Source organism: Scylla paramamosain, unplaced genomic scaffold (genome assembly GCF_035594125.1).
Source record: "Scylla paramamosain isolate STU-SP2022 unplaced genomic scaffold, ASM3559412v1 Contig4, whole genome shotgun sequence".
In the NCBI taxonomy this organism is placed as follows: Eukaryota; Metazoa; Arthropoda; class Malacostraca; order Decapoda; family Portunidae; genus Scylla; species Scylla paramamosain.
In genome coordinates, this window is record NW_026973669.1 from 977,990 (window position 1) to 1,105,000 (window position 127,011).

General features: G+C 47.0%; 9 protein-coding genes across 14 annotated transcripts in view; all 9 read left to right on the plus strand.

Annotated features, from left to right (window-relative positions):
* The first annotated feature begins 4,005 nt into the window (after positions 1 to 4,005).
* Positions 4,006 to 16,578, plus strand: LOC135096486 (gastrula zinc finger protein XlCGF16.1-like). Of its 3 annotated transcripts, none has more exons than XR_010264764.1 (3): positions 4,006 to 6,273; positions 7,087 to 7,207; positions 8,696 to 11,715. XR_010264764.1 is itself a non-coding variant. In XM_063997991.1 (3 exons), exon 3 carries the CDS (start codon positions 15,225 to 15,227, stop codon positions 16,461 to 16,463), a length of 1,239 nt encoding a protein of 412 aa, XP_063854061.1. In that variant the 5' UTR covers positions 6,290 to 7,207; positions 8,696 to 13,784; positions 13,937 to 15,224; the 3' UTR covers positions 16,464 to 16,578. The 3 variants fall into 3 exon arrangements, 2 of the variants coding, with proteins under 2 accessions (XP_063854062.1, XP_063854061.1); XM_063997991.1 differs by lacking the exon at positions 4,006 to 6,273 and adding an exon at positions 13,937 to 16,578 and having other exon boundaries at positions 6,290 to 7,207; positions 8,696 to 13,784; XM_063997992.1 differs by lacking the exon at positions 4,006 to 6,273 and having other exon boundaries at positions 6,286 to 7,207.
* Positions 16,579 to 16,856: 278 nt separating this feature from the next.
* Positions 16,857 to 24,323, plus strand: LOC135096488 (gastrula zinc finger protein XlCGF57.1-like). Its single transcript, XM_063997997.1, has 2 exons — positions 16,857 to 18,087; positions 20,190 to 24,323. The coding sequence occupies exon 2, from the start codon at positions 20,266 to 20,268 to the stop codon at positions 21,601 to 21,603; it is 1,338 nt and encodes a 445-aa protein (XP_063854067.1). The 5' UTR covers positions 16,857 to 18,087; positions 20,190 to 20,265; the 3' UTR covers positions 21,604 to 24,323.
* A 144-nt stretch (positions 24,324 to 24,467) lies between these two features.
* Positions 24,468 to 39,633, plus strand: LOC135096487 (gastrula zinc finger protein XlCGF57.1-like). Of its 3 annotated transcripts, XM_063997996.1 has the most exons (4): positions 24,468 to 27,050; positions 28,375 to 33,969; positions 34,366 to 34,487; positions 36,098 to 39,633. In XM_063997996.1, the coding sequence occupies exon 4, from the start codon at positions 36,174 to 36,176 to the stop codon at positions 37,590 to 37,592; it is 1,419 nt and encodes a 472-aa protein (XP_063854066.1). In that variant the 5' UTR covers positions 24,468 to 27,050; positions 28,375 to 33,969; positions 34,366 to 34,487; positions 36,098 to 36,173; the 3' UTR covers positions 37,593 to 39,633. The 3 variants fall into 3 exon arrangements, with proteins under 3 accessions (XP_063854066.1, XP_063854063.1, XP_063854065.1); XM_063997993.1 differs by having other exon boundaries at positions 24,468 to 33,969; XM_063997995.1 differs by lacking the exons at positions 24,468 to 27,050; positions 28,375 to 33,969 and having other exon boundaries at positions 33,976 to 34,487.
* A 5,074-nt stretch (positions 39,634 to 44,707) lies between these two features.
* On the plus strand, positions 44,708 to 51,744 carry LOC135096489 (gastrula zinc finger protein XlCGF8.2DB-like). Its single transcript, XM_063997998.1, has 2 exons — positions 44,708 to 46,095; positions 47,801 to 51,744. The coding sequence occupies exon 2, from the start codon at positions 47,877 to 47,879 to the stop codon at positions 48,957 to 48,959; it is 1,083 nt and encodes a 360-aa protein (XP_063854068.1). The 5' UTR covers positions 44,708 to 46,095; positions 47,801 to 47,876; the 3' UTR covers positions 48,960 to 51,744.
* Positions 51,745 to 56,015: 4,271 nt separating this feature from the next.
* Positions 56,016 to 69,546, plus strand: LOC135096452 (gastrula zinc finger protein XlCGF57.1-like). The gene is made up of 5 exons (XM_063997954.1): positions 56,016 to 56,030; positions 62,893 to 63,034; positions 63,123 to 63,184; positions 63,577 to 63,698; positions 65,359 to 69,546. The coding sequence occupies exons 1-5, from the start codon at positions 56,016 to 56,018 to the stop codon at positions 66,938 to 66,940; spliced, it is 1,923 nt and encodes a 640-aa protein (XP_063854024.1). The 3' UTR covers positions 66,941 to 69,546.
* LOC135096410 (gastrula zinc finger protein XlCGF8.2DB-like) lies at positions 69,013 to 78,183 on the plus strand. Of its 2 annotated transcripts, none has more exons than XM_063997899.1 (2): positions 69,013 to 69,143; positions 74,912 to 78,183. In XM_063997899.1, exon 2 carries the CDS (start codon positions 74,988 to 74,990, stop codon positions 75,987 to 75,989), a length of 1,002 nt encoding a protein of 333 aa, XP_063853969.1. In that variant the 5' UTR covers positions 69,013 to 69,143; positions 74,912 to 74,987; the 3' UTR covers positions 75,990 to 78,183. The 2 variants fall into 2 exon arrangements, 1 of the variants encoding a protein (XP_063853969.1); XR_010264744.1 differs by lacking the exon at positions 69,013 to 69,143 and having other exon boundaries at positions 70,350 to 77,599; positions 77,675 to 78,183.
* Positions 78,184 to 81,730: 3,547 nt separating this feature from the next.
* On the plus strand, positions 81,731 to 92,197 carry LOC135096453 (oocyte zinc finger protein XlCOF6-like). Its single transcript, XM_063997955.1, has 4 exons — positions 81,731 to 82,133; positions 86,442 to 86,503; positions 86,900 to 87,021; positions 88,665 to 92,197. The coding sequence occupies exons 1-4, from the start codon at positions 81,731 to 81,733 to the stop codon at positions 90,244 to 90,246; spliced, it is 2,169 nt and encodes a 722-aa protein (XP_063854025.1). The 3' UTR covers positions 90,247 to 92,197.
* Positions 92,198 to 110,528: 18,331 nt separating this feature from the next.
* Positions 110,529 to 120,934, plus strand: LOC135096454 (oocyte zinc finger protein XlCOF6-like). The gene is made up of 4 exons (XM_063997956.1): positions 110,529 to 110,931; positions 115,230 to 115,291; positions 115,688 to 115,809; positions 117,402 to 120,934. The coding sequence occupies exons 1-4, from the start codon at positions 110,529 to 110,531 to the stop codon at positions 118,981 to 118,983; spliced, it is 2,169 nt and encodes a 722-aa protein (XP_063854026.1). The 3' UTR covers positions 118,984 to 120,934.
* A 2,726-nt stretch (positions 120,935 to 123,660) lies between these two features.
* Positions 123,661 to 127,011, plus strand: part of LOC135096455 (oocyte zinc finger protein XlCOF6-like) — a 14,082-nt gene continuing 10,731 nt past the window's right edge. Inside the window, exons 1-4 of the mRNA XM_063997957.1 lie at positions 123,661 to 123,743; positions 124,475 to 124,574; positions 125,790 to 126,015; positions 126,104 to 126,297. Of these exons, the coding sequence (XP_063854027.1) occupies positions 123,661 to 123,743; positions 124,475 to 124,574; positions 125,790 to 126,015; positions 126,104 to 126,297 (603 nt within the window). The remainder of the gene's footprint in view (positions 123,744 to 124,474; positions 124,575 to 125,789; positions 126,016 to 126,103; positions 126,298 to 127,011) is intronic.

A 127,011-nucleotide genomic window follows, 5' to 3' on the forward strand; every position in this document is an offset into this window, starting at 1 on the left:
GTTTCATTGCAGCTAAACAGCACTTCAAAAAATCTGAGAATGCTGTTAATGCTGGACCATTATGCGGAGAGATTGGTAGCCAATTCATTAACTTATTTGTGTAAGCATCAGCTATGATGCTTTTGTTTCCAAATCTATCACTAAGAATTTTCTTTGCTTGCACATAGTCAGCATCAGAGTTAAAGTGCATTAACATTTTAATGGCATCCTTTGCCTCACCAGTTGTATACCTCTCTAAGTAGGCAAGTCTCTCTTTACCAACAGAAGTTTTAGACTCTACATAAGTTTCAAAGTTTTTCAACCAACTTGGAAATTCCATGGGTTCTCCATCAAAAGTGTTAGGCTCTATTGGAGGGAGGCTCCACTTGGGATCAGGTATGTTGATTGCAAAGGTTCCCCCAGGATGGGAAAAGGATTGATGATTCTGTCTCACATTATTCACATTATTAGGCATGTTGACATTATGAGTGTGTCTACGAGAGCTTGGTACAAGACTTTGAGCTGTAGGGTTGAGATTTATTACCTGAGGTTCACTAAATATTTGTCCATCTACTTCATTTGTCATCAATTCATTATCTCTATTGCAAGAAGAAGGTTTCTGTGGGTCATGGAATGTAACATATTTGTGAGGCATGGCATTGTCACTTTGTTGATTTGCAATTGCTTGTGCTTTCATTTCATTTTGTGACTCTATGTATTGTTGAAGATAACTTTGCTTCTCTACACTTTCATCATTACCTGGAAGCATTTTTACTTCTTCTTCAACTAAGCTAAGAGCATTAAGTTCTGCACTAGCAACTGCTAAATCTCTCTCTTTCTTTTTCTTTGAGAACATTGCTTCTGCCTCTGCTAAACTATCATGATATTCCATTTCCTTTCTAAGTCTGGCTACCTTTGCTGCTGCTTCTTGCTTTCTTTGTGCTGCTGATGAACGTGATGAAGTAGATGAGACTCTAGAATGTCTAGACCGTTTGCTAGAACAAATTGATCCTCTGTCATTCTTTAACTCCTTTCTTTTACATTCTATACTTTCTAATATTTCATGGTGAACTTGTTGATTGTGTTCCAGCTCTTCATTTAGCTCCTCTGACCTTTCTGGCTCTAGTTCCACCAGCTTTGTGTATTCCACATAATACTGATGAAATGCCTCTATTACTTCACTTGACATGGGCTCTAATTCAAAGGGGCTAATTACAACTTTTAATCCTTTCTTAATTTTGCTGGTAACACTGCTCCATTTACGCTTACAGGACTCTGCTCTTCCTTTGGTTACACTGACTTGATATTCTCTTCCTTTGTCGGTCGGCACTCACTCCCTGACACTAACTTCTTCAATACAAGTTTGATCCCTGTCCACTTGCTCACCCTCACCTTCCCTAAGGCCATCTACGGCATTAATTTCCTCAGTATCAGACATATCTAACAACTTAATTGTGTCAATACTGAGACACTGAAAGAGCAATTAAATTACCACTCTTAATATTAGCTAATTGTGGGTAATTTTCACTTAGGCTACTCAATTCATTGAACAAATTATTGAACATTTCACTTATATATGCCGAGGAATAATCACATGAGGTACATACGCTTTACACACAGTAACACACACACATACAGACACACACACACTGTTACTGTATGTAAAGCGTATGTACCACACGTCATTATTCCTCGGCATTTATAAGTGAAATGTTCAATAGTTTTCTATTTGCATGAAAACGTGTAATATGTGTAAGTATCAGTATTTAATACTATATTAAGCACCGAAGCCGATGCTCACTTGTTAGTAGTGTGGGGTTAACCTGCTAGTCGCCTGCGGGCATCACTCACGGCCAAGTCGCGCTCAGACAAAGACGGGCAGGATGGTGACCGAGGTAAATACTTTAATTTTGTAGTAAAAACTGATTGTCATAGTGCTAAGTCAATTGCATGTATTGTTAATGAATATTGTAATATGTTGAAAGTGTTTAATATCAGTGTATAATGTTATTTTGTAAGAAACTGAGACCGAGAACTTGTTCGCAGTTCTTACGGTCATGCCTACCTCATCAATAAACGTCAGAGAGAGAACTGCCTTTCCTCGACCCTACGATGATGGGTGTGATCAGTAAAACAGATCATCTGAGAGCCAATTGATGCCCAGCCAGTGCGGCTACAATTGTAGAAGAAGGAAAGTTTGTAAAGTATGTCAGAGATACCATCCCACAGCTCTTCACAATGATGACATGACAAGAACTGAGAGAAAAAGGGTGCCAGCACAAGCAACTCAGCCTAAAGATGATAAACCTACAGTAGTAGCAAATAAGGTCAAAGTTACAGAATCAATGACACAAGAAGTAGAAATCAATGAAGAAAAGAGGGTTACTTTCTTAGTGGTTCCTACTAAAACCAAAGAGATGATTAATCCTTCTCAAGTGAGAGATATGTTTGAACTTGACTTCAGTGATAGAAAGTCAGCTGACACCCCATTATCTTATGAAGATAAAAGGTTTATGAGTAAGCTGAAAGAAGGAGTACATCAGCTGAAGGATGGCCATTATGAGTTGCCCCTTCCTCTTAAAGATGATAATGTCAAGCTTCCAAACAACAAACTATTAGCAGAGCAGAGACTCAAGAAGTTAAGAGCTAAACTTGAGAAGGGTAATCAACACAAAGGTGATTACAAAGTGTTCATGGATGATATGATTACAAAAGGTTATGCAGAGGTTGTACCGACAAAGGATTTAGTTAGGAATGATGGTAAGGTCTGGTACATTCCACATCATGGAGTCTATCATCCGAGAAAGCCAAAGAAGTTGAGAGTTGTCTTTGACTGTAGTGCAAACTACAGGAACCAGTCATTAAACAGTCATCTGTTACAAGGCCCAGACCTTACCAACAAACTTATTGGAGTGTTGTGTAGGTTTAGGCAAGAAAGCATTGCACTTGTATGTGATATAGAAGTAATGTACCATCAAGTGAAGGTCAACCCAGAACACAGAGACATGTTAAGATTCCTTTGGTGGGAAAATGGTGACCTTAATAATGAGATAGCTGAATACAGGATGACAGCTCACCTGTTTGGAGCTACTTCATCTCCAAGTGTAGCCAACTTTGCTCTTAAGAAAGCTGCAGATGACTACGGGTGTGGATCTGATGCAGCCAAGTTTGTAAGAAACAACTTTTATGTTGATGATGGTTTGAAGCTGTCACTCTTATTCAGCAGAGCAAAGAATTATGTTACAAGGGAGGTTTTAACCTTCATAAGTTCTTGTCAAACAACAAAGCTGTATTAGCTGCAATTTCTCCTCATGAGAGAGCAGATGGAATTAAAAGTTTGGATTTTAGTAAGAATGAAGACACACTGCCTATAGAAAGAACTTTGGGAGTTGAGTGGTGCATAGAATCTGACACATTTCAATTTAGAATAAAGCTGAAAGACAAGCCACTCACCAGGAGAGGCATTCTGTCAACAGTGAGCTTCATATATGATCCATTAGGTCTAGTGTCACCTCTCATACTGACTGGAAAGCAAATTTTACAAGAATTATGTAAGAATGCAGTTGAATGGGATGATGAGGTGCCAGATTATGTCAAACCTAAATGGATAAAGTATCTCCTGATCATGATGGCCTAGTAAGAAAGGTTAAGGTCCTGGTTTCAGACTGTAATCTCGACAACCAGGGAAGACACATAAAGGCAAACAGGACCATCATAGAGAGGCCAATACATAGTCTAGTATTGCTGTTAGAAGGTAATGCATAATAATAGACCAGAGCATCCCCACCAAGGAGCCAGTGTAACAAAACATTATGTGCTAATCCTAGTCTTAAGGTACATACTAATCTTAATTTAAGGTAAATTGTTACACAATTTAGGGTAGCCATGTTACTGTATGTAAAGCGTATGTACCTCATGTCATTATTCCTCGGCATATATAAGTGAAATGTTCAATAGTTTTCTATTTGCATGAAAACGTGTAATACGTGTAAGTATCAGTATTTAATGCTATATCAAGCACCGAAGCCGATGCTCACTTGTTAGTAGTGTGGGGTTAACCTGCTAGTCGCCTGCGGGCATCACTCACGGCCAAGTCGCGCTCAGACAAAGACGGGCAGGATGGTGACCGAGGTAAATACTTTAATTTTGTAGTTAAAACTGATTGTCATAGTGCCAAGTTAATTGCATGTATTGTTAATGAATATTGTAATATGATGAAAGCGTTTAATATCCGTGTATAATGTTATTTTGTAAGAAATTGAGACCGAGAACTTGTTCGCAGTTCTTACGGTCATGCCTACCTCATCAATAAACGTGTCAGGGAGAACTGCCTTTCCTCGACCCTACGATGATGGGTGTGATCAGTAAAACAGATCACCTGAGAGCCAATTGATGCCCAGCCGATGCAGCTACAATGTATGTGGACACAAGAGCTAGATACAGGCTAGGAGACATAGAAACAGACTGGGTGAAGAGTGAGAGAGGAGTTAGGCAGGGCTGTATATTGTCACCAACCCTTTTTAGCCTGTATACAGAGGAGCTAGCAGCCAGGATGAGAAGAATGAATGTAGGGGTAAGTGTGGGGAATGATAAAGTATGTGTGCTCCTTTATGCAGATGACGTAGTTGTTATGAGTGAATCGGCAGATGAGCTTCAAAGTTTGTTGGATGTAGTGGATGGCTATGGTAAAGACTTTGGATTAAGGTTTAGCAGTGAGAAAAGCAAAGTAATGATAGTGAATAGGTCAGAGGATGAAAGTAATGTGGTATGGAGACTTGGAGAGAATGAGTTGAGACAGGTGCAAGAATACAAGTACTTAGGGATGTGGATGAGTTCTAGTGGGTGTGCAAAGGCAAAGAATGAAAAGATAAGTATGGTAAACCAGTGGGTAGGTCGATTGGGAAGCGCGGCAAGGATGAGAGCAAGTAAGTATGATGTGTTGAGAGAAGTGTGGAAGAGTGTGGCTGTGCCATGTATAATGTATGGTATGGATGTGATTGCATGCAATGAAAGTGAAATTGATAAGTTAGAAGTGGGCCAGAATAGAGTAGCAAGGATGGCACTGAGTGCACCGAGGTGCACAGCAGTTGAAGCCTTGAGAGGTGACATGGGATGGAGCACCTTTAGAGAAAGACTGACAAAAGCCACACTTAGGTACAAGATTAGGTTTGAGAGAATGGATGATGCAAGAATATCAAGGAAGGTGTACCTGTGGAATGAAAGTGGAAGCAAATGGAGGAAGAGATGCATGAGAATGACCGACAGGAATGGATTGCAAGTTGTGTGGGCGATAAGAATGGCTGGGAGGATTCAAAATGAGCGTGAATGGGTGGTAACAAGAGGAGGCAGAGTGGGAGCCGAATGGGATGTGAGAAAATGGAAGAATGAGATAGACAAAGAAGTGAAATGTGTGGGACTGAATGAATGGAAGAATGAAATGGAAAGAAAGAAGACCCTGGAATGGTACAAGGAGAAAGAGGCCCCGAGGTATGAAAGGTGGTATGATGGAAGCCTGGGCGGTGATCTTCTCTTTCGAGCGAGGGCACAGTGTATGGATGTGAATGCAAGGAGTTACAGGTGGTCTGAGTCCCGCAGCAAAGTGTGCCAGATGTGTGACATGGGAGAGGATGAGACGGTGGAACATGTGGTGCTGGAGTGTGTGAAGTATGCCAGAGACAGGAATGAGATGATGCAAGTGATACTGACTGAGTTAGGGCATGATAGGAATGAAAGAGTGGAGAAGACAGGAAAGGAATGGATGGTGTTGTTGCTGGGACTGTGTAGAGAGGCGAATGAAAGGATGATTGAGGCGGTGAAAGAGTTTCTGGAGAGAATGTGGCGTGCCAGGTGTATGAACAATTAGGATAGAGGATGCTGTTCGTTTCTCTTTTTTTTTTTTTTTCTTCTACAGGAGTTGCCGATCCAAAGGCCTGGCTCAGGAGTGATCCTGTGCCACCTGTACCATCAAGATCAAGATCAAGATCTGGCGCCAAGTTACTTGTGTGTTTTGTTGTCTGTGTCTGTTGGAGCGTCCGCGTGCTGCGTGGTGGTCAGTGGTCAGGTCACGCTAAGTGTGCGGCAGCTTGCGCCTGTGTCTGAGCTGGCCTGGGTCACCTGTGGTCACCTGTCCACTCTGTGTCTGGTGGAGGGAACAGACAAGACGTCAGCGTGGTGGTCAGTGGTCAGGTCACGCTGAGTGTGCGGCAGCTTGCGCCTGTGTCTGAGCTAGCCTGGGTCACCTGTGGTCACGTGCGGAGTGGCGGCGCCTCCCTGGGCTCACCTGAGGGCGTGCAGGTAATGGTGGGCGGGGAACAAGTAAATGTCGGGAGGTGAGTGACTAAGGTGGTGGTCACCGTCACTGTTGTTGTGGTTTGTTTGTTTGTTTGTTTGTTGATTTCCCCTCTCCCCCAACAAGCTTGGGGCCACGTGGGGAATTGGGTTTGTTTTTGGAGGGGGACATAAAAGACCGATAAATGGACTGAAAATCTAGGGAAATTTCCCTAAAATAAAGAAAAATTGGGGGTAAAATTTAAGTTTTAACCAATACTCCAGAATAATTATATACCTATCCTAACCTAACCTAATCGGGGGGGCTGCGCACACCATGAACACCCCCTTGCTATCTGGGGGGGCTGTGCCCCCCCTGGACCCCCCTAAGGTTAAAGCGTCATTAAACATCATAGACTTAGTAGCATGGACAAAAGCACCCTGCGTGTAAACCTACGCACGAACGCACGCAGTGTAACTTCAGCACGGACAGGTAAGCAGGACGGATCTCGGGAATACTGGAGAAACTTTAACATTGTATTGTAACCTTAACATCAACGAGCGATCAGTAAAACCTTTACAGACTTGTAGCTATACTACTTACACTTCTTGAAAGCACACCTTATTGAAAATAATCTTGGGTGCGTTGTTCTTAAGATTTTCCAGACACACACCGTCAGTAAGGTTAGTTTGGTCTCCTGGACAAAATTTTCCCGTCTCAGTGGTGGCAGCCACGCAGGACAAGACACACACACCGTCAGTTAGTGTTTTCTGCTTTCTTGTTTTATTTTTGTTATTTTGTTAATTTGTTTAATATTGTTTTATTTGTTTGTCTTGCAGGAGAACAGACGCGGTGAAAGAGCAAGGCCAGACTGGCAAGTCCTCCTGTCCATTGTGCCCCAGAGCCTCTCAGATCAGTGGCTGGCAAGTCCTCCCATCCTCTCTGCACCAGACCCCTCAGGTCAGTGGCTGGCAAGTCCTCCCATCCTCTCTGCCCCAGAGCCCCTCAGGTCAGTGGCTGGCAAGTCCTCCCATCCTCTCTGCCCTAGAGCCCCTCAGGTCAGTGGCTGGCAAGTCCTCCCATCCATTTGTTTATTTGGATAACCTGAAGATCCACCAGCCCAGTCCTTTCTGGCCGTTCTATTGCTGCTGTGGTAGACGGTCACTGTTCTTCTCCTAGATCTATTAACAGTGGTGTTCCTCAGGGTTCTGTCCTGTCACCCACTCTCTTCCTGTTATTCATCAATGATCTTTTAAACCAAACTTCTTGTCCTATCCACTCCAGTGCTGATGATACCATCCTGCACTTTTCCACGTCTTTTTCTAGACTTCCAACCCTTCAGGAAGTAAACAGTTCATGCAGGGAAGTCACAGACTTCTGATCTCTCCAAAATTCCAGATTAGGGCAGAGCAAACTTGGTATTGTTCAATGCCACAAAAACTCAATTCCTCCATCTATCAACTCGACACAACCTTCCAGACAACTATCCCCTCTTCTTCAATGACAATTGTCCCCCTCTTCTACACTGAACATCCTCGGTCTGTACTTTACTTATAATCTGAACTGGAAACTTCACATCTCATCTCTAGCAAAAACAGCTTCTAGGAAGTCAGGTGTTCTGAGATGTCTCCGCCAGTTTTTCTCACCCCCCACAAGCTGCTAACTTTGTACAGGGGCCTTATCTGTCCATGTATGGAGTATGCTTCATATGTGTGGGGGGGTTCCACTCATACCATTCTTCTAGACAGGTTGGAATCAAAAGCTTTTTGTCTCATCAACTCCTCTCCTCTAACTGACTGTCTTCAGCCTTTCTCTCATCGCCGCAGTGTTGCATCTCGTGCTGTCTTTTACAGCTATTTTCATGCTAACTGCTCTTCTGATCTTGCTAACTGCATGCTTCCCCTCCTCCCACAGCCTTGCTGCTCAACACTTTCTTCTTTCTCTCATCACTATTCTGTGCACCTCTCTAATGCAAGAGTTAACCAGTATTCTCAATCATTCATCCCTTTTCTCTGGTAATACTGGAGCTCCTTGCCTGCTTCTCTATTTTCACCTTCGTATGACTTGAATTCCTTCAAGAGGGAGGCTTCAACACACTTATCCTGCAATTTTTGACAACTGCCTTGGACCCTGTTCAGTGACCAGCATCTCAGTGGGCCCCCCCCCCTCTCTCTCTGTCTCTCTCTCTGTCTCTGTCTCTCTCTGTCTCTGTCTCTCTCTGTCTCTGTCTGTCTCTGTCTGTCTCTCTCTGTCTCTCTCTCTCTGTCTCTCTCTCTCTCTCTCTCTCTCTCTCTCTCTCTCTCTCTCTCTCTCTCTCTCTCTCTCTCTCTCTCTCTCTCTCTCTCTCTCTCTCTCTCTCTCTCTCTCTCTCTCTCTCTCTCTCTCCTGGACACCAGACAGGCAGGAAGCCCCTCGCCGCCTGTGTGGTGACGCCCTCCTCTGTTACAGGTGCAAGGTCGGTGTGCATCCTTGGTGCAGCCCCAGGGTTCCTGCAGGAACAGCCACGGCCAGGAGCAGCGTTGCAATGGAGGGTGCGAGGCCAGGCAACAGCAGCAGCAGCAGCAGTAGTAACAGCCTGGAGCAGCAGGTGACCCAAGGCGTGAGGACCTACACTTGTGACCACTGCGGCAAAGTGTGCTCCACCAAGGCTGCCATTGCCAGACACGTCCTCTCCCATGCCAGCAAGACAAGGCTGAGAGGCAGGAGTGGCCCCGCTGAACACACTGCCACCCACACTGGTGGCAGGAACCACAAGTGTGACCTCTGCAGGAAGACATTTGTCCGGAAGAGTCATCTTGCCTCACACATCCTCACCCACACTGGGGAGAGAAAGTTCCAGTGCCTGGAGTGTGGGAAAAGATTTACCCAGAAGGGTTCCCTTAACACACACATCCTCACCCACACTGGGAGAGAAAGTTCCAGTGCCTGGAGTGTGGGAAAAGATTTACCTGGAAGGGTTCCCTTAACACACACATCCTCACCCACACTGGGGAGAGAAAGTTCCAGTGCCTGGAGTGTGGGAAAAGATTTACCATGAAGAGTTCCCTTAACACACACATCCTCACCCACACTGGGGAGAGAAAGTTCCAGTGCTTGGAGTGTGGGAAAAGATTTACCCAGAAAAGTGATCTTAACAGACACATCCTCACCCACACTGGGGAGAGAAAGTTCCAGTGCCTGGAGTGTGGGAAAAGATTTACCCGGAAGGGTACTCTTGACAGACACATCCTCACCCACACTGGAAAGAAGAAGAGAAAACAGCCAAAATCATAGCTGTTGCAGTCCCCGGTGACTCCGGCCTCAGTAGAGCTGAAAGGCACAAAACTACAAAATATCACGACCTTAAAAGTGACCTGGGAACAACATGGTCGCCGATGGACACCGGTATAATACCAGTGGTGGTGTGGGCGACAGGGCTAATGAAGAAAGCCTGGAGAGCTGCCTGGAGGCAATCCCCGGTCGCCCAAGTGCCCACGAGGTACACACAGCTGCGGTCAAGGGAACGGTCGCCACGCTGAACAGAGCCCTCGGATGCAATGCCGGCGCTGCTGAGGGTGTGACCGCTAACACCAGGCTTGGGGCCCATTGCACTCACCAGACAACAAAACAGGAAAGTGCAGAAAACGGGGAGAGAAAGTTCCCGTGCCTGCAGTGTGGGAAAAGATTTACCCACAAAGGTAATCTTAACACACACATCCTCACCCACACTGGGGCTTGTACAAACTCAGTGCACCCTGAGTGTAGGAAGACAGAAGGAAGCAGAAACAGAAGGATCTGCTCTGAACCACCCTGGAGAGAGAAACTGCAGCAGAGGATCACCCATCAAAGAGAAGAAATCAGGCAGATAACAAGCTTCCTGCAAGACCAAAACCACACAAGGAACCTCCTCAAGAAAACAGACAGAATGACAGGAAGGCGCAGTGCAAGCAACGGCCGGCCGGGCGGAAGACCGGCAGGGGCTGAGCCCCGGCCGAAGCCTTGGCACCACAAATGAGGACAAAGACAAGAAAATAAAGGCCAGAAAGATGAAGAGGCAGCTTGCAGAAAAGCCAGGGGTGGTTTGCAGGCACATGGCAAAGACCTCAACAGAAGTACAAGACCCACCCGAGAAAGAAGTGGCCGAGGGATGCTGCAGGCCACTGCTGGAAGACCCCACGCAGCATCAGGCAGCCCCGGAGATACAGACCACCACGGTTAAACACACAAGTAAACAACAACAATGCCAGCTGTTCAACTTGCACAGGAAGGTCTGCTGAGAAAGAGAGTGAGTCAATGCAGCAAGTTTGAGGCTCCAGGTGTAGACAAAGCCCCAAGTTTTGGGTCAGAAAGATTACACGAGTGCACCGTTCCGTGCACTCGTTTGTACCAGACTACAGAAAGGAAAAGAGGAGCCCCCACAATGGCTGGCCACTGGAAACACCAGCCTGCCACCAAACGCCAGCCAGACTCCACTGCCAGACAGACACGGAGCCGTCCGCTGCCCGTCAACAACACGCAGGTGGCCGACAGAGACACCGGTGTGGAGTTTGGTCTGGTGGAGTGCTCCACATGCACTGGCAGGACTGGCAAGAAGATAGCACCAGAAACACACACACTGGTGAACAGGACTGCATTCAACACCTTGCCATTCAACACCTTGCTCAACACTCCACATGCAAGTGTTTGGGAACACAAGAGAATGCCACACTACAACACAAAAAATGAGAAAAACAATCAACAAAGAATTACCTTAACACCTTGAAAAAGATTTGCAGGTCAGAACTAACACCAAAAAACAAGACTACTGCCACAAACCAGCTGGCAGTACCAGTAGTGACTTGTGGTTGTGGTGTGGTGTGGTGACTGGCCACAAGACTACTGCCACAAACCAGCTGGCAGTACCAGTAGTGACTTGTGGGTGTGGTGTGGTGTGGTGACTGGCCACAAGACTACTGCCACAAACCAGATGGCAGTACCAGTAGTGACTTGTGGGTGTGGTGTGGTGTGGTGTGGTGACTGGCCACAAGACTACTGCCACAAACCAGCTGGCAATACCACTAGTGACTTGTGGGTGTGGTATGGTGTGGTGACTGGCCACAAGACTACTGCCACAAACCAGCTGGCAATACCAGTAGTGACTTGTGGGTGTGGTGTGGTGTGGTGACTGGCCACAAGACTACTACCACAAACCAGCTCACAATACCACTAGTGACTTGTGGGTGTGGTGTGGTGTGGTGACTGGCCAAAAGGTTTATTCTGAAATGTAATCTTGACAAACATCCTCACCCACACTGTGGTAAGGAAGTACAGGTGTGGTGTTTGTGGCAGTGTTTCTGTAGGAAGAGTGGTGTTGCCAGACACATCCAAACACTCCTGTGGGGGTGAGGTGTTGTGGATGTGCTGGTGGTGTGTGAGGGACTTGGAGTGACTAGTGTTTGTGTGTTGTTACTTTGTACTCAAGTGTTGGAATAAACTTTTGTTGCTAGAATGCTGAGTAATGTTGTTATACAGTAAATAATGTGTGTGTGTGTGTGTGTGTGTGTGTGTGTGTGTGTGTGTGTGTGTGTGTACAAAATGGCCAATAATAAACTTGCCATGACAGACAGAGTAGTGGATGACTGGAATAGGCTCAGTAGTCAGGTTGTTAGTGCTGAGTCATTACAGAGCTTTGAAATATTAGACAAATGTATGGACAGGGATGACAGGTGGAAATAGACAGGCATGTTTTGTACAGCGACTGCCACCTGCAGGCCTGACGGCTTCCTGCACCAACCCTTGTGTTCTTGTGTGCTGCTGCTGCTGCTGCTGCTGCAAAATCTCTTCCTATTAATCCCTTTCTTTGCTGTGAATGCTTGTGGAGGTTTTACACATTGCTGTTAGTGCTGCGAAGTGTTGACTGTCGCTGTGAAAGGGTTGAAAGGTTAATGATCCTGGGAGGCAAAGAAAACTGCTGGTCTGTGCATCAATAGCCGTGGTGTTCTGATGGTCTGCCTTCTTCATCACTTCTCACCAAAACAAGAAAACAACAAAACTTGATTGAAAAACAAGCCACAGAGACAGGCAGAGCGGGTGGGAGTGCAGGGGAGAGGGAGAGGGAGAGAGGACGGTGTGGGAGACAAGACAGATATGAAGAGAGATGATACTTAACATTGCATCTCTTGCTATTCAAAGCTAGGTGAGTGTGTTGAAGCCTCCCTCCTGAAAGAGTTCAAGTCACCGGCAGGGGGAAACAGCAGCAGGCAGGGAGTTCAGGAGTGTGCCAGTAAAGGGGATTGAGAGACTGATAATACTGGTTAACTCTTGCATCAGGGAGGTGGACAGAATAGTGGTGAAAGATTGAGAATACTGGTTAACTCTTGCATCAGGGAGGTGGACAGAATAGTGGTGAAAGATTGAGAATACTGGTTAACTCTTGCATCAGGGAGGTGGACAGAATAGTGGTGAAAGATTGAGAATACTGGTTAACTCTTGCATCAGGGAGGTGGACAGAATAGTGGTGAAAGATTGAGAATACTGGTTAACTCTTGCATCAGGGAGGTGGACAGAATAGTGGTGAAAGATTGAGAATACTGATTAACTCTTTCATTCAGGAGGTGGAGAGTATTGTGGTGAAACATTGAGAATACTGGTTAATTCTTGCACTAGGGAGCTGCAGACAATAGTGGTGAAAGATTGAGAATACTGGTTAACTCTTGCATCAGAGAGGTGGACAGAATAGTGGTGAAAGATTGAGAATACTGTTGAACTCTTGCATTCAGGAGGTGGACAGTATAGTGGTGAATGATTGAGAATACTGGTTAACTCTTGCATTAGGGAGGTGGACAGAGTAGAGGTGAAAAATTGAGAATACTGGTTAACTCTTGCACTAGGGAGGTGGAGACAATAGTGGTGAAAGATTGAGAATGCTTGTTAACTTGCATTCAGAAGGTGGACAGAATAGTGGTGAAAGATTGAGAATGCTGGTTAACTCGTGCATTAGGGAGGTGGACAGAATAGTGGTGAAAGATTGAGAATACTGGTTAACTCTTGCATTAGAGAGGTGGAGACAATAGTGGTGAAAGATTGAGAATACTGGTTAACTCTTGTATCAGGGAGAGGGACAGAATAGTGGTGAAAGATTGAGAATACTGGTTAACTCTTGCATTAGGGAGGTGGACAGAATAGTTGTGAAAGATTGAGAATACTGGTTAACTCTTGCATTAGGGAGGTGGACAGAATAGTGTTGAAAGACTGAGAATACTGGTTAACTCTTGCATTAGGGAGGTGGACAGAATAGTAATGAAAGATTGAGAATGCTGGTTAACTCTTGCATCAGGGTGGAGACAATAGTGGTGAGAAAGTAAGGCCTCTTATCAAATTATATTGACATTTTTTGACCAAATAGTTAGGAGTATATGAAATTTCAATAAAATTGCTAGCAAGATCTGCCCCCAAGCTTGAAAGAGGCAGAGACAGCAAGGAAGTGGTTCTCAGAGTGGGGTGTGACGAATAGACTGCATCAGTAGTCAGTAGGGAGCTGTGAAAGAAGACTGCAGCAGTGTGTGGACAGAGATGGCAGGTGGAAATAGACTGCATCAGTAGTCAGTAGGGAGCTGTGAAAGAAGACTGCAGCAGTGTGTGGACAGGGATGGCAGGTGGAAATAGACTGCATCAGTAGTCAGTAGGGAGCTGTGAAAGAAGACTGCAGCAGTGTGTGGACAGAGATGGCAGGTGGAAATAGATAGGCGTGTTTTGTACAGGGACTGCCACTTGTAGGTGTGATGGCTTCCTGCTCCAGCTCTTGTGTTCTTGTGTACTACTGCTACTTGGAAGGCTCTGCAATGGTGCCACCTTAAGTCCACTGCAACACACTTGTCCTCCAATGTACGATAATGCACCAAGGTCCTTAAGAATGGCATTTATTGATTTTATGATTATGATTATTATTTTTTTTTTTTTTTTTACAGTGTCTCTCTTACATAGAAATACAATAATAAAAAGTGCAATATATTTTTTGGAGGTGGTTTGTTATTTGTTATTTGGTAACTTTGTTTTTTGCGTTTAATGACAAATTAAGTTGGTGGCAAGAGGAGTAGACGTTTCAAGTTACCCTCCATTTCCACCCATGGCTTGCTGGTTCTCTAACACTTGGTCAAAATTTATGAATCATTAATAAATGATTCAAAGGTTAGGAGGAGAAAGTGGAGATTGAGGCATGTAGCATGGGAGAATTTCCAGGTAGACTTGAGTGAAAGTGTGAGGATGGAAGCCTGAATGGCATGGATGAAATGAACGACAGACAGGATGCCGCAGCCAGCCAGCCAGACAGGGTACGTGAGAACGAGTGCCGGGAAGCGTGCATGTAAGCCGTGGTGGAGTGACGAGATTAGGGATGCTGGAAAGGAAGGAAAGAGACTAAATAGGGTGTGCAGGCAGTTGAGAAAGAGGAGGCGGAGAGTGAGCACCAGAATGCACGGACAGCGTGTGTGAGTCAGCAGCGAGTGACGAAGCGAAAGGTAATGAATGCTAAAGTTAGGTGTGAGAGAAGTGTGCTTCAGTCCAGAAGAGAGAAAGGTGTTTGTTACTGTATGTAAAGCGTATGTACCTCACGTCATTATTCCTCGGCATTTATAAGTGAAATGTTCAATAGTTTTCTATTTGCATGAAAACGTGTAATATGTGTAAGTATCAGTATTTAATGCTATATTAAGCACCAAAGCCGATGCTCACTTGTTAGTAGTGTGGGGTTAACCTGCTAGTCGCCTGCGGGCATCACTCACGGCCAAGTCGCGCTCAGACAAAGACAGGCAGGATGGTGACCGAGGTAAATACTTTAATTTTGTAGTTAAAACTGATTGTCATAGTGCCAAGTTAATTGCATGTATTGTTAATGAATATTGTAATATGTTGAAAGCGTTTAATATCCGTGCATAATGTTATTTTGTAAGAAATTGAGACCGAGAACTTGTTCGCAGTTCTTACGGTCATGCCTACCTGATCACCTGATGATGTAGTTCTTATGAGTGAATCGGCAGATGAGCTTCAAAGTTTGTTGGATGTAGTGGATGGCTATGGTAAAGACTTTGGAGTAAGGTTTAGCAGTGAGGAAAGCAAAGTAATGATTGTGAATAGGTCAGAGGATGAAAGTAATGTGGTATGGAGACTTGGAGAGAATGAGTTGAGACAGGTGCAAGAATACAAGTACTTAGGGATGTGGATGAGTCCTAGTGGGTGTGCAAAGGCAAAGAATGAAAAGATAAGTATGCTAAACCAGTGGGTAGGTCGATTGGGAAGCGCGGCAAGGATGAGAGCAAGTAAGTATGATGTGTTGAGAGAAGTGTGGAAGAGTGTGGCTGTGCCATGTATAATTATAATGTATGGTATGGATGTGATTCCATGCAATGAAAGTGAAATTGATAAGTTAGAAGTGGGCCAGAATAGAATAGCAAGGATGGCACTGAATGCACCGAGGTGCACAGCAGTTGAAGCCTTGAGAGGTGACATGGGATGGAGCACCTTTAGAGAAAGACTCACAAAAGCCACACTTAGGTACAAGATTAGGTTTGAGAGAATGGATGATGCAAAAATTTCAAGGAAGGTGTACCTGTGGAATGAAAGTGGAAGCAAATGGAGGAAGAGATGCATGAGAATGACCGACAGGAATGGATTGCAAGTTGTGTGGGCGATAAGAATGGCTGGTAGGAATCAAAATGAGCGTGAATGGGTGGTAACAAGAGGAGGAAGAGTGGGAGCCGAATGGGATGTGAGAAAATGGAAGAATGAGATAGACAAAGAAGTGAAATGTGTGGGACTGAATGAATGGAAGAATGAGATGGAAAGAAAGAAGACCCTGGAATGGTACAAGGAGAAAGAGGCCCCGAGGTATGAAAGGTGGTATGATGGAAGCCTGGGCGGTGATCTTCTCTTCCGAGCGAGGGCACAGTGTATGGATGTGAATGCAAGGAGTTACAGGTGGTCTGAGTCCCGCAGCAAAGTGTGCCAGATGTGTGACATGGGAGAAGATGAGACGGTGGAACATGTGGTGCTGGAGTGTGTGAAGTATGCCAGAGACAGGAATGAGATGATGCAAGTGATACTGACTGAGTTAGGGCATGATAGGAATGAAAGAGTGGAGAAGACAGGAAAGGAATGGATGGTGGTGTTGCTGGGACTGTGTAGAGAGGCGAATGAAAGGATGATTGAGGCGGTGAAAGAGTTTCTGGAGAGAATGTGGCGTGCCAGGTGTATGAACAATTAGGATAGAGGATGCTGTTCGTTTCTCTTTTTTTTTTTTTTCCCTTTCTACAGGAGTTGCCGATCCAAAGGCCTGGCTCAGGAGTGATCCTGTGCCACCTGTACCATCAAGATCAAGATGTACCATTAAGATCAAGATCAAGATCTGGCGCCAAGTTACTTGTGTGTTTTGTTGTCTGTGTCTGTTGGAGCGTCCGCGTGCTGCGTGGTGGTCAGTGGTCAGGTCACGCTGAGTGTGCGGCAGCTTGCGCCTGTGTCTGAGCTGGCCTGGGTCACCTGTGGTCACCTGTCCACTCTGTGTCTGGTGGAGGGAACAGACAAGACGTCAGCGTGGTGGTCAGTGGTCAGGTCACGCTGTGTGCGGCAGCTTGCGCCTGTGTCTGAGCTGGCCTGGGTCACCTGTGGTCACGTGCGGAGTGGCGGCGCCTCCCTGGGCTCACCTGAGGGCGTGCAGGTAATGGTGGGCGGGGAACAAGTAAATGTCGGGAGGTGAGTGACTAAGGTGGTGGTCACCGTCACTGTTGTTGTGGTTTGTTTGTTTGTTTGTTTGTTGATTTCTTTTATTCCCAAGACGTGGCGGCGCCGTCTGGCTGTCTGCTGGTGCTGCCTGCCAGTGGTCTGACCATTTTGTCGCGAGTGTTTGGGCGTTGTCCTTTCTGGGGATTTCCCGGCCCGTACTGAGTGAGGTTAGGTTAGGTTTTCTTTGCAAGATTTTCCCGTCACAGTGGTGGCAGCCACGCAGGACAAGACACACGGTAATTCTTAAGAAATACACCTCCACACATATCTTATTAATCTTTTCCCCTCTCCCCCAACAAGCTTGGGGCCACGTGGGGAATTGGGTTTGTTTTTGGAGGGGGACATAAAAGACCGATAAATGGACTGAAAATCTAGGGAAATTTCCCTAAAATAAAAAAAATTTGGGGTAAAATTTAAGTTTTAACCAATACTCCAGAATAATTATATACCTATCCTAACCTAACCTAACCGGGGGGGCTGCGCACCCCATGAACCCCCCCCCTGCTATCCGGGGGGGCTGTGTCCCCCTGGATCCCCCTAAGGTTAAAGTGTCATTAAACATCATAGACTTAGTAGCATGGACAAAAGCACCCTGCGTGTAAACCAACGCACGAACGCACGCAGTGTAACTTCAGCACGGACAGGTAAGCAGGACGGATCTCGGGAATACTGGAGAAACTTTAACATTGTATTGTAACCTTAACATCAACGAGCGATCAGTAAAACCTTTACAGACTTGTAGCTATACTACTTACACTTCTTGAAAGCACACCTTATTGAAAATAATCTTGGGTGCGTTGTTCTTAAGATTTTCCAGACACACACCGTCAGTAAGGTTAGTTTGGTCTCCTGGACAAAATTTTCCCGTCACAGTGGTGGCAGCCACGCAGGACAAGACACACACCATCAGTTAGTCTTTTCTGCTTTCTTGTTTTATTTTTGTTATTTTGTTAATTTGTTTAATATTGTTTTTTTTTGTTTGTCGTGCAGAACAGACGCGGTGAAAGAGCAAGGCCAGACTGGCAAGTCCTCCTGTCCATTGTGCCCCAGAGCCTCTCAGATCAGTGGCTGGCAAGTCCTCCCATCCTCTCTGCCCCAGAGCCCCTCAGGTCAGTGGCTGGCAAGTCCTCCCATCCTCTCTACCCCAGAGCCCCTCAGGTCAGTGGCTGGCAAGTCCTCCCATCCTCTCTGCCCAAGAGCCCCTCAGGTCAGTGGCTGGCAAGTCCTCCCATCCTCTCTGCCCCAGAGCCCCTCAGGTCAGTGGCTGGCAAGTCCTCCCATCCTCTCTGCCCCAGATCCCCTCAGGTCAGTGGCTGGCAAGTCCTCCCATCCTCTCTGCCCCAGAGCCCCTCAGGTCAGTGGCTGGCAAGTCCTCCCATCCTCTCTGCCCCAGATCCCCTCAGGTCAGTGGCTGGCAAGTCCTCCCATCCTCTCTGCCCCAGAGCCCCTCAGGTCAGTGGCTGGGGACTCAGAACACTGCACCACTGTTGGCAACACTTGTGTCTTTATCACAAGTTACCACCAACTAAAAGTGATTATCTTACTCTTTGCAACAAGTCAGTTTTTTATTTATTTATTTATGTATTTATATATTTATTTATTTATTTATTTGGATAACCTGAAGATCCACCAGCCCAGTCTTACCACCTAAAGATCCACCAGCCCAGTCCTTTCTGGCTGTTCTATTGCTGCTGTGGTAGACGGTCACTGTTCTTCTCCTAGATCTATTAACAGTGGTGTTCCTCAGGGTTCTGTCCTGTCACCCACTCTCTTCCTATTATTCATCAATGATCTTTTAAACCAAACTTCTTGTCCTATCCACTCCAGTGCTGATGATACCATCCTGCACTTTTCCACGTCTTTTTCTAGACTTCCAACCCTTCAGGAAGTAAACAGTTCATGCAGGGAAGTCACAGACTTCTGATCTCTCCAAAATTCCAGATTAGGGCAGAGCAAACTTGGTATTGTTCAATGCCACAAAAACTCAATTCCTCCATCTATCAACTCGACACAACCTTCCAGACAACTATCCCCTCTTCTTCAATGACACTCAACTGTCCCCCTCTTCTACACTGAACATCCTCGGTCTCTACTTTACTTATAATCTGAACTGGAAACTTCACATCTCATCTCTAGCAAAAACAGCTTCTAGGAAGTCAGGTGTTCTGAGATGTCTCCGCCAGTTTTTCTCACCCCCCCCCCCCGAAGCTGCTAACTTTGTACAGGGGCCTTATCTGTCCATGTATGGAGTATGCTTCACATGTCTGGGGGGGTTCCACTCATACCATTCTTCTAGACAGGTTGGAATCAAAAGCTTTTTGTCTCATCAACTCCTCTCCTCTAACTGACTGTCTTCAGCCTTTCTCTCATCGCCGCAGTGTTGCATCTCGTGCTGTCTTTTACAGCTATTTTCATGCTAACTGCTCTTCTGATCTTGCTAACTGCATGCTTCCCCTCCTCCCACAGCCTTGCTGCTCAACACTTTCTTCTTTCTCTCATCACTATTCTGTGCACCTCTCTAATGCAAGAGTTAACCAGTATTCTCAATCATTCATCCCTTTTCTCTGGTAATATTGGAGCTCCCTGCCTGCTTCTCTATTTTCACCTTCGTATGACTTGAATTCCTTCAAGAGGGAGGCTTCAACACACTTATCCTGCAATTTTTGACAACTGCCTTGGACCCTGTTCAGTGACCAGCATCTCAGTGGGCCCCCCCCCCTCTCTCTCTGTCTCTCTCTGTCTCTGTCTCTCTCTGTCTCTGTCTCTCTCTGTCTCTGTCTCTCTCTGTCTCTGTCTCTCTCTCTGTCTCTGTCTCTCTCTGTCTCTGTCTCTGTCTTTCTCTCTCTGTCTTTCTGTCTGTCTGTCTCTGTTCTCTCTCTCTCTCTCTCTCTCTCTCTCTCTCTCTCTCTCTCTCTCTCTCTCTCTCTCTCTCTCTCTCTCTCTCTCTCTCTCTCTCTCTCTCTCTCTCTCTCTCTCTCTCTCTCTCTCTCTCTCTCTCTCTCTCTCTCTCTCTCTCTCTCTCTCTCTCTCTCTCTCTCTCTCTCTCTCTCTCTCTCTCTCTCTCTCTCTCTCTCTCTCTCTCTCTCTCTCTCTCTCTCTCTCTCTCTCTCTCTCTCTCTCTCTCTCTCTCTCTCTCTCTCTCTCTCTCCTGGACACCAGACAGGCAGGAAGCCCCTCGCTGCCTGTGTGGTGACGGTCTCCTCTGTTACAGGTGCAAGGTCGGTGTGCATCCTTGGTGCAGCCCCAGGGTTCCTGCAGGAACAGCCACGGCCAGGAGCAGCGTTGCAATGGAGGGTGCGAGGCCAGGCAGCAGCAGCAGCAGCGGCAGTAGTAACAGCCTGGAGCAGCAGGTGACCCAAGGCGGGAGGACCTACACTTGTGACCACTGCGGCAAAGTGTGCTCCACCAAGGCTGCCATTGCCAGACACGTCCTCTCCCATGCCAGCAAGACAAGGCTGAGAGGCAGGAGTGGCCCCGCTGAACACACTGCCACCCACACTGGTGGCAGGAACCACAAGTGTGACCTCTGCAGGAAGACATTTGTCCGGAAGAGTCATCTTGCCTCACACATCCTCACCCACACTGGGGAGAGAAAGTTCCAGTGCCTGGAGTGTGGGAAAAGATTTACTAAGGGGAGTCATCTTAACAGACACATCCTCACCCACACTGGGGAGAGAAAGTTCCAGTGCCTGGAGTGTGGGAAAAGATTTACCCAGAAGGGTTCCCTTAACACACACATCCTCACCCACACTGGGGAGAGAAAGTTCCAGTGCCTGGAGTGTGGGAAAAGATTTACCTGGAAGGGTTCCCTTAACACACACATCCTCACCCACACTGGGGAGAGAAAGTTCCAGTGCCTGGAGTGTGGGAAAAGATTTACCCAGAAGGGTACTCTTGACAGTCACATCCTCACCCACACTGGGGAGAGAAAGTTCCAGTGCCTGGAGTGTGGGAAAAGATTTACCCAGAAGAGTAATCTTAACACACACATCCTCACCCACACTGGGGAGAGAAAGTTCCAGTGCCTGGAGTGTGGGAAAAGATTTACCCAGGAGAGTCATCTTAACACACACATCCTCACCCACACTGGGGAGAGAAAGTTCCAGTGCCTGGAGTGTGGGAAAAGATTTACCCGGAAGGGTACTCTTGAGAGACACATCCTCACCCACACTGGGGAGAGAAAGTTCCAGTGCCTGGAGTGTGGGAAAAGATTTACCCGGAAGGGTTCCCTTAACACACACATCCTCACCCACACTGGGGAGAGAAAGTTCCAGTGCCTGGAGTGTGGGAAAAGATTTACCCAGGAGAGTCATCTTAACACACACATCCTCACCCACACTGGGGAGAGAAAGTTCCAGTGCCTGGAGTGTATGAAAAAATTTACCCAGAAAAGTGATCTTAACAGACACATCCTCATCCACACTGGGGAGAGAAAGTTCCAGTGCCTGGAGTGTGGGAAAAGATTTACCCAGAAGGGTACTCTTGACAGTCACATCCTCACCCACACTGGGGAGAGAAAGTTCCAGTGCCTGGAGTGTGGGAAAAGATTTACCCACAAGGGTACTCTTAACACACACATCCTCACCCACACTGGAAAGAAGAAGAGAAAACATCCAAAATCATAGCTGTTGCAGTCCCCGGTGACTCCGGCCTCAGTAGAGCTGAAAGGCACAAAACTACAAAATATCACGACCTAAAAAGTGACCTGGGAACAACATGGTCGCCGATGGACACCGGTATAATACCAGTGGTGGTGTGGGCGACAGGGCTAATGAAGAAAACCTGGAGAGCTGCCTGGAGGCAATCCCCGGTCGCCCAAGTGCCCACGAGGTACACACAGCTGCGGTCAAGGGAACGGTCGCCACGCTGAACATAACCCTCGGATGGAATGCCGGCGCTGCTGAGGGTGTGACCGCTAACACCAGGCTTGGGGCCCATTGCACTCACCAGACAACAAAACAGGAAAGTGCAGAAAACTGGGAGAGAAAGTTCCCGTGCCTGCAGTGTGGGAAAAGATTTACCCACAAAGGTAATCTTAACACACACATCCTCACCCACACTGGGGCTTGTACAAACTCAGTGCACCCTGAGTGTAGGAAGACAGAAGGAAGCAGAAACAGAAGGATTTCCTCTGAACCACTGGAGAGAGAAACTGCAGCAGAGGATCACCCATCAAAGAGAAGAAATCTGGCAGATAACAAGCTTCCTGCAAGACCAAAACCACACAAGGAACCTCCTCAAGAAAACAGACAGAATGACAGCAAGGCGCAGCGCAAGCAACGGCCGGCCGGGCAGAAGACCGGCAGGGGCCGAGCCCCGGCCGAAGCCTTGGCACCACAAATGAGGACAAAGACAAGAAAATAAAGGCCAGAAAGATGAAGAGGCAGCTTGCAGAAAAGCCAGGGGTGGTGTGCAGGCACATGGCTAAGACCTCAATAGAAGTACAAGACCCACCCAAGAAAGAAGTGGCCGAAGGATGCTGGAGGCCACTGCAGGAAGACCCACGCAGCATCAGGCAGCCATGGGGATACACACTACCGCAGTTAAACACACAAGTAAACAGCAACATTGCCAGCTGTTCAACTTTCTGAAAACGGGGAGAGTATGTTCCCGTGCCTGCAGTGTGGGAAAAGATTTACCTACAAAGGTAATCTTAACACACACATCCTCACCCACACTGGGGCTTGTACAAACTCAGTGCACCCTGAGTGTAGGAAGACAGAAGGAAGCAGAAACAGAAGGATCTGCTCTGAACCACTGGAGAGAGAAACTGCAGCAGAGGATCACCCATCAAAGAGAAGAAATCACAAATGAGAAAGCACCACAAATAAGGACAAAGACAAGAAGGCAGCTTACAGAAAAGCCAGGGGTGGTGTGCAGACACATGGCAAAGACCTCAATAGAAGTACAAGACCCACCCGAGAAAGAAGTGGCCGAGGGATGCTGGAGGCCACTGCTGGAAGACCCCACGCAGCATCAGGCAGCCCCGGGGATACAGACCACCACGGTTAAACACACAAGTAAACAACAACAATGCCAGCTGTTCAACTTACACAGAAAGGTCTGCTGAGAAAGAGAGGGAGTCAGTGCAGCAAGTTTGAGGCTCCAGGTGTAGACAAAGCCCCAAGTTTTGGGTCAGAAAGATTACACAAGTGCACCGTTCCTTGCACTCGTTTGTACCAGACTACAGAAAGGAAAAGAGGAGCCCCCACAATGGCTGGCCACTGGAAACACCAGCCTGCCACCAAACGCCAGCCAGACTCCACTGCCAGCCAGACACAGATCCGTCCGCTGCCCGTCAACAACACGCAGGTGGCCGACAGAGACACCGGCGTGGAGTTTGGTCTGGTGGAGTGCTCCACATGCACTGGCAGGACTGGCAAGAAGGTAGCACCAGAAACACACACACTGGTGAACAGGACTGCATTCAACACCTTGCTCAACACTCCACATGCAAGTGTTTGGGAACACAAGAGAATGCCACACTACAACACAAAAAATGAGAAAAACAATCAACAAAGAATTACCTTAACACCTTGAAAAAGATTCGCAGGTCAGAACTAACACCAAAAAACAAGACTACTGCCAGAAACCAGCTGGCAGTACCAGTAGTGACTTGTGGGTGTGGTGTGGTGTGGTGACTGGCCACAAGACTACTGCCACAAACCAGCTGGCAGTACCAGTAGTGACTTGTGGGTGTGGTGTGGTGTGGTGACTGGCCACAAGACTACTGCCACAAACCAGCTGGCAGTACCAGTAGTGACTTGTGGGTGTGGTGTGGTGTGGTGTGGTGACTGGCCACAAGACTACTGCCACAAACCAGCTGGCAGTACCAGTAGTGACTTGTGGGTGTGGTGTGGTGTGGTGACTGGCCACAAGACTACTGCCACAAACCAGCTGGCAGTACCAGTAGTGACTTGTGGGTGTGGTGTGGTGTGGTGTGGTGACTGGCCACAAGACTACTGCCACAAACCAGCTGGCAGTACCAGTAGTGACTTGTGGGTGTGGTGTGGTGTGGTGACTGGCCACAAGACTACTGCCACAAACCAGCTGGCAGTACCAGTAGTGACTTGTGGGTGTGGTGTGGTGTGGTGACTGGCCAAAAGGTTTATTCTGAAATGTAATCTTGACAAACATCCTCACCCACACTGTGGTAAGGAAGTACAGGTGTGGTGTTTGTGGCAGTGTTTCTGTAGGAAGAGTGGTGTTGCCAGACACATCCAAACACTCCTGTGGGGGTGAGGTGTTGTGGATGTGCTGGTGGTGTGTGAGGGACTTGGAGTGACTAGTGTTTGTGTGTTGTTACTTTGTACTCAAGTGTTGGAATAAACTTTTGTTGCTAGAATGCTGAGTAATGTTGTTATACAGTAAATAATGTGTGTGTGTGTGTGTGTGTGTACAAAATGGCCAATAATAAACTTACCATGACAGACAGAGTAGTGGATGACTGGAATAGACTCAGTAGTCAGGTTGTTAGTGCTGAGTCATTACAGAGCTTTGAAATATTAGACAAATGTATGGACAGGGATGACAGGTGGAAATAGACAGGCATGTTTTGTACAGGGACTGCCACGTGCAGGCCTGACGGCTTCCTGCACCAACCCTTGTGTTCTTGTGTGCTGCTGCTGCTGCTGCTGCTGCAAAATCTCTTCCTATTAATCCCTTTCTTTGCTGTGAATGCTTGTGGAGGTTTTACACATTGCTTTTAGTGCTGCGAAGTGTTGACTGTCGCTGTGAAAGGGTTGAAAGGTTAATGATCCTGGGAGGCAAAGAAAACTGCTGGTCTGTGCATCAATAGCCGTGGTGTTCTGATGGTCTGCCTTCTTCATCACTTCTCACCAAAACAAGAAAACAACAAAACTTGATTGAAAAACAAGCCACAGAGACAGGCAGAGCGGGTGGGAGTGCAGGGGAGAGGGAGAGGGAGAGAGGACGGTGTGGGAGACAAGACAGATATGGAGAGAGATGATACTTAACATTGCATCTCTTGCTATTCAAAGCTAGGTGAGTGTGTTGAAGCCTCCCTCCTGAAAGAGTTCAAGTCACCGGCAGGGGGAAACAGCAGCAGGCAGGGAGTTCAGGAGTGTGCCAGTAAAGGGGATGAGAGACTGAGAATACTGGTTAACTCTTGCATCAGGGAGGTGGACAGAATAGTGGTGAAAGATTGAGAATACTGATTAACTCTTTCATTCAGGAGGTGGACAGTATAGTGGTGATAGATTGAGAATATTGGTTAATTCTTGCACCAGGGAGCTGCAGACAATAGTGGTGAAAGATTGAGAATACTGGTTAACTCTTGCATCAGAGAGGTGGACAGAATAGTGGTGAAAGGTTGAGAATACTGATTAACTCTTGCATTCAGGAGGTGGACAGTATAGTGGTGAAGGATTGAGAATACAGGTTAACTCTTGCATTAGATAGGTGGACAGAGTAGTAGTGAAAAATTGAGAATACTGGTTAACTTGCACTACGGAAGTGGAGACAATAGTGCTGAAAGATTGAGAATGCTGGTTAACTTGCATTCAGAAGGTGGACAGAATAGTGGTGAAAGATTGAGAATGCTGGTTAAATCGTGCATTAGGGAGGTGGACAGAATAGTGGTGAAAGATTGAGAATACTGGTTAACTCTTGCATTAGAGAGGTGGAGGCAATAGTGGTGAAAGATTGAGAATACTTGTTAACTCTTGCATTAGGGAGGTGGACAGAATAGTGGTGAAATATTGAGAATACTGGTTAACTCTTGCATTAGGGAGGTGGACTGATAAGTGGTGAAAGACTGAGAATACTGGTTAACTATTGCATTAGGGAGGTCAACAGAATACTGGTTAAATCTTGCATCAGGGAGGTGGACAAAATAGTGGTGAAAGATTGAGAATACTGGTTAACTCTTGCATCAAGGAAGTGGACAGAATAGTGGTGAAAGATTGAGAATACTGGTTAAATCTTGCATCAGGGAGGTGGACAGAATAGTGGTGAAAGATTGAGAATACTGGTTAACTCTTGCATCAGGGAGGTGGACAGAATAGTGGTGAAAGATTGAGAATACTGGTTAACTCTTGCATCAGGGAGGTGGACAGAATAGTGGTGAAAGATTGAGAATAATGGTTAACTCTTGCATCAGGGAGGTGGACAGAATAGTGATAAAAGATTGAGAATACTGGTTAACTCTTGCATCAGAGAGGTGGACAGGATAGTGGTGGAAGATTGAGAATACTGGTTAACTCTTGCATCAGGGTGGAGACAATAGTGGTGAGAAAGTAAGGCCTCTTATCAAATTATATTGAGATTTTTTGGCCAAATAGTTAGGAGTATATAAAATTTCAATAAAATTGCTAGCAAGATCTGCCCCCAAGCTTGAAAGAGGCAGAGACAGCAAGGAAGTGGTTCTCAGAGTGGGGTGTGACGAATAGACTGCATCAGTAGTCAGTAGGGAGCTGTGAAAGAAGACTGCAGCAGTGTGTGGACAGAGATGGCAGGTGGAAATAGATAGGCGTGTTTTGTACAGGGACTGCCACTTGTAGGTGTGATGGCTTCCTGCTCCAGCTCTTGTGTTCTTGTGTACTACTGCTACTTGGAAGGCTCTGCAATGGTGCCACCTTAAGTCCACTGCAACACACTTGTCCTCCAATGTACGATAATGTACCAAGGTCCTTAAGAATGGCATTTATTGATTTTATGATCATTATTATTATTTATTTATTTTTTTACAGTGTCTCTCTTAAATAGAAAAACAATAATAAAAAGTGTAATATATATATATATATTTTTTTTTGGTTATTTGGTAACTTTGTTTTTCGCGTTTAATGACAAATTAAGTTGGTGGCAAGAGGAGTAGACATTTCAAGTTACCCTCCATTTCCACCCATGGCTTGCTGGTTCTCTAACACTTGGTCAAAATTTATGAATCATTAATAAATGATTATTTGTTTGATATTGTAAAGAAAAAGAAAAAAAAAACGAAAAAAGTGCCAGCAGAAATCTGTGTGTAGAGTGCCGTTAGAAAAACAAAAAATGAAGACAAGACTAAGAGTGACGACGATGGGAGGCATGAATGCGCACACCGGTGTTGTAGGTGAGGAGGTGAATAGGAATGGTGAGATGCTTGATGAGTTTGTGAGTGAGATGGACGTGGAAAACCTGAATGAGACCCTGGCGTGGTGTGGCAGGAAGCAGCAGTCTGCGATTGACTACAAGCTAGTGAATGGGAGGATGGTGAGAGTGTGTACTGCATGTGCATTGATGAGCACGTTGTGACGGACTTTGTCTCAGAACATAGTATGCTGGCGTTAGAATGTTGAGTGGGAGAAGAATGAAAAGATAAGCATGGTGAACCAGTGGGTGGGTCGACTAGGAAGTGCAGCAAGGATGAGAGCCAGTAAGTATGACGTGCTGCGAGAACTTTGGAAGAGCGTGGCTGTTCCGAGCATTGTGTTTGGTATGGACGTGATTGTGTGGAATGAGAATGAACTAGAGAATGTAAAAGTAGGAGAGAATAGAGTAGCAAGAATGGCACTGAATGCACCAAGGTATGCAGCGATAGAGGCTTTTTAGGGGAGACATGGGCTGGAGTACTTTGAGAGAGAGAGAGAGAGAGAGAGAGAGTAGCAGGTGGGGGAAGAAGTGTGTTAGGATGGCAGTTAAAAAAGGCTTGGAAACTAGGTGGGCTTTTCAGCGGCTTGAGGGGACGCATGTTGAGAGTGACTGGAGTATGATTGCTAGAAATGGAGAGGGTTTAGATTGGGGTGTAAGAAAGTGGAAGAGTGAGATGGAGTAGTGAAACATGTGGGACTGAGTGAATGGAAGAGTAAGATGGAACAAAAGAGTACTTTGGCGTGGTATTGGCGAGAGAAAGAGGCCCCGACGTATGCTAGGTGGTATAATGGAAGCCTGAGAGGCGATCTCTTTCGAGCGAGGGCACAGTGTATGGATGTGAATGCAGGGAGTTACAGATGGTCCGAGTCCAGCAGCGAAGTGTGCCAGACGTGTGACATGGGAGAGGATGAGACGGTGGAGCGTGTGGTGCTGGAGTGTGTGAAGTATGCCAGAGACAGGAATGAGATGATGCAAGTGGTGCTGAGGGAACTGGGGAACGTCACAGTGGAGAAGACAGGAAGGGAGTGGATGGTGTTGCTGCTGGGACTGTGTGGGGAGACGAATGGAAGGATGATTGAGGCTGTCAAAGTGTTTCTGCAGAAAATGTGGACCGCTAGATGTAGGAGTTAGTGGTGTGAAATATGGCGTCTGTTTTACGTTTGCCTTTTTTTTTTTTTTTTTTTTCCTCTCTAACGGGAGTTATCAATAAAAAAAAAGAAAACTGACATGAGCAATCCCCAGGTATGAAAGATGATGCATGTTTTTCTGTTTAATATTTTTGTTTTTTCCTGTTTTTCGTACAGGATTTGCCGTTATGAAGGCTTGATTCAGGAGTAATCCCAAGCCTCCCTAGGCGTCAAAATCAAGATTAAGTTCGAGCCACCCTGAAGAAAGAACTTTTTGGTGAGCTGTGGCGGTGTGTACAAGTGGCTTTGCCTTGCTCTCTGAGTTTTCTCTGAGTTTTGTGGTTTATGTTCTCTTGCCTGTGTGCTGAAATACCCTGAAAATGGTGATGAGCGCGTGTGGTTCATGCGAGGAGAGTGTGGCGAACAAGCAAAGGGCTGTGGCATGCGAGAGATGCATGGCCTGGTTCCATGTAGCCTGTGTGGGCATGAGGGAGGCCAACATGAAGGCGCTGGGGTTCGAGCTTCTGGTGTTCCTCTGCAGGGAATGCCTGAGCAAGAGCCTCAATGAGTGGAGGAACCAGGATGAGGAAAAAGAAGAGAGAGTGGAGCAGAGCACCCAGACAGAAAACCTGATGAAAGAGGCAGAAGCACAGACGACGAAGACTGAAGAGAGAAAAGACCAGCAAGAAGTGGTGGAAGTGGCCAGAACAGACAGACGCCCAAGGAAGAAGAGAATGGTAATCAAGAAAGCCCCAGTACGTGTCATTGGAGACAGCATGGTAAGGAAGACTCCCGACTTTGTGAGAAGGGAAATTGAGTGCACCAGCATGGGAGGTGCTAAGATCCAAGACGTCAAGAGGAAAGTCAAGGAAGAAGTGCAAGAAATGGAAGAGAGAAGCCTGCTAGTTGTCCAAGGAGGAGGCAACAACTTAGTAGAGGCAGGTGCTGAAGACACAGTAAAGGAAGTGATAGAAGCAGTGAGGGCAGCAGAAGAAAAGAAGATGTGTGTGGCTGTGGTGGGGGTCCTGCGGCGCCCACGGGAAGGAGTGCAGTAGGAGAAGGTCAGAAGAGAAACGAACCGCAAGATATGCATGGAACTCATGAAGGTCAAGATGGAATGGATGGCAGATAAGAAGGGCAACGTGAGCTTCCTGGACATGGATGGGATCCTCGACCAGGACAAATTCTTCGGGAGAGACGGGGTCCACCTCAACCACAACGGGAATGAGAGGCTAGGACGTCGACTGGCCGAGTGGATGAGGGCGAGGCAGGTGTGTTGTGTGGACGAGGCATGACGAGGAGGACCCACTGATGTCAGCGAACATGGAAGAAAAGAGACTAGCCAGGCAAGTAAATGTGTGAAGATTGGCTGTATGAATGTGAGAGGATGGGGTGTGGGCAAGTTTGAGGATGTATGCAAGGAGCTCAGGGAGTGGAGGTTCGACTTAGTCGGGCTCACTGAGACTCACCTGAGAGATGATGTACGAATGGAGGGATGCGAGTATGTTATGACTGGAAAGGAGCGTAAGGCACAGGAAACGAGTAGAAATGGAAATGAGGAAATGAGTAGACAGTGTAGATGGCTGAGGAAAAAGAGGCATGAAAGCGATGAGGCAAAGAATGAGTATGAGAATGCATGGGCCGCGTATGTGAAGCAGCAGCGGTTCACAAGACGAATGATAATGAATGCTAAAGTGAAGAGTGAAAGGAGTATGATTCAATCTTTAAGGGAGAAAGGTATGGAAGGTGGCCGTGAATGGTACAAGTTCATGAGAGGTGAGAATATGTGAGGCAGTGTTGGCGTGGAGAGTCTAAAAGTGGAGGGTGTAGTTATAACAGAGAAGGACGGAATCAGGGAGGCAATCAAAGGGTTCTGGGAAGAAGTAGGTGGGGTAGGTGAGATGTTTAGTGTGAGAGAAGAATGTGTAACACTGGAAAGGAAGAATGCAGATGAACTGGATGAAAGAATCAGTAGGGATAAAGTGGCGAGGTGTGTGAGAAGGCAGAAGAATGGCAAGGCAGCAGGTCCAGATGATATACCCTATGAGTTCTACAAGAATGGTGGGGAGGTAGTGATAGACAGAATGACTGAGTTATTCAACCGAGTGTGTGATGAAGAGAGAGTGCCAAGAAAGTGGAATGAGAGCAGAGTGTGTCTGTTGCATAAGGGGGGATTTAAGAGTAAGAATGAGCTGAAGAACTACAGGCCAATTGCATTAGTGAGTACAATAAGTAAAGTTTTCAGTGCAGTGTTGAATGAGAGACTGTGTAAATGGATTGAGAGAGCTGGAGTGCTGGGTGAAGAACAGAATGGTTTTCGTAGGGACAGGAGAGCTGAGGACAATATGTTTGTGGTGAATGAAATGATTGAGAAGAAAAAGAAGGATGGGGGTAATTTGGATATAGAGAAAGCTTATGATAGAGTGAACAGAGAAATGCTAGGTAGAGTCTTAGAAAAGATTGGATTGAGTGCAAAGATAGTTAACATAGTGCAAAGTATGTATGTGGACACAAGAGCTAGATACAGGCTAGGAGACATAGAAACAGACTGGGTGATGAGTGAGAGAGGAGTTAGGCAGGGCTGTATATTGTCACCAACCCTTTTTAGCCTGTATACAGAGGAGCTAGCAGCCAGGATGAGAAGAATGAATGTAGGGGTAAGTGTGGGGAATGAAAAATATGTGTGCTCCTTTATGCAGATGACGTAGTTGTTATGAGTGAATCGGCAGATGAGCTTCAAAGTTTGTTGGATGTAGTGGATGGCTATGGTAAAGACTTTGGAGTAAGGTTTAGCAGTGAGAAAAGCAAAGTAATGATTGTGAATAGGTCAGAGGATGAAAGTAATGTGGTATGGAGACTTGGAGAGAATGAGTTGAGACAGGTGCAAGAATACAAGTACTTGGGGATGTGGATGAGTCCTAGTGGGTGTGCAAAGGCAAAAAATGAAAAGATAAGTATGGTAAACCAGTGGGTAGGTCGATTGGGAAGCGCGGCAAGGATGAGAGCAAGTAAGTATGATGTGTTGAGAGAAGTGTGGAAGAGTGTGGCTGTGCCATGTATAATGTATGGTATGGATGTGATTCCATGCAATGAAAGTGAAATTGATAAGTTAGAAGTGGGCCAGAACAAAGTAGCAAGGATGGCACTGAGTGCACCGAGGTGCACAGCAGTTGAAGCCTTGAGAGGTGACATGGGATGGAGCACCTTTAGAGAAAGACTGACAAAAGCCACACTTAGGTACAAGATTAGGTTTGAGAGAATGGATGATGCAAGAATATAAAGGAAGGTGTACCTGTGGAATGAAAGTGGAAGCAAATGGAGGAAGAGATGCATGAGAATGACCGACAGGAATGGATTGCAAGTTGTGTGGGCGATAAGAATGGCTGGGAGGAATCAAAATGAGCGTGAATGGGTGGTAACAAGAGGAGGCAGAGTGGGAGCCGAATGGGATGTGAGAAAATGGAAGAATGAGATAGACAAAGAAGTGAAATGTGTGGGACTGAATGAATGGAAGAATGAAATGGAAAGAAAGAAGACCCTGGAATGGTACAAGAAGAAAGAGGCCCCGAGGTATGAAAGGTGGTATGATGGAAGCCTGGGCGGTGATCTTCTCTTCCGAGCGAGGGCACAGTGTATGGATGTGAATGCAAGGAGTTACAGGTGGTCTGAGTCCCGCAGCAAAGTGTGCCAGATGTGTGACATGGGAGAGGATGAGACGGTGGAACATGTGGTGCTGGAGTGTGTGCAGTATGCCAGAGACAGGAATGAGATGATGCAAGTGATACTGACTGAGTTAGGGCATGATAGGAATGAAAGAGTGGAGAAGACAGGATAGGAATGGATGGTGTTGTTGCTGGGACTGTGTAGAGAGGCGAATGAAAGGATGATTGAGGCGGTGAAAGAGTTTCTGGAGAGAATGTGGCGTGCCAGGTGTATGAACAATTAGGATAAAGGATACTGTTCGTTTCTCTTTTTTTTTTTTTTTTTTTTTCCTTCTACAGGAGTTGCCGATCCAAAGGCCTGGCTCAGGAGTGATCCTGTGCCACCTGTACCATCAAGATCAAGATCAAGATCTGGCGCCAAGTTACTTGTGAGAAAAGCAAAGTAATGATTGTGAATAGATCAGAGGATGAAAGTAATGTGGTATGGAGACTTGGAGAGAATGAGTTGAGACAGGTGCAAGAATACAAGTACTTAGGGATGTGGATGAGTCCTAGTGGGTGTGCAAAGGCAAAGAATGAAAAGATAAGTATGCTAAACCAGTGGGTAGGTCGATTGGGAAGCGCGGCAAGGATGAGAGCAAGTAAGTATGATGTGTTGAGAGAAGTGTGGAAGAGTGTGGCTGTGCCATGTATAATGTATGGTATGGATGTGATTGCATGGAATGAAAGTGAAATTGATAAGTTAGAAGTGGGCCAGAACAAAGTAGCAAGGATGGCACTGAGTGCACCGAGGTGCACAGCAGTTGAAGCCTTGAGAGGTGACATGGGATGGAGCACCTTCAGAGAAAGACTGACAAAAGCCACACTTAGGTACAAGATTAGGCTTGAGAGAATGGATGATGCAAGAATAGCAAGGAAGGTGTACCTGTGGAATGAAAGTGGAAGCAAATGGAGGAAGAGATGCATGAGAATGACAGACAGGAATGGATTGCAAGTTGTGTGGGCGATAAGAATGGCTGGGAGGAATCAAAAAGAGCGTGAATGGGTGGTAACAAGAGGAGGAAGAGTGGGAGCCGAATGGGATGTGAGAAAATGGAAGAATGAGATAGACAAAGAAGTGAAATATGTGGGACTGAATGAATGGAAGAATGAGATGGAAAGAAAGAAGACCCTGGAATGGTACAAGGAGAAAGAGGCCCCGAGGTATGAAAGGTGGTATGATGGAAGCCTGGGCGGTGATCTTTTCCGAGCGAGGGCACAGTGTATGGATGTGAATGCAAGGAGTTACAGGTGGTCTGAGTCCCGCAGCAAAGTGTGCCAGATGTGTGACATGGGAGAGGATGAGACGGTGGAACATGTGGTGCTGGAGTGTGTGCAGTATGCCAGAGACAGGAATGAGATGATGCAAGTGATACTGACTGAGTTAGGGCATGATAGGAATGAAAGAGTGGAGAAGACAGGAAAGGAATGGATGGTGTTGTTGCTGGGACTGGGTAGAGAGGCCAATGAAAGGATGATTGAGGCGGTGAAAGAGTTTCTGGAGAGAATGTGGCGTGCCAGGTGTATGAACAATTAGGATAGAGGATGCTGTTCGTTTCTCTTTTTTTTTTTCCCCCTTTCTACAGGAGTTGCCGATCCAAAGGCCTGGCTCAGGAGTGATCCTGTGCCACCTGTACCATCAAGATCAAGATCAAGATTGTGTGTTTTGTTGTCTGTGTCTGTTGGAGCGTCCGCGTGCTGCGTGGTGGTCAGTGGTCAGGTCACGCTGAGTGTGCGGCAGCTTGTGCCTGTGTCTGAGCTGGCCTGGGTCACCTGTGGTCACCTGTCCACTCTGTGTCTGGTGGAGGGAACAGACAAGACGTCAGCGTGGTGGTCAGTGGTCAGGTCACGCTGAGTGTGCGGCAGCTTGTGCCTGTGTCTGAGCTGGCCTGGGTCACCTGTGGTCACCTGTCCACTCTGTGTCTGGTGGAGGGAACAGACAAGACGTCAGCGTGGTGGTCAGTGGTCAGGTCACGCTGAGTGTGCGGCAGCTTGCGCCTGTGTCTGAGCTGGCCTGGGTCACCTGTGGTCACGTGGCGGCGCCTCCCTGGGCTCACCTGAGGGCGTGCAGGTAATGGTGGGCGGGGAACAAGTAAATGTCGGGAGGTGAGTGACTAAGGTGGTGGTCACCGTCACTGTTGTTGTGGTTTGTTTGTTTGTTTGTTTGTTTGTTGATTTCTTTTATTCCCAAGACGTGGCGGCGCCGCCTGGCTGTCTGCTGGTGCTGCCTGCCTGTGGTCTGACCATTTTGTCGCGAGTGTTTGGGCGTTGTCCTTTCTGGGGATTTCCCGGCCCATACTGAGTGAGGTTAGGTTAGGTTAGGTTTTCTGGGCAAGATTTTCCCGTCACAGTGGTGGCAGCCACGCAGGACAAGACACACACCATCAGTTAGTGTTTTCTGCTTTCTTGTTTTATTTTTGTTATTTTGTTAATTTGTTTATTATTGTTTTATTTGTTTGTCTTGCAGGAGAACAGACGCGGTGAAAGAGCAAGGCCAGACTGGCAAGTCCTCCTGTCCATTGTGCCCCAGAGCCTCTCAGATCAGTGGCTGGCAAGTCCTCCCATCCTCTCTGCCCCAGAGCCCCTCAGGTCAGTGGCTGGCAAGTCCTCCCATCCTCTCTGCCCCAGAGCCCCTCAGGTCAGTGGCTGGGGACTCAGAACACTGCACCACTGTTGGCAACACTTGTGTCATTGTCACAAGTTATTATCTTACTCTTTGCAAGAAGTCAGTTTTTTATTTATTTATTTATTTATTTATTTATTTATTTATTTATTTATTTATTTGGATAACCTGAAGATCCACCAGCCCAGTCTTACCACCTGAAGATCCACCAGCCCTGTCCTTTCTGGCCGTTCTATTGCTGCTGTGGTAGACGGTCACTGTTCTTCTCCTAGATCTATTAACAGTGGTGTTCCTCAGGGTTCTGTCCTGTCACCCACTCTCTTCCTATTATTCAACAATGATCTTTTAAACCAAACTTCTTGTCCTATCCACTCCAATGCTGATGATACCACCCTGCACTTTTCCACGTCTTTTTCTAGACTTCCAACCATTCAGGAAGTAAACAGTTCATGCAGGGAAGTCACAGACTACTGATCTCTCCAAAATTCCAGATTAGGGCAGAGCAAACTTGGTATTGTTCAATGCCACAAAAACTCAATTCCTCCATCTATCAACTCGACACAACCTTCCAGACAACTATCCCCTCTTCTTCAATGACACTCAACTGTCCCCCTCTTCTACACTGAACATCCTCGGTCTGTACTTTACTTATAATCTGAACTGGAAACTTCACATCTCATCTCTAGCAAAAACAGCTTTTAGGAAGTCAGGTGTTCTGAGATGTCTCCGCCAGTTTTTCTCACCACCCCCAGCTGCTAACTTTTTACAGGGGCCTTATCCGTCCATGTATGGAGTATGCTTCACATGTCTTGGGGGGTTCCACTCATACCGTTCTTCTAGACAGGTTGGAATCAAAAGCTTTTTGTCTCATCAACTCCTCTCCTCTAACTGACTGTCTTCAGCCTTTCTCTCATCGCCGCAGTGTTGCATCTCGTGCTGTCTTTTACAGCTATTTTCATGCTAACTGCTCTTCTGATCTTGCTAACTGCATGCTTCCCCTCCTCCCACAGCCTTGCTGCTCAACACTTTCTTCTTTCTCTCACCACTATTCTGTGCACCTCTCTAATGCAAGAGTTAACCAGTATTCTCAATCATTCATCCCTTTTCTCTGGTAATACTGGAGCTCCCTGCCTGCTTCTCTATTTCCACCTTCGTATGACTTGAATTCCTTCAAGAGGGAGGCTTCAACACACTTATCCTTATCTCTCTCTCTCTCTCTCTCTCTCTCTCTCTCTCTCTCTCTCTCTCTCTCTCTCTCTCTCTCTCTCTGTCTCTGTCTCTGTCTCTGTCTCTCTCTCTCTCTCTCTCTCTCTCTCTCTCTCTCTCTCTCTCTCTCTCTCTCTCTCTCTCTCTCTCTCTCTCTCTCTCTCTCTCTCTCTCTCTCTCTCTCTCTCTCTCTCTCTCTCTCTCTCTCTCTCGTACACAGACAGGCAGGAAGCCCCTCGCTGCCTGTGTGGTGATGGCCTCCTCTGTTACAGGTGCCAGGTGTATCTTGTCTGTGGAGGCTGTGTGTTAGGCTGAGGCTGAGGCAGGAAGCCCCTCGCTGCCTGTGTAGTGACGGCCTCCTCTGTTACAGGTGCAAGGTCGGTGTGCATCCTTGGTGCAGCCCCAGGGTTCCTGCAGGACCAGCCACGGCCAGGAGCAGCGTAGCAATGGAGGGTGCGAGGCCAGGCAGCAGCAGCAGCAGCAGCAGCAGTAGTAACAGCCTGGAGCAGCAGGCAAGCCCAGGCTGGAGGACCTACACTTGTGACCACTGCGGCAAAGTGTGCTCCACCAAGGCTGCCATTGCCAGACACGTCCTCTCCCATGCCAGCAAGACAAGGCTGAGAGGCAGGAGTGGCCCCGCTGAACACACTGCCACCCACACTGGTGGCAGGAACCACAAGTGTGACCTCTGCGGGAAGACATTTGTCTGGAAGAGTCATCTTGCCTCACACATCCTCACCCACACTGGGGAGAGAAAGTTCCAGTGCCTGGAGTGTGGGAAAAGATTTACCCAGGAGAGTCATCTTAACAGACACATCCTCATCCACACTGGGGAGAGAAAGTTCCAGTGCCTGGAGTGTGGGAAAAGATTTACCCAGGAGAGTCATCTTAACACACACATCCTCACCCACACTGGGGAGAGAAAGTTCCAGTGCCTGGAGTGTGGGAAAAGATTTACCCGGAAGGGTTCCCTTAACACACACATCCTCACCCACACTGGGGAGAGAAAGTTCCAGTGCCTGGAGTGTATGAAAAAATTTACCCAGAAAAGTGATCTTAACACACACATCCTCATCCACACTGGGGAGAGAAAGTTCCAGTGCCTGGAGTGTGGGAAAAGATTTATCAACAAAAGTAATCTTAACAAACACATCCTCATCCACACTGGGGAGAGAAAGTTCCAATGCCTGGAGTGTGGGAAAAGATTTATCCACAAAAATCATCTTAACAGACACATCCTCACCCACACTGGGGAGAGAAAGTTCCAGTGCCTGGAGTGTGGGAAAAGATTTATCCACAAAAATCATCTTAACAGACACATCCTCACCCACACTGGGGAGAGAAAGTTCCAGTGCCTGGAGTGTGGGAAAAGATTTACCCGGAAGGGTTCCCTTAACACACACATCCTCACCCACACTGGGGAGAGAAAGTTCCAGTGCCTGGAGTGTATGAAAAAATTTACCCAGAAAAGTGATCTTAACACACACATCCTCACCCACACTGGGGAGAGAAAGTTCCAGTGCCTGGAGTGTGGGAAAAGATTTACCCGGAAGGGTTCCCTTAACACACACATCCTCACCCACACTGGGGAGAGAAAGTTCCAGTGCCTGGAGTGTGGGAAAAGATTTACCCAGAAGTGTACTCTTGACAGTCACATCCTCACCCACACTGGGGAGAGAAAGTTCCAGTGCCTGGAGTGTGGGAAAAGATTTACCCGGAAGGGTTCCCTTAACACACACATCCTCACCCACACTGGGGAGAGAAAGTTCCAGTGCCTGGAGTGTGGGAAAAGATTTACCCGGAAGGGTACTCTTGAGAGACACATCCTCACCCACACTGGAAAGAAGAGAAAACAGCCAAAATAATAGCTGTTGCAGTCCCCGGTGACTCCGGCCTCAGTAGAGCTGAAAGGCACAAAACTACAAAATATCACGACCTAAAAAGTGACCTGGGAACAACATGGTCGCCGATGGACACCGGTATAATACCAGTGGTGGTGTGGGCGACAGGGCTAATGAAGAAAACCTTGAGAGCTGCCTGGAGGCAATCCCCGGTCGCCCAAGTGCCCACGAGGTACACACAGCTGCGGTCAAGGGAACGGTCGCCACGCTGAACATAACCCTCGGATGGAATGCCGGCGCTGCTGAGGGTGTGACCGCTAACACCAGGCTTGGGGCCCATTGCACTCACCAGACAACAAAACAGGAAAGTGCAGGAAACGGGGAGAGAATGTTCCCGTGCCTGCAGTGTGGGAAAAGATTTACCCACAAAGGTAATCTTAACACACACATCCTCACCCACATTGGGGCTTGTACAAACTCAGTGCACCCTGAGTGTAGGAAGACAGAAGGAAGCAGAAACAGAAGGATCTGCTCTGAACCACCCTGGAGAGAGAAACTGCAGCAGAGGATCACCCATCAAAGAGAAGAAATCTGGCAGATAACAAGCTTCCTGTAAGACCAAAACGACACAAGGAACCTCCTCAAGAAAACAGACAGAATGACAGGAAGGTGCAGCGCAAGCAACGGCCGGCCGGGCGGAAGACCGGCAGGGGCCGAGCCCCGGCCGAAGCCTTGGCACCACAGATGAGGACAAAGACAAGAAAATAAAGGCCAGAAAGATGAAGAGGCAGCTTGCAGAAAAGCCAGGGGTGGTGTGCAGACACATGGCAAAGACCTCAATAGAAGTACAACACCCACCCGAGAAAGAAGTGGCCGAGGGATGCTGCAGGCCACTGCTGGAAGACCCCACGCAGCATCAGGCAGCCCCTGGGATACAGACCACCACGGTTAAACACACAAGTAAACAACAATGCCAGCTGTTCAGCTTACAGAGGAAGGTCTGCTGAGAAAGAGAGTGAGTCAATGCAGCAAGTTTGAGGCTCCAGGTGTAGACAAAGCCCCAAGTTTTGGGTCAGAAAGATTACACGAGTGCACCGTTCCGTGCACTCGTTTGTACCAGACTACAGAAAGGAAAAGAGGAGCCCCCACAATGGCTGGCCACTGGAAACACAAGCCTGCCACCAAACGCCAGCCAGACTCCACTGCCATCCAGACACGGAGCCGTCCGCTGCCCGTCAACAACACGCAGGTGGCCGACAGAGACACCGGTGTGGAGTTTGGTCTGGTGGAGTGCTCCACATGCACCGGCAGGACTGGCAAGAAGGTAGCACCAGAAACACACACACTGGTGAACAGGACTGCATTCAACACCTTGCCATTCAACACCTTGCTCAACACTTCACATGCAGGTGTTTGGGAACACAAGAGAATGCCACACTACAACATAAAAAATGAGAAAAACAATCAACAAAGAATTACCTTAACACCTTGAAAAAGATTCGCAGGTCAGAACTAACACCAAAAAACAAGACTACTGCCACAAACCAGCTGGCAGTACCAGTAGTGACTTGTGGGTGTGGTGTGGTGTGGTGACTGGCCACAAGACTGCTGCCACAAACCAGCTGGCAGTACCAGTAGTGACTTGTGGGTGTGGTGTGGTGTGGTGACTGGCCACAAGACTACTGCCACAAACCAGCTGGCAGTACCAGTAGTGACTTGTGGGTGTGGTGTGGTGTGGTGACTGGCCACAAGACTACTGCCACAAACCAGCTGGCAGTACCAGTAGTGACTTGTGGGTGTGGTGTGGTGTGGTGACTGGCCAAAAGGTTTATTCTGAAATGTAATCTTGACAAACATCCTCACCCACACTGTGGTAAGGAAGTACAGGTGTGGTGTTTGTGGCAGTGTTTCTGTAGGAAGAGTGGTGTTGCCAGACACATCCAAACACTCCTGTGGGGGTGAGGTGTTGTGGATGTGCTGGTGGTGTGTGAGGGACTTGGAGTGACTAGTGTTTGTGTGTTGTTACTTTGTACTCAAGTGTTGGAATAAACTTTTGTTGCTAGAATGCTGAGTAATGTTGTTATACAGTAAATAATGTGTGTGTGTGTGTGTGTGTACAAAATGGCCAATAATAAACTTACCATGACAGACAGAGTAGTGGATGACTGGAATATACTCAGTAGTCAGGTTGTTAGTGCTGAGTCATTACAGAGCTTTGAAATATTAGGCAAATGTATGGACAGGGATGACAGGTGGAAATAGACAGGCATGTTTTGTACAGGGACTGCCACGTGCAGGCCTGACGGCTTCCTGCACCAACCCTTGTGTTCTTGTGTGCTGCTGCTGCTGCTGCTGCTGCAAAATCTCTTCCTATTAATCCCTTTCTTTGCTGTGAATGCTTGTGGAGGTTTTACACATTGCTGTTAGTGCTGCGAAGTGTTGACTGTCGCTGTGAAAGGGTTGAAAGGTTAATGATCCTGGGAGGCAAAGAAAACTGCTGGTCTGTGCATCAATAGCCGTGGTGTTCTGATGGTCTGCCTTCTTCATCACTTCTCACCAAAACAAGAAAACAACAAAACTTGATTGAAAAACAAGCCACAGAGACAGGCAGAGCGGGTGGGAGTGCAGGGGAGAGGGAGAGGGAGAGAGGACGGTGAGGGAGACAAGACAGATATGAAGAGAGATGATACTTAACATTGCATCTCTTGCTATTCAAAGCTAGGTGAGTGTGTTGAAGCCTCCCTCCTGAAAGAGTTCAAGTCACCGGCAGGGGGAAACAGCAGCAGGCAGGGAGTTCAGGAGTGTGCCAGTAAAGGGGATTGAGAGACTGATAATACTGGTTAACTCTTGCATCAGGGAGGTGGACAGAATAGTGGTGAAAGATTGAGAATACTGGTTAACTCTTGCATCAGGGAGGTGGACAGAATAGTGGTGAAAGATTGAGAATACTGGTTAACTCTTGCATCAGGGAGGTGGACAGAATAGTGGTGAAAGATTGAGAATACTGGTTAACTCTTGCATCAGGGAGGTGGACAGAATAGTGGTGAAAGATTGAGAATACTGGTTAACTCTTGCATCAGGGAGGTGGACAGAATAGTGGTGAAAGATTGAGAATACTGATTAACTCTTTCATTCAGGAGGTGGAGAGTATTGTGGTGAAACATTGAGAATACTGGTTAATTCTTGCACTAGGGAGCTGCAGACAATAGTGGTGAAAGATTGAGAATACTGGTTAACTCTTGCATCAGAGAGGTGGACAGAATAGTGGTGAAAGATTGAGAATACTGTTGAACTCTTGCATTCAGGAGGTGGACAGTATAGTGGTGAATGATTGAGAATACTGGTTAACTCTTGCATTAGGGAGGTGGACAGAGTAGAGGTGAAAAATTGAGAATACTGGTTAACTCTTGCACTAGGGAGGTGGAGACAATAGTGGTGAAAGATTGAGAATGCTTGTTAACTTGCATTCAGAAGGTGGACAGAATAGTGGTGAAAGATTGAGAATGCTGGTTAACTCGTGCATTAGGGAGGTGGACAGAATAGTGGTGAAAGATTGAGAATACTGGTTAACTCTTGCATTAGAGAGGTGGAGACAATAGTGGTGAAAGATTGAGAATACTGGTTAACTCTTGTATCAGGGAGAGGGACAGAATAGTGGTGAAAGATTGAGAATACTGGTTAACTCTTGCATTAGGGAGGTGGACAGAATAGTTGTGAAAGATTGAGAATACTGGTTAACTCTTGCATTAGGGAGGTGGACAGAATAGTGTTGAAAGACTGAGAATACTGGTTAACTCTTGCATTAGGGAGGTGGACAGAATAGTAATGAAAGATTGAGAATGCTGGTTAACTCTTGCATCAGGGTGGAGACAATAGTGGTGAGAAAGTAAGGCCTCTTATCAAATTATATTGACATTTTTTGACCAAATAGTTAGGAGTATATGAAATTTCAATAAAATTGCTAGCAAGATCTGCCCCCAAGCTTGAAAGAGGCAGAGACAGCAAGGAAGTGGTTCTCAGAGTGGGGTGTGACGAATAGACTGCATCAGTAGTCAGTAGGGAGCTGTGAAAGAAGACTGCAGCAGTGTGTGGACAGAGATGGCAGGTGGAAATAGACTGCATCAGTAGTCAGTAGGGAGCTGTGAAAGAAGACTGCAGCAGTGTGTGGACAGGGATGGCAGGTGGAAATAGACTGCATCAGTAGTCAGTAGGGAGCTGTGAAAGAAGACTGCAGCAGTGTGTGGACAGAGATGGCAGGTGGAAATAGATAGGCGTGTTTTGTACAGGGACTGCCACTTGTAGGTGTGATGGCTTCCTGCTCCAGCTCTTGTGTTCTTGTGTACTACTGCTACTTGGAAGGCTCTGCAATGGTGCCACCTTAAGTCCACTGCAACACACTTGTCCTCCAATGTACGATAATGCACCAAGGTCCTTAAGAATGGCATTTATTGATTTTATGATTATGATTATTATTTTTTTTTTTTTTTTTACAGTGTCTCTCTTACATAGAAATACAATAATAAAAAGTGCAATATATTTTTTGGAGGTGGTTTGTTATTTGTTATTTGGTAACTTTGTTTTTTGCGTTTAATGACAAATTAAGTTGGTGGCAAGAGGAGTAGACGTTTCAAGTTACCCTCCATTTCCACCCATGGCTTGCTGGTTCTCTAACACTTGGTCAAAATTTATGAATCATTAATAAATGATTCAAAGGTTAGGAGGAGAAAGTGGAGATTGAGGCATGTAGCATGGGAGAATTTCCAGGTAGACTTGAGTGAAAGTGTGAGGAGGGAAGCCTGAATGGCGTGGATGAAATGAACGACAGACAGGATGCCGCAGCCAGCCAGCCAGACAGGGTACGTGAGAACGAGTGCCGGGAAGCGTGCATGTAAGCCGTGGTGGAGTGACGAGATTAGGGATGCTGGAAAGGAAGGAAAGAGACTAAATAGGGTGTGCAGGCAGTTGAGAAAGAGGAGGCGGAGAGTGAGCACCAGAATGCACGGACAGCGTGTGTGAGTCAGCAGCGAGTGACGAAGCGAAAGGTAATGAATGCTAAAGTTAGGTGTGAGAGAAGTGTGCTTCAGTCCAGAAGAGAGAAAGGTGTTTGTTACTGTATGTAAAGCGTATGTACCTCACGTCATTATTCCTCGGCATTTATAAGTGAAATGTTCAATAGTTTTCTATTTGCATGAAAACGTGTAATATGTGTAAGTATCAGTATTTAATGCTATATTAAGCACCAAAGCCGATGCTCACTTGTTAGTAGTGTGGGGTTAACCTGCTAGTCGCCTGCGGGCATCACTCACGGCCAAGTCGCGCTCAGACAAAGACAGGCAGGATGGTGACCGAGGTAAATACTTTAATTTTGTAGTTAAAACTGATTGTCATAGTGCCAAGTTAATTGCATGTATTGTTAATGAATATTGTAATATGTTGAAAGCGTTTAATATCCGTGCATAATGTTATTTTGTAAGAAATTGAGACCGAGAACTTGTTCGCAGTTCTTACGGTCATGCCTACCTCATCAATAAACGTGTCAGGGAGAACTGCCTTTCCTCGACCCTACGATGATGGGTGTGATCAGTAAAACAGATCACCTGAGAGCCAATTAATGCCCAGCCGGTGCGGCTACACAGATGATGTAGTTCTTATGAGTGAATCGGCAGATGAGCTTCAAAGTTTGTTGGATGTAGTGGATGGCTATGGTAAAGACTTTGGAGTAAGGTTTAGCAGTGAGGAAAGCAAAGTAATGATTGTGAATAGGTCAGAGGATGAAAGTAATGTGGTATGGAGACTTGGAGAGAATGAGTTGAGACAGGTGCAAGAATACAAGTACTTAGGGATGTGGATGAGTCCTAGTGGGTGTGCAAAGGCAAAGAATGAAAAGATAAGTATGGTAAACCAGTGGGTAGGTCGATTGGGAAGCGCGGCAAGGATGAGAGCAAGTAAGTATGATGTGTTGAGAGAAGTGTGGAAGAGTGTGGCTGTGCCATGTATAATTATAATGTATGGTATGGATGTGATTGCATGGAATGAAAGTGAAATTGATAAGTTAGAAGTGGGCCAGAACAAAGTAGCAAGGATGGCACTGAGTGCACCGAGGTGCACAGCAGTTGAAGCCTTGAGAGGTGACATGGGATGGAGCACCTTCAGAGAAAGACTGACAAAAGCCACACTTAGGTACAAGATTAGGCTTGAGAGAATGGATGATGCAAGAATAGCAAGGAAGGTGTACCTGTGGAATGAAAGTGGAAGCAAATGGAGGAAGAGATGCATGAGAATGACCGACAGGAATGGATTGCAAGTTGTGTGGGCGATAAGAATGGCTGGTAGGAATCAAAATGAGCGTGAATGGGTGGTAACAAGAGGAGGAAGAGTGGGAGCCGAATGGGATGTGAGAAAATGGAAGAATGAGATAGACAAAGAAGTGAAATGTGTGGGACTGAATGAATGGAAGAATGAGATGGAAAGAAAGAAGACCCTGGAATGGTACAAGGAGAAAGAGGCCCCGAGGTATGAAAGGTGGTATGATGGAAGCCTGGGCGGTGATCTTCTCTTCCGAGCGAGGGCACAGTGTATGGATGTGAATGCAAGGAGTTACAGGTGGTCTGAGTCCCGCAGCAAAGTGTGCCAGATGTGTGACATGGGAGAAGATGAGACGGTGGAACATGTGGTGCTGGAGTGTGTGAAGTATGCCAGAGACAGGAATGAGATGATGCAAGTGATACTGACTGAGTTAGGGCATGATAGGAATGAAAGAGTGGAGAAGACAGGAAAGGAATGGATGGTGGTGTTGCTGGGACTGTGTAGAGAGGCGAATGAAAGGATGATTGAGGCGGTGAAAGAGTTTCTGGAGAGAATGTGGCGTGCCAGGTGTATGAACAATTAGGATAGAGGATGCTGTTCGTTTCTCTTTTTTTTTTTTTTTCCCTTTCTACAGGAGTTGCCGATCCAAAGGCCTGGCTCAGGAGTGATCCTGTGCCACCTGTACCATCAAGATCAAGATCAAGATGTACCATTAAGATCAAGATCAAGATCTGGCGCCAAGTTACTTGTGTGTTTTGTTGTCTGTGTCTGTTGGAGCGTCCGCGTGCTGCGTGGTGGTCAGTGGTCAGGTCACGCTGAGTGTGCGGCAGCTTGCGCCTGTGTCTGAGCTGGCCTGGGTCACCTGTGGTCACCTGTCCACTCTGTGTCTGGTGGAGGGAACAGACAAGACGTCAGCGTGGTGGTCAGTGGTCAGGTCACGCTGAGTGTGCGGCAGCTTGCGCCTGTGTCTGAGCTGGCCTGGGTCACCTGTGGTCACGTGCGGAGTGGCGACGCCTCCCTGGGCTCACCTGAGGGCGTGCAGGTAATGGTGGGCGGGGAACAAGTAAATGTCGGGAGGTGAGTGACTAAGGTGGTGGTCACCGTCACTGTTGTTGTGGTTTGTTTGTTTGTTTGTTTGTTGATTTCTTTTATTCCCAAGACGTGGCGGCGCCGCCTGGCTGTCTGCTGGTGCTGCCTGCCAGTGGTCTGACCATTTTGTCGCGAGTGTTTGGGCGTTGTCCTTTCTGGGGATTTCCCGGCCCATACTGAGTGAGGTTTGGTTAGGTTAGGTTTTCTGGTCAAGATTTTCCCGTCACAGTGGTGGCAGCCACGCAGGACAAGACACACGGTAATTCTTAAGAAATACACATCCACACATATCTTATTAATCTTTTCCCCTCTCCCCCAACAAGCTTGGGGCCACGTGGGGAATTGGGTTTGTTTTTGGAGGGGGACATAAAAGACCGATAAATGGACTGAAAATCTAGGGAAATTTCCCTAAAATAAAAAAAATTTGGGGTAAAATTTAAGTTTTAACCAATACTCCAGAATAATTATATACCTATCCTAACCTAACCTAACCGGGGGGGCTGCGCACCCCATGAACCCCCCCCCTGCTATCCGGGGGGGCTGTGTCCCCCTGGATCCCCCTAAGGTTAAAGTGTCATTAAACATCATAGACTTAGTAGCATGGACAAAAGCACCCTGCGTGTAAACCAACGCACGAACGCACGCAGTGTAACTTCAGCACGGACAGGTAAGCAGGACGGATCTCGGGAATACTGGAGAAACTTTAACATTGTATTGTAACCTTAACATCAACGAGCGATCAGTAAAACCTTTACAGACTTGTAGCTATACTACTTACACTTCTTGAAACCACACCTTATTGAAAATAATCTTGGGTGCGTTGTTCTTAAGATTTTCCAGACACACACCGTCAGTAAGGTTAGTTTGGTCTCCTGGACAAAATTTTCCCGTCACAGTGGTGGCAGCCACGCAGGACAAGACACACACCATCAGTTAGTCTTTTCTGCTTTCTTGTTTTATTTTTGTTATTTTGTTAATTTGTTTAATATTGTTTTTTTTTGTTTGTCGTGCAGAACAGACGCGGTGAAAGAGCAAGGCCAGACTGGCAAGTCCTCCTGTCCATTGTGCCCCAGAGCCTCTCAGATCAGTGGCTGGCAAGTCCTCCCATCCTCTCTGCCCCAGAGCCCCTCAGGTCAGTGGCTGGCAAGTCCTCCCATCCTCTCTGCCCCAGAGCCCCTCAGGTCAGTGGCTGGCAAGTCCTCCCATCCTCTCTGCCCAAGAGCCCCTCAGGTCAGTGGCTGGCAAGTCCTCCCATCCTCTCTGCCCCAGAGCCCCTCAGGTCAGTGGCTGGCAAGTCCTCCCATCCTCTCTGCCCCAGATCCCCTCAGGTCAGTGGCTGGCAAGTCCTCCCATCCTCTCTGCCCCAGAGCCCCTCAGGTCAGTGGCTGGGGACTCAGAACACTGCACCACTGTTGGCAACACTTGTGTCTTTGTCACAAGTTACCACCAACTAAAAGTGATTATCTTACTCTTTGCAACAAGTCAGTTTTTTATTTATTTATTTATGTATTTATATATTTATTTATTTATTTATTTGGATAACCTGAAGATCCACCAGCCCAGTCTTACCACCTGAAGATCCACCAGCCCAGTCCTTTCTGGCTGTTCTATTGCTGCTGTGGTAGACGGTCACTGTTCTTCTCCTAGATCTATTAACAGTGGTGTTCCTCAGGGTTCTGTCCTGTCACCCACTCTCTTCCTATTATTCATCAATGATCTTTTAAACCAAACTTCTTGTCCTATCCACTCCAGTGCTGATGATACCATCCTGCACTTTTCCACGTCTTTTTCTAGACTTCCAACCCTTCAGGAAGTAAACAGTTCATGCAGGGAAGTCACAGACTTCTGATCTCTCCAAAATTCCAGATTAGGGCAGAGCAAACTTGGTATTGTTCAATGCCACAAAAACTCAATTCCTCCATCTATCAACTCGACACAACCTTCCAGACAACTATCCCCTCTTCTTCAATGACACTCAACTGTCCCCCTCTTCTACACTGAACATCCTCGGTCTCTACTTTACTTATAATCTGAACTGGAAACTTCACATCTCATCTCTAGCAAAAACAGCTTCTAGGAAGTCAGGTGTTCTGAGATGTCTCCGCCAGTTTTTCTCACCCCCCCCCCCGAAGCTGCTAACTTTGTACAGGGGCCTTATCCGTCCATGTATGGAGTATGCTTCACATGTCTGGGGGGGTTCCACTCATACCATTCTTCTAGACAGGTTGGAATCAAAAGCTTTTTGTCTCATCAACTCCTCTCCTCTAACTGACTGTCTTCAGCCTTTCTCTCATCGCCGCAGTGTTGCATCTCGTGCTGTCTTTTACAGCTATTTTCATGCTAACTGCTCTTCTGATCTTGCTAACTGCATGCTTCCCCTCCTCCCACAGCCTTGCTGCTCAACACTTTCTTCTTTCTCTCACCACTATTCTGTGCACCTCTCTAATGCAAGAGTTAACCAGTATTCTCAATCATTCATCCCTTTTCTCTGGTAATACTGGAGCTCCCTGCCTGCTTCTCTATTTTCACCTTCGTATGACTTGAATTCCTTCAAGAGGGAGGCTTCAACACACTTATCCTGCAATTTTTGACAACTTCCTTGGACCCTGTTCAGTGACCAGCATCTCAGTGGGCCCCCCCCCCTCTCTCTCTGTCTCTCTCTCTCTCTGTCTCTCTCTGTCTCTGTCTCTCTCTGTCTCTGTCTCTCTCTGTCTCTCTCTGTCTCTGTCTCTGTCTCTGTCTTTCTCTGTCTGTCTGTCTCTGTCTGTCTGTCTCTGTCTGTCTGTCAGGCAGGAAGCCCCTCACCGCCTGTGTGGTGACGGCCTCCTCTGTTACAGGTGCAAGGTCGGTGTGCATCCTTGGTGCAGCCCCAGGGTTCCTGCAGGAACAGCCACGGCCAGGAGCAGCGTTGCAATGGAGGGTGCGAGGCCAGGCAGCAGCAGCAGCAGCGGCAGTAGTAACAGCCTGGAGCAGCAGGTGACCCAAGGCGGGAGGACCTACACTTGTGACCACTGCGGCAAAGTGTGCTCCACCAAGGCTGCCATTGCCAGACACGTCCTCTCCCATGCCAGCAAGACAAGGCTGAGAGGCAGGAGTGGCCCCGCTGAACACACTGCCACCCACACTGGTGGCAGGAACCACAAGTGTGACCTCTGCGGGAAGACATTTGTCCGGAAGAGTCATCTTGCCTCACACATCCTCACCCACACTGGGGAGAGAAAGTTCCAGTGCCTGGAGTGTGGGAAAAGATTTACCCAGAAGGGTTCCCTTAACACACACATCCTCACCCACACTGGGGAGAGAAAGTTCCAGTGCCTGGAGTGTGGGAAAAGATTTACCTGGAAGGGTTCCCTTAACACACACATCCTCACCCACACTGGGGAGAGAAAGTTCCAGTGCCTGGAGTGTGGGAAAAGATTTACCCAGAAGGGTACTCTTGACAGTCACATCCTCACCCACACTGGGGAGAGAAAGTTCCAGTGCCTGGAGTGTGGGAAAAGATTTACCCAGAAGAGTAATCTTAACACACACATCCTCACCCACACTGGGGAGAGAAAGTTCCAGTGCCTGGAGTGTGGGAAAAGATTTACCCGGAAGGGTACTCTTGAGAGACACATCCTCACCCACACTGGGGAGAGAAAGTTCCAGTGCCTGGAGTGTGGGAAAAGATTTACCCGGAAGGGTTCCCTTAACACACACATCCTCACCCACACTGGGGAGAGAAAGTTCCAGTGCCTGGAGTGTGGGAAAAGATTTACCCAGGAGAGTCATCTTAACACACACATCCTCACCCACACTGGGGAGAGAAAGTTCCAGTGCCTGGAGTGTATGAAAAAATTTACCCAGAAAAGTGATCTTAACAGACACATCCTCATCCACACTGGGGAGAGAAAGTTCCAGTGCCTGGAGTGTGGGAAAAGATTTACCCAGAAGGGTACTCTTGACAGTCACATCCTCACCCACACTGGAAAGAAGAAGAGAAAACAGCCAAAATAATAGCTGTTGCAGTCCCCGGTGACTCCGGCCTCAGTAGAGCTGAAAGGCACAAAACTACAAAATATCACGACCTAAAAAGTGACCTGGGAACAACATGGTCGCCGATGGACACCGGTATAATACCAGTGGTGGTGTGGGCGACAGGGCTAATGAAGAAAACCTGGAGAGCTGCCTGGAGGCAATCCCCGGTCGCCCAAGTGCCCACGAGGTACACACAGCTGCGGTCGCCACGCTGAACATAACCCTCGGATGGAATGCCGGCGCTGCTGAGGGTGTGACCGCTAACACCAGGCTTGGGGCCCATTGCACTCACCAGACAACAAAACAGGAAAGTGCAGAAAACTGGGAGAGAAAGTTCCCGTGCCTGCAGTGTGGGAAAAGATTTATCCACAAAGGTAATCTTAACACACACATCCTCACCCACACTGGGGCTTGTACAAACTCAGTGCACCCTGAGTGTAGGAAGACAGAAGGAAGCAGAAACAGAAGGATTTCCTCTGAACCACTGGAGAGAGAAACTGCAGCAGAGGATCACCCATCAAAGAGAAGAAATCTGGCAGATAACAAGCTTCCTGCAAGACCAAAACCACACAAGGAACCTCCTCAAGAAAACAGACAGAATGACAGCAAGGCGCAGCGCAAGCAACGGCCGGCCGGGCAGAAGACCGGCAGGGGCCGAGCCCCGGCCGAAGCCTTGGCACCACAAATGAGGACAAAGACAAGAAAATAAAGGCCAGAAAGATGAAGAGGCAGCTTGCAGAAAAGCCAGGGGTGGTGTGCAGGCACATGGCTAAGACCTCAATAGAAGTACAAGACCCACCCAAGAAAGAAGTGGCCGAAGGATGCTGGAGGCCACTGCAGGAAGACCCACGCAGCATCAGGCAGCCATGGGGATACACACCACCGCAGTTAAACACACAAGTAAACAGCAACATTGCCAGCTGTTCAACTTTCTGAAAACGGGGAGAGTATGTTCCCGTGCCTGCAGTGTGGGAAAAGATTTACCTACAAAGGTAATCTTAACACACACATTCTCACCCACACTGGGGCTTGTACAAACTCAGTGCACCCTGAGTGTAGGAAGACAGAAGGAAGCAGAAACAGAAGGATCTGCTCTGAACCACTGGAGAGAGAAACTGCAGCAGAGGATCACCCATCAAAGAGAAGAAATCACAAATGAGAAAGCACCACAAATAAGGACAAAGACAAGAAGGCAGCTTACAGAAAAGCCAGGGGTGGTGTGGAGACACATGGCAAAGACCTCAATAGAAGTACAAGACCCACCCGAGAAAGAAGTGGCCGAGGGATGCTGGAGGCCACTGCTGCAAGACCCCACGCAGCATCAGGCAGCCCCGGGGATACAGACCACCACGGTTAAACACACAAGTAAACAACAACAATGCCAGCTGTTCAACTTACACAGAAAGGTCTGCTGAGAAAGAGAGGGAGTCAGTGCAGCAAGTTTGAGGCTCCAGGTGTAGACAAAGCCCCAAGTTTTGGGTCAGAAAGATTACACAAGTGCACCGTTCCTTGCACTCGTTTGTACCAGACTACAGAAAGGAAAAGAGGAGCCCCCACAATGGCTGGCCACTGGAAACACCAGCCTGCCACCAAACGCCAGCCAGACTCCACTGCCAGCCAGACACAGAGCCGTCCGCTGCCCGTCAACAACACGCAGGTGGCCGACAGAGACACCGGCGTGGAGTTTGGTCTGGTGGAGTGCTCCACATGCACTGGCAGGACTGGCAAGAAGGTAGCACCAGAAACACACACACTGGTGAACAGGACTGCATTCAACACCTTGCTCAACACTCCACATGCAAGTGTTTGGGAACACAAGAGAATGCCACACTACAACACAAAAAATGAGAAAAACAATCAACAAAGAATTACCTTAACACCTTGAAAAAGATTCGCAGGTCAGAACTACCACCAAAAAACAAGACTACTGCCAGAAACCAGCTGGCAGTACCAGTAGTGACTTGTGGGTGTGGTGTGGTGTGGTGACTGGCCACAAGACTACTGCCACAAACCAGCTGGCAGTACCAGTAGTGACTTGTGGGTGTGGTGTGGTGTGGTGACTGGCCACAAGACTACTGCCACAAACCAGCTGGCAGTACCAGTAGTGACTTGTGGGTGTGGTGTGGTGTGGTGACTGGCCACAAGACTACTGCCACAAACCAGCTGGCAGTACCAGTAGTGACTTGTGGGTGTGGTGTGGTGTGGTGTGGTGACTGGCCACAAGACTACTGCCACAAACCAGCTGGCAGTACCAGTAGTGACTTGTGGGTGTGGTGTGGTGTGGTGACTGGCCACAAGACTACTGCCACAAACCAGCTGGCAGTACCAGTAGTGACTTGTGGGTGTGGTGTGGTGTGGTGTGGTGACTGGCCACAAGACTACTGCCACAAACCAGCTGGCAGTACCAGTAGTGACTTGTGGGTGTGGTGTGGTGTGGTGACTGGCCACAAGACTACTGCCACAAACCAGCTGGCAGTACCAGTAGTGACTTGTGGGTGTGGTGTGGTGTGGTGACTGGCCAAAAGGTTTATTCTGAAATGTAATCTTGACAAACATCCTCACCCACACTGTGGTAAGGAAGTACAGGTGTGGTGTTTGTGGCAGTGTTTCTGTAGGAAGAGTGGTGTTGCCAGACACATCCAAACACTCCTGTGGGGGTGAGGTGTTGTGGATGTGCTGGTGGTGTGTGAGGGACTTGGAGTGACTAGTGTTTGTGTGTTGTTACTTTGTACTCAAGTGTTGGAATAAACTTTTGTTGCTAGAATGCTGAGTAATGTTGTTATACAGTAAATAATGTGTGTGTGTGTGTGTGTCTGTGTGTGTGTGTGTGTGTACAAAATGGCCAATAATAAACTTACCATGACAGACAGAGTAGTGGATGACTGGAATAGACTCAGTAGTCAGGTTGTTAGTGCTGAGTCATTACAGAGCTTTGAAATATTAGACAAATGTATGGACAGGGATGACAGGTGGAAATAGACAGGCATGTTTTGTACAGGGACTGCCACGTGCAGGCCTGACGGCTTCCTGCACCAACCCTTGTGTTCTTGTGTGCTGCTGCTGCTGCTGCTGCTGCAAAATCTCTTCCTATTAATCCCTTTCTTTGCTGTGAATGCTTGTGGAGGTTTTACACATTGCTTTTAGTGCTGCGAAGTGTTGACTGTCGCTGTGAAAGGGTTGAAAGGTTAATGATCCTGGGAGGCAAAGAAAACTGCTGGTCTGTGCATCAATAGCCGTGGTGTTCTGATGGTCTGCCTTCTTCATCACTTCTCACCAAAACAAGAAAACAACAAAACTTGATTGAAAAACAAGCCACAGAGACAGGCAGAGCGGGTGGGAGTGCAGGGGAGAGGGAGAGGGAGAGAGGACGGTGTGGGAGACAAGACAGATATGGAGAGAGATGATACTTAACATTGCATCTCTTGCTATTCAAAGCTAGGTGAGTGTGTTGAAGCCTCCCTCCTGAAAGAGTTCAAGTCACCGGCAGGGGGAAACAGCAGCAGGCAGGGAGTTCAGGAGTGTGCCAGTAAAGGGGATGAGAGACTGAGAATACTGGTTAACTCTTGCATCAGGGAGGTGGACAGAATAGTGGTGAAAGATTGAGAATACTGATTAACTCTTTCATTCAGGAGGTGGACAGTATAGTGGTGAAAGATTGAGAATATTGGTTAACTCTTGCACCAGGGAGCTGCAGACAATAGTGGTGAAAGATTGAGAATACTGGTTAACTCTTGCATCAGAGAGGTGGACAGAATAGTGGTGAAAGATTGAGAATACTGATTAACTCTTGCATTCAGGAGGTGGACAGTATAGTGGTGAAGGATTGAGAATACAGGTTAACTCTTGCATTAGATAGGTGGACAGAGTAGTAGTGAAAAATTGAGAATACTGGTTAACTTGCACTACGGAAGTGGAGACAATAGTGCTGAAAGATTGAGAATGCTGGTTAACTTGCATTCAGAAGGTGGACAGAATAGTGGTGAAAGATTGAGAATGCTGGTTAAATCGTGCATTAGGGAGGTGGACAGAATAGTGGTGAAAGATTGAGAATACTGGTTAACTCTTGCATTAGAGAGGTGGAGGCAATAGTGGTGAAAGATTGAGAATACTTGTTAACTCTTGCATTAGGGAGGTGGACAGAATAGTGGTGAAATATTGAGAATACTGGTTAACTCTTGCATTAGGGAGGTGGACTGATAAGTGGTGAAAGACTGAGAATACTGGTTAACTATTGCATTAGGGAGGTCAACAGAATACTGGTTAAATCTTGCATCAGGGAGGTGGACAAAATAGTGGTGAAAGATTGAGAATACTGGTTAACTCTTGCATCAAGGAAGTGGACAGAATAGTGGTGAAAGATTGAGAATACTGGTTAAATCTTGCATCAGGGAGGTGGACAGAATAGTGGTGAAAGATTGAGAATACTGGTTAACTCTTGCATCAGGGAGGTGGACAGAATAGTGGTGAAAGATTGAGAATACTGGTTAACTCTTGCATCAGGGAGGTGGACAGAATAGTGGTGAAAGTTTGAGAATAATGGTTAAGTCTTGCATCAGGGAGGTGGACAGAATAGTGATAAAAGATTGAGAATACTGGTTAACTCTTGCATCAGAGAGGTGGACAGGATAGTGGTGGAAGATTGAGAATACTGGTTAACTCTTGCATCAGGGTGGAGACAATAGTGGTGAGAAAGTAAGGCCTCTTATCAAATTATATTGAGATTTTTTGGCCAAATAGTTAGGAGTATATAAAATTTCAATAAAATTGCTAGCAAGATCTGCCCCCAAGCTTGAAAGAGGCAGAGACAGCAAGGAAGTGGTTCTCAGAGTGGGGTGTGACGAATAGACTGCATCAGTAGTCAGTAGGGAGCTGTGAAAGAAGACTGTAGCAGTGTGTGGACAGAGATGGCAGGTGGAAATAGATAGGCGTGTTTTGTACAGGGACTGCCACTTGTAGGTGTGATGGCTTCCTGCTCCAGCTCTTGTGTTCTTGTGTACTACTGCTATTTGGAAGGCTCTGCAATGGTGTCACCTTAAGTCCACTGCAACACACTTTTCCTCCAATGTACGATAATGTACCAAGGTCCTTAAGAATGGCATTTATTGATTTTATGATCATTATTATTATTTATTTATTTTTTTACAGTGTCTCTCTTAAATAGAAAAACAATAATAAAAAGTGTAATATATATATATATATATATATATATATATATATATATATATATATATATATATATATATATATATATATATATATATATATATATATATATATATATATATATATATATATATATATATATATATATATATATATATATATATATATATATATATATATATATATATATATATATATATATATATATATATATATATATATATATATATATATATATATATATACTCGTATATATATATATATATATATATTTTTTTTTTTTTTTTTTTTTTTTTTTTTTTTTTTTTTGGTTATTTGGTAACTTTGTTTTTCGCGTTTAATGACAAATTAAGTTGGTGGCAAGAGGAGTAGACATTTCAAGTTACCCTCCATTTCCACCCATGGCTTGCTGGTTCTCTAACACTTGGTCAAAATTTATGAATCATTAATAAATGATTATTTGTTTGATATTGTAAAGAAAAAGAAAAAAAAAACGAAAAAAGTGCCAGCAGAAATCTGTGTGTAGAGTGCCGTTAGAAAAAACAAAAAATGAAGACAAGACCAAGAGTGACGACGATGGGAGGCATGAATGCGCACACCGGTGTTGTAGGTGAGGAGGTGAATAGGAATGGTGAGATGCTTGATGAGTTTGTGAGTGAGATGGACGTGGAAAACCTGAATGAGACCCTGGCGTGGTGTGGCAGGAAGCAGCAGTCTGCGATTGACTACAAGCTAGTGAATGGGAGGATGGTGAGAGTGTGTACTGCATGTGCATTGATGAGCACGTTGTGACGGACTTTGTCTCAGAACATAGTATGCTGGCGTTAGAATGTTGAGTGGGAGAAGAATGAAAAGATAAGCATGGTGAACCAGTGGGTGGGTCGACTAGGAAGTGCAGCAAGGATGAGAGCCAGTAAGTATGACGTGCTGCGAGAACTTTGGAAGAGCGTGGCTGTTCCGAGCATTGTGTTTGGTATGGACGTGATTGTGTGGAATGAGAATGAACTAGAGAATGTAAAAGTAGGAGAGAATAGAGTAGCAAGAATGGCACTGAATGCACCAAGGTATGCAGCGATAGAGGCTTTTTAGGGGAGACATGGGCTGGAGTACTTTGAGAGAGAGAGAGAGAGAGAGAGAGAGAGAGTAGCAGGTGGGGGAAGAAGTGTGTTAGGATGGCAGTTAAAAAAGGCTTGGAAACTAGGTGGGCTTTTCAGCGGCTTGAGGGGACGCATGTTGAGAGTGACTGGAGTATGATTGCTAGAAATGGAGAGGGTTTAGATTGGGGTGTAAGAAAGTGGAAGAGTGAGATGGAGTAGTGAAACATGTGGGACTGAGTGAATGGAAGAGTAAGATGGAACAAAAGAGTACTTTGGCGTGGTATTGGCGAGAGAAAGAGGCCCCGACGTATGCTAGGTGGTATAATGGAAGCCTGAGAGGCGATCTCTTTCGAGCGAGGGCACAGTGTATGGATGTGAATGCAGGGAGTTACAGATGGTCCGAGTCCAGCAGCGAAGTGTGCCAGACGTGTGACATGGGAGAGGATGAGACGGTGGAGCGTGTGGTGCTGGAGTGTGTGAAGTATGCCAGAGACAGGAATGAGATGATGCAAGTGGTGCTGAGGGAACTGGGGAACGTCACAGTGGAGAAGACAGGAAGGGAGTGGATGGTGTTGCTGCTGGGACTGTGTGGGGAGACGAATGGAAGGATGATTGAGGCTGTCAAAGTGTTTCTGCAGAAAATGTGGACCGCTAGATGTAGGAGTTAGTGGTGTGAAATATGGCGTCTGTTTTACGTTTGCCTTTTTTCTTTTTTTTTTTTTTTTTTTTTTTTTTTTTTTTTCCTAACGGGAGTTATCAATAAAAAAAAACTGACATGAGCAATCCCCAGGTATGAAAGATGATGCATGTTTTTCTGTTTAATATTTTTGTTTTTTTCCTGTTTTTCGTACAGGATTTGCCGTTATGAAGGCTTGATTCAGGAGTAATCCCAAGCCTCCCTAGGCGTCAAAATCAAGATTAAGTTCGAGCCACCCTGAAGAAAGAACTTTTTGGTGAGCTGTGGCGGTGTGTACAAGTGGCTTTGCCTTGCTCTCTGAGTTTTCTCTGAGTTTTGTGGTTTATGTTCTCTTGCCTGTGTGCTGAAATACCCTGAAAATGGTGATGAGCGCGTGTGGTTCATGCGAGGAGAGTGTGGCGAACAGGCAAAGGGCTGTGGCATGCGAGAGATGCATGGCCTGGTTCCATGTAGCCTGTGTGGGCATGAGGGAGGCCAACATGAAGGCGCTGGGGTTCGAGCTTCTGGTGTTCCTCTGCAGGGAATGCCTGAGCAAGAGCCTCAATGAGTGGAGGAACCAGGATGAGGAAAAAGAAGAGAGAGTGGAGCAGAGCACCCAGACAGAAAACCTGATGAAAGAGGCAGAAGCACAGACGACGAAGACTGAAGAGAGAAAAGACCAGCAAGAAGTGGTGGAAGTGGCCAGAACAGACAGACGCCCAAGGAAGAAGAGAATGGTAATCAAGAAAGCCCCAGTACGTGTCATTGGAGACAGCATGGTAAGGAAGACTCCCGACTTTGTGAGAAGGGAAATTGAGTGCACCAGCATGGGAGGTGCTAAGATCCAAGACGTCAAGAGGAAAGTCAAGGAAGAAGTGCAAGAAATGGAAGAGAGAAGCCTGCTAGTTGTCCAAGGAGGAGGCAACAACTTAGTAGAGGCAGGTGCTGAAGACACAGTAAAGGAAGTGATAGAAGCAGTGAGGGCAGCAGAAGAAAAGAAGATGTGTGTGGCTGTGGTGGGGGTCCTGCGGCGCCCACGGGAAGGAGTGCAGTAGGAGAAGGTCAGAAGAGAAACGAACCGCAAGATATGCATGGAACTCATGAAGGTCAAGATGGAATGGATGGCAGATAAGAAGGGCAACGTGAGCTTCCTGGACATGGATGGGATCCTTGACCAGGACAAATTCTTCGGGAGAGACGGGGTCCACCTCAACCACAACGGGAATGAGAGGCTAGGACGTCGACTGGCCGAGTGGATGAGGGCGAGGCAGGTGTGTTGTGTGGACGAGGCATGACGAGGAGGACCCACTGATGTCAGCGAACATGGAAGAAAAGAGACTAGCCAGGCAAGTAAATGTGTGAAGATTGGCTGTATGAATGTGAGAGGATGGGGTGTGGGCAAGTTTGAGGATGTATGCAAGGAGCTCAGGGAGTGGAGGTTCGACTTAGTCGGGCTCACTGAGACTCACCTGAGAGATGATGTACGAATGGAGGGATGCGAGTATGTTATGACTGGAAAGGAGCGTAAGGCACAGGAAACGAGTAGAAATGGAAATGAGGAAATGAGTAGACAGTGTAGATGGCTGAGGAAAAAGAGGCATGAAAGCGATGAGGCAAAGAATGAGTATGAGAATGCATGGGCCGCGTATGTGAAGCAGCAGCGGTTCACAAGACGAATGATAATGAATGCTAAAGTGAAGAGTGAAAGGAGTATGATTCAATCTTTAAGGGAGAAAGGTATGGAAGGTGGCCGTGAATGGTACAAGTTCATGAGAGGTGAGAATATGTGAGGCAGTGTTGGCGTGGAGAGTCTAAAAGTGGAGGGTGTAGTTATAACAGAGAAGGACGGAATCAGGGAGGCAATCAAAGGGTTCTGGGAAGAAGTAGGTGGGGTAGGTGAGATGTTTAGTGTGAGAGAAGAATGTGTAACACTGGAAAGGAAGAATGCAGATGAACTGGATGAAAGAATCAGTAGGGATAAAGTGGCGAGGTGTGTGAGAAGGCAGAAGAATGGCAAGGCAGCAGGTCCAGATGATATACCCTATGAGTTCTACAAGAATGGTGGGGAGGTAGTGATAGACAGAATGACTGAGTTATTCAACCGAGTGTGTGATGAAGAGAGAGTGCCAAGAAAGTGGAATGAGAGCAGAGTGTGTCTGTTGCATAAGGGGGGATTTAAGAGTAAGAATGAGCTGAAGAACTACAGGCCAATTGCATTAGTGAGTACAATAAGTAAAGTTTTCAGTGCAGTGTTGAATGAGAGACTGTGTAAATGGATTGAGAGAGCTGGAGTGCTGGGTGAAGAACAGAATGGTTTTCGTAGGGACAGGAGAGCTGAGGACAATATGTTTGTGGTGAATGAAATGATTGAGAAGAAAAAGAAGGATGGGGGTAATTTGGATATAGAGAAAGCTTATGATAGAGTGAACAGAGAAATGCTAGGTAGAGTCTTAGAAAAGATTGGATTGAGTGCAAAGATAGTTAACATAGTGCAAAGTATGTATGTGGACACAAGAGCTAGATACAGGCTAGGAGACATAGAAACAGACTGGGTGATGAGTGAGAGAGGAGTTAGGCAGGGCTGTATATTGTCACCAACCCTTTTTAGCCTGTATACAGAGGAGCTAGCAGCCAGGATGAGAAGAATGAATGTAGGGGTAAGTGTGGGGAATGATAAAGTATGTGTGCTCCTTTATGCAGATGACGTAGTTGTTATGAGTGAATCGGCAGATGAGCTTCAAAGTTTGTTGGATGTAGTGGATGGCTATGGTAAAGACTTTGGAGTAAGGTTTAGCAGTGAGAAAAGCAAAGTAATGATTGTGAATAGGTCAGAGGATGAAAGTAATGTGGTATGGAGACTTGGAGAGAATGAGTTGAGACAGGTGCAAGAATACAAGTACTTGGGGATGTGGATGAGTCCTAGTGGGTGTGCAAAGGCAAAAAATGAAAAGATAAGTATGGTAAACCAGTGGGTAGGTCGATTGGGAAGCGCGGCAAGGATGAGAGCAAGTAAGTATGATGTGTTGAGAGAAGTGTGGAAGAGTGTGGCTGTGCCATGTATAATGTATGGTATGGATGTGATTCCATGCAATGAAAGTGAAATTGATAAGTTAGAAGTGGGCCAGAATAGAGTAGCAAGGATGGCACTTAGTGCACCGAGGTGCACAGCAGTTGAAGCCTTGAGAGGTGACATGGGATGGAGCACCTTTAGAGAAAGACTGACAAAAGCCACACTTAGGTACAAGATTAGGCTTGAGAGAATGGATGATGCAAGAATAGCAAGGAAGGTGTACCTGTGGAATGAAAGTGGAAGCAAATGGAGGAAGAGATGCATGAGAATGACAGACAGGAATGGATTGCAAGTTGTGTGGGCGATAAGAATGGCTGGGAGGAATCAAAAAGAGCGTGAATGGGTGGTAACAAGAGGAGGAAGAGTGGGAGCCGAATGGGATGTGAGAAAATGGAAGAATGAGATAGACAAAGAAGTGAAATATGTGGGACTGAATGAATGGAAGAATGAGATGGAAAGAAAGAAGACCCTGGAATGGTACAAGGAGAAAGAGGCCCCGAGGTATGAAAGGTGGTATGATGGAAGCCTGGGCGGTGATCTTCTCTTCCGAGCGAGGGCACAGTGTATGGATGTGAATGCAAGGAGTTACAGGTGGTCTGAGTCCCGCAGCAAAGTGTGCCAGATGTGTGACATGGGAGAGGATGAGACGGTGGAACATGTGGTGCTGGAGTGTGTGCAGTATGCCAGAGACAGGAATGAGATGATGCAAGTGATACTGACTGAGTTAGGGCATGATAGGAATGAAAGAGTGGAGAAGACAGGAAAGGAATGGATGGTGTTGTTGCTGGGACTGGGTAGAGAGGCCAATGAAAGGATGATTGAGGCGGTGAAAGAGTTTCTGGAGAGAATGTGGCGTGCCAGGTGTATGAACAATTAGGATAGAGGATGCTGTTCGTTTCTCTTTTTTTTTTTCCCCTTTCTACAGGAGTTGCCGATCCAAAGGCCTGGCTCAGGAGTGATCCTGTGCCACCTGTACCATCAAGATCAAGATCAAGATTGTGTGTTTTGTTGACTACATGTTGGTGAATGGAAGAATGCGTGAAATTGTGTCGCACATGTGGATAGATGAGGAAGGTTTGGTTGATATTGTGTCCGATCACAACATGCTGGTTGTGGAGTGCTTGATGCAGGGTGGGAATGAAGTGAAAGTGGCAAGTAAGAGAAAGAAGTGGAGACTGAGAGATGTAGGGTGGGAGAACTTTCAGGTTGATCTGAGTGAGAGAAGCTGGGACGACGAAAGTGTGCATGACGTGGAGCATCTGAATGAGAAACTGGTTGAGGACGTGAGGGGTGCTGCTGAGAACCAGATAGGGTTTGTGAGAGTAGGTAGAAGAAAGAATGTCTGTAAACCATGGTGGAATGATGAAATCAGAGCGGCTAGCAAGGAGCGAAAGAGAATGAGTAGACAGTGTAGATGGCTGAGGAAAAAGAGGCATGAAAGCGATGAGGCAGAGAATGAGTATCTGAATGCATGGGCAGCGTATGTGAAGCAGCAGCGGTTGACGAGACGAATGATAATGAATGCTAAAGTGAAGAGTGAAAGGAGCGTGATTCAATCTTTAAGGGAGAAAGGTATGGAAGGTGGCCGTGAATGGTACAAGTTCATGAGAGGTGAGAATATGTCAGGCAGTGTTGGTGTGGAGAGTCTAAAAGTGGAGGGTGTAGTTATAACAGAGAAGGATGGAATCAGGGAGGCAATCAAAGGGTTCTGGGAAGAAGTAGGTGGGGTAGGTGAGATGTTTAGTGTGAGAGAAGAATGTGTAACACTGGAAAGGAAGAATGCAGATGAACTGGATGAAAGAATCAGTAGGGATGAAGTGGAGAGGTGTGTGAGAAGGCAGAAGAATGGCAAGGCAGCAGGTCCAGATGATATACCCTATGAGTTCTACAAGAATGGTGGGGAGGTAGTGATAGACAGAATGACTGAGTTATTCAACCGAGTGTGGGATGAAGAGAGAGTGCCAAGAAAGTGGAATGAGAGCCGAGTGTGTCTGTTACATAAGGGAGGATTTAAGAGTAAGAATGAGCTGAAGAACTACAGGCCAATTGCATTAGTGAATACAGTAGGTAAAGTTTTCAGTGCAGTGTTGAATGAGAGACTGTGTAAATGGATTGAGAGAGCTGGAGTGCTGGGTGAGGAACAGAATGGTTTTCGTAGGGACAGGAGAGCTGAGGACAATATGTTTGTGGTGAATGAAATGATTGAGAAGAAAAAGAAGGATGGGGGTAAATTGTACCTAGGTTTTTTGGATATAGAGAAAGCTTATGATAGAGTGAACAGAGAAATGTTAGGTAGAGTCTTAGAAAAGATTGGATTGAGTGCAAAGATAGTTAACGTAGTGCAAAGTATGTATGTGGACACAAGAGCTAGATACAGGCTAGGAGACATAGAAACAGACTGGGTGAGGAGTGAGAGAGGAGTTAGGCAGGGCTGTATATTGTCACCAACCCTTTTTAGCCTGTATACAGAGGAGCTAGCAGCCAGGATGAGAAGAATGAATGTAGGGGTAAGTGTGGGGAATGATAAAGTATGTGTGCTCCTTTATGCAGATGATGTAGTTGTTATGAGTGAATCGGCAGATGAGCTTCAAAGTTTGTTGGATGTAGTGGATGGCTATGGTAAAGACTTTGGAGTAAGGTTTAGCAGTGAGAAAAGCAAAGTAATGATTGTGAATAGATCAGAGGATGAAAGTAATGTGGTATGGAGACTTGGAGAGAATGAGTTGAGACGTGTGCAAGAATACAAGTACTTAGGGATGTGGATGAGTCCTAGTGGGTGTGCAAAGGCAAAGAATGAAAAGATAAGTATGGTAAACCAGTGGGTAGGTCGATTGGGAAGCGCGGCAAGGATGAGAGCAAGTAAGTATGATGTGTTGAGAGAAGTGTGGAAGAGTGTGGCTGTGCCATGTATAATGTATGGTATGGATGTGATTGCATGGAATGAAAGTGAAATTGATAAGTTAGAAGTGGGCCAGAACAAAGTAGCAAGGATGGCACTGAGTGCACCGAGGTGCACAGCAGTTGAAGCCTTGAGAGGTGACATGGGATGGAGCACCTTCAGAGAAAGACTCACAAAAGCCACACTTAGGTACAAGATTAGGCTTGAGAGAATGGATGATGCAAGAATAGCAAGGAAGGTGTACCTGTGGAATGAAAGTGGAAGCAAATGGAGGAAGAGATGCATGAGAATGACAGACAGGAATGGATTGCAAGTTGTGTGGGCGATAAGAATGGCTGGGAGGAATCAAAATGAGCGTGAATGGGTGGTAACAAGAGGAGGAAGAGTGGGAGCCGAATGGGATGTGAGAAAATGGAAGAATGAGATAGTCAAAGAAGTGAAATGTGTGGGACTGAATGAATGGAAGAATGAGATGGAAAGAAAGAAGACCCTGGAATGGTACAAGGAGAAAGAGGCCCCGAGGTATGAAAGGTGGTATGATGGAAGCTTGGGCGGTGATCTTCTCTTCCGAGCGAGGGCACAGTGTATGGATGTGAATGCAAGGAGTTACAGGTGGTCTGAGTCCCGCAGCAAAGTGTGCCAGATGTGTGACATGGGAGAGGATGAGACGGTGGAACATGTGGTGCTGGAGTGTGTGCAGTATGCCAGAGACAGGAATGAGATGATGCAAGTGATACTGACTGAGTTAGGGCATGATAGGAATGAAAGAGTGGAGAAGACAGGAAAGGAATGGATGGTGTTGTTGCTGGGACTGGGTAGAGAGGCCAATGAAAGGATGATTGAGGCGGTGAAAGAGTTTCTGGAGAGAATGTGGCGTGCCAGGTGTATGAACAATTAGGATAGAGGATGCTGTTCGTTTCTCTTTTTTTTTTTTTTCCCCTTTCTACAGGAGTTGCCGATCCAAAGGCCTGGCTCAGGAGTGATCCTGTGCCACCTGTACCATCAAGATCAAGATCAAGATGTTGTCTGTGTCTGTTGGAGCGTCCGCGTGCTGCGTGGTGGTCAGTGGTCAGGTCACGCTGAGTGTGCGGCAGCTTGCGCCTGTGTCTGAGCTGGCCTGGGTCACCTGTGGTCACCTGTCCACTCTGTGTCTGGTGGAGGGAACAGACAAGACGTCAGCGTGGTGGTCAGTGGTCAGGTCACGCTGAGTGTGCGGCAGCTTGCGCCTGTGTCTGAGCTGGCCTGGGTCACCTGTGGTCACGTGGCGGCGCCTCCCTGGGCTCACCTGAGGGCGTGCAGGTAATGGTGGGCGGGGAACAAGTAAATGTCGGGAGGTGAGTGACTAAGGTGGTGGTCACCGTCACTGTTGTTGTGGTTTGTTTGTTTGTTTGTTTGTTGATTTCTTTTATTCCCAAGACGTGGCGGCGCCGCCTGGCTGTCTGCTGGTGCTGCCTGCCTGTGGTCTGACCATTTTGTCGCGAGTGTTTGGGCGTTGTCCTTTCTGGGGATTTCCCGGCCCATACTGAGTGAGGTTAGGTTAGGTTAGGTTTTCTGGGCAAGATTTTCCCGTCACAGTGGTGGCAGCCACGCAGGACAAGACACACACCGTCAGTTAGTGTTTTCTGCTTTCTTGTTTTATTTTTGTTATTTTGTTAATTTGTTTATTATTGTTTTATTTGTTTGTCTTGCAGGAGAACAGACGCGGTGAAAGAGCAAGGCCAGACTGGCAAGTCCTCCTGTCCATTGTGCCCCAGAGCCTCTTAGATCAGTGGCTGGCAAGTCCTCCCATCCTCTCTGCCCCAGAGCCCCTCAGGTCAGTGGCTGGCAAGTCCTCCCATCCTCTCTGCCCCAGAGCCCCTCAGGTCAGTGGCTGGCAAGTCCTCCCATCCTCTCTGCCCCAGAGCCCCTCAGGTCAGTGGCTGGCAAGTCCTCCCATCCTCTCTGCCCCAGAGCCCCTCAGGTCAGTGGCTGGGGACTCAGAACACTGCACCACTGTTGGCAACACTTGTGTCATTGTCACAAGTTATTATCTTACTCTTTGCAAGAAGTCAGTTTTTTATTTATTTATTTATTTATTTATTTATTTATTTATTTATTTATTTATTTATTTATTTATTTGGATAACCTGAAGATCCACCAGCCCAGTCTTACCACCTGAAGATCCACCAGCCCTGTCCTTTCTGGCCGTTCTATTGCTGCTGTGGTAGACGGTCACTGTTCTTCTCCTAGATCTATTAACAGTGGTGTTCCTCAGGGTTCTGTCCTGTCACCCACTCTCTTCCTATTATTCAACAATGATCTTTTAAACCAAACTTCTTGTCCTATCCACTCCAATGCTGATGATACCACCCTGCACTTTTCCACGTCTTTTTCTAGACTTCCAACCATTCAGGAAGTAAACAGTTCATGCAGGGAAGTCACAGACTACTGATCTCTCCAAAATTCCAGATTAGGGCAGAGCAAACTTGGTATTGTTCAATGCCACAAAAACTCAATTCCTCCATCTATCAACTCGACACAACCTTCCAGACAACTATCCCCTCTTCTTCAATGACACTCAACTGTCCCCCTCTTCTACACTGAACATCCTCGGTCTGTACTTTACTTATAATCTGAACTGGAAACTTCACATCTCATCTCTAGCAAAAACAGCTTTTAGGAAGTCAGGTGTTCTGAGATGTCTCCGCCAGTTTTTCTCACCACCCCCAGCTGCTAACTTTTTACAGGGGCCTTATCCGTCCATGTATGGAGTATGCTTCACATGTCTGGGGGGGTTCCACTCATACCGTTCTTCTAGACAGGTTGGAATCAAAAGCTTTTTGTCTCATCAACTCCTCTCCTCTAACTGACTGTCTTCAGCCTTTCTCTCATCGCCGCAGTGTTGCATCTCGTGCTGTCTTTTACAGCTATTTTCATGCTAACTGCTCTTCTGATCTTGCTAACTGCATGCTTCCCCTCCTCCCACAGCCTTGCTGCTCAACACTTTCTTCTTTCTCTCACCACTATTCTGTGCACCTCTCTAATGCAAGAGTTAACCAGTATTCTCAATCATTCATCCCTTTTCTCTGGTAATACTGGAGCTCCCTGCCTGCTTCTGTATTTCCACCTTCGTATGACTTGAATTCCTTCAAGAGGGAGGCTTCAACACACTTATCCTTATCTCTCTCTCTCTCTCTCTCTCTCTCTCTCTCTCTCTCTCTCTCTCTCTCTCTCTCTCTCTCTCTCTCTCTCTCTCTCTCTCTCTCTCTCTCTCTCTCTCTCTCTCTCTCTCTCTCTCTCTCTCTCTCTCTCTCTCTCTCTCTCTCTCTCTCTCTCGTACACAGACAGGCAGGAAGCCCCTCGCTGCCTGTGTGGTGATGGCCTCCTCTGTTACAGGTGCCAGGTGTATCTTGTCTGTGGAGGCTGTGTGTTAGGCTGAGGCTGAGGCAGGAAGCCCCTCGCTGCCTGTGTAGTGACGGCCTCCTCTGTTACAGGTGCAAGGTCGGTGTGCATCCTTGGTGCAGCCCCAGGGTTCCTGCAGGACCAGCCACGGCCAGGAGCAGCGTAGCAATGGAGGGTGCGAGGCCAGGCAGCAGCAGCAGCAGCAGCAGTAGTAACAGCCTGGAGCAGCAGGCAAGCCCAGGCAGGAGGACCTACACTTGTGACCACTGCGGCAAAGTGTGCTCCACCAAGGCTGCCATTGCCAGACACGTCCTCTCCCATGCCAGCAAGACAAGGCTGAGAGGCAGGAGTGGCCCCGCTGAACACACTGCCACCCACACTGGTGGCAGGAACCACAAGTGTGACCTCTGCGGGAAGACATTTGTCTGGAAGAGTCATCTTGCCTCACACATCCTCACCCACACTGGGGAGAGAAAGTTCCAGTGCCTGGAGTGTGGGAAAAGATTTACCCAGGAGAGTCATCTTAACAGACACATCCTCATCCACACTGGGGAGAGAAAGTTCCAGTGCCTGGAGTGTGGGAAAAGATTTACCCAGGAGAGTCATCTTAACACACACATCCTCACCCACACTGGGGAGAGAAAGTTCCAGTGCCTGGAGTGTGGGAAAAGATTTACCCGGAAGGGTTCCCTTAACACACACATCCTCACCCACACTGGGGAGAGAAAGTTCCAGTGCCTGGAGTGTATGAAAAAATTTACCCAGAAAAGTGATCTTAACACACACATCCTCATCCACACTGGGGAGAGAAAGTTCCAGTGCCTGGAGTGTGGGAAAAGATTTATCAACAAAAGTAATCTTAACAAACACATCCTCATCCACACTGGGGAGAGAAAGTTCCAATGCCTGGAGTGTGGGAAAAGATTTATCCACAAAAATCATCTTAACAGACACATCCTCACCCACACTGGGGAGAGAAAGTTCCAGTGCCTGGAGTGTGGGAAAAGATTTATCCACAAAAATCATCTTAACAGACACATCCTCACCCACACTGGGGAGAGAAAGTTCCAGTGCCTGGAGTGTGGTAAAAGATTTACCCGGAAGGGTTCCCTTAACATACACATCCTCACCCACACTGGGGAGAGAAAGTTTCAGTGCCTGGAGTGTGGGAAAAGATTTACCCAGAAAAGTGATCTTAACAGACACATCCTCACCCACACTGGGGAGAGAAAGTTCCAGTGCCTGGAGTGTGGGAAAAGATTTACCCGGAAGGGTTCCCTTAACACACACATCCTCACCCACACTGGGGAGAGAAAGTTCCAGTGCCTGGAGTGTATGAAAAAATTTACCCAGAAAAGTGATCTTAACACACACATCCTCACCCACACTGGGGAGAGAAAGTTCCAGTGCCTGGAGTGTGGGAAAAGATTTACCCGGAAGGGTTCCCTTAACACACACATCCTCACCCACACTGGGGAGAGAAAGTTCCAGTGCCTGGAGTGTGGGAAAAGATTTACCCAGAAGTGTACTCTTGACAGTCACATCCTCACCCACACTGGGGAGAGAAAGTTCCAGTGCCTGGAGTGTGGGAAAAGATTTACCCAGAAGGGTACTCTTGACAGACACATCCTCACCCACACTGGAAAGAAGAAGAGAAAACATCCAAAATCATAGCTGTTGCAGTCCCCGGTGACTCCGGCCTCAGTAGAGCTGAAAGGCACAAAACTACAAAATATCACGACCTAAAAAGTGACCTGGGAACAACATGGTCGCCGATGGACACCGGTATAATACCAGTGGTGGTGTGGGCGACAGGGCTAATGAAGAAAACCTTGAGAGCTGCCTGGAGGCAATCCCCGGTCGCCCAAGTGCCCACGAGGTACACACAGCTGCGGTCAAGGGAACGGTCGCCACGCTGAACATAACCCTCGGATGGAATGCCGGTGCTGCTGAGGGTGTGACCACTAACACCAGGCTTGGGGCCCATTGCACTCACCAGACAACAAAACAGGAAAGTGCAGAAAACGGGGAGAGAATGTTCCCGTGCCTGCAGTGTGGGAAAAGATTTACCCACAAAGGTAATCTTAACACACACATCCTCACCCACATTGGGGCTTGTACAAACTCAGTGCACCCTGAGTGTAGGAAGACAGAAGGAAGCAGAAACAGAAGGATCTGCTCTGAACCACCCTGGAGAGAGAAACTGCAGCAGAGGATCACCCATCAAAGAGAAGAAATCTGGCAGATAACAAGCTTCCTGTAAGACCAAAACGACACAAGGAACCTCCTCAAGAAAACAGACAGAATGACAGGAAGGCGCAGCGCAAGCAACGGCCGGCCGGGCGGAAGACCGGCAGGGGCCGAGCCCCGGCCGAAGCCTTGGCACCACAGATGAGGACAAAGACAAGAAAATAAAGGCCAGAAAGATGAAGAGGCAGCTTGCAGAAAAGCCAGGGGTGGTGTGCAGACACATGGCAAAGACCTCAATAGAAGTACAAGACCCACCCGAGAAAGAAGTGGCCGAGGGATGCTGGAAGACCCCACGCAGCATCAGGCAGCCCCTGGGATACAGACCACCACGGTTAAACACACAAGTAAACAACAATGCCAGCTGTTCAGCTTACAGAGGAAGGTCTGCTGAGAAAGAGAGTGAGTCAATGCAGCAAGTTTGAGGCTCCAGGTGTAGACAAAGCCCCAAGTTTTGGGTCAGAAAGATTACACGAGTGCACCGTTCCGTGCACTCGTTTGTACCAGACTACAGAAAGGAAAAGAGGAGCCCCCACAATGGCTGGCCACTGGAAACACCAGCCTGCCACCAAACGCCAGCCAGACTCCACTGCCAGCCAGACACAGAGCCGTCTGCTGCCCGTCAACAACACGCAGGTGGCCGACAGAGACACCTGTGTGGAGTTTGGTCTGGTGGAGTGCTCCACATGCACCGGCAGGACTGGCAAGAAGGTAGCACCAGAAACACACACACTGGTGAACAGGACTGCATTCAACAACTTGCTCAACACTCCACATGCAAGTGTTTGGGATCACAAGAGAATGCCACACTACAACACAAAAAATAAGAAAAACAATCAAGAAAGAATTACCTTAACACCTTGAAAAAGATTCGCAGGTCAGAACTAACACCAAAAAACAAGACTACTGCCACAAACCAGCTGGCAGTACCAGTAGTGACTTGTGGGTGTGGTGTGGTGTGGTGACTGGCCACAAGACTACTGCCACAAACCAGCTGGCAGTACCAGTAGTGACTTGTGGGTGTGGTGTGGTGTGGTGTGGTGACTGGCCACAAGACTACTGCCACAAACCAGCTGGCAGTACCAGTAGTGACTTGTGGGTGTGGTGTGGTGTGGTGACTGGCCACAAGACTACTGCCACAAACCAGCTGGCAGTACCAGTAGTGACTTGTGGGTGTGGTGTGGTGTGGTGTGGTGACTGGCCACAAGACTACTGCCACAAACCAGCTGGCAGTACCAGTAGTGACTTGTGGGTGTGGTGTGGTGTGGTGACTGGCCACAAGACTACTGCCACAAACCAGCTGGCAGTACCAGTAGTGACTTGTGGGTGTGGTGTGGTGTGGTGACTGGCCACAAGACTACTGCCACAAACCAGCTGGCAGTACCAGTAGTGACTTGTGGGTGTGGTGTGGTGTGGTGACTGGCCACAAGACTACTGCCACAAACCAGCTGGCAGTACCAGTAGTGACTTGTGGGTGTGGTGTGGTGTGGTGTGGTGACTGGCCACAAGACTACTGCCACAAACCAGCTGGCAGTACCAGTAGTGACTTGTGGGTGTGGAGTGGTGTGGTGACTGGCCAAAAGGTTTATTCTGAAATGTAATCTTGACAAACATCCTCACCCACACTGTGGTAAGGAAGTACAGGTGTGGTGTTTGTGGTAGTGTTTCTGTAGGAAGAGTGGTGTTGCCAGACACATCCAAACACTCCTGTGGGGGTGAGGTGTTGTGGATGTGCTGGTGGTGTGTGAGGGACTTGGAGTGACTAGTGTTTGTGTGTTGTTACTTTGTACTCAAGTGTTGGAATAAACTTTTGTTGCTAGAATGCTGAGTAATGTTGTTATACAGGAAGTAAACAGTTCATGCATGGAAGTCACAGACTTCTGATCTCTCCAAAATTCCAGATTAGGGCAGAGCAAACTTGGTATTGTTCAATGCCACAAAAACTCAATTCCTCCATCTATCAACTTGACACAACCTTCCAGACAACTATCCCCTCTTCTTCAATGACACTCAACTGTCCCCCTCTTCTACACTGAACATCCTCGGTCTGTACTCGTACTTTACTTATAATCTGAACTGGAAACTTCACATCTCATCTCTAGCAAAAACAGCTTCTAGGAAGTCAGGTGTTCTGAGATGTCTCTGCCAGTTTTTCTCACCCCCCCCAGCTGCTGACTTTGTACAGGGGCCTTATCCGTTCATGTATGGAGTATACTTCACATGTCTGGGGGGGGGGGGAGGGTTCCACTCATACCATTCTTCTAGACAGGTTGGAATCAAAAGCTTTTTGTCTCATCAACTCCTCTCCTCTAACTGACTGTCTTCAGCCTTTCTCTCATCGCCGCAGTGTTGCATCTCGTGCTGTCTTTTACAGCTATTTTCATGCTAACTGCTCTTCTGATCTTGCTAACTGCATGCTTCCCCTCCTCCCACAGCCTTGCTGCTCAACACTTTCTTCTTTCTCTCACCACTATTCTGTGCACCTCTCTAATGCAAGAGTTAACCAGTATTCTCAATCATTCATCCCTTTTCTCTGGTAATACTGGAGCTCCCTGCCTGCTTCTCTATTTTCACCTTCGTATGACTTGAATTCCTTCAAGAGGGAGGCTTCAACACACTTATCCTGCAATTTTTGACAACTGCCTTGGACCCTGTTCAGTGACCAGCATCTCAGTGGGCCCCCTCCCCTCTCTCTCTCTCTCTCTCTCTCTCTCTCTCTCTCTCTCTCTCTCTCTCTCTCTCTCTCTCTCTCTGTCTCTGTCTCTCTCTGTCTCTCTCTGTCTCTGTCTCTCTCTGTCTCTGTCTCTGTCTTCTCTCTCTCTTTCTCTCTCTCTCTCTCTCTCTCTCTCTCTCTCTCTCTCTCTCTCTCTCTCTCTCTCTCTCTCTCTCTCTCTCTCTCTCTCTCTCTCTCTCTCTCTCTCTCTCTCTCTCTCTCTCTCTCTCTCTCTCTCTCTCTCTCTCTCTCTCTCTCTCTCCACTACACAACATAAAGGAAGGCTACACCACCACACAGCGTCAAGCAAGGTCGCAAACCCACCACATAAAGGCCACCACATAAAGCACCACATCACATAAAGCAAGCTGTCACTCTGCTACGTAGTAAGAAGACGAGCTCCTAACACTTAAGCCCCAGCACCTAGGTCATAAAGTGCGTAACAAAGTGAACATGACAACCTATGAAGATCCAGCTACTGTTAGAGCGTTGGCTCCAACAGATATAAATAAAATGACAAACCCACAACTAAAGAGAGCGCTTACAACTCTACTAACAGCTGATGCCTCTACACAACCATCTAATAATGATCTATTGGAGGAAATAAGAAGCTTAAAAGAGGAAGTGAAAGGCATGGCCAGCATTAAACAAGAAGTGGAGCAGTTGTCTGATAAGTTGGACCAAGCATTCCAGATGATTTCACAACAACAGTTATTTTTAGAATCTTTGGACAACAAGGAGAGGAAGAGAAATTTAGTTATTACTGGGTTGACAGAAGAGAGCGATGTAACAGGGTGCAACGATGCTGAGAAAGTACGCAATGTGATAGCAGCGACTGGATATCAGCAAAACGTTGATCCTGCAGCGTGGGAAATCAAACGACTCGGAAAAGAGGACCAGCGTAGGAAACGACCGCTTCTTGTCGTGGTGGGAGACGGAAATCAACGTAATGAGATCGTGAGGATGGCAAAGAACTTGAAATCAGTTGAAGGACCTCTCTCTTCTGTGTATGTCAAGAAGGATGTCCACCCGGCAGTGAGAAAGGAGATGGCGCGGTTGAGGCAACGTGAAAGAGAAGAAAAAGAAAAGCCAGGAAATGTGGGTGTGTCTATTAGTTATGATTGGAAAAGACGTGTGTTGTTAAGGGATGGCAATGTAATCGATAAGTTTTCACCATATTTTTTCTGAATACAAAGAAAAATACCAGTGTGTTGAAATTATGTTCATGGAATGTATGTGGAGTAAGGGAAAAATTGAATGATCCGGAAATTCTTAAGTTCTTAATGCAATATGATCTGGTTTGGCTGTTAGAGGTTAAAAGTGCGTATGAAAAAAGCGTACCTGGTTTCTATATGTATAACAATAAGTCAAGAGTAGGCTGTAACAGAGGTGGTGTTATGTTGCTCTTCAAATGTGCGTTGATGCAATATGTGACCAATGTAAACATGGAGGAAGATGACATGATATGGGTGAATTTATCGGTGTGTAAAGATGTGAAATTCGGTGGTGTTTATATACCTCCAGAAGACTCACTATATTGCGAAGCTTCACCGTTTCGAGCGTTAAGTGAGATGTGTTTGAACACTCGTGACGTAGTTGTTTTAGGTGATTTTAATGCATGAGTTGGATCACATGTGTTGTCGTGTGGTGATGGAAGTGTCTATAGATATGATGGTGTGAAGGATCCGGTAGTGAATAGTCACGGGCGTATGTTGCGTAACATGTGTAGAAGTAACAATATGGTTGTGATGAATCACCTGAACAGAAAAGGAACTACCTTAGGAGGTGACTTATCTTTTAGAAGAGGATCAAGATGGACATCGGAGATTGACTTGTGCGTGGTTACTTCCGATTGCGTAAGATTTGTCAGTTCGGTCGAGGTAAACAAGTCAGTTAAAGGTTCCGACCACGCCCCAATTTGCGTAGATCTCGCTACTAAAGAAATGACTCAAGTTTCCCCGACAGAGCTGTTAGAACGAGCTAACGGTCTGGGTGAGTCATACCGAAGAATACGTGCAAACGAGTCGATGTGGAAAAGTCCAAGATATGACACCGTAAACTTACATGATTTCAGTACCGAATTGCTAAGTCTCGATCCACCGAATCCGGACGCTGTTAGTATTGAAAATATTTCTGAAGCCTTCAGATCGAGCAGTGAAATTATTCATGAAGCTGCTCGTAGGAACAGATGTGGACGTCTCGACCAGCAGGAAGAAACGTGGGACAGAACGTTGCCGCGCTGGAGAAGGATGTTAGAAACAAATGATGCTAAGTTCATATGGAAGGCCATTAACTGGTCAGGGAATATTGATACGCACGAACACAGACAACCTGAAGACGATCAACTAAAGACCCATTTCGAGAGCTTGTTAAATAATGAGTGTCACACTAATAGTATTCGCACTGTATGTATAGATGACTCGACTCCAACGATACCCGTATTAGACGAACCTTTCACTGTACAAGAATTAGATAAAGTACTCAAGGATGTGAATGTTAGAAAAAGTTATGTTGGTATTTGTCCAGGAATTATGAGAGCTTTACCTGTTGACTGGATCATGTTCTTTTTACATATGTTTAACGTTGTTTTTCTTAATGTGTGTTATCCAGTTTCATGGGGTTGTAGCAAACTTTTTGTACTCTTCAAAGGAGGTAAAGACAGACTTGAATGTGGAAACTACAGAGGCATATCCATTATGAATACATTGGCAAAATTGTATGATTACTTAATTTTGAACAGATTAAAACTATGGACAAGTATTGATAAATGTCAAGCAGGTGCTCAAAGCGGTCGAGGATGTGTCGAACAAATAATGACGTTAAGATTATTATGTGACCTGGCTAATTATAAGAAAAAGAAGCTGTATATGTTATTCATAGATTACAGCAAAGCATATGATAGAGTGCCTCAAGGTAAATTGCTTGAATGGCTTAAATCACGTGGTTGTGGTAAGGTTATGTTGCGTGCTATACAAGCTATGTATTCCTGTACTCAAAGTGTGTTACGTTCTGCAACTATTGATGCCACTGTTGGAGTCCGCCAAGGATCTCCATCGAGTTGTCTCTTATTCACCATATACATGGATGAGGTGGTTAGGATGATAAACAGGTGTGTAGATACAGATGGATTCTTGGGGAAACTACATACGCTCCTTCTTTTGGATGACATGGTAATACTAGCTACTTCTAAAGAAATGTGTGTGAGAAAGTTAACCGCAGTGTTGGATTATTGCCAAGAATATGGAATGGTACCTAATGAAAAGAAAACAAAACTTATGGTAGTGCGAGGTACAGATGAAGACAGATTGCCGTTAACTGTTCGTAACATCAAGATAGACTGTGTTCATAAGTATCTTTACCTTGGGGCATGGATTTGTGATGATGCAAAGATGAACACAGTATTGGACCTTCACGAAACCGTGAATGAGATGCAACTCAATAAATTTGCAATTTTTTGTGCAGCAAATAACATTATGCCATATACATACAAGCGCAAAGTATTTGATGCTGCTGTCACTTCTGCCCTTCTTTATAGCTCAGGAACATGGTTGACAAATAATCCTAGAAAGATAATTGTTCAATACAATAGAGCAGTAAAGAACTTGCTAGGGGTAAGGAAATTTACAAGCCCCGACATGTGTCTTATTGAATCAGGTATTCCACCTGTACTTGATGTCATAGCAAAAAGGAGAAGGAAATTTCTAGAATCAAAGTTAAGGGAACCGAACGTTGAAGAACCATTCTATGTTGCATTTGAGTTGTGCAGAGTAGCTAATACTCCAGGGTATCAATTTGTGATGAAGGCACTACAGTATAGAGATAACGTAAATCCACTGGATATAGTCAAAATAAAAATTAGAGAAAAACCCGAGACGGCATCTAAGTATGTGGCGTACAGATCAGTAATTAACCCTGAACTATCAGTACATCCAGTTTATGTCAGCAATGAGTTTGTCCCGGACTACAAAAGGCAGGCCCTTACGAGGCTTCGACTAATGTCACATGATTTAAAAATTGAGACGGGTAGAAGGAATGGAATACCAGCAGAGTTGCGACTGTGTATGTGTGATAGTAATGCAGTACAAGATGAGTCTCATGTTTTGTTAAATTGTTCTTTGTCAAGGGACTGTAGGGCTAGATATAATATGTTGGATTTTAGTAGTTTTACCAGTTTAATGAAGTATAAGGGTAAATTAGGTACTTTATGTGATTATGTTTGCGATGTGTTAAAGCTTTACGGCTAAAATGTTCTTGTTTTTTAAAAGAAAGGGAGTTTGAATTTTTTAGGAGTTAAGTTTAGAGAAAGTTTGTTTTTTGCAATGTGAATTGGTTAATTTTATCTGGACAGGATTTTTATTTGTAGCTCTTTTTATATATAATGATTTTAGTGAAATGATTTTTACTTTAAGCTCCTTGTAATCACAAAATTCTGTCAATAAACTATAAAATAAAATAATCTCTCTCTCTCTCTCTCTCTCTCTCTCTCTCTCTCTCTCTCTCTCTCTCTCTCTCTCTCTCTCTCTCTCTCTCTCTCTCTCTCTCTCTCTCTCTCTCTCTCTCTCTCTCTCTCTCTCTCTCTCTCTCTCTCTCTCTCTCTCTCTCTCTCTCTCTCTCTCTCTCCCCTGGACACCAGACAGGCAGGAAGCCCCTCGCCGCCTGTGTGGTAACGCCCTCCTCTGTTACAGGTGCAAGGTCAGTGTGCATCCTTGGTGCAGCCCCAGGGTTCCTGCAGGAACAGCCACGGCCAGGAGCAGCATTGCAATGGAGGGTGCGAGGCCAGGCAACAGCAGCAGCAGCAGCAGTAGTAACAGCCTGGAGCAGCAGGTGACCCAAGGCAGGAGGACCTACACTTGTGACCACTGCGGCAAAGTGTGCTCCACCAAGGCTGCCATTGCCAGACACGTCCTCTCCCATGCCAGCAAGACAAGGCTGAGAGGCAGGAGTGGCCCCGCTGAACACACTGCCACCCACACTGGTGGTAGGAACCACAAGTGTGACATCTGCAGGAAGACATTTGTCCGGAAGAGTCATCTTGCCTCACACATCCTCACCCACACTGGGGAGAGAAAGTTCCAGTGCCTGGAGTGTGGGAAAAGATTTACCCAGGAGAGTCATCTTGCCTCACACATCCTCACCCACACTGGGGAGAGAAAGTTCCAGTGCCTGGAGTGTGGGAAAAGATTTAGCCGGAAGGGTTCCCTTAACACACACATCCTCACCCACACTGGGGAGAGAAAGTTCCAGTGCCTGGAGTGTGGGAAAAGATTTACCTGGAAGGGTTCCCTTAACACACACATCCTCACCCACACTGGGGAGAGAAAGTTCCAGTGCCTGGAGTGTGGGAAAAGATTTACCATGAAGAGTTCCCTTAAAACACACATCCTCACCCACACTGGGGAGAGAAAGTTCCAGTGCCTGGAGTGTGGGAAAAGATTTACCCAGAAGTGTACTCTTGACAGTCACATCCTCACCCACACTGGGGAGAGAAAGTTCCAGTGCCTGGAGTGTGGGAAAAGATTTACCTGGAAGGGTTCCCTTAACACACACATCCTCACCCACACTGGGGAGAGAAAGTTCCAGTGCCTGGAGTGTGGGAAAAGATTTACCCAGGAGAGTCATCTTAACAGACACATCCTCACCCACACTGGGGAAAGAAAGTTCCAGTGCCTGGAGTGTGGGAAAAGATTTACCCGGAAGGGTACTCTTGACAGACACATCCTCACCCACACTGGAAAGAAGAAGAGAAAACAGCCAAAATCATAGCTGTTGCAGTCCCCGGTGACTCCGGCCTCAGTAGAGCTGAAAGGCACAAAACTACAAAATATCACGACCTAAAAAGTAACCTGGGAACAACATGGTCGCCGATGGACACCGGTATAATACCAGTGGTGGTGTGGGCGACAGGGCTAATGAAGAAAACCTTGAGAGCTGCCTGGAGGCAATCCCCGGTCGCCCAAGTGCCCACGAGGTACACACAGCTGCGGTCAAGGGAACGGTCGCCACGCTGAACAGAGCCCTCGGATGCAATGCCGGCGCTGCTGAGGGTGTGACCGCTAACACCAGGCTCGGGGCCCATTGCACTCACCAGACAACAAAACAGGAAAGTGCAGAAAACGGGGAGAGAATGTTCCCGTGCCTGCAGTGTGGGAAAAGATTTACCCACAAAGGTAATCTTAACACACACATCCTCACCCACACTGGGGCTTGTACAAACTCAGTGCACCCTGAGTGTAGGAAGACAGAAGGAAGCAGAAACAGAAGGATCTGCTCTGAACCACCCTGGAGAGAGAAACTGCAGCAGAGGATCACCCATCAAAGAGAAGAAATCTGGCAGATAACAAGCTTCCTGCAAGACCAAAACGACACAAGGAACCTCCTCAAGAAAACAGACAGAATGACAGGAAGGCGCAGCGCAAGCAACGGCCGGCCGGGCGGAAGACCGGCAGGGGCCGAGCCCCGGCCAAAGCCTTGGCACCACAAATGAGGACAAAGACAAGAAAATAAAGGCCAGAAAGATGAAGAGGCAGCTTGCAGAAAAGCCAGGGGTGGTGTGCAGGCACATGGCAAAGACCTCAACAGAAGTACAAGACCCACCCGAGAAAGAAGTGGCCGAGGGATGCTGGAGGCCACTGCTGGAAGACCCAACACAGCATCAGGCAGCCCCGGGGATACAGACCACCACGGTTAAACACACAAGTAAACAACAACAATGCCAGCTGTTCAACTTACACAGGAAGGTCTGCTGAGAAAGAGAGTGAGTCAATGCAGCAAGTTTGAGGCTCCAGGTGTAGACAAAGCCCCAAGTTTTGGGTCAGAAAGATTACACAAGTGCACCGTTCCGTGCACTCGTTTGTACCAGACTACAGAAAGGAAAAGAGGAGCCCCCACAATGGCTGGCCACTGGAAACACCAGCCTGCCACCAAACGCCAGCCAGACTCCACTGCCAGCCAGACACAGAGCCGTCCGCTGCCCGTCAACAACACGCAGGTGGCCGACAGAGACACCGGCGTGGAGTTTGGTCTGGTGGAGTGCTCCACATGCACCGGCAGGACTGGCAAGAAGGTAGCACCAGAAACACACACACTGGTGAACAGGACTGCATTCAACACCTTGCCATTCAACACCTTGCTCAACACTCCACATGCAAGTGTTTGGGAACACAAGAGAATGCCACACTACAACACAAAAAATGAGAAAAACAATCAACAAAGAATTACCTTAACACCTTGAAAAAGATTTGCAGGTCAGAACTACCACCAAAAAACAAGACTACTGCCACAAACCAGCTGGCAGTACCAGTAGTGACTTGTGGGTGTGGTGTGGTGTGGTGACTGGCCACAAGACTACTGCCACAAACCAGCTGGCAGTACCAGTAGTGACTTGTGGGTGTGGTGTGGTGTGGTGACTGGCCACAAGACTACTGCCACAAACCAGCTGGCAGTACCAGTAGTGACTTGTGGGTGTGGTGTGGTGTGGTGACTGGCCACAAGACTACTGCCACAAACCAGCTGGCAGTACCAGTAGTGACTTGTGGGTGTGGTGTGGTGTGGTGACTGGCCACAAGACTACTGCCACAAACCAGCTGGCAGTACCAGTAGTGACTTGTGGGTGTGGTGTGGTGTGGTGTGGTGACTGGCCACAAGACTACTGCCACAAACCAGCTGGCAGTACCAGTAGTGACTTGTGGGTGTGGTGTGGTGTGGTGACTGGCCAAAAGGTTTATTCTGAAATGTAATCTTGACAAACATCCTCACCCACACTGTGGTAAGGAAGTACAGGTGTGGTGTTTGTGGCAGTGTTTCTGTAGGAAGAGTGGTGTTGCCAGACACATCCAAACACTCCTGTGGGGGTGAGGTGTTGTGGATGTGCTGGTGGTGTGTGAGGGACTTGGAGTGACTAGTGTTTGTGTGTTGTTACTTTGTACTCAAGTGTTGGAATAAACTTTTGTTGCTAGAATGCTGAGTTATGTTGTTCTACAGTAAATAATGTGTGTGTGTGTGTGTGTGTGTGTGTGTGTGTGTGTGTGTGTGTGTGTGTGTGTGTGTGTACAAAATGGCCAATAATAAACTTACCATGACAGACAGAGTAGTGGATGACTGGAATAGACTCAGTAGTCAGGTTGTTAGTGCTGAGTCATTACAGAGCTTTGAAATATTAGACAAATGTATGGACAGGGATGACAGGTGGAAATAGACAGGCATGTTTTGTACAGGGACTGCCACGTGCAGGCCTGACGGCTTCCTGCACCAACCCTTGTGTTCTTGTGTGCTGCTGCTGCTGCTGCAAAATCTCTTCCTATTAATCCCTTTCTTTGCTGTGAATGCTTGTGGAGGTTTTACACATTGCTTTTAGTGCTGCGAAGTGTTGACTGTCGCTGTGAAAGGGTTGAAAGGTTAATGATCCTGGGAGGCAAAGAAAACTGCTGGTCTGTGCATCAATAGCCGTGGTGTTCTGATGGTCTGCCTTCTTCATCACTTCTCACCAAAACAAGAAAACAACAAAACTTGATTGAAAAACAAGCCACAGAGACAGGCAGAGCGGGTGGGAGTGCAGGGGAGAGGGAGAGGGAGAGAGGACGGTGTGGGAGACAAGACAGATATGGAGAGAGATGATACTTAACATTGCATCTCTTGCTATTCAAAGCTAGGTGAGTGTGTTGAAGCCTCCCTCCTGAAAGAGTTCAAGTCACCGGCAGGGGGAAACAGCAGCAGGCAGGGAGTTCAGGAGTGTGCCAGTAAAGGGGATGAGAGACTGAGAATACTGGTTAACTCTTGCATCAGGGAGGTGGACAGAATAGTGGTGAAAGATTGAGAATACTGATTAACTCTTTCATTCAGGAGGTGGACAGTATAGTGGTGAAAGATTGAGAATATTGGTTAACTCTTGCACCAGGGAGCTGCAGACAATAGTGGTGAAAGATTGAGAATACTGGTTAACTCTTGCATCAGAGAGGTGGACAGAATAGTGGTGAAAGATTGAGAATACTGATTAACTCTTGCATTCAGGAGGTGGACAGTATAGTGGTGAAGGATTGAGAATACAGGTTAACTCTTGCATTAGATAGGTGGACAGAGTAGTAGTGAAAAATTGAGAATACTGGTTAACTTGCACTACGGAAGTGGAGACAATAGTGCTGAAAGATTGAGAATGCTGGTTAACTTGCATTCAGAAGGTGGACAGAATAGTGGTGAAAGATTGAGAATGCTGGTTAACTTGCATTCAGAAGGTGGACAGAATAGTGGTGAAAGATTGAGAATGCTGGTTAAATCGTGCATTAGGGAGGTGGACAGAATAGTGGTGAAAGATTGAGAATACTGGTTAACTCTTGCATTAGAGAGGTGGAGGCAATAGTGGTGAAAGATTGAGAATACTTGTTAACTCTTGCATTAGGGAGGTGGACAGAATAGTGGTGAAATATTGAGAATACTGGTTAACTCTTGCATTAGGGAGGTGGACTGATAAGTGGTGAAAGACTGAGAATACTGGTTAACTATTGCATTAGGGAGGTCAACAGAATACTGGTTAAATCTTGCATCAGGGAGGTGGACAAAATAGTGGTGAAAGTTTGAGAATACTGGTTAACTCTTGCATCAAGGAAGTGGACAGAATAGTGGTGAAAGATTGAGAATACTGGTTAAATCTTGCATCAGGGAGGTGGACAGAATAGTGGTGAAAGATTGAGAATACTGGTTAACTCTTGCATCAGGGAGGTGGACAGAATAGTGGTGAAAGATTGAGAATACTGGTTAACTCTTGCATCAGGGAGGTGGACAGAATAGTGGTGAAAGATTGAGAATAATGGTTAACTCTTGCATCAGGGAGGTGGACAGAATAGTGATAAAAGATTGAGAATACTGGTTAACTCTTGCATCAGAGAGGTGGACAGGATAGTGGTGGAAGATTGAGAATACTGGTTAACTCTTGCATCAGGGTGGAGACAATAGTGGTGAGAAAGTAAGGCCTCTTATCAAATTATATTGAGATTTTTTGGCCAAATAGTTAGGAGTATATAAAATTTCAATAAAATTGCTAGCAAGATCTGCCCCCAAGCTTGAAAGAGGCAGAGACAGCAAGGAAGTGGTTCTCAGAGTGGGGTGTGACGAATAGACTGCATCAGTAGTCAGTAGGGAGCTGTGAAAGAAGACTGCAGCAGTGTGTGGACAGAGATGGCAGGTGGAAATAGATAGGCGTGTTTTGTACAGGGACTGCCACTTGTAGGTGTGATGGCTTCCTGCTCCAGCTCTTGTGTTCTTGTGTACTACTGCTACTTGGAAGGCTCTGCAATGGTGCCACCTTAAGTCCACTGCAACACACTTGTCCTCCAATGTACGATAATGTACCAAGGTCCTTAAGAATGGCATTTATTGATTTTATGATCATTATTATTATTTATTTTTTCTTTTACAGTGTCTCTCTTAAATAGAAAAACAATAATAAAAAGTGTAATATATATATATATTTTTTTTTTTTGGTTATTTGGTAACTTTTTTTTTCGCGTTTAATGACAAATTAAGTTGGTGGCAAGAGGAGTAGACATTTCAAGTTACCCTCCATTTCCACCCATGGCTTGCTGGTTCTCTAACACTTGGTCAAAATTTATGAATCATTAATAAATGATTATTTGTTTGATATTGTAAAGAAAAAGAAAAAAAAAACGAAAAAAGTGCCAGCAGAAATCTGTGTGTAGAGTGCCGTTAGAAAAACAAAAAATGAAGACAAGACTAAGAGTGACGACGATGGGAGGCATGAATGCGCACACCGGTGTTGTAGGTGAGGAGGTGAATAGGAATGGTGAGATGCTTGATGAGTTTGTGAGTGAGATGGACGTGGAAAACCTGAATGAGACCCTGGCGTGGTGTGGCAGGAAGCAGCAGTCTGCGATTGACTACAAGCTAGTGAATGGGAGGATGGTGAGAGTGTGTACTGCATGTGCATTGATGAGCACGTTGTGACGGACTTTGTCTCAGAACACTGTATGCTGGCGTTAGAATGTTGAATGGGAGAAGAATGAAAAGATAAGCATGGTGAACCAGTGGGTGGGTCGACTAGGAAGTGCAGCAAGGATGAGAGCCAGTAAGTATGACGTGCTGCGAGAACTTTGGAAGAGCGTGGCTGTTCCGAGCATTGTGTTTGGTATGGACGTGATTGTGTGGAATGAGAATGAACTAGAGAATGTAAAAGTAGGAGAGAATAGAGTAGCAAGAATGGCACTGAATGCACCAAGGTATGCAGCGATAGAGGCTTTTTAGGGGAGACATGGGCTGGAGTACTTTGAGAGAGAGAGAGAGAGAGAGAGTAGCAGGTGGGGGAAGAAGTGTGTTAGGATGGCAGTTAAAAAAGGCTTGGAAACTAGGTGGGCTTTTCAGCGGCTTGAGGGGACGCATGTTGAGAGTGACTGGAGTATGATTGCTAGAAATGGAGAGGGTTTAGATTGGGGTGTAAGAAAGTGGAAGAGTGAGATGGAGTAGTGAAACATGTGGGACTGAGTGAATGGAAGAGTAAGATGGAACAAAAGAGTACTTTGGCGTGGTATTGGCGAGAGAAAGAGGCCCCGACGTATGCAAGGTGGTATAATGGAAGCCTGAGAGGCGATCTCTTTCGAGCGAGGGCACAGTGTATGGATGTGAATGCAGGGAGTTACAGATGGTCCGAGTCCAGCAGCGAAGTGTGCCAGACGTGTGACATGGGAGAGGATGAGACGGTGGAGCGTGTGGTGCTGGAGTGTGTGAAGTATGCCAGAGACAGGAATGAGATGATGCAAGTGGTGCTGAGGGAACTGGGGAACGTCACAGTGGAGAAGACAGGAAGGGAGTGGATGGTGTTGCTGCTGGGACTGTGTGGGGAGACGAATGGAAGGATGATTGAGGCTGTCAAAGTGTTTCTGCAGAAAATGTGGACCGCTAGATGTAGGAGTTAGTGGTGTGAAATATGGCGTCTGTTTTACGTTTGCCTTTTTTTTTTTTTTTTTTTTTTTTTTTTTTTTTTTCCTAACGGGAGTTATCAATAAAAAAAAACTGACATGAGCAATCCCCAGGTATGAAAGATGATGCATGTTTTTCTGTTTAATATTTTTGTTTTTTTCCTGTTTTTCGTACAGGATTTGCCGTTATGAAGGCTTGATTCAGGAGTAATCCCAAGCCTCCCTAGGCGTCAAAATCAAGATTAAGTTCGAGCCACCCTGAAGAAAGAACTTTTTGGTGAGCTGTGGCGGTGTGTACAAGTGGCTTTGCCTTGCTCTCTGAGTTTTCTCTGAGTTTTGTGGTTTATGTTCTCTTGCCTGTGTGCTGAAATACCCTGAAAATGGTGATGAGCGCGTGTGGTTCATGCGAGGAGAGTGTGGCGAACAGGCAAAGGGCTGTGGCATGCGAGAGATGCATGGCCTGGTTCCATGTAGCCTGTGTGGGCATGAGGGAGGCCAACATGAAGGCGCTGGGGTTCGAGCTTCTGGTGTTCCTCTGCAGGGAATGCCTGAGCAAGAGCCTCAATGAGTGGAGGAACCAGGATGAGGAAAAAGAAGAGAGAGTGGAGCAGAGCACCCAGACAGAAAACCTGATGAAAGAGGCAGAAGCACAGACGACGAAGACTGAAGAGAGAAAAGACCAGCAAGAAGTGGTGGAAGTGGCCAGAACAGACAGACGCCCAAGGAAGAAGAGAATGGTAATCAAGAAAGCCCCAGTACGTGTCATTGGAGACAGCATGGTAAGGAAGACTCCCGACTTTGTGAGAAGGGAAATTGAGTGCACCAGCATGGGAGGTGCTAAGATCCAAGACGTCAAGAGGAAAGTCAAGGAAGAAGTGCAAGAAATGGAAGAGAGAAGCCTGCTAGTTGTCCAAGGAGGAGGCAACAACTTAGTAGAGGCAGGTGCTGAAGACACAGTAAAGGAAGTGATAGAAGCAGTGAGGGCAGCAGAAGAAAAGAAGATGTGTGTGGCTGTGGTGGGGGTCCTGCGGCGCCCACGGGAAGGAGTGCAGTAGGAGAAGGTCAGAAGAGAAACGAACCGCAAGATATGCATGGAACTCATGAAGGTCAAGATGGAATGGATGGCAGATAAGAAGGGCAACGTGAGCTTCCTGGACATGGATGGGATCCTTGACCAGGACAAATTCTTCGGGAGAGACGGGGTCCACCTCAACCACAACGGGAATGAGAGGCTAGGACGTCGACTGGCCGAGTGGATGAGGGCGAGGCAGGTGTGTTGTGTGGACGAGGCATGACGAGGAGGACCCACTGATGTCAGCGAACATGGAAGAAAAGAGACTAGCCAGGCAAGTAAATGTGTGAAGATTGGCTGTATGAATGTGAGAGGATGGGGTGTGGGCAAGTTTGAGGATGTATGCAAGGAGCTCAGGGAGTGGAGGTTCGACTTAGTCGGGCTCACTGAGACTCACCTGAGAGATGATGTACGAATGGAGGGATGCGAGTATGTTATGACTGGAAAGGAGCGTAAGGCACAGGAAACGAGTAGAAATGGAAATGAGGAAATGAGTAGACAGTGTAGATGGCTGAGGAAAAAGAGGCATGAAAGCGATGAGGCAAAGAATGAGTATGAGAATGCATGGGCCGCGTATGTGAAGCAGCAGCGGTTCACAAGACGAATGATAATGAATGCTAAAGTGAAGAGTGAAAGGAGTATGATTCAATCTTTAAGGGAGAAAGGTATGGAAGGTGGCCGTGAATGGTACAAGTTCATGAGAGGTGAGAATATGTGAGGCAGTGTTGGCGTGGAGAGTCTAAAAGTGGAGGGTGTAGTTATAACAGAGAAGGACGGAATCAGGGAGGCAATCAAAGGGTTCTGGGAAGAAGTAGGTGGGGTAGGTGAGATGTTTAGTGTGAGAGAAGAATGTGTAACACTGGAAAGGAAGAATGCAGATGAACTGGATGAAAGAATCAGTAGGGATAAAGTGGCGAGGTGTGTGAGAAGGCAGAAGAATGGCAAGGCAGCAGGTCCAGATGATATACCCTATGAGTTCTACAAGAATGGTGGGGAGGTAGTGATAGACAGAATGACTGAGTTATTCAACCGAGTGTGTGATGAAGAGAGAGTGCCAAGAAAGTGGAATGAGAGCAGAGTGTGTCTGTTGCATAAGGGGGGATTTAAGAGTAAGAATGAGCTGAAGAACTACAGGCCAATTGCATTAGTGAGTACAATAAGTAAAGTTTTCAGTGCAGTGTTGAATGAGAGACTGTGTAAATGGATTGAGAGAGCTGGAGTGCTGGGTGAAGAACAGAATGGTTTTCGTAGGGACAGGAGAGCTGAGGACAATATGTTTGTGGTGAATGAAATGATTGAGAAGAAAAAGAAGGATGGGGGTAATTTGGATATAGAGAAAGCTTATGATAGAGTGAACAGAGAAATGCTAGGTAGAGTCTTAGAAAAGATTGGATTGAGTGCAAAGATAGTTAACATAGTGCAAAGTATGTATGTGGACACAAGAGCTAGATACAGGCTAGGAGACATAGAAACAGACTGGGTGATGAGTGAGAGAGGAGTTAGGCAGGGCTGTATATTGTCACCAACCCTTTTTAGCCTGTATACAGAGGAGCTAGCAGCCAGGATGAGAAGAATGAATGTAGGGGTAAGTGTGGGGAATGATAAAGTATGTGTGCTCCTTTATGCAGATGACGTAGTTGTTATGAGTGAATCGGCAGATGAGCTTCAAAGTTTGTTGGATGTAGTGGATGGCTATGGTAAAGACTTTGGAGTAAGGTTTAGCAGTGAGAAAAGCAAAGTAATGATTGTGAATAGGTCAGAGGATGAAAGTAATGTGGTATGGAGACTTGGAGAGAATGAGTTGAGACAGGTGCAAGAATACAAGTACTTGGGGATGTGGATGAGTCCTAGTGGGTGTGCAAAGGCAAAAAATGAAAAGATAAGTATGGTAAACCAGTGGGTAGGTCGATTGGGAAGCGCGGCAAGGATGAGAGCAAGTAAGTATGATGTGTTGAGAGAAGTGTGGAAGAGTGTGGCTGTGCCATGTATAATGTATGGTATGGATGTGATTCCATGCAATGAAAGTGAAATTGATAAGTTAGAAGTGGGCCAGAATAGAGTAGCAAGGATGGCACTGAGTGCACCGAGGTGCACAGCAGTTGAAGCCTTGAGAGGTGACATGGGATGGAGCACCTTCAGAGAAAGACTCACAAAAGCCACACTTAGGTACAAGATTAGGCTTGAGAGAATGGATGATGCAAGAATAGCAAGGAAGGTGTACCTGTGGAATGAAAGTGGAAGCAAATGGAGGAAGAGATGCATGAGAATGACCGACAGGAATGGATTGCAAGTTGTGTGGGCGATAAGAATGGCTGGGAGGAATCAAAATGAGCGTGAATGGGTGGTAACAAGAGGAGGCAGAGTGGGAGCCGAATGGGATGTGAGAAAATGGAAGAATGAGATAGACAAAGAAGTGAAATGTGTGGGACTGAATGAATGGAAGAATGAAATGGAAAGAAAGAAGACCCTGGAATGGTACAAGGAGAAAGAGGCCCCGAGGTATGAAAGGTGGTATGATGGAAGCCTGGGCGGTGATCTTCTCTTCCGAGCGAGGGCACAGTGTATGGATGTGAATGCAAGGAGTTACAGGTGGTCTGAGTCCCGCAGCAAAGTGTGCCAGATGTGTGACATGGGAGAGGATGAGACGGTGGAACATGTGGTGCTGGAGTGTGTGCAGTATGCCAGAGACAGGAATGAGATGATGCAAGTGATACTGACTGAGTTAGGGCATGATAGGAATGAAAGAGTGGAGAAGACAGGAAAGGAATGGATGGTGTTGTTGCTGGGACTGGGTAGAGAGGCCAATGAAAGGATGATTGAGGCGGTGAAAGAGTTTCTGGAGAGAATGTGGCGTGCCAGGTGTATGAACAATTAGGATAGAGGATGCTGTTCGTTTCTCTTTTTTTTTTTTCCCCTTTCTACAGGAGTTGCCGATCCAAAGGCCTGGCTCAGGAGTGATCCTGTGCCACCTGTACCATCAAGATCAAGATCAAGATTGTGTGTTTTGTTGTCTGTGTCTGTTGGAGCGTCCGCGTGCTGCGTGGTGGTCAGTGGTCAGGTCACGCTGAGTGTGCGGCAGCTTGCGCCTGTGTCTGAGCTGGCCTGGGTCACCTGTGGTCACCTGTCCACTCTGTGTCTGGTGGAGGGAACAGACAAGACGTCAGCGTGGTGGTCAGTGGTCAGGTCACGCTGAGTGTGCGGCAGCTTGCGCCTGTGTCTGAGCTGGCCTGGGTCACCTGTGGTCACGTGGCGGCGCCTCCCTGGGCTCACCTGAGGGCGTGCAGGTAATGGTGGGCGGGGAACAAGTAAATGTCGGGATGTGAGTGACTAAGGTGGTGGTCACCGTCACTGTTGTTGTGGTTTGTTTGTTTGTTTGTTTGTTTGTTGATTTCTTTTATTCCCAAGACGTGGCGGCGCCGCCTGGCTGTCTGCTGGTGCTGCCTGCCTGTGGTCTGACCATTTTGTCGCGAGTGTTTGGGCGTTGTCCTTTCTGGGGATTTCCCGGCCCATACTGAGTGAGGTTAGGTTAGGTTAGGTTTTCTGGGCAAGATTTTCCCGTCACAGTGGTGGCAGCCACGCAGGACAAGACACACACCGTCAGTTAGTGTTTTCTGCTTTCTTGTTTTATTTTTGTTATTTTGTTAATTTGTTTATTATTGTTTTATTTGTTTGTCTTGCAGGAGAACAGACGCGGTGAAAGAGCAAGGCCAGACTGGCAAGTCCTCCTGTCCATTGTGCCCCAGAGCCTCTCAGATCAGTGGCTGGCAAGTCCTCCCATCCTCTCTGCCCCAGAGCCCCTCAGGTCAGTGGCTGGCAAGTCCTCCCATCCTCTCTGCCCCAGAGCCCCTCAGGTCAGTGGCTGGCAAGTCCTCCCATCCTCTCTGCCCCAGAGCCCCTCAGGTCAGTGGCTGGCAAGTCCTCCCATCCTCTCTGCCCCAGAGCCCCTCAGGTCAGTGGCTGGGGACTCAGAACACTGCACCACTGTTGGCAACACTTGTGTCATTGTCACAAGTTATTATCTTACTCTTTGCAAGAAGTCAGTTTTTTATTTATTTATTTATTTATTTATTTATTTATTTATTTATTTATTTATTTATTTATTTGGATAACCTGAAGATCCACCAGCCCAGTCTTACCACCTGAAGATCCACCAGCCCTGTCCTTTCTGGCCGTTCTATTGCTGCTGTGGTAGACGGTCACTGTTCTTCTCCTAGATCTATTAACAGTGGTGTTCCTCAGGGTTCTGTCCTGTCACCCACTCTCTTCCTATTATTCAACAATGATCTTTTAAACCAAACTTCTTGTCCTATCCACTCCAATGCTGATGATACCACCCTGCACTTTTCCACGTCTTTTTCTAGACTTCCAACCATTCAGGAAGTAAACAGTTCATGCAGGGAAGTCACAGACTACTGATCTCTCCAAAATTCCAGATTAGGGCAGAGCAAACTTGGTATTGTTCAATGCCACAAAAACTCAATTCCTCCATCTATCAACTCGACACAACCTTCCAGACAACTATCCCCTCTTCTTCAATGACACTCAACTGTCCCCCTCTTCTACACTGAACATCCTCGGTCTGTACTTTACTTATAATCTGAACTGGAAACTTCACATCTCATCTCTAGCAAAAACAGCTTTTAGGAAGTCAGGTGTTCTGAGATGTCTCCGCCAGTTTTTCTCACCACCCCCAGCTGCTAACTTTTTACAGGGGCCTTATCCGTCCATGTATGGAGTATGCTTCACATGTCTGGGGGGGGTTCCACTCATACCGTTCTTCTAGACAGGTTGGAATCAAAAGCTTTTTGTCTCATCAACTCCTCTCCTCTAACTGACTGTCTTCAGCCTTTCTCTCATCGCCGCAGTGTTGCATCTCGTGCTGTCTTTTACAGCTATTTTCATGCTAACTGCTCTTCTGATCTTGCTAACTGCATGCTTCCCCTCCTCCCACAGCCTTGCTGCTCAACACTTTCTTCTTTCTCTCACCACTATTCTGTGCACCTCTCTAATGCAAGAGTTAACCAGTATTCTCAATCATTCATCCCTTTTCTCTGGTAATACTGGAGCTCCCTGCCTGCTTCTGTATTTCCACCTTCGTATGACTTGAATTCCTTCAAGAGGGAGGCTTCAACACACTTATCCTTATCTCTCTCTCTCTCTCTCTCTCTCTCTCTCTCTCTCTCTCTCTCTCTCTCTCTCTCTCTCTCTCTCTCTCTCTCTCTCTCTCTCTCTCTCTCTCTCTCTCTCTCTCTCTCTCTCTCTCTCTCTCTCTCTCTCTCTCTCTCTCGTACACAGACAGGCAGGAAGCCCCTCGCTGCCTGTGTGGTGATGGCCTCCTCTGTTACAGGTGCCAGGTGTATCTTGTCTGTGGAGGCTGTGTGTTAGGCTGAGGCTGAGGCAGGAAGCCCCTCGCTGCCTGTGTAGTGACGGCCTCCTCTGTTACAGGTGCAAGGTCGGTGTGCATCCTTGGTGCAGCCCCAGGGTTCCTGCAGGACCAGCCACGGCCAGGAGCAGCGTAGCAATGGAGGGTGCGAGGCCAGGCAGCAGCAGCAGCAGCAGCAGTAGTAACAGCCTGGAGCAGCAGGCAAGCCCAGGCAGGAGGACCTACACTTGTGACCACTGCGGCAAAGTGTGCTCCACCAAGGCTGCCATTGCCAGACATGTCCTCTCCCATGCCAGCAAGACAAGGCTGAGAGGCAGGAGTGGCCCCGCTGAACACACTGCCACCCACACTGGTGGCAGGAACCACAAGTGTGACCTCTGCGGGAAGACATTTGTCTGGAAGAGTCATCTTGCCTCACACATCCTCACCCACACTGGGGAGAGAAAGTTCCAGTGCCTGGAGTGTGGGAAAAGATTTACCCAGGAGAGTCATCTTAACAGACACATCCTCATCCACACTGGGGAGAGAAAGTTCCAGTGCCTGGAGTGTGGGAAAAGATTTACCCAGGAGAGTCATCTTAACACACACATCCTCACCCACACTGGGGAGAGAAAGTTCCAGTGCCTGGAGTGTGGGAAAAGATTTACCCGGAAGGGTTCCCTTAACACACACATCCTCACCCACACTGGGGAGAGAAAGTTCCAGTGCCTGGAGTGTATGAAAAAATTTACCCAGAAAAGTGATCTTAACACACACATCCTCATCCACACTGGGGAGAGAAAGTTCCAGTGCCTGGAGTGTGGGAAAAGATTTATCAACAAAAGTAATCTTAACAAACACATCCTCATCCACACTGGGGAGAGAAAGTTCCAATGCCTGGAGTGTGGGAAAAGATTTATCCACAAAAATCATCTTAACAGACACATCCTCACCCACACTGGGGAGAGAAAGTTCCAGTGCCTGGAGTGTGGGAAAAGATTTATCCACAAAAATCATCTTAACAGACACATCCTCACCCACACTGGGGAGAGAAAGTTCCAGTGCCTGGAGTGTGGTAAAAGATTTACCCGGAAGGGTTCCCTTAACATACACATCCTCACCCACACTGGGGAGAGAAAGTTTCAGTGCCTGGAGTGTGGGAAAAGATTTACCCAGAAAAGTGATCTTAACAGACACATCCTCACCCACACTGGGGAGAGAAAGTTCCAGTGCCTGGAGTGTGGGAAAAGATTTACCCGGAAGGGTTCCCTTAACACACACATCCTCACCCACACTGGGGAGAGAAAGTTCCAGTGCCTGGAGTGTATGAAAAAATTTACCCAGAAAAGTGATCTTAACACACACATCCTCACCCACACTGGGGAGAGAAAGTTCCAGTGCCTGGAGTGTGGGAAAAGATTTACCCGGAAGGGTTCCCTTAACACACACATCCTCACCCACACTGGGGAGAGAAAGTTCCAGTGCCTGGAGTGTGGGAAAAGATTTACCCAGAAGTGTACTCTTGACAGTCACATCCTCACCCACACTGGGGAGAGAAAGTTCCAGTGCCTGGAGTGTGGGAAAAGATTTAGCCAGAAGGGTACTCTTGACAGACACATCCTCACCCACACTGGAAAGAAGAAGAGAAAACATCCAAAATCATAGCTGTTGCAGTCCCCGGTGACTCCGGCCTCAGTAGAGCTGAAAGGCACAAAACTACAAAATATCACGACCTAAAAAGTGACCTGGGAACAACATGGTCGCCGATGGACACCGGTATAATACCAGTGGTGGTGTGGGCGACAGGGCTAATGAAGAAAACCTTGAGAGCTGCCTGGAGGCAATCCCCGGTCGCCCAAGTGCCCACGAGGTACACACAGCTGCGGTCAAGGGAACAGTCGCCACGCTGAACATAACCCTCGGATGGAATGCCGGCGCTGCTGAGGGTGTGACCACTAACACCAGGCTTGGGGCCCATTGCACTCACCAGACAACAAAACAGGAAAGTGCAGAAAACGGGGAGAGAATGTTCCCGTGCCTGCAGTGTGGGAAAAGATTTACCCACAAAGGTAATCTTAACACACACATCCTCACCCACATTGGGGCTTGTACAAACTCAGTGCACCCTGAGTGTAGGAAGACAGAAGGAAGCAGAAACAGAAGGATCTGCTCTGAACCACCCTGGAGAGAGAAACTGCAGCAGAGGATCACCCATCAAAGAGAAGAAATCTGGCAGATAACAAGCTTCCTGTAAGACCAAAACGACACAAGGAACCTCCTCAAGAAAACAGACAGAATGACAGGAAGGCGCAGCGCAAGCAACGGCCGGCCGGGCGGAAGACCGGCAGGGGCCGAGCCCCGGCCGAAGCCTTGGCACCACAGATGAGGACAAAGACAAGAAAATAAAGGCCAGAAAGATGAAGAGGCAGCTTGCAGAAAAGCCAGGGGTGGTGTGCAGACACATGGCAAAGACCTCAATAGAAGTACAAGACCCACCCGAGAAAGAAGTGGCCGAGGGATGCTGGAAGACCCCACGCAGCATCAGGCAGCCCCTGGGATACAGACCACCACGGTTAAACACACAAGTAAACAACAATGCCAGCTGTTCAGCTTACAGAGGAAGGTCTGCTGAGAAAGAGAGTGAGTCAATGCAGCAAGTTTGAGGCTCCAGGTGTAGACAAAGCCCCAAGTTTTGGGTCAGAAAGATTACACGAGTGCACCGTTCCGTGCACTCGTTTGTACCAGACTACAGAAAGGAAAAGAGGAGCCCCCACAATGGCTGGCCACTGGAAACACCAGCCTGCCACCAAACGCCAGCCAGACTCCACTGCCAGCCAGACACAGAGCCGTCCGCTGCCCGTCAACAACACGCAGGTGGCCGACAGAGACACCGGTGTGGAGTTTGGTCTGGTGGAGTGCTCCACATGCACCGGCAGGACTGGCAAGAAGGTAGCACCAGAAACACACACACTGGTGAACAGGACTGCATTCAACACCTTGCCATTCAACACCTTGCTCAACACTCCACATGCAAGTGTTTGGGAACACAAGAGAATGCCACACTACAACACAAAAAATGAGAAAAACAATCAAGAAAGAATTACCTTAACACCTTGAAAAAGATTCGCAGGTCAGAACTAACACCAAAAAACAAGACTACTGCCACAAACCAGCTGGCAGTACCAGTAGTGACTTGTGGGTGTGGTGTGGTGTGGTGACTGGCCACAAGACTACTGCCACAAACCAGCTGGCAGTACCAGTAGTGACTTGTGGGTGTGGTGTGGTGTGGTGACTGGCCACAAGACTACTGCCACAAACCAGCTGGCAGTACCAGTAGTGACTTGTGGGTGTGGTGTGGTGTGGTGACTGGCCAAAAGGTTTATTCTGAAATGTAATCTTGACAAACATCCTCACCCACACTGTGGTAAGGAAGTACAGGTGTGGTGTTTGTGGCAGTGTTTCTGTAGGAAGAGTGGTGTTGCCAGACACATCCAAACACTCCTGTGGGGGTGAGGTGTTGTGGATGTGCTGGTGGTGTGTGAGGGACTTGGAGTGACTAGTGTTTGTGTGTTGTTACTTTGTACTCAAGTGTTGGAATAAACTTTTGTTGCTAGAATGCTGAGTAATGTTGTTATACAGTAAATAATGTGTGTGTGTGTACAAAATGGCCAATAATAAACTTACCATGACAGACAGAGTAGTGGATGACTGGAATAGACTCAGTAGTCAGGTTGTTAGTGCTGAGTCATTACAGAGCTTTGAAATATTAGACAAATGTATGGACAGGGATGACAGGTGGAAATAGACAGGCATGTTTTGTACAGGGACTGCCACGTGCAGGCCTGACGGCTTCCTGCACCAACCCTTGTGTTCTTGTGTGCTGCTGCTGCTGCTGCTGGTGCTGCTGCAAAATCTCTTCCTATTAATCCCTTTCTTTGCTGTGAATGCTTGTGGAGGTTTTACACATTGCTTTTAGTGCTGCGAAGTGTTGACTGTCGCTGTGAAAGGGTTGAAAGGTTAATGATCCTGGGAGGCAAAGAAAACTGCTGGTCTGTGCATCAATAGCCGTGGTGTTCTGATGGTCTGCCTTCTTCATCACTTCTCACCAAAACAAGAAAACAACAAAACTTGATTGAAAAACAAGCCACAGAGACAGGCAGAGCGGGTGGGAGTGCAGGGGAGAGGGAGAGGGAGAGAGGACGGTGTGGGAGACAAGACAGATATGGAGAGAGATGATACTTAACATTGCATCTCTTGCTATTCAAAGCTAGGTGAGTGTGTTGAAGCCTCCCTCCTGAAAGAGTTCAAGTCACCGGCAGGGGGAAACAGCAGCAGGCAGGGAGTTCAGGAGTGTGCCAGTAAAGGGGATGAGAGACTGAGAATACTGGTTAACTCTTGCATCAGGGAGGTGGACAGAATAGTGGTGAAAGATTGAGAATACTGATTAACTCTCATTCAGGAGGTGGACAGTATAGTGGTGAAAGATTGAGAATATTGGTTAACTCTTGCACCAGGGAGCTGCAGACAATAGTGGTGAAAGATTGAGAATACTGGTTAACTCTTGCATCAGAGAGGTGGACAGAATAGTGGTGAAAGATTGAGAATACTGATTAACTCTTGCATTCAGGAGGTGGACAGTATAGTGGTGAAGGATTGAGAATACAGGTTAACTCTTGCATTAGATAGGTGGACAGAGTAGTAGTGAAAAATTGAGAATACTGGTTAACTTGCACTACGGAAGTGGAGACAATAGTGCTGAAAGATTGAGAATGCTGGTTAACTTGCATTCAGAAGGTGGACAGAATAGTGGTGAAAGATTGAGAATGCTGGTTAAATCGTGCATTAGGGAGGTGGACAGAATAGTGGTGAAAGATTGAGAATACTGGTTAACTCTTGCATTAGAGAGGTGGAGGCAATAGTGGTGAAAGATTGAGAATACTTGTTAACTCTTGCATTAGGGAGGTGGACAGAATAGTGGTGAAATATTGAGAATACTGGTTAACTCTTGCATTAGGGAGGTGGACTGATAAGTGGTGAAAGACTGAGAATACTGGTTAACTATTGCATTAGGGAGGTCAACAGAATACTGGTTAAATCTTGCATCAGGGAGGTGGACAAAATAGTGGTGAAAGATTGAGAATACTGGTTAACTCTTGCATCAAGGAAGTGGACAGAATAGTGGTGAAAGATTGAGAATACTGGTTAAATCTTGCATCAGGGAGGTGGACAGAATAGTGGTGAAAGATTGAGAATACTGGTTAACTCTTGCATCAGGGAGGTGGACAGAATAGTGGTGAAAGATTGAGAATACTGGTTAACTCTTGCATCAGGGAGGTGGACAGAATAGTGGTGAAAGATTGAGAATAATGGTTAACTCTTGCATCAGGGAGGTGGACAGAATAGTGATAAAAGATTGAGAATACTGGTTAACTCTTGCATCAGAGAGGTGGACAGGATAGTGGTGGAAGATTGAGAATACTGGTTAACTCTTGCATCAGGGTGGAGACAATAGTGGTGAGAAAGTAAGGCCTCTTATCAAATTATATTGAGATTTTTTGGCCAAATAGTTAGGAGTATATAAAATTTCAATAAAATTGCTAGCAAGATCTGCCCCCAAGCTTGAAAGAGGCAGAGACAGCAAGGAAGTGGTTCTCAGAGTGGGGTGTGACGAATAGACTGCATCAGTAGTCAGTAGGGAGCTGTGAAAGAAGACTGCAGCAGTGTGTGGACAGAGATGGCAGGTGGAAATAGATAGGCGTGTTTTGTACAGGGACTGCCACTTGTAGGTGTGATGGCTTCCTGCTCCAGCTCTTGTGTTCTTGTGTACTACTGCTACTTGGAAGGCTCTGCAATGGTGCCACCTTAAGTCCACTGCAACACACTTGTCCTCCAATGTACGATAATGTACCAAGGTCCTTAAGAATGGCATTTATTGATTTTATGATCATTATTATTATTTATTTATTTTTTTACAGTGTCTCTCTTAAATAGAAAAACAATAATAAAAAGTGTAATATATATATATATTTTTTTTTTTTGGTTATTTGGTAACTTTGTTTTTCGCGTTTAATGACAAATTAAGTTGGTGGCAAGAGGAGTAGACATTTCAAGTTACCCTCCATTTCCACCCATGGCTTGCTGGTTCTCTAACACTTGGTCAAAATTTATGAATCATTAATAAATGATTATTTGTTTGATATTGTAAAGAAAAAGAAAAAAAAAAACGAAAAAAGTGCCAGCAGAAATCTGTGTGTAGAGTGCCGTTAGAAAAACAAAAAATGAAGACAAGACCAAGAGTGACGACGATGGGAGGCATGAATGCGCACACCGGTGTTGTAGGTGAGGAGGTGAATAGGAATGGTGAGATGCTTGATGAGTTTGTGAGTGAGATGGACGTGGAAAACCTGAATGAGACCCTGGCGTGGTGTGGCAGGAAGCAGCAGTCTGCGATTGACTACAAGCTAGTGAATGGGAGGATGGTGAGAGTGTGTACTGCATGTGCATTGATGAGCACGTTGTGACGGACTTTGTCTCAGAACACAGTATGCTGGCGTTAGAATGTTGAATGGGAGAACAATGAAAAGATAAGCATGGTGAACCAGTGGGTGGGTCGACTAGGAAGTGCAGCAAGGATGAGAGCCAGTAAGTATGACGTGCTGCGAGAACTTTGGAAGAGCGTGGCTGTTCCGAGCATTGTGTTTGGTATGGACGTGATTGTGTGGAATGAGAATGAACTAGAGAATGTAAAAGTAGGAGAGAATAGAGTAGCAAGAATGGCACTGAATGCACCAAGGTATGCAGCGATAGAGGCTTTTTAGGGGAGACATGGGCTGGAGTACTTTGAGAGAGAGAGAGAGAGAGAGAGTAGCAGGTGGGGGAAGAAGTGTGTTAGGATGGCAGTTAAAAAAGGCTTGGAAACTAGGTGGGCTTTTCAGCGGCTTGAGGGGACGCATGTTGAGAGTGACTGGAGTATGATTGCTAGAAATGGAGAGGGTTTAGATTGGGGTGTAAGAAAGTGGAAGAGTGAGATGGAGTAGTGAAACATGTGGGACTGAGTGAATGGAAGAGTAAGATGGAACAAAAGAGTACTTTGGCGTGGTATTGGCGAGAGAAAGAGGCCCCGACGTATGCTAGGTGGTATAATGGAAGCCTGAGAGGCGATCTCTTTCGAGCGAGGGCACAGTGTATGGATGTGAATGCAGGGAGTTACAGATGGTCCGAGTCCAGCAGCGAAGTGTGCCAGACGTGTGACATGGGAGAGGATGAGACGGTGGAGCGTGTGGTGCTGGAGTGTGTGAAGTATGCCAGAGACAGGAATGAGATGATGCAAGTGGTGCTGAGGGAACTGGGGAACGTCACAGTGGAGAAGACAGGAAGGGAGTGGATGGTGTTGCTGCTGGGACTGTGTGGGGAGACGAATGGAAGGATGATTGAGGCTGTCAAAGTGTTTCTGCAGAAAATGTGGACCGCTAGATGTAGGAGTTAGTGGTGTGAAATATGGCGTCTGTTTTACGTTTGCCTTTTTTTTTTTTTTTTTTTTTTTTTTTTTTTTTTTTCTAACGGGAGTTATCAATAAAAAAAAAGAAAACTGACATGAGCAATCCCCAGGTATGAAAGATGATGCATGTTTTTCTGTTTAATATTTTTGTTTTTTTCCTGTTTTTCGTACAGGATTTGCCGTTATGAAGGCTTGATTCAGGAGTAATCCCAAGCCTCCCTAGGCGTCAAAATCAAGATTAAGTTCGAGCCACCCTGAAGAAAGAACTTTTTGGTGAGCTGTGGCGGTGTGTACAAGTGGCTTTGCCTTGCTCTCTGAGTTTTCTCTGAGTTTTGTGGTTTATGTTCTCTTGCCTGTGTGCTGAAATACCCTGAAAATGGTGATGAGCGCGTGTGGTTCATGCGAGGAGAGTGTGGCGAACAGGCAAAGGGCTGTGGCATGCGAGAGATGCATGGCCTGGTTCCATGTAGCCTGTGTGGGCATGAGGGAGGCCAACATGAAGGCGCTGGGGTTCGAGCTTCTGGTGTTCCTCTGCAGGGAATGCCTGAGCAAGAGCCTCAATGAGTGGAGGAACCAGGATGAGGAAAAAGAAGAGAGAGTGGAGCAGAGCACCCAGACAGAAAACCTGATGAAAGAGGCAGAAGCACAGACGACGAAGACTGAAGAGAGAAAAGACCAGCAAGAAGTGGTGGAAGTGGCCAGAACAGACAGACGCCCAAGGAAGAAGAGAATGGTAATCAAGAAAGCCCCAGTACGTGTCATTGGAGACAGCATGGTAAGGAAGACTCCCGACTTTGTGAGAAGGGAAATTGAGTGCACCAGCATGGGAGGTGCTAAGATCCAAGACGTCAAGAGGAAAGTCAAGGAAGAAGTGCAAGAAATGGAAGAGAGAAGCCTGCTAGTTGTCCAAGGAGGAGGCAACAACTTAGTAGAGGCAGGTGCTGAAGACACAGTAAAGGAAGTGATAGAAGCAGTGAGGGCAGCAGAAGAAAAGAAGATGTGTGTGGCTGTGGTGGGGGTCCTGCGGCGCCCTCGGGAAGGAGTGCAGTAGGAGAAGGTCAGAAGAGAAACGAACCGCAAGATATGCATGGAACTCATGAAGGTCAAGATGGAATGGATGGCAGATAAGAAGGGCAACGTGAGCTTCCTGGACATGGATGGGATCCTTGACCAGGACAAATTCTTCGGGAGAGACGGGGTCCACCTCAACCACAACGGGAATGAGAGGCTAGGACGTCGACTGGCCGAGTGGATGAGGGCGAGGCAGGTGTGTTGTGTGGACGAGGCATGACGAGGAGGACCCACTGATGTCAGCGAACATGGAAGAAAAGAGACTAGCCAGGCAAGTAAATGTGTGAAGATTGGCTGTATGAATGTGAGAGGATGGGGTGTGGGCAAGTTTGAGGATGTATGCAAGGAGCTCAGGGAGTGGAGGTTCGACTTAGTCGGGCTCACTGAGACTCACCTGAGAGATGATGTACGAATGGAGGGATGCGAGTATGTTATGACTGGAAAGGAGCGTAAGGCACAGGAAACGAGTAGAAATGGAAATGAGGAAATGAGTAGACAGTGTAGATGGCTGAGGAAAAAGAGGCATGAAAGCGATGAGGCAAAGAATGAGTATGAGAATGCATGGGCCGCGTATGTGAAGCAGCAGCGGTTCACAAGACGAATGATAATGAATGCTAAAGTGAAGAGTGAAAGGAGTATGATTCAATCTTTAAGGGAGAAAGGTATGGAAGGTGGCCGTGAATGGTACAAGTTCATGAGAGGTGAGAATATGTGAGGCAGTGTTGGCGTGGAGAGTCTAAAAGTGGAGGGTGTAGTTATAACAGAGAAGGACGGAATCAGGGAGGCAATCAAAGGGTTCTGGGAAGAAGTAGGTGGGGTAGGTGAGATGTTTAGTGTGAGAGAAGGATGTGTAACACTGGAAAGGAAGAATGCAGATGAACTGGATGAAAGAATCAGTAGGGATAAAGTGGCGAGGTGTGTGAGAAGGCAGAAGAATGGCAAGGCAGCAGGTCCAGATGATATACCCTATGAGTTCTACAAGAATGGTGGGGAGGTAGTGATAGACAGAATGACTGAGTTATTCAACCGAGTGTGTGATGAAGAGAGAGTGCCAAGAAAGTGGAATGAGAGCAGAGTGTGTCTGTTGCATAAGGGGGGATTTAAGAGTAAGAATGAGCTGAAGAACTACAGGCCAATTGCATTAGTGAGTACAATAAGTAAAGTTTTCAGTGCAGTGTTGAATGAGAGACTGTGTAAATGGATTGAGAGAGCTGGAGTGCTGGGTGAAGAACAGAATGGTTTTCGTAGGGACAGGAGAGCTGAGGACAATATGTTTGTGGTGAATGAAATGATTGAGAAGAAAAAGAAGGATGGGGGTAATTTGGATATAGAGAAAGCTTATGATAGAGTGAACAGAGAAATGCTAGGTAGAGTCTTAGAAAAGATTGGATTGAGTGCAAAGATAGTTAACATAGTGCAAAGTATGTATGTGGACACAAGAGCTAGATACAGGCTAGGAGACATAGAAACAGACTGGGTGATGAGTGAGAGAGGAGTTAGGCAGGGCTGTATATTGTCACCAACCCTTTTTAGCCTGTATACAGAGGAGCTAGCAGCCAGGATGAGAAGAATGAATGTAGGGGTAAGTGTGGGGAATGATAAAGTATGTGTGCTCCTTTATGCAGATGACGTAGTTGTTATGAGTGAATCGGCAGATGAGCTTCAAAGTTTGTTGGATGTAGTGGATGGCTATGGTAAAGACTTTGGAGTAAGGTTTAGCAGTGAGAAAAGCAAAGTAATGATTGTGAATAGGTCAGAGGATGAAAGTAATGTGGTATGGAGACTTGGAGAGAATGAGTTGAGACAGGTGCAAGAATACAAGTACTTGGGGATGTGGATGAGTCCTAGTGGGTGTGCAAAGGCAAAAAATGAAAAGATAAGTATGGTAAACCAGTGGGTAGGTCGATTGGGAAGCGCGGCAAGGATGAGAGCAAGTAAGTATGATGTGTTGAGAGAAGTGTGGAAGAGTGTGGCTGTGCCATGTATAATGTATGGTATGGATGTGATTCCATGCAATGAAAGTGAAATTGATAAGTTAGAAGTGGGCCAGAATAGAGTAGCAAGGATGGCACTGAGTGCACCGAGGTGCACAGCAGTTGAAGCCTTGAGAGGTGACATGGGATGGAGCACCTTCAGAGAAAGACTCACAAAAGCCACACTTAGGTACAAGATTAGGCTTGAGAGAATGAATGATGCAAGAATAGCAAGGAAGGTGTACCTGTGGAATGAAAGTGGAAGCAAATGGAGGAAGAGATGCATGAGAATGACCGACAGGAATGGATTGCAAGTTGTGTGGGCGATAAGAATGGCTGGGAGGAATCAAAATGAGCGTGAATGGGTGGTAACAAGAGGAGGCAGAGTGGGAGCCGAATGGGATGTGAGAAAATGGAAGAATGAGATAGACAAAGAAGTGAAATGTGTGGGACTGAATGAATGGAAGAATGAAATGGAAAGAAAGAAGACCCTGGAATGGTACAAGGAGAAAGAGGCCCCGAGGTATGAAAGGTGGTATGATGGAAGCCTGGGCGGTGATCTTCTCTTCCGAGCGAGGGCACAGTGTATGGATGTGAATGCAAGGAGTTACAGGTGGTCTGAGTCCCGCAGCAAAGTGTGCCAGATGTGTGACATGGGAGAGGATGAGACGGTGGAACATGTGGTGCTGGAGTGTGTGCAGTATGCCAGAGACAGGAATGAGATGATGCAAGTGATACTGACTGAGTTAGGGCATGATAGGAATGAAAGAGTGGAGAAGACAGGATAGGAATGGATGGTGTTGTTGCTGGGACTGTGTAGAGAGGCGAATGAAAGGATGATTGAGGCGGTGAAAGAGTTTCTGGAGAGAATGTGGCGTGCCAGGTGTATGAACAATTAGGATAAAGGATACTGTTCGTTTCTCTTTTTTTTTTTTTTTTTTTTTTCCTTCTACAGGAGTTGCCGATCCAAAGGCCTGGCTCAGGAGTGATCCTGTGCCACCTGTACCATCAAGATCAAGATCAAGATCTGGCGCCAAGTTACTTGTGAGAAAAGCAAAGTAATGATTGTGAATAGATCAGAGGATGAAAGTAATGTGGTATGGAGACTTGGAGAGAATGAGTTGAGACAGGTGCAAGAATACAAGTACTTAGGGATGTGGATGAGTCCTAGTGGGTGTGCAAAGGCAAAGAATGAAAAGATAAGTATGCTAAACCAGTGGGTAGGTCGATTGGGAAGCGCGGCAAGGATGAGAGCAAGTAAGTATGATGTGTTGAGAGAAGTGTGGAAGAGTGTGGCTGTGCCATGTATAATGTATGGTATGGATGTGATTGCATGGAATGAAAGTGAAATTGATAAGTTAGAAGTGGGCCAGAACAAAGTAGCAAGGATGGCACTGAGTGCACCGAGGTGCACAGCAGTTGAAGCCTTGAGAGGTGACATGGGATGGAGCACCTTCAGAGAAAGACTGACAAAAGCCACACTTAGGTACAAGATTAGGCTTGAGAGAATGGATGATGCAAGAATAGCAAGGAAGGTGTACCTGTGGAATGAAAGTGGAAGCAAATGGAGGAAGAGATGCATGAGAATGACAGACAGGAATGGATTGCAAGTTGTGTGGGCGATAAGAATGGCTGGGAGGAATCAAAAAGAGCGTGAATGGGTGGTAACAAGAGGAGGAAGAGTGGGAGCCGAATGGGATGTGAGAAAATGGAAGAATGAGATAGACAAAGAAGTGAAATATGTGGGACTGAATGAATGGAAGAATGAGATGGAAAGAAAGAAGACCCTGGAATGGTACAAGGAGAAAGAGGCCCCGAGGTATGAAAGGTGGTATGATGGAAGCCTGGGCGGTGATCTTCTCTTCCGAGCGAGGGCACAGTGTATGGATGTGAATGCAAGGAGTTACAGGTGGTCTGAGTCCCGCAGCAAAGTGTGCCAGATGTGTGACATGGGAGAGGATGAGACGGTGGAACATGTGGTGCTGGAGTGTGTGCAGTATGCCAGAGACAGGAATGAGATGATGCAAGTGATACTGACTGAGTTAAGGCATGATAGGAATGAAAGAGTGGAGAAGACAGGAAAGGAATGGATGGTGTTGTTGCTGGGACTGGGTAGAGAGGCCAATGAAAGGATGATTGAGGCGGTGAAAGAGTTTCTGGAGAGAATGTGGCGTGCCAGGTGTATGAACAATTAGGATAGAGGATGCTGTTCGTTTCTCTTTTTTTTTTTTCCCCTTTCTACAGGAGTTGCCGATCCAAAGGCCTGGCTCAGGAGTGATCCTGTGCCACCTGTACCATCAAGATCAAGATCAAGATTGTGTGTTTTGTTGTCTGTGTCTGTTGGAACGTCCGCGTGCTGCGTGGTGGTCAGTGGTCAGGTCACGCTGAGTGTGCGGCAGCTTGTGCCTGTGTCTGAGCTGGCCTGGGTCACCTGTGGTCACCTGTCCACTCTGTGTCTGGTGGAGGGAACAGACAAGACGTCAGCGTGGTGGTCAGTGGTCAGGTCACGCTGAGTGTGCGGCAGCTTGCGCCTGTGTCTGAGCTGGCCTGGGTCACCTGTGGTCACGTGGCGGCGCCTCCCTGGGCTCACCTGAGGGCGTGCAGGTAATGGTGGGCGGGGAACAAGTAAATGTCGGGAGGTGAGTGACTAAGGTGGTGGTCACCGTCACTGTTGTTGTGGTTTGTTTGTTTGTTTGTTTGTTTGTTGATTTCTTTTATTCCCAAGACGTGGCGGCGCCGCCTGGCTGTCTGCTGGTGCTGCCTGCCTGTGGTCTGACCATTTTGTCGCGAGTGTTTGGGCGTTGTCCTTTCTGGGGATTTCCCGGCCCATACTGAGTGAGGTTAGGTTAGGTTAGGTTTTCTGGTCAAGATTTTCCCGTCACAGTGGTGGCAGCCACGCAGGACAAGACACACACCGTCAGTTAGTGTTTTCTGCTTTCTTGTTTTATTTTTGTTATTTTGTTAATTTGTTTATTATTGTTTTATTTGTTTGTCTTGCAGGAGAACAGACGCGGTGAAAGAGCAAGGCCAGACTGGCAAGTCCTCCTGTCCATTGTGCCCCAGAGCCTCTCAGATCAGTGGCTGGCAAGTCCTCCCATCCTCTCTGCCCCAGAGCCCCTCAGGTCAGTGGCTGGGGACTCAGAACACTGCACCACTGTTGGCAACACTTGTGTCATTGTCACAAGTTATTATCTTACTCTTTGCAAGAAGTCAGTTTTTTATTTATTTATTTATTTATTTATTTATTTATTTATTTATTTATTTATTTGGATAACCTGAAGATCCACCAGCCCTGTCCTTTCTGGCCGTTCTATTGCTGCTGTGGTAGACGGTCACTGTTCTTCTCCTAGATCTATTAACAGTGGTGTTCCTCAGGGTTCTGTCCTTTCACCCACTCTCTTCCTATTATTCATCAATGATCTTTTAAACCAAACTTCTTGTCCTATCCACTCCAATGCTGATGATACCACCCTGCACTTTTCCACGTCTTTTTCTAGACTTCCAACCATTCAGGAAGTAAACAGTTCATGCAGGGAAGTCACAGACTACTGATCTCTCCAAAATTCCAGATTAGGGCAGAGCAAACTTGGTATTGTTCAATGCCACAAAAACTCAATTCCTCCATCTATCAACTCGACACAACCTTCCAGACAACTATCCCCTCTTCTTCAATGACACTCAACTGTCCCCCTCTTCTACACTGAACATCCTCGGTCTGTACTTTACTTATAATCTGAACTGGAAACTTCACATCTCATCTCTAGCAAAAACAGCTTTTAGGAAGTCAGGTGTTCTGAGATGTCTCCGCCAGTTTTTCTCACCACCCCCAGCTGCTAACTTTTTACAGGGGCCTTATCCGTCCATGTATGGAGTATGCTTCACATGTCTGGGGGGGTTCCACTCATACCGTTCTTCTAGACAGGTTGGAATCAAAAGCTTTTTGTCTCATCAACTCCTCTCCTCTAACTGACTGTCTTCAGCCTTTCTCTCATCGCCGCAGTGTTGCATCTCGTGCTGTCTTTTACAGCTATTTTCATGCTAACTGCTCTTCTGATCTTGCTAACTGCATGCTTCCCCTCCTCCCACAGCCTTGCTGCTCAACACTTTCTTCTTTCTCTCACCACTATTCTGTGCACCTCTCTAATGCAAGAGTTAACCAGTATTCTCAATCATTCATCCCTTTTCTCTGGTAATACTGGAGCTCCCTGCCTGCTTCTGTATTTCCACCTTCGTATGACTTGAATTCCTTCAAGAGGGAGGCTTCAACACACTTATCCTTATCTCTCTCTCTCTCTCTCTCTCTCTCTCTCTCTCTCTCTCTCTCTCTCTCTCTCTCTCTCTCTCTCTCTCTCTCTCTCTCTCTCTCTCTCTCTCTCTCTCTCTCTCTCTCTCTCTCTCTCTCTCTCTCTCTCTCTCTCTCTCTCTCGTACACAGACAGGCAGGAAGCCCCTCGCTGCCTGTGTGGTGATGGCCTCCTCTGTTACAGGTGCCAGGTGTATCTTGTCTGTGGAGGCTGTGTGTTAGGCTGAGGCTGAGGCAGGAAGCCCCTCGCTGCCTGTGTAGTGACGGCCTCCTCTGTTACAGGTGCAAGGTCGGTGTGCATCCTTGGTGCAGCCCCAGGGTTCCTGCAGGACCAGCCACGGCCAGGAGCAGCGTAGCAATGGAGGGTGCGAGGCCAGGCAGCAGCAGCAGCAGCAGCAGTAGTAACAGCCTGGAGCAGCAGGCAAGCCCAGGCAGGAGGACCTACACTTGTGACCACTGCGGCAAAGTGTGCTCCACCAAGGCTGCCATTGCCAGACACGTCCTCTCCCATGCCAGCAAGACAAGGCTGAGAGGCAGGAGTGGCCCCGCTGAACACACTGCCACCCACACTGGTGGCAGGAACCACAAGTGTGACCTCTGCGGGAAGACATTTGTCTGGAAGAGTCATCTTGCCTCACACATCCTCACCCACACTGGGGAGAGAAAGTTCCAGTGCCTGGAGTGTGGGAAAAGATTTACCCAGGAGAGTCATCTTAACAGACACATCCTCATCCACACTGGGGAGAGAAAGTTCCAGTGCCTGGAGTGTGGGAAAAGATTTACCCAGGAGAGTCATCTTAACACACACATCCTCACCCACACTGGGGAGAGAAAGTTCCAGTGCCTGGAGTGTGGGAAAAGATTTACCCGGAAGGGTTCCCTTAACACACACATCCTCACCCACACTGGGGAGAGAAAGTTCCAGTGCCTGGAGTGTGGGAAAAGATTTATCCACAAAAATCATCTTAACAGACACATCCTCACCCACACTGGGGAGAGAAAGTTCCAGTGCCTGGAGTGTGGTAAAAGATTTACCTGGAAGGGTTCCCTTAACATACACATCCTCACCCACACTGGGGAGAGAAAGTTTCAGTGCCTGGAGTGTGGGAAAAGATTTACCCAGAAAAGTGATCTTAACAGACACATCCTCACCCACACTGGGGAGAGAAAGTTCCAGTGCCTGGAGTGTATGAAAAAATTTACCCAGAAAAGTGATCTTAACACACACATCCTCACCCACACTGGGGAGAGAAAGTTCCAGTGCCTGGAGTGTGGGAAAAGATTTACCCGGAAGGGTTCCCTTAACACACACATCCTCACCCACACTGGGGAGAGAAAGTTCCAGTGCCTGGAGTGTGGGAAAAGATTTACCCAGAAGTGTACTCTTGACAGTCACATCCTCACCCACACTGGGGAGAGAAAGTTCCAGTGCCTGGAGTGTGGGAAAAGATTTACCCGGAAGGGTTCCCTTAACACACACATCCTCACCCACACTGGGGAGAGAAAGTTCCAGTGCCTGGAGTGTGGGAAAAGATTTACCCGGAAGGGTTCCCTTAACACACACATCCTCACCCACACTGGGGAGAGAAAGTTCCAGTGCCTGGAGTGTGGGAAAAGATTTACCCGGAAGGGTACTCTTGACAGACACATCCTCACCCACACTGGAAAGAAGAAGAGAAAACAGCCAAAATCATAGCTGTTGCAGTCCCCGGTGACTCCGGCCTCAGTAGAGCTGAAAGGCACAAAACTACAAAATATCACGACCTAAAAAGTGACCTGGGAACAACATGGTCGCCGATGGACACCGGTATAATACCAGTGGTGGTGTGGGCGACAGGGCTAATGAAGAAAACCTTGAGAGCTGCCTGGAGGCAATCCCCGGTCGCCCAAGTGCCCACGAGGTACACACAGCTGCGGTCAAGGGAACGGTCGCCACGCTGAACATAACCCTCGGATGGAATGCCGGCGCTGCTGAGGGTGTGACCACTAACACCAGGCTTGGGGCCCATTGCACTCACCAGACAACAAAACAGGAAAGTGCAGAAAACGGGGAGAGAATGTTCCCGTGCCTGCAGTGTGGGAAAAGATTTACCCACAAAGGTAATCTTAACACACACATCCTCACCCACATTGGGGCTTGTACAAACTCAGTGCACCCTGAGTGTAGGAAGACAGAAGGAAGCAGAAACAGAAGGATCTGCTCTGAACCACCCTGGAGAGAGAAACTGCAGCAGAGGATCACCCATCAAAGAGAAGAAATCTGGCAGATAACAAGCTTCCTGTAAGACCAAAACGACACAAGGAACCTCCTCAAGAAAACAGACAGAATGACAGGAAGGTGCAGCGCAAGCAACGGCCGGCCGGGCGGAAGACCGGCAGGGGCCGAGCCCCGGCCGAAGCCTTGGCACCACAGATGAGGACAAAGACAAGAAAATAAAGGCCAGAAAGATGAAGAGGCAGCTTGCAGAAAAGCCAGGGGTGGTGTGCAGACACATGGCAAAGACCTCAATAGAAGTACAAGACCCACCCGAGAAAGAAGTGGCCGAGGGATGCTGGAAGACCCCACGCAGCATCAGGCAGCCCCTGGGATACAGACCACCACGGTTAAACACACAAGTAAACAACAACAATGCCAGCTGTTCAGCTTACAGAGGAAGGTCTGCTGAGAAAGAGAGTGAGTCAATGCAGCAAGTTTGAGGCTCCAGGTGTAGACAAAGCCCCAAGTTTTGGGTCAGAAAGATTACACGAGTGCACCGTTCCGTGCACTCGTTTGTACCAGACTACAGAAAGGAAAAGAGGAGCCCCCACAATGGCTGGCCACTGGAAACACCAGCCTGCCACCAAACGCCAGCCAGACTCCACTGCCAGCCAGACACAGAGCCGTCCGCTGCCCGTCAACAACACGCAGGTGGCCGACAGAGACACCGGTGTGGAGTTTGGTCTGGTGGAGTGCTCCACATGCACCGGCAGGACTGGCAAGAAGGTAGCACCAGAAACACACACACTGGTGAACAGGACTGCATTCAACACCTTGCCATTCAACACCTTGCTCAACACTTCACATGCAGGTGTTTGGGAACACAAGAGAATGCCACACTACAACACAAAAAATGAGAAAAACAATCAAGAAAGAATTACCTTAACACCTTGAAAAAGATTCGCAGGTCAGAACTAACACCAAAAAACAAGACTACTGCCACAAACCAGCTGGCAGTACCAGTAGTGACTTGTGGGTGTGGTGTGGTGTGGTGACTGGCCACAAGACTGCTGCCACAAACCAGCTGGCAGTACCAGTAGTGACTTGTGGGTGTGGTGTGGTGTGGTGACTGGCCACAAGACTACTGCCACAAACCAGCTGGCAGTACCAGTAGTGACTTGTGGGTGTGGTGTGGTGTGGTGACTGGCCAAAAGGTTTATTCTGAAATGTAATCTTGACAAACATCCTCACCCACACTGTGGTAAGGAAGTACAGGTGTGGTGTTTGTGGCAGTGTTTCTGTAGGAAGAGTGGTGTTGCCAGACACATCCAAACACTCCTGTGGGGGTGAGGTGTTGTGGATGTGCTGGTGGTGTGTGAGGGACTTGGAGTGACTAGTGTTTGTGTGTTGTTACTTTGTACTCAAGTGTTGGAATAAACTTTTGTTGCTAGAATGCTGAGTAATGTTGTTATACAGTAAATAATGTGTGTGTGTGTGTACAAAATGGCCAATAATAGACTTACCATGACAGACAGAGTAGTGGATGACTGGAATAGACTCAGTAGTCAGGTTGTTAGTGCTGAGTCATTACAGAGTTTAAATATTAGACAAATGTATGGACAGGGATGACAGGTGGAAATAGACAGGCATGTTTTGTACAGGGACTGCCACGTGCAGGCCTGACGGCTTCCTGCACCAACCCTTGTGTTCTTGTGTGCTGCTGCTGCTGCTGCTGCTGCTGCTGCAAAATCTCTTCCTATTAATCCCTTTCTTTGCTGTGAATGCTTGTGGAGGTTTTACACATTGCTTTTAGTGCTGCGAAGTGTTGACTGTCGCTGTGAAAGGGTTGAAAGGTTAATGATCCTGGGAGGCAAAGAAAACTGCTGGTCTGTGCATCAATAGCCGTGGTGTTCTGATGGTCTGCCTTCTTCATCACTTCTCACCAAAACAAGAAAACAACAAAACTTGATTGAAAAACAAGCCACAGAGACAGGCAGAGCGGGTGGGAGTGCAGGGGAGAGGGAGAGGGAGAGAGGACGGTGTGGGAGACAAGACAGATATGGAGAGAGATGATACTTAACATTGCATCTCTTGCTATTCAAAGCTAGGTGAGTGTGTTGAAGCCTCCCTCCTGAAAGAGTTCAAGTCACCGGCAGGGGGAAACAGCAGCAGGCAGGGAGTTCAGGAGTGTGCCAGTAAAGGGGATGAGAGACTGAGAATACTGGTTAACTCTTGCATCAGGGAGGTGGACAGAATAGTGGTGAAAGATTGAGAATACTGATTAACTCTCATTCAGGAGGTGGACAGTATAGTGGTGAAAGATTGAGAATATTGGTTAACTCTTGCACCAGGGAGCTGCAGACAATAGTGGTGAAAGATTGAGAATACTGGTTAACTCTTGCATCAGAGAGGTGGACAGAATAGTGGTGAAAGATTGAGAATACTGATTAACTCTTGCATTCAGGAGGTGGACAGTATAGTGGTGAAGGATTGAGAATACAGGTTAACTCTTGCATTAGATAGGTGGACAGAGTAGTAGTGAAAAATTGAGAATACTGGTTAACTTGCACTACGGAAGTGGAGACAATAGTGCTGAAAGATTGAGAATGCTGGTTAACTTGCATTCAGAAGGTGGACAGAATAGTGGTGAAAGATTGAGAATGCTGGTTAAATCGTGCATTAGGGAGGTGGACAGAATAGTGGTGAAAGATTGAGAATACTGGTTAACTCTTGCATTAGAGAGGTGGAGGCAATAGTGGTGAAAGATTGAGAATACTTGTTAACTCTTGCATTAGGGAGGTGGACAGAATAGTGGTGAAATATTGAGAATACTGGTTAACTCTTGCATTAGGGAGGTGGACTGATAAGTGGTGAAAGACTGAGAATACTGGTTAACTATTGCATTAGGGAGGTCAACAGAATACTGGTTAAATCTTGCATCAGGGAGGTGGACAAAATAGTGGTGAAAGATTGAGAATACTGGTTAACTCTTGCATCAAGGAAGTGGACAGAATAGTGGTGAAAGATTGAGAATACTGGTTAAATCTTGCATCAGGGAGGTGGACAGAATAGTGGTGAAAGATTGAGAATACTGGTTAACTCTTGCATCAGGGAGGTGGACAGAATAGTGGTGAAAGATTGAGAATACTGGTTAACTCTTGCATCAGGGAGGTGGACAGAATAGTGGTGAAAGATTGAGAATAATGGTTAACTCTTGCATCAGGGAGGTGGACAGAATAGTGATAAAAGATTGAGAATACTGGTTAACTCTTGCATCAGAGAGGTGGACAGGATAGTGGTGGAAGATTGAGAATACTGGTTAACTCTTGCATCAGGGTGGAGACAATAGTGGTGAGAAAGTAAGGCCTCTTATCAAATTATATTGACATTTTTTTACCAAATAGTTAGGAGTATATAAAATTTCAATAAAATTGCTAGCAAGATCTGCCCCCAAGCTTGAAAGAGGCAGAGACAGCAAGGAAGTGGTTCTCAGAGTGGGGTGTGACGAATAGACTGCATCAGTAGTCAGTAGGGAGCTGTGAAAGAAGACTGCAGCAGTGTGTGGACAGAGATGGCAGGTGGAAATAGATAGGCGTGTTTTGTACAGGGACTGCCACTTGTAGGTGTGATGGCTTCCTGCTCCAGCTCTTGTGTTCTTGTGTACTACTGCTACTTGGAAGGCTCTGCAATGGTGCCACCTTAAGTCCACTGCAACACACTTGTCCTCCAATGTACGATAATGTACCAAGGTCCTTAAGAATGGCATTTATTGATTTTATGATCATTATTATTATTTATTTATTTTTTTACAGTGTCTCTCTTAAATAGAAAAACAATAATAAAAAGTGTAATATATATATTTTTTTTTTTTTGGTTATTTGGTAACTTTGTTTTTCGCGTTTAATGACAAATTAAGTTGGTGGCAAGAGGAGTAGACATTTCAAGTTACCCTCCATTTCCACCCATGGCTTGCTGGTTCTCTAACACTTGGTCAAAATTTATGAATCATTAATAAATGATTATTTGTTTGATATTGTAAAGAAAAAGAAAAAAAAAAACGAAAAAAGTGCCAGCAGAAATCTGTGTGTAGAGTGCCGTTAGAAAAACAAAAAATGAAGACAAGACCAAGAGTGACGACGATGGGAGGCATGAATGCGCACACCGGTGTTGTAGGTGAGGAGGTGAATAGGAATGGTGAGATGCTTGATGAGTTTGTGAGTGAGATGGACGTGGAAAACCTGAATGAGACCCTGGCGTGGTGTGGCAGGAAGCAGCAGTCTGCGATTGACTACAAGCTAGTGAATGGGAGGATGGTGAGAGTGTGTACTGCATGTGCATTGATGAGCACGTTGTGACGGACTTTGTCTCAGAACACTGTATGCTGGCGTTAGAATGTTGAATGGGAGAAGAATGAAAAGATAAGCATGGTGAACCAGTGGGTGGGTCGACTAGGAAGTGCAGCAAGGATGAGAGCCAGTAAGTATGACGTGCTGCGAGAACTTTGGAAGAGCGTGGCTGTTCCGAGCATTGTGTTTGGTATGGACGTGATTGTGTGGAATGAGAATGAACTAGAGAATGTAAAAGTAGGAGAGAATAGAGTAGCAAGAATGGCACTGAATGCACCAAGGTATGCAGCGATAGAGGCTTTTTAGGGGAGACATGGGCTGGAGTACTTTGAGAGAGAGAGAGAGAGAGAGAGTAGCAGGTGGGGGAAGAAGTGTGTTAGGATGGCAGTTAAAAAAGGCTTTGAAACTAGGTGGGCTTTTCAGCGGCTTGAGGGGACGCATGTTGAGAGTGACTGGAGTATGATTGCTAGAAATGGAGAGGGTTTAGATTGGGGTGTAAGAAAGTGGAAGAGTGAGATGGAGTAGTGAAACATGTGGGACTGAGTGAATGGAAGAGTAAGATGGAACAAAAGAGTACTTTGGCGTGGTATTGGCGAGAGAAAGAGGCCCCGACGTATGCTAGGTGGTATAATGGAAGCCTGAGAGGCGATCTCTTTCGAGCGAGGGCACAGTGTATGGATGTGAATGCAGGGAGTTACAGATGGTCCGAGTCCAGCAGCGAAGTGTGCCAGACGTGTGACATGGGAGAGGATGAGACGGTGGAGCGTGTGGTGCTGGAGTGTGTGAAGTATGCCAGAGACAGGAATGAGATGATGCAAGTGGTGCTGAGGGAACTGGGGAACGTCACAGTGGAGAAGACAGGAAGGGAGTGGATGGTGTTGCTGCTGGGACTGTGTGGGGAGACGAATGGAAGGATGATTGAGGCTGTCAAAGTGTTTCTGCAGAAAATGTGGACCGCTAGATGTAGGAGTTAGTGGTGTGAAATATGGCGTCTGTTTTACGTTTGCCTTTTTTTTTTTTTTTTTTCCTCTCTAACGGGAGTTATCAATAAAAAAAAAAAAAACTGACATGAGCAATCCCCAGGTATGAAAGATGATGCATGTTTTTCTGTTTAATATTTTTGTTTTTTTCCTGTTTTTCGTACAGGATTTGCCGTTATGAAGGCTTGATTCAGGAGTAATCCCAAGCCTCCCTAGGCGTCAAAATCAAGATTAAGTTCGAGCCACCCTGAAGAAAGAACTTTTTGGTGAGCTGTGGCGGTGTGTACAAGTGGCTTTGCCTTGCTCTCTGAGTTTTCTCTGAGTTTTGTGGTTTATGTTCTCTTGCCTGTGTGCTGAAATACCCTGAAAATGGTGATGAGCGCGTGTGGTTCATGCGAGGAGAGTGTGGCGAACAGGCAAAGGGCTGTGGCATGCGAGAGATGCATGGCCTGGTTCCATGTAGCCTGTGTGGGCATGAGGGAGGCCAACATGAAGGCGCTGGGGTTCGAGCTTCTGGTGTTCCTCTGCAGGGAATGCCTGAGCAAGAGCCTCAATGAGTGGAGGAACCAGGATGAGGAAAAAGAAGAGAGAGTGGAGCAGAGCACCCAGACAGAAAACCTGATGAAAGAGGCAGAAGCACAGACGACGAAGACTGAAGAGAGAAAAGACCAGCAAGAAGTGGTGGAAGTGGCCAGAACAGACAGACGCCCAAGGAAGAAGAGAATGGTAATCAAGAAAGCCCCAGTACGTGTCATTGGAGACAGCATGGTAAGGAAGACTCCCGACTTTGTGAGAAGGGAAATTGAGTGCACCAGCATGGGAGGTGCTAAGATCCAAGACGTCAAGAGGAAAGTCAAGGAAGAAGTGCAAGAAATGGAAGAGAGAAGCCTGCTAGTTGTCCAAGGAGGAGGCAACAACTTAGTAGAGGCAGGTGCTGAAGACACAGTAAAGGAAGTGATAGAAGCAGTGAGGGCAGCAGAAGAAAAGAAGATGTGTGTGGCTGTGGTGGGGGTCCTGCGGCGCCCACGGGAAGGAGTGCAGTAGGAGAAGGTCAGAAGAGAAACGAACCGCAAGATATGCATGGAACTCATGAAGGTCAAGATGGAATGGATGGCAGATAAGAAGGGCAACGTGAGCTTCCTGGACATGGATGGGATCCTTGACCAGGACAAATTCTTCGGGAGAGACGGGGTCCACCTCAACCACAACGGGAATGAGAGGCTAGGACGTCGACTGGCCGAGTGGATGAGGGCGAGGCAGGTGTGTTGTGTGGACGAGGCATGACGAGGAGGACCCACTGATGTCAGCGAACATGGAAGAAAAGAGACTAGCCAGGCAAGTAAATGTGTGAAGATTGGCTGTATGAATGTGAGAGGATGGGGTGTGGGCAAGTTTGAGGATGTATGCAAGGAGCTCAGGGAGTGGAGGTTCGACTTAGTCGGGCTCACTGAGACTCACCTGAGAGATGATGTACGAATGGAGGGATGCGAGTATGTTATGACTGGAAAGGAGCGTAAGGCACAGGAAACGAGTAGAAATGGAAATGAGGAAATGAGTAGACAGTGTAGATGGCTGAGGAAAAAGAGGCATGAAAGCGATGAGGCAAAGAATGAGTATGAGAATGCATGGGCCGCGTATGTGAAGCAGCAGCGGTTCACAAGACGAATGATAATGAATGCTAAAGTGAAGAGTGAAAGGAGTATGATTCAATCTTTAAGGGAGAAAGGTATGGAAGGTGGCCGTGAATGGTACAAGTTCATGAGAGGTGAGAATATGTGAGGCAGTGTTGGCGTGGAGAGTCTAAAAGTGGAGGGTGTAGTTATAACAGAGAAGGACGGAATCAGGGAGGCAATCAAAGGGTTCTGGGAAGAAGTAGGTGGGGTAGGTGAGATGTTTAGTGTGAGAGAAGAATGTGTAACACTGGAAAGGAAGAATGCAGATGAACTGGATGAAAGAATCAGTAGGGATAAAGTGGCGAGGTGTGTGAGAAGGCAGAAGAATGGCAAGGCAGCAGGTCCAGATGATATACCCTATGAGTTCTACAAGAATGGTGGGGAGGTAGTGATAGACAGAATGACTGAGTTATTCAACCGAGTGTGTGATGAAGAGAGAGTGCCAAGAAAGTGGAATGAGAGCAGAGTGTGTCTGTTGCATAAGGGGGGATTTAAGAGTAAGAATGAGCTGAAGAACTACAGGCCAATTGCATTAGTGAGTACAATAAGTAAAGTTTTCAGTGCAGTGTTGAATGAGAGACTGTGTAAATGGATTGAGAGAGCTGGAGTGCTGGGTGAAGAACAGAATGGTTTTCGTAGGGACAGGAGAGCTGAGGACAATATGTTTGTGGTGAATGAAATGATTGAGAAGAAAAAGAAGGATGGGGGTAATTTGGATATAGAGAAAGCTTATGATAGAGTGAACAGAGAAATGCTAGGTAGAGTCTTAGAAAAGATTGGATTGAGTGCAAAGATAGTTCACATAGTGCAAAGTATGTATGTGGACACAAGAGCTAGATACAGGCTAGGAGACATAGAAACAGACTGGGTGATGAGTGAGAGAGGAGTTAGGCAGGGCTGTATATTGTCACCAACCCTTTTTAGCCTGTATACAGAGGAGCTAGCAGCCAGGATGAGAAGAATGAATGTAGGGGTAAGTGTGGGGAATGATAAAGTATGTGTGCTCCTTTATGCAGATGACGTAGTTGTTATGAGTGAATCGGCAGATGAGCTTCAAAGTTTGTTGGATGTAGTGGATGGCTATGGTAAAGACTTTGGAGTAAGGTTTAGCAGTGAGAAAAGCAAAGTAATGATTGTGAATAGGTCAGAGGATGAAAGTAATGTGGTATGGAGACTTGGAGAGAATGAGTTGAGACAGGTGCAAGAATACAAGTACTTGGGGATGTGGATGAGTCCTAGTGGGTGTGCAAAGGCAAAAAATGAAAAGATAAGTATGGTAAACCAGTGGGTAGGTCGATTGGGAAGCGCGGCAAGGATGAGAGCAAGTAAGTATGATGTGTTGAGAGAAGTGTGGAAGAGTGTGGCTGTGCCATGTATAATGTATGGTATGGATGTGATTCCATGCAATGAAAGTGAAATTGATAAGTTAGAAGTGGGCCAGAATAGAGTAGCAAGGATGGCACTGAGTGCACCGAGGTGCACAGCAGTTGAAGCCTTGAGAGGTGACATGGGATGGAGCATCTTTAGAGAAAGACTGACAAAAGCCACACTTAGGTACAAGATTAGGTTTGAGAGAATGGATGATGCAAGAATATCAAGGAAGGTGTACCTGTGGAATGAAAGTGGAAGCAAATGGAGGAAGAGATGCATGAGAATGACCGACAGGAATGGATTGCAAGTTGTGTGGGCGATAAGAATGGCTGGGAGGAATCAAAATGAGCGTGAATGGGTGGTAACAAGAGGAGGCAGAGTGGGAGCCGAATGGGATGTGAGAAAATGGAAGAATGAGATAGACAAAGAAGTGAAATGTGTGGGACTGAATGAATGGAAGAATGAAATGGAAAGAAAGAAGACCCTGGAATGGTACAAGGAGAAAGAGGCCCCGAGGTATGAAAGGTGGTATGATGGAAGCCTGGGCGGTGATCTTCTCTTCCGAGCGAGGGCACAGTGTATGGATGTGAATGCAAGGAGTTACAGGTGGTCTGAGTCCCGCAGCAAAGTGTGCCAGATGTGTGACATGGGAGAGGATGAGACGGTGGAACATGTGGTGCTGGAGTGTGTGCAGTATGCCAGAGACAGGAATGAGATGATGCAAGTGATACTGACTGAGTTAGGGCATGATAGGAATGAAAGAGTGGAGAAGACAGGAAAGGAATGGATGGTGTTGTTGCTGGGACTGGGTAGAGAGGCCAATGAAAGGATGATTGAGGCGGTGAAAGAGTTTCTGGAGAGAATGTGGCGTGCCAGGTGTATGAACAATTAGGATAGAGGATGCTGTTCGTTTCTCTTTTTTTTTTCCCCTTTCTACAGGAGTTGCCGATCCAAAGGCCTGGCTCAGGAGTGATCCTGTGCCACCTGTACCATCAAGATCAAGATCAAGATTGTGTGTTTTGTTGTCTGTGTCTGTTGGAGCGTCCGCGTGCTGCGTGGTGGTCAGTGGTCAGGTCACGCTGAGTGTGCGGCAGCTTGCGCCTGTGTCTGAGCTGGCCTGGGTCACCTGTGGTCACCTGTCCACTCTGTGTCTGGTGGAGGGAACAGACAAGACGTCAGCGTGGTGGTCAGTGGTCAGGTCACGCTGAGTGTGCGGCAGCTTGCGCCTGTGTCTGAGCTGGCCTGGGTCACCTGTGGTCACGTGGCGGCGCCTCCCTGGGCTCACCTGAGGGCGTGCAGGTAATGGTGGGCGGGGAACAAGTAAATGTCGGGATGTGAGTGACTAAGGTGGTGGTCACCGTCACTGTTGTTGTGGTTTGTTTGTTTGTTTGTTTGTTTGTTGATTTCTTTTATTCCCAAGACGTGGCGGCGCCGCCTGGCTGTCTGCTGGTGCTGCCTGCCTGTGGTCTGACCATTTTGTCGCGAGTGTTTGGGCGTTGTCCTTTCTGGGGATTTCCCGGCCCATACTGAGTGAGGTTAGGTTAGGTTAGGTTTTCTGGGCAAGATTTTCCCGTCACAGTGGTGGCAGCCACGCAGGACAAGACACACACCGTCAGTTAGTGTTTTCTGCTTTCTTGTTTTATTTTTGTTATTTTGTTAATTTGTTTATTATTGTTTTATTTGTTTGTCTTGCAGGAGAACAGACGCGGTGAAAGAGCAAGGCCAGACTGGCAAGTCCTCCTGTCCATTGTGCCCCAGAGCCTCTCAGATCAGTGGCTGGCAAGTCCTCCCATCCTCTCTGCCCCAGAGCCCCTCAGGTCAGTGGCTGGCAAGTCCTCCCATCCTCTCTGCCCCAGAGCCCCTCAGGTCAGTGGCTGGCAAGTCCTCCCATCCTCTCTGCCCCAGAGCCCCTCAGGTCAGTGGCTGGGGACTCAGAACACTGCACCACTGTTGGCAACACTTGTGTCATTGTCACAAGTTATTATCTTACTCTTTGCAAGAAGTCAGTTTTTTATTTATTTATTTATTTATTTATTTATTTATTTATTTATTTATTTATTTATTTGGATAACCTGAAGATCCACCAGCCCAGTCTTACCACCTGAAGATCCACCAGCCCTGTCCTTTCTGGCCGTTCTATTGCTGCTGTGGTAGACGGTCACTGTTCTTCTCCTAGATCTATTAACAGTGGTGTTCCTCAGGGTTCTGTCCTGTCACCCACTCTCTTCCTATTATTCAACAATGATCTTTTAAACCAAACTTCTTGTCCTATCCACTCCAATGCTGATGATACCACCCTGCACTTTTCCACGTCTTTTTCTAGACTTCCAACCATTCAGGAAGTAAACAGTTCATGCAGGGAAGTCACAGACTACTGATCTCTCCAAAATTCCAGATTAGGGCAGAGCAAACTTGGTATTGTTCAATGCCACAAAAACTCAATTCCTCCATCTATCAACTCGACACAACCTTCCAGACAACTATCCCCTCTTCTTCAATGACACTCAACTGTCCCCCTCTTCTACACTGAACATCCTCGGTCTGTACTTTACTTATAATCTGAACTGGAAACTTCACATCTCATCTCTAGCAAAAACAGCTTTTAGGAAGTCAGGTGTTCTGAGATGTCTCCGCCAGTTTTTCTCACCACCCCCAGCTGCTAACTTTTTACAGGGGCCTTATCCGTCCATGTATGGAGTATGCTTCACATGTCTGGGGGGGGTTCCACTCATACCGTTCTTCTAGACAGGTTGGAATCAAAAGCTTTTTGTCTCATCAACTCCTCTCCTCTAACTGACTGTCTTCAGCCTTTCTCTCATCGCCGCAGTGTTGCATCTCGTGCTGTCTTTTACAGCTATTTTCATGCTAACTGCTCTTCTGATCTTGCTAACTGCATGCTTCCCCTCCTCCCACAGCCTTGCTGCTCAACACTTTCTTCTTTCTCTCACCACTATTCTGTGCACCTCTCTAATGCAAGAGTTAACCAGTATTCTCAATCATTCATCCCTTTTCTCTGGTAATACTGGAGCTCCCTGCCTGCTTCTGTATTTCCACCTTCGTATGACTTGAATTCCTTCAAGAGGGAGGCTTCAACACACTTATCCTTATCTCTCTCTCTCTCTCTCTCTCTCTCTCTCTCTCTCTCTCTCTCTCTCTCTCTCTCTCTCTCTCTCTCTCTCTCTCTCTCTCTCTCTCTCTCTCTCTCTCTCTCTCTCTCTCTCTCTCTCTCTCTCTCTCTCTCTCTCTCTCTCGTACACAGACAGGCAGGAAGCCCCTCGCTGCCTGTGTGGTGATGGCCTCCTCTGTTACAGGTGCCAGGTGTATCTTGTCTGTGGAGGCTGTGTGTTAGGCTGAGGCTGAGGCAGGAAGCCCCTCGCTGCCTGTGTAGTGACGGCCTCCTCTGTTACAGGTGCAAGGTCGGTGTGCATCCTTGGTGCAGCCCCAGGGTTCCTGCAGGACCAGCCACGGCCAGGAGCAGCGTAGCAATGGAGGGTGCGAGGCCAGGCAGCAGCAGCAGCAGCAGCAGTAGTAACAGCCTGGAGCAGCAGGCAAGCCCAGGCAGGAGGACCTACACTTGTGACCACTGCGGCAAAGTGTGCTCCACCAAGGCTGCCATTGCCAGACATGTCCTCTCCCATGCCAGCAAGACAAGGCTGAGAGGCAGGAGTGGCCCCGCTGAACACACTGCCACCCACACTGGTGGCAGGAACCACAAGTGTGACCTCTGCGGGAAGACATTTGTCTGGAAGAGTCATCTTGCCTCACACATCCTCACCCACACTGGGGAGAGAAAGTTCCAGTGCCTGGAGTGTGGGAAAAGATTTACCCAGGAGAGTCATCTTAACAGACACATCCTCATCCACACTGGGGAGAGAAAGTTCCAGTGCCTGGAGTGTGGGAAAAGATTTACCCAGGAGAGTCATCTTAACACACACATCCTCACCCACACTGGGGAGAGAAAGTTCCAGTGCCTGGAGTGTGGGAAAAGATTTACCCGGAAGGGTTCCCTTAACACACACATCCTCACCCACACTGGGGAGAGAAAGTTCCAGTGCCTGGAGTGTATGAAAAAATTTACCCAGAAAAGTGATCTTAACACACACATCCTCATCCACACTGGGGAGAGAAAGTTCCAGTGCCTGGAGTGTGGGAAAAGATTTATCAACAAAAGTAATCTTAACAAACACATCCTCATCCACACTGGGGAGAGAAAGTTCCAATGCCTGGAGTGTGGGAAAAGATTTATCCACAAAAATCATCTTAACAGACACATCCTCACCCACACTGGGGAGAGAAAGTTCCAGTGCCTGGAGTGTGGGAAAAGATTTATCCACAAAAATCATCTTAACAGACACATCCTCACCCACACTGGGGAGAGAAAGTTCCAGTGCCTGGAGTGTGGTAAAAGATTTACCCGGAAGGGTTCCCTTAACATACACATCCTCACCCACACTGGGGAGAGAAAGTTTCAGTGCCTGGAGTGTGGGAAAAGATTTACCCAGAAAAGTGATCTTAACAGACACATCCTCACCCACACTGGGGAGAGAAAGTTCCAGTGCCTGGAGTGTGGGAAAAGATTTACCCGGAAGGGTTCCCTTAACACACACATCCTCACCCACACTGGGGAGAGAAAGTTCCAGTGCCTGGAGTGTATGAAAAAATTTACCCAGAAAAGTGATCTTAACACACACATCCTCACCCACACTGGGGAGAGAAAGTTCCAGTGCCTGGAGTGTGGGAAAAGATTTACCCGGAAGGGTTCCCTTAACACACACATCCTCACCCACACTGGGGAGAGAAAGTTCCAGTGCCTGGAGTGTGGGAAAAGATTTACCCAGAAGTGTACTCTTGACAGTCACATCCTCACCCACACTGGGGAGAGAAAGTTCCAGTGCCTGGAGTGTGGGAAAAGATTTAGCCAGAAGGGTACTCTTGACAGACACATCCTCACCCACACTGGAAAGAAGAAGAGAAAACATCCAAAATCATAGCTGTTGCAGTCCCCGGTGACTCCGGCCTCAGTAGAGCTGAAAGGCACAAAACTACAAAATATCACGACCTAAAAAGTGACCTGGGAACAACATGGTCGCCGATGGACACCGGTATAATACCAGTGGTGGTGTGGGCGACAGGGCTAATGAAGAAAACCTTGAGAGCTGCCTGGAGGCAATCCCCGGTCGCCCAAGTGCCCACGAGGTACACACAGCTGCGGTCAAGGGAACGGTCGCCACGCTGAACATAACCCTCGGATGGAATGCCGGTGCTGCTGAGGGTGTGACCACTAACACCAGGCTTGGGGCCCATTGCACTCACCAGACAACAAAACAGGAAAGTGCAGAAAACGGGGAGAGAATGTTCCCGTGCCTGCAGTGTGGGAAAAGATTTACCCACAAAGGTAATCTTAACACACACATCCTCACCCACATTGGGGCTTGTACAAACTCAGTGCACCCTGAGTGTAGGAAGACAGAAGGAAGCAGAAACAGAAGGATCTGCTCTGAACCACCCTGGAGAGAGAAACTGCAGCAGAGGATCACCCATCAAAGAGAAGAAATCTGGCAGATAACAAGCTTCCTGTAAGACCAAAACGACACAAGGAACCTCCTCAAGAAAACAGACAGAATGACAGGAAGGCGCAGCGCAAGCAACGGCCGGCCGGGCGGAAGACCGGCAGGGGCCGAGCCCCGGCCGAAGCCTTGGCACCACAGATGAGGACAAAGACAAGAAAATAAAGGCCAGAAAGATGAAGAGGCAGCTTGCAGAAAAGCCAGGGGTGGTGTGCAGACACATGGCAAAGACCTCAATAGAAGTACAAGACCCACCCGAGAAAGAAGTGGCCGAGGGATGCTGGAAGACCCCACGCAGCATCAGGCAGCCCCTGGGATACAGACCACCACGGTTAAACACACAAGTAAACAACAATGCCAGCTGTTCAGCTTACACAGGAAGGTCTGCTGAGAAAGAGAGTGAGTCAATGCAGCAAGTTTGAGGCTCCAGGTGTAGACAAAGCCCCAAGTTTTGGGTCAGAAAGATTACACGAGTGCACCGTTCCGTGCACTCGTTTGTACCAGACTACAGAAAGGAAAAGAGGAGCCCCCACAATGGCTGGCCACTGGAAACACCAGCCTGCCACCAAACGCCAGCCAGACTCCACTGCCAGCCAGACACGGAGCCGTCCGCTGCCCGTCAACAACACGCAGGTGGCCGACAGAGACACCGGTGTGGAGTTTGGTCTGGTGGAGTGCTCCACATGCACCGGCAGGACTGGCAAGAAGGTAGCACCAGAAACACACACACTGGTGAACAGGACTGCATTCAACACCTTGCCATTCAACACCTTGCTCAACACTTCACATGCAAGTGTTTGGGAACACAAGAGAATGCCACACTACAACACAAAAAATGAGAAAAACAATCAAGAAAGAATTACCTTAACACCTTGAAAAAGATTCGCAGGTCAGAACTAACACCAAAAAACAAGACTACTGCCACAAACCAGCTGGCAGTACCAGTAGTGACTTGTGGGTGTGGTGTGGTGTGGTGACTGGCCACAAGACTACTGCCACAAACCAGCTGGCAGTACCAGTAGTGACTTGTGGGTGTGGTGTGGTGTGGTGACTGGCCACAAGACTACTGCCACAAACCAGCTGGCAGTACCAGTAGTGACTTGTGGGTGTGGTGTGGTGTGGTGACTGGCCAAAAGGTTTATTCTGAAATGTAATCTTGACAAACATCCTCACCCACACTGTGGTAAGGAAGTACAGGTGTGGTGTTTGTGGCAGTGTTTCTGTAGGAAGAGTGGTGTTGCCAGACACATCCAAACACTCCTGTGGGGGTGAGGTGTTGTGGATGTGCTGGTGGTGTGTGAGGGACTTGGAGTGACTAGTGTTTGTGTGTTGTTACTTTGTACTCAAGTGTTGGAATAAACTTTTGTTGCTAGAATGCTGAGTAATGTTGTTATACAGTAAATAATGTGTGTGTGTGTGTGTGTACAAAATGGCCAATAATAAACTTACCATGACAGACAGAGTAGTGGATGACTGGAATAGACTCAGTAGTCAGGTTGTTAGTGCTGAGTCATTACAGAGCTTTGAAATATTAGACAAATGTATGGACAGGGATGACAGGTGGAAATAGACAGGCATGTTTTGTACAGGGACTGCCACGTGCAGGCCTGACGGCTTCCTGCACCAACCCTTGTGTTCTTGTGTGCTGCTGCTGCTGCTGCTGGTGCTGCTGCAAAATCTCTTCCTATTAATCCCTTTCTTTGCTGTGAATGCTTGTGGAGGTTTTACACATTGCTTTTAGTGCTGCGAAGTGTTGACTGTCGCTGTGAAAGGGTTGAAAGGTTAATGATCCTGGGAGGCAAAGAAAACTGCTGGTCTGTGCATCAATAGCCGTGGTGTTCTGATGGTCTGCCTTCTTCATCACTTCTCACCAAAACAAGAAAACAACAAAACTTGATTGAAAAACAAGCCACAGAGACAGGCAGAGCGGGTGGGAGTGCAGGGGAGAGGGAGAGGGAGAGAGGACGGTGTGGGAGACAAGACAGATATGGAGAGAGATGATACTTAACATTGCATCTCTTGCTATTCAAAGCTAGGTGAGTGTGTTGAAGCCTCCCTCCTGAAAGAGTTCAAGTCACCGGCAGGGGGAAACAGCAGCAGGCAGGGAGTTCAGGAGTGTGCCAGTAAAGGGGATGAGAGACTGAGAATACTGGTTAACTCTTGCATCAGGGAGGTGGACAGAATAGTGGTGAAAGATTGAGAATACTGATTAACTCTCATTCAGGAGGTGGACAGTATAGTGGTGAAAGATTGAGAATATTGGTTAACTCTTGCACCAGGGAGCTGCAGACAATAGTGGTGAAAGATTGAGAATACTGGTTAACTCTTGCATCAGAGAGGTGGACAGAATAGTGGTGAAAGATTGAGAATACTGATTAACTCTTGCATTCAGGAGGTGGACAGTATAGTGGTGAAGGATTGAGAATACAGGTTAACTCTTGCATTAGATAGGTGGACAGAGTAGTAGTGAAAAATTGAGAATACTGGTTAACTTGCACTACGGAAGTGGAGACAATAGTGCTGAAAGATTGAGAATGCTGGTTAACTTGCATTCAGAAGGTGGACAGAATAGTGGTGAAAGATTGAGAATGCTGGTTAACTTGCATTCAGAAGGTGGACAGAATAGTGGTGAAAGATTGAGAATGCTGGTTAAATCGTGCATTAGGGAGGTGGACAGAATAGTGGTGAAAGATTGAGAATACTGGTTAACTCTTGCATTAGAGAGGTGGAGGCAATAGTGGTGAAAGATTGAGAATACTTGTTAACTCTTGCATTAGGGAGGTGGACAGAATAGTGGTGAAATATTGAGAATACTGGTTAACTCTTGCATTAGGGAGGTGGACTGATAAGTGGTGAAAGACTGAGAATACTGGTTAACTATTGCATTAGGGAGGTCAACAGAATACTGGTTAAATCTTGCATCAGGGAGGTGGACAAAATAGTGGTGAAAGATTGAGAATACTGGTTAACTCTTGCATCAAGGAAGTGGACAGAATAGTGGTGAAAGATTGAGAATACTGGTTAAATCTTGCATCAGGGAGGTGGACAGAATAGTGGTGAAAGATTGAGAATACTGGTTAACTCTTGCATCAGGGAGGTGGACAGAATAGTGGTGAAAGATTGAGAATACTGGTTAACTCTTGCATCAGGGAGGTGGACAGAATAGTGGTGAAAGATTGAGAATAATGGTTAACTCTTGCATCAGGGAGGTGGACAGAATAGTGATAAAAGATTGAGAATACTGGTTAACTCTTGCATCAGAGAGGTGGACAGGATAGTGGTGGAAGATTGAGAATACTGGTTAACTCTTGCATCAGGGTGGAGACAATAGTGGTGAGAAAGTAAGGCCTCTTATCAAATTATATTGACATTTTTTTACCAAATAGTTAGGAGTATATAAAATTTCAATAAAATTGCTAGCAAGATCTGCCCCCAAGCTTGAAAGAGGCAGAGACAGCAAGGAAGTGGTTCTCAGAGTGGGGTGTGACGAATAGACTGCATCAGTAGTCAGTAGGGAGCTGTGAAAGAAGACTGCAGCAGTGTGTGGACAGAGATGGCAGGTGGAAATAGATAGGCGTGTTTTGTACAGGGACTGCCACTTGTAGGTGTGATGGCTTCCTGCTCCAGCTCTTGTGTTCTTGTGTACTACTGCTACTTGGAAGGCTCTGCAATGGTGCCACCTTAAGTCCACTGCAACACACTTGTTCTCCAATGTACGATAATGCACCAAGGTCCTTAAGAATGGCATTTATTGATTTTATGATTATGATTATTATTATTTTTTTTTTTTTTACAGTGTCTCTCTTACATAGAAATACAATAATAAAAAGTGCAATATATTTTTTGGAGGTGGTTTGTTATTTGGTAACTTTGTTTTTTGCGTTTAATGACAAATTAAGTTGGTGGCAAGAGGAGTAGACATTTCAAGTTACCCTCCATTTCCACCCATGGCTTGCTGGTTCTCTAACACTTGGTCAAAATTTATGAATCATTAATAAATGATTCAAAGGTTAGGAGGAGAAAGTGGAGATTGAGGCATGTAGCATGGGAGAATTTCCAGGTAGACTTGAGTGAAAGTGTGAGGAGGGAAGCCTGAATGGCATGGATGAAATGAACGACAGACAGGATGCCGCAGCCAGCCAGCCAGACAGGGTACGTGAGAACGAGTGCCGGGAAGCGTGCATGTAAGCCGTGGTGGAGTGACGAGATTAGGGATGCTGGAAAGGAAGGAAAGAGACTAAATAGGGTGTGCAGGCAGTTGAGAAAGAGGAGGCGGAGAGTGAGCACCAGAATGCACGGACAGCGTGTGTGAGTCAGCAGCGAGTGACGAAGCGAAAGGTAATGAATGCCAAAGTTAGGTGTGAGAGAAGTGTGCTTCAGTCCCTAAGAGAGAAAGGTGTTTGTTACTGTATGTAAAGCGTATGTACCTCACGTCATTATTCCTCGCCATTTATAAGTGAAATGTTCAATAGTTTTCTATTTCCATGAAAACGTGTAATATGTGTAAGTATCAGTATTTAATGCTATATTAAGCACCAAAGCCGATGCTCACTTGTTAGTAGTGTGGGGTTAACCTGCTAGTCGCCTGCGGGCATCACTCACGGCCAAGTCGCGCTCAGACAAAGACAGGCAGGATGGTGACCGAGGTAAATACTTTAATTTTGTAGTTAAAACTGATTGTCATAGTGCCAAGTTAATTGCATGTATTGTTAATGAATATTGTAATATGTTGAAAGCGTTTAATATCCGTGCATAATGTTATTTTGTAAGAAATTGAGACCGAGAACTTGTTCGCAGTTCTTACGGTCATGCCTACCTCATCAATAAACGTGTCAGGGAGAACTGCCTTTCCTCGACCCTACGATGATGGGTGTGATCAGTAAAACAGATCACCTGAGAGCCAATTAATGCCCAGCCGGTGCGGCTACACAGATGATGTAGTTCTTATGAGTGAATCGGCAGATGAGCTTCAAAGTTTGTTGGATGTAGTGGATGGCTATGGTAAAGACTTTGGAGTAAGGTTTAGCAGTGAGGAAAGCAAAGTAATGATTGTGAATAGGTCAGAGGATGAAAGTAATGTGGTATGGAGACTTGGAGAGAATGAGTTGAGACAGGTGCAAGAATACAAGTACTTAGGGATGTGGATGAGTCCTAGTGGGTGTGCAAAGGCAAAGAATGAAAAGATAAGTATGGTAAACCAGTGGGTAGGTCGATTGGGAAGCGCGGCAAGGATGAGAGCAAGTAAGTATGATGTGTTGAGAGAAGTGTGGAAGAGTGTGGCTGTGCCATGTATAATTATAATGTATGGTATGGATGTGATTCCATGCAATGAAAGTGAAATTGATAAGTTAGAAGTGGGCCAGAATAGAGTAGCAAGGATGGCACTGAGTGCACCGAGGTGCACAGCAGTTGAAGCCTTGAGAGGTGACATGGGATGGAGCACCTTTAGAGAAAGACTGATAAAAGCCACACTTAGGTACAAGATTAGGTTTGAGAGAATGGATGATGCAAAAATATCAAGGAAGGTGTACCTGTGGAATGAAAGTGGAAGCAAATGGAGGAAGAGATGCATGAGAATGACCGATAGGAATGGATTGCAAGTTGTGTGGGCGATAAGAATGGCTGGGAGGAATCAAAATGAGCGTGAATGGGTGGTAACATGAGGAGGCAGAGTGGGAGCCGAATGGGATGTGAGAAAATGGAAGAATGAGATAGACAAAGAAGTGAAATGTGTGGGACTGAATGAATGGAAGAATGAAATGGAAAGAAAGAAGACCCTGGAATGGTACAAGGAGAAAGAGGCCCCGAGGTATGAAAGGTGGTATGATGGAAGCCTGGGCGGTGATCTTCTCTTTCGAGCGAGGGCACAGTGTATGGATGTGAATGCAAGGAGTTACAGGTGGTCTGAGTCCCGCAGCAAAGTGTGCCAGATGTGTGACATGGGAGAGGATGAGACGGTGGAACATGTGGTGCTGGAGTGTGTGAAGTATGCCAGAGACAGGAATGAGATGATGCAAGTGATACTGACTGAGTTAGGGCATGATAGGAATGAAAGAGTGGAGAAGACAGGAAAGGAATGGATGGTGTTGTTGCTGGGACTGTGTAGAGAGGCGAATGAAAGGATGATTGAGGCGGTGAAAGAGTTTCTGGAGAGAATGTGGTGTGCCAGGTGTATGAACAATTAGGATAGAGGATGCTGTTCGTATCTCTTTTTTGTTTTCCTTCTACAGGAGTTGCCGATCCAAAGGCCTGGCTCAGGAGTGATCCTGTGCCACCTGTACCATCAAGATCAAAATCAAGATCTGGCGCCAAGTTACTTGTGTGTTTTGTTGTCTGTGTCTGTTGGAGCGTCCGCGTGCTGCGTGGTGGTCAGTGGTCAGGTCACGCTGAGTGTGCGGCAGCTTGCGCCTGTGTCTGAGCTGGCCTGGGTCACCTGTGGTCACCTGTCCACTCTGTGTCTGGTGGAGGGAACAGACAAGACGTCAGTGTGGTGGTCAGTGGTCAGGTCACGCTGAGTGTGCGGCAGCTTGCGCCTGTGTCTGAGCTGGCCTGGGTCACCTGTGGTCACCTGTCCACTCTGTGTCTGGTGGAGGGAACAGACAAGACGTCAGCGTGGTGGTCAGTGGTCAGGTCACGCTGAGTGTGCGGCAGCTTGCGCCTGTGTCTGAGCTGGCCTGGGTCACCTGTGGTCACGTGCGGAGTGGCGGCGCCTCCCTGGGCTCACCTGAGGGCGTGCAGGTAATGGTGGGCGGGGAACAAGTAAATGTCGGGAGGTGAGTGACTAAGGTGGTGGTCACCGTCACTGTTGTTGTGGTTTGTTTGTTTGTTTGTTTGTTGATTTCTTTTATTCCCAAGACGTGGCGGCGCCGCCTGGCTGTCTGCTGGTGCTGCCTGCCTGTGGTCTGACCATTTTGTCGCGAGTGTTTGGGCGTTGTCCTTTCTGGGGATTTCCCGGCCCGTACTGAGTGAGGTTAGGTTAGGTTTTCTTTGCAAGATTTTCCCGTCACAGTGGTGGCAGCCACGCAGGACAAGACACACGGTAATTCTTAAGAAATACACCTCCACACATATCTTATTAATCTTTTCCCCTCTCCCCCAACAAGCTTGGGGCCACGTGGGGAATTGGGTTTGTTTTTGGAGGGGGACATAAAAGACCGATAAATGGACTGAAAATCTAGGGAAATTTCCCTAAAATAAAGAAAAATTGGGGGTAAAATTTAAGTTTTAACCAATACTCCAGAATAATTATATACCTATCCTAACCTAACCTAATCGGGGGGGCTGCGCACTCCATGAACACCCCCTTGCTATCTGGGGGGCTGTGCCCCCCATGGACCCCCCTAAGGTTAAAGCGTCATTAAACATCATAGACTTAGTAGCATGGACAAAAGCACCCTGCGTGTAAACCAACGCACGAACGCACACAGTGTAACTTCAGCACGGACAGGTAAG

Excerpts from the sequence above, each read along its gene's own strand:
- LOC135096454 (XM_063997956.1), top strand. The coding sequence starts at position 110,529 with ATGGAACAAAAGAGTACTTTGGCGTGGTATTGGCGAGAGAAAGAGGCC. Across the intron at positions 110,932-115,229 it reads GAAAATGTGGACCGCTAGAT|CTGGCCTGGGTCACCTGTGG; the intron begins GTAGGAGTTAGT and ends CCTGTGTCTGAG. Across the intron at positions 115,810-117,401 it reads TCTGCCCCAGAGCCCCTCAG|GTGCAAGGTCGGTGTGCATC; the intron begins GTCAGTGGCTGG and ends CCTCTGTTACAG.
- LOC135096489 (XM_063997998.1), top strand. The coding sequence starts at position 47,877 with ATGGAGGGTGCGAGGCCAGGCAGCAGCAGCAGCAGCGGCAGTAGTAAC.
- LOC135096453 (XM_063997955.1), top strand. The coding sequence starts at position 81,731 with ATGGAACAAAAGAGTACTTTGGCGTGGTATTGGCGAGAGAAAGAGGCC. Across the intron at positions 82,134-86,441 it reads GAAAATGTGGACCGCTAGAT|CTGGCCTGGGTCACCTGTGG; the intron begins GTAGGAGTTAGT and ends CCTGTGTCTGAG. Across the intron at positions 87,022-88,664 it reads TCTGCCCCAGAGCCCCTCAG|GTGCAAGGTCGGTGTGCATC; the intron begins GTCAGTGGCTGG and ends CCTCTGTTACAG.
- LOC135096488 (XM_063997997.1), top strand. The coding sequence starts at position 20,266 with ATGGAGGGTGCGAGGCCAGGCAGCAGCAGCAGCAGCGGCAGTAGTAAC.
- LOC135096487 (XM_063997993.1), top strand. The coding sequence starts at position 36,174 with ATGGAGGGTGCGAGGCCAGGCAGCAGCAGCAGCAGCAGCAGCAGTAGT.
- LOC135096410 (XM_063997899.1), top strand. The coding sequence starts at position 74,988 with ATGGAGGGTGCGAGGCCAGGCAACAGCAGCAGCAGCAGCAGTAGTAAC.
- LOC135096452 (XM_063997954.1), top strand. Across the intron at positions 63,035-63,122 it reads TGGTCACCTGTCCACTCTGT|CTGGCCTGGGTCACCTGTGG; the intron begins GTCTGGTGGAGG and ends CCTGTGTCTGAG. Across the intron at positions 63,185-63,576 it reads GCTCACCTGAGGGCGTGCAG|GAGAACAGACGCGGTGAAAG; the intron begins GTAATGGTGGGC and ends TTTGTCTTGCAG.
- LOC135096486 (XM_063997991.1), top strand. The coding sequence starts at position 15,225 with ATGAGTGAATCGGCAGATGAGCTTCAAAGTTTGTTGGATGTAGTGGAT.